We start from the raw sequence: 144179 nt of genomic DNA, 5'->3' as shown, positions 1-144179 counted from the left end.
ATACCCCATTGGCTGCATAGTTTAGCTGCCAACTTACACATGACTAAGGTTTAGGTGCATTTGGTCAAGGCAATGGAACTCACTTCATGGAGGACATAAATGAGTGTGGATGTGGCCAAGTTATTATAACAGAGCCCAGTCCCAAATAGGTACTCAATAAATATCTGTTCAGAAGGAGAGGCAAAATGGAAGCAAAGAGGGGAGAGGCGATTTCGGGAGGCAGGCAGGCAGGAGGGAAGGAGGGAAGCAGGGAGAAGGGAGGGACGCAGGAGAGAGAGAGGAAGATGAGGTGGCAGGTGGGCCATGGATGAGATAAACTTGCTTATTAGTTGCCTGGTAAAAGGAATACCCTTGAGTCTTTGGTCAGGAAAATGTAAAATTATTCAAAAGAATTATCCAGTAGGTATCCAGTGAATTGAGCACTCATTCTTGCAAGGGAGCTATAGGCTACAGACTGGGAGTAAGGACATCAGTTAGCATAGAGCAGACTTCTAAGAGGCCCTGTGGGAGATAAAGGCATTGGGTGCATCCCTGTCTTGTGCACAACACAATGTCACGTCCACTGCTTCCCTCAGAGAATGGAGGCCCATGCCTGAGCATGTGCATAGAGTCTGGGTGCTCCTGGGGTGCCATGAGGCTCCATAACCCCCTCTGCATTGTCCTCACTCAGATGTGGCCAATGAAGACAGTCCAACCCTGCCTTCCTCACTGTCCCCGACCTCTATTACAACAGCTCTGGGGCCTGGTCCCCGGACCCCTTGACCCCACTCCTACTCCTGGGCCAGGCTGTTGGCCCTCCTCATCATCTCCCTCCCAGTGTTTCCAACTTGTTCGCACGGCCCATGGCTCCTGCTGTCCTTCCATGTTCAAGTTTTGCTCACCATCTTCTGGCTTTCTATTACTCTGGAGAGACTTCCTCCCACCTGTCAACCCTTTTTACTTTGGTTTGGTAACAAGGCAAAGCCTCAGGTGTCACTTTGAGGACCCTCAACTGGGTCTTCCATTCCCAGGCCGCGGGGGCCGGAGGCTGTCTGGATGGGGCAGCGGGGGCTCCTGAGCTGCACACTCCCGTGGTGAGCTGTAGCTTCAGGAAAGCCGTCTGGGCATTGCGAGAGAGGCCCACGCAGCACCATGTCTGAGTCTAGAAGGTCTACTGGAGAATAACTAGGGTCACAACGTAAGGCCAGAGCTGAGACACACTTTCTGAGAATTAAATAAGCCCTTTCCCAGTGTGGCTCTTCCCCAGGCACCCCCGGGCTCAACCCCCTCCCCAGTGTGTGCTCATCTTCCTATGTTCCACAAAGTGTCCGAAAGTAAGACATCTTTGGATAATTTTTTATTGGGGGTCCCCAAATTGCCAAGGATTGGGAAACAGATTGAGTCGACTTATTCTTGAGCTCCAGCCACTGGCTCATGTGTGTCCTGATCACAGGTCTACTGGTTAAGCCCTGCTCTACTGTGTTCCCTGTAGACCAGGGTCCCCCACCCCTCCTGGTTCTTTGCACACAGTAGGCAAGCAACAAGAATGGGTTGAGTGGGGGAATTCACAACACTGAAATAAAACACTGTGCCTCAGCAAGTCCTCTGACAGGACCCCGAAGCTCAGGGAGCTTAAGGGAGAGGCCTGGACAACAGACGCAGCTGGGATTCAGGCTCTTTCTCCACCTGATCACCCTGCTGACTTGTTTCGAAGTGGGAAATGGATGTGTGCAGAAAGCCCACTTCCTTTTTTCAAAGTAATGGAATTTTATTTGGATTTTCTAGACTCTAAGGAGAATAAATGCATCTTTGATGACGGTGTATGGGCTGGAAAAGTAAGGTTCCTTAAACCCTGCTCCCCCTACCTCTCCTAATGGGTTTACCTCAAGTGAGTGCTCTTTTTTAAAAAGTTTTAAGAGTGCTATATATATATATATATATCTCAAATACATGGACATCAAAATGCTTTAATTTGATTGTGGAAACATGAACCTGCAAAAATAATTAATTAATCAATCAGTAAAGAAAACAAAAACATCTAGGTAAGTATTTAAAACTCCATACAGTGATGAATTTTGATAAATGGTATTGTCTCACATTTTCTATTGGCAAAAATACAATTCATTTTCTTGACTGCCACAGTCTGGTTTAAAAGTGTGCTGCGCCTTTAATTCTCATCTCCAAGGATAAATAGTGTCCCCCTAAAATCCCAGCTCAAGTGGAACATCCGAATGGGATCCTATCTGGAAATATGGTGTTTGCAGATGCGGTCAGTTGAGTCATCCTGGAGTAGGTGAGGCCTAAATCCAGTGACTAGCGTCCCTGTAAGAAGGTCGTGCGAGAACGTGGGGACGTAGAGACCCGGAAGGAGGCCACGTGAAGGCAGAGGCAGAGAATCAAGCCATGTGACCACAAGTCAGGAACACCAGCACCCACCGGCAACTGGAAGAGGCAGGAAGGATCCTCCCCTAGCGCCTCCGGAGGGAGCTCGGCTCTGGGACAACCAGATGTTGGACTGGGGGCTCTAGGCTGAGAGAGTAAACCCCAGTGTGTGGTCCTTTGTTCCCGTGGCCCCAGGGACCTGACCCAGCTCCTCCTACGCAGGGCCAGGCCCTCAGCAGCAGGCTCCTTTGTAGGGGAGTTCTGGGGGGCCGGCGGAGCTCACACGATTGTGCAGGGTGCGTGCAGAATCGCACAACTTTTTAGCAGACCCCTTGAACAGGTGGGCTACCAGGGAGAAGAGCGGACACATGGATTGTTTCAGGAGGATATCCCTCAGGACATGAGAAGAGCCGTGGCAGCTCAGAGCCACTGTGGGGGACCCAGTCCAAAGTTGGGGGGCACTCAGCCGCAGGGGAGCAAAAGAGCCCAGCCAGGAATGAGCCCAGGGCCGGGGCCCTCCTGTGCCTTCTGTGCTGTGGGCAGCCGAGCCCGGGGTGTGGGGCCAGGCCGCAGGCTTCCCACCACAGCCGGGCCTCTACTGCCCACCTGCAGAGTAAGGGCGATAGAGACCCTCCCCAACACGGCACTGCTATGCCGAGTCAGTGGGGTCAGACCCCAGGGGTCTGACGGGCATGGGGCATGTGGGGCGCAAGTAGCTGCCGAAGTCTGTTTGTGATGACCCCACCCCACAGTCAGATGGAACTGTGCACACAGAGACCCGCTGGACGGATGGGCTGGGGGCTGTTTGATGCCCAGCACTGAGTTCATTTGCAAGTTCAATTACCAGACTTGGGGACTTAAAAAGAAAAGGTTTCTGTAGACAGGGCTGGTTGGACCAAGTCTTTTTTGTGTTTTCATTTTCTTTTTAACCTAAGTCGTAGGGAGGGCTGAGCTCCATCTTCCTCTCTGTACTTCCCCTAGGGCTGTAATTTGCTTAATGCTGTTAGTACGGACCTGAAATAGCTGGAGGGAACGGCTTAGGAGGCTAGGCCCCCAACTCTGTACGTCAAGAGCAGGGTCCCCGGGCGGCCGGGCAAAACCTGCTGGGTCACTGTGGCCTCAGGGTGTGCACCTCTTCCAGAACAGCCCATGCAGACAGCAGCCCTGAGTCACACGGGGCCTCCTGGAGCCAGGACACCCTGCAGTCAGCAGTGCAGTGGCCAAAGCTCTGCAGAGCCTGCAGAAGGTTCCAGAAGAAGCTGGGAACGTGCTGGGCAAACACATGAGCATTTTAACCAGGCTTTGTTTTGTCTGACATGTTTGTAAGAAGCCAAGTGTCTAAAACACACAAGTGCACAGAATCTTAGCAAAGACACAACTTCTCCTTCCTTGGGCATCCCTCTTGGCTTTGGCCACCATATTACACACACAACACGCGTCTTCTAGTTTAACTTACTTCATCTTTTCACCAGAGCGGAGAAGACTGTCTTCCAGGGCAGCGCAGGGACAATCCCAGGGCTTCATTATCTACTGGAAAAAATGCAGAGGCCGCTGCAGTACTCGTTCTTTTTATACTCATGTTCAGGATTAGAAACAACCTATAGGCTAACTGGGCTTGTTGAGTATTTTATTAGATGCAGCTGTTTTGCATGAGTTGCTTAATTAGACTCCTGGCTAACCAATAGTCACATAATAATGGGTTGTGTTATGATGGAGTTACTCTGTAGAACAAAATTAATATTTTTATCTCATATTCTAAAGACCACATTTTTAAGCCAAAGTATTAAAACACTTTACACAGCCTTTCCCACAGATGATATTTTTAAAATTTGTTATACTAAGCTTACAAATATTAGGTGCATTATTTTTAAATAAGTAAAATAAGAGGTACTGGATGGGAAAATTTTGATCAGAAGAGGGATCATAGCATGGTGGGGGTGGGGAGACTCGGAACCGGGGAGGAAGTCTAATCGAGCAGGAGGTCTGACTGGGGAGATATTCCATCCTTTACTCTGGTCAGATTCTCTAGTGTTTCCGTTCTGTTTGCATAATCCTCATTGTTGGCTAGATGGACCATCAGAGCCATCAACTCTCTTCTGTTGAACCTGTCTTTATTTAAAGCTGTGATGTTTTGTTTATCATGGAATTTTCTGATGATGATTTTTGCTGTTTAAAAATACTGCACCGAAATATTAATTATCTCAGTGATGGAGTGTGTTGGTACCTCCTTAATTCTGAGTGAAGTGCGGAGCCGGCAGGAAGGCCACGTGCTTGCCTGGCTCAGGACTGGTCAGGCCGCTAGCTTGGCTGGTGCAGAGCTCGGGTTCAAGACTGGAATCCAGACACCTCCTCACTGGCGAGGCAGCTCGGACCAAGGATGTTGAAAAGAATACTTTGCATTAATTTCCTTCCAATTTATACTCTCCGTCCAACATCCTTAAAATATTCTTTCCGAATTCTAAAAGACAAATCAATAAAAAAGGAATTATTCAAATCTGTGATATTTAGATAGTTTTACAATTATAAACCTTAGAGAAATGACAAAGTTCAGTGTATGGAAAAATACGTGATTGAATCCATTGTTTCAATAACAATTCTCACATTAATTATATTTTTATTGTTCTTTACTGACATCCATCTATCTAAATGGGAATTAAAATTGTCTGCTTTTAAAGTCCTTGAAAGACAGCACATAAAATGACAATATGTCATCGATCTACAGAAATTGTTAACTTTATAAATAACTGAAGCTCTCCCTTGAAAGGACAGAAATAAGAAATTTTAGTGATATTCATTTATTCCATATTCTCTATATTCATTCATTTATTATTAAATGTTTCTTGAGTGGTTACCATGCACCAGCAACTGTACTAAGGGTCTGCAGAAAAAGCCATAAATTCTACCTTCATGGGGCTTACAGCTTTGCAGCCATACACTATTCTGTATGGTGGAGCTCTGAATGTTTTTAGCAGCATTTCCTAAATGTTTACTCAGACAACATAGAGTAAAAATATTTTATATTAATAGATGTCTCTTCAAAATAGGCATTAAATATGTTACACACACACACATGCACACAAACCCACGCTTGCACTGGTGGGGGAAAGTGCTAAAATGTAGAAAATAGGCATTTTGAAATATACTCATCAACAAATAACTCCCAAGAACATTAGGAAAAGAAGAAAGTAAATGATAGAAACACTGGGTCTCAGGGTGGCTGGTCTTATGAAATCTTCCTATTTCTAGTCCATTTATTTCTGTCTCTTTGATTATATTGCTAGAGCAGAGACCAAATTTAAATGACTGATAATGAGCTAGATTCACTCCGTTTGTCATCTATAAACGTATTACTGAGGTACATTATCTAATACTTCAGTGGGGCTAAAAAAAAAATAAACATAACAGGATCCTTCATTTGTTTCTATAGTGTTATGAAGTTTTTATTACTTGGGGAGAATGTTATCTAATGCAAGGGAGGAAAATAAAGTTGGGGGCACTCCCTTCCATGAGGGAGGCACACATTAACGGAGAAGGACCAGCATCATGGTTTCTAAGGGGAAAATTTACTATTAGAAGAAAAATATTCTGTAGCTCCCAGCATTCAACTAACTGAAATAAGATTTCACTATTTAAGCCATAAAACACTGGACATTTAGGCTCTCCATGAATAAACTGGAATCGCTTAATGAGATTTAAAACTTCAATAAGTAAAAATTGCCCCTTTCTTTATAGCCCAGTTTCCTCATCTATCAAGTTCTGGATCAGCACTAGATGCTTTCTAAAATCTTGCCCAGTGCAAAAAAAATCCATACTTTAATACTTCTTAGTAGACAAAAGACAATTAAACCATTTTACTCATAAAAAAAAAACTTTATCATAGTGTTTGTAGAATATAATTTAAGGCACTCTATATTTTCAAGAAAATATTCCCTCCACAAAAGAAGTGCATTTGTACTGTGTTCTTTATGATTCCAAAGTAGGCTCTTCTGATAACTTGTTTTCAAGAACAAAAGCAGTGCTCCACACCATGAACCACTGAGGATGGTTTGTAAGTACCTTCTCAACAGTGAGTGAACACAAGTTTGATGAGATCCCTAAAAAACAAAATCAATTTTGTAGTTGTTTTCAGCCCACATCTGACAAAATACTTGTTCAGGAATTTTATTGCTTATTTTAAAAACTACTTTGATGCTTTGGCCTTGAATGGAATAATCTGGGGTAGCTATTCAGCCCTTTTTCCTTCCTCTCACATAAAATAAATGTATTTTTATTTTTTGCAGATAAAAACAAAGCATAAGAAGTAAAAATTAACTGCTCTTAAACATATTTAAACCAATCAGGCAATTCAGTTGGCATTTTTAATATTTCCTAGGCTTATTTGTTAATCTGAGAACTGGGACCAGCATGAGGTGAGTAAGGCACTAATCTTCGATACAAAATTTAAGAAGGGACTGAAGACTGTAAGCAAGATAAATCATATCACAGTGCAATATTAAAAAAAAAAAAAAATCACAAAAAAAAAATCCATGATGAACAAAGCATCACTTTAGATAGAGACAAGATCAGTGGAGGCATATTGTGTCTCAGTGAAGGGTTCCGGAAATTGACCAGAAACACTAGATACTGTGACTGAAGTGTGAGAGAGAGGGTTGGAATATGTGTCAAGTCAGACCCTCCCATTGGGGTCGACTTCCCCTTCGAGGGAAGATGCAAGGAATCTGAAGCCTGAGCAATAAAGTGACAAAGTATCATACTTAAGCTAGCCGGTTTTCTGGTAAGATGGACCTCCCAGAATGTAGGCAGGAGATCATGCCTTGTTGGAGAAGGTTTGGTGCTTGGCATCCATGCAGAGCCTCGTGCTGCACTGGGGAACACAGGCCTGGCTCTCCTGCTCGCCCCACACTGATGCTCCACATTCTTGGTCATGCTTGCAGGTCCGCTCATCATTCTGTTCTTCTGTGGGAACTGAACATAACAACACCAAGAAAGAAAACAGAAGAGCAAAGGAAGGGGAGGAAAGTCAGGCAGGGGACTGCCTTGCAAACTGGTTTTAAGCCACTACTAAAGGATCCAAATGTAAAGTTCCTGAGGAATAAACTGAACACAGCTCTCTGGGAATCAGTGGTTTTCTTGTGACCTTGAAGTTCTATAAACAAAGACTAAGTGATAATTGACAGGCTATGCCACTGTTTTCTTTACTCTAGGAGGGAGTTACTAGGCCTATTTTTGGTAGTTCCTTCTCAAGATAAGAATAAGGGTAAGGTCGTGTTTGTGGTATCTTTAATCTCATGGTCCCTGTTGAGTACATTCCTGAAAGACATCCTTGGATTTGAATCCTCATAGAGGCTTCACGTATGAAAAATTGGATGATATGGATCTGTAGCCAAGATTTCATAACCCTGTTATAACACAGAATCATAGCAGTATCGAAATATTTACTCAAAAATTACAGAGAAGGCACAGCATCAGGTGACTAGGAGAAGCACAGCACAGGGGATGTTAGATAGGTACACGGCACAGAATGGATGGTAACTGCCTTGGAAACTGGCTTGAGACTGGCCTTTTCTTCCTCCTCCCTGTAATGAAAGTGCTGAAAAGGAAAAGAATTTTTGCCTTAATATTCTGGGGCAGACAGACAGCTCTTAGGAGTACATGAGTGAGAAAGGCACAGAAATTTGAATTCATGAAACTTCCTCCTGGTAATATTTTCCACTGCTTCTGGGTGACTATGCTTAAATGGTGAAAGTGAAGCCTGTGTGTGTTTGTATATCTGGTCTTAACAATGTTAGGCCTGTGAGGTTTTTGTTTTCTTCTGTTTTTTCACTTCTATCTCCTTTAGAAATAATAATAATAGCAACAAAAATGTGTTTGAAAAAATTAATTTACTACTTTTTCACAGAGTCTACAATCTTTTATATTGTAATATACCATTTTCTGACCCTTTTGAGTTGAGCAGCTACTTCAAGGTCTTCATACCTATAGAAACATTACTCTGTTCCATCAAATAACTTAGTACTTCATAAAAGTGTTGTCTAGTGGTCGGTCAGATGCACTGCCATCCTATGCATTCTGAATCATTTCAATGATAAGAAAGGAGATGAACATTAACAATCCGAGGAGAAGGTTTTGTACTGGTTTCTGAAAGTAACTTCAGTTAAAAAGTCATAATCCCTGCAAGAAAGAAGTCATTGTAATGACAAGAAAGGACTTACCCATATGGCCTCAAATGAACCATATTTATAAGAAAAGTCAGGTGCTTCTATGCTGAGGAGAAAGCATGCTCGCAGTGACATGCTGACAGAGCTCAGAGTGCATAATGACCAAAAAATTAGACATAATGACCCCAAATTAGACAAGTACTTGGTTATGAAGGGAAATGAGTGGAGAGTAAATGCTAAGAATCCTCGCTTTTAGACTGTAGGCAATTGGATGTTTTACCAAAAGGAGCATCATTATTAGATTTTGGTATGGAAATTCAACTCTAGAGGCAGACTAAATTTCATCCAAAGGACAATGAAAAGATTATTCTAATAATCTGGTTAACATGGTGGAACTATGACCTGAGGCTGTCAGAGTATAGAGGAAGAGATAGGGCTCAAAACTTCATGATGGATCGCATATAGGCTTTGAAGGAAATTGCAAGATAGAGATGAGTACAGTGTTTTCTACTGTGGTTGCCTGGAGGCTATCACTAAAAGAAAAGGAATGCAACTGAATCTAGATCATACAAGATGAAATGTTAAATAACTGGCTTATTATAGTGGAGAACAGGGAACACATTAACTCTGTGGATAATGTCGTCTTTCCAGAAAAAAGAAAAAGAAACTAATAAAAATTACTAGAATGTATCATAAAATTTGGTAAGGTGGCTAGATATAAGCTAAATATACTCTCCTCTATACCTTCAATAATTAGTTAGAAATAAAAATGGAAACAAATTATTTCATTTTTCTAAATGAACAAGAACTATAAAACACTTGGGTAAAAGATGAATAAGAAAGATAAAAGATGTGTACCATAATTTTATTGAAGAATATAAAACAGGTCAGGTAGACATTTCTCCGCAAATGTCATTTTCCTGAGTAGGAAATCTTAAAATCATAAAATAAATTTATTTTTTTCCCAAATAACATGCACATGTGATGCAATTTTAATCAGTTTATTTTGAACTGAGTAAAATGACTTAAAAGGCCAGGTATGAGGCAGAGACAATCCTGCTCACCAAAATTCCACATGCTTATCAGCATATCACAATCTGCTCTATTATTATTTGAGACCACATGAAAAATCTGGCCAACAGAGTTCTTAAGAGTGAGTGTTTTTTTTTCTATTAACTTTTCTTTTGTGAAGACAAATTTAGAAGCTTCATTTTGGAATGGTGGTTCCACAAGTTGGAGGACTTGGATCCAATTGGAGTCATCAAGTGGAGAAGAACTGCATTAACCCATTCCCACATGGGATTTTAATGAGTCATACCTGTGTTGAGTTAAGTATTAAAACTTCAGGATTATTTGTTTGCTGTTTGCCTAGCCTAATCTGACTGAAACAATATGGGAAAGTAAATATTTTAAAATGGATGGTAGAATTTTATCTTTTTTTTTTTTTTTTAGGATTATTTATTTTTGACAGAGAGAGAGAGAGAGAGAGAGCACGAGCAGGGGGAAGGGCAGAGAGAGAGGGAGAAGTAGACTCCCCGCCAAGCAGGGAACCCGATATGGGGCTCCATCCCAGGATCCTGGGATCATGACCTGAGTTGAAGGCATACGCTTAACTGAAAGAGCTACCCAGTCATCTGGTAGAATTTTAAATATGGGAATAATGAGTAGACACTTGTCTTAACCTATTTTCAAATTTGCATAAGGTCATTCTCGTGAAAAGGAATATGACACCAGGATGAGAGAACATATTAGGAAGTGTGTGTGGAAAGTGCATACAGAAACAATGTGCATACAGAAACAATGTATGACAAAAGTGACATTTCAATTCAGGAGCATGATATAGGGATACTTAATAAATGGTTTAAACATAACTAGCTATTCATTTAGAGGAAAACAAAACTCAATCCCTACTTATGTCATATATTAAATAAAATCTTTAAAAATTTTTTTAAAAATGCATAGATAATTTGAGAACACTTTGGGAGATATTTGTGTTATTAAAAAACAAAGATCCAGAAATGAAAGACAGATCTATCTGATCAGTTTTTAAAAATGGTGAAAGGTAATATAGTCAAAGACAATGTACTAGGAATATACTTACAACATATGCAAATGGCAAAGGATGAATATCAGGATTCCTCAGATTGATCAGAAAAAAAAACAAGATTTAATGGTGAGTCAGTTTACAGAAAAGGCAGTTCATATGACCAATATACATAAGATGCTGAACCCCACTGTTAGAGAAATGTGAATTAAGGCAACAGTAAGAAATTTTATTTAACCTCACCAATTCAGCAAAATTTTAAAAGTGCAATAATAAGCAGCATGAATGAGAGTACTTGGAAATACTCATTTTCACAAATTATTGCTAGGAATTTAAATTCTTACAGTCTACTGGAGAGTCATTTGTTAAATCAAGAAGTGCATAGTCTTTGTTCTAGCAGTCTTTCTTTGGGGAACATAAAATAGAGAAATATAAAAATCAGTAATATATAAGGATATCTAAACATTGTTCTGCGTATGGTATCAAAAAATCAAGATCATTAGGGATATCCATTAATATTCACTAGTGAGTAAATAAATTGTATCTACCCCTATTTTGAAATATTATACAGTGATTAACAAGAATGAGTTGTATAGCTATTGACTGGCAGAAATATCCATGATGCAGTATTGAGAAAACTAAATTATAGTGTAATGGGTTTGGTATGATCTTTTTTCTATGATTGCTAAATGACAACAAAATAACCCTCTCTGTATGTGCTATTGAATTTATACACCACTTGGCCATACCAAGGAAAGACAGCTATTATAATTATTAAGAGGTTAAGCTCTAAAACAAATTCATGGATAGAAGATGAGGAAAGATATTACCTTTAAAATCTGAGCATTTTTCCACTGGTAGTAATAAGTATATTGAGTTTTTTCTATTAATAAATAGGATTCAACAAGAAAAATCATTGGGGAGATGAAAAGTCCATCAGGTTTGAAGGGCTGGAGGCTGGGGGACAATGGATATCGGTCTCTTATTTGTCATCTTTAGAAATCATCAGGGAGGAGACCTAACGAGATAAATAGGCCAGTCTCTGAAAATCCAAGTGTGTTTCACTTAAAGCAGAAGAAACACACTCAAGGTAAACACCACCAAAATGCGGCACATATTGACAACACTGATATTCCACTTGGTGCTGAAATCATGTTTCTAGATTGGCTGTGGGACTCTGACAATTGGTAAATGGAAGCCGGATTATTGGTCACAAGAGTTTGTAACATTGGTCTAAGGGCACGGATGTCTTACCTAATGATTTCTTAGCAAAGCTGATCAAATATGTGTTCACCAAGAAATGCAGACAGCCTTGCAATGACAGAGAACATTCCGTTTCCTTGTGCAAACTCAAACACACAATAAATAGGAATAACAGTACTTTTTATGTAACTGAACACAATTAAACGGTATTACTAAGTTAAAGTCTAAAATACTAGCCACTGTGGCTATGTTGGTTATTGTGGTTTTTTTAGGTATATATGATACTTTGTCACTTAAAAGACTTCCAGTGAAGGAGCCAATACTACTAGAAAGGAATTGGAGAGTGCAATCTGGCTTCACTCTCACTAGCTATTTTATACTCTAAGCCTCAGTTACCTCATATGTAAAAACCTCCAGACTTTGTATGTGTTAGAAATAACAGCTGGAAAATTCCTAATACATGGTTGGTGCTCAGTTTGATGTTCTTTTTTGTAAAATGTGTTTTCTTGGTAATTATATATTTATTTTTTTCCTGGGAACACAATTAAATGAATGGGGATTATAAATTATTTTATATTGCTTTAGCTTTCAATAAAATAAGGAAAAACTGTTTATTTCTCATTTCAATTAGGTTATTAATATAAAAATATCTACATTAATATACTTGGAATTATTGAGTTGTTCCAAATACTACTTGTTTTAATATTAATAATGATGGTGATAATATCAACAATAATTTTGATATCATAAAAGAATTCTAGCTGCCAGATAGATACATCATACTGTCATTATCTATTAAACTTAATCACACCATGGAGAGAAGATATTGATATTTGGAATTATCACATCTTATAAAAGGCGGTAGAAGTTTGACTCCAAGAGAGGAAAAACAAAGCTATGGACCTTGCAGGGCAATGATCTAAAGAAAGGTATCAGGTTGAAGGAAGACTCGTGTGTTCTCTATAAACCCTACACAATATACTAAAGCAAAGAGTCATTGCGCATTGCCGTCCAGTGAAAAGATTTCTGAGATTATTTTTAGGAAATATTCACATGCTATGAAACTACAAATAATTTTTTACTGTTTTACTAATAATTCCATAAGTCTAAATATATGAATAAACTCGGAATATAACCATGGTAGTGCTGTTACATATCTGATTTGCTGCAATAGGCTGAGATCAAATTTATTTATGTTGTAAAATAGAAGAGCTACACCCTAGAAATGTTCATACACATATCAAGTGTCTTCTCACATACAGAGGAGGGTGAGTGTTAAACAGAGTGTTAATGAACTCAATTAGAACCGGGTGTGTCTGAGTCATGACCCCCCCCACCCCATCCCCCAACCTAGCAGGGGCATAAAACAAAGGGCTTCATGGCAGCTCAGTTTAAAACAAAGAAAGTTAAATCATATCTCCAGCTCTGTTTTACTTTCATAAGGAGTTTCAGGCATGTTTGGATTAACACCCATCCCTTGTTCCCGCTTAAAGCTCTTCTATGCATCGCAAGGATAGGAAGCTAAGACAACTGAGCCTTCTCAAAGATGTTTTTGACTGACACCTGCATGTCAGCAAGAATGTGTCAGAAGACTAGTTTGTGGGGAGGTTATTCTGTACTTTTCAAAAAACAATTTAATGTCAATGATGTTTGTGGAATGCTAGGCTAAAGACACGTATGCAGATTTTTGTTGGGTTTCGGTTTTGTTCTTGTTTTTTCATTTATTTCTGTAATGCTTTTCATTTATTATTATTATTATTATTATTATTATTATTATTATTATTATTATTTGGAGGAATCTCCATGACATGAGTTTAGTGTCAGGTAGAAAAAATAGATTTTGAAGTAGTTAATAAAGTTACTGGATCCTTAAAGACTTTTTTCTTGAGACATTTCACAGAACAGGCAAACCATGGGCACACTTTGGGTATCATGGTAGCTGCTGCTTAGTGCACATCCTAAAAAAGAAATGTCACAAGGGTAAAATGTCACCGATTTGTCTTCGCCCATTTAGAATTTGTTACAAATTCAGACTTGACCAAGGACCGTGTTGGCTGCTGCCTTATCCATGGAGAAAGGGTTTAGTAAGCAAATTAATAAAGTAAACCAGAGTTTTCCATACTGTGTTCTGAGATATTAATAGGTATTCCATGAAAAAGGATTTTATGGGCAAATAAGCTCAGGAAGCCCTACGTGCTGTCCATCCTGGAGCACAACACTGGCTCACCAATGGCTCCTGAAAACCCCAGGAAACTTACCAGCTTGGTTCGCTCGCGGGCTGCCAAGGAGGAGTTAATAATGGAGATGTCCCTGTACACTTCCCTTCTTTCCAGAAAAACAATCTACTGTAATTTGGGAAGTGCTGTTATAAATAAAGCCATGTGTCCTTTCTACAACCATGGTGTGAACTTTTGGAACCAACACAGGATGCACTAAAAGGAGGGAGGTTGGGGGAGACAAATGAGAAATCCGACTTCTTACCCTTGTTCTCCTACTTGTGTGGCTGTATCTTTCAGGGGAGATGGAGGGGGCACAAACCTCTCCTTGTAATCCAGGGTGGACACTCCCAGCCCTCCACTGCTGCCCTGCTCTCAAGGCCCCCAACTGCCTATAACTCCAGTCTGCACAGTGACAGCAGGTTCATGCATTAGCCACTTGCTCAGATATTTAAATATTAACCAGGTATCATTATGATCTTTTTACCAAAGGAAGCATCTTCTACCTAGAAATGTGTCATCAGCTTATGGTGTCCATTTATGAGAAAAGACAGCTTCAAGGAAGCTGGTTTATGACTCAGGTCTTTGCTTGCGCACATTGACCCCTTGCACATGTTTGTCACCTCTCACCAACCAGCCATGATGACGTTTTGGGTCCTGGTTCAGAATGTCTGAGGAGTGTCAAGAACAAAAAGATGCAATAACTCATGTCCAGGTTTCCTATAACATGTAAATAATAATAATTATAATAGTAATAAAGCCATCGATATTTAATTCGGTCCTTGCAAACTTTCTCTGGAGTGGGAGATGACTTTCTCTACTCAGTGATTTTTTGGAAGTCTATGTGATTCCCAGATTTTCACTTAGGTGCCATAGTAAAGCTCCAGCCATCGCTATTGTTTTCATCTCCCAATGAAAAGACTGGCAACCGACTGCCCTAAAGAAATTCACGTAGGTACTTCACACAAGTGATTCGGATCTACTCCTGGCCATGCAGATAGCTTGTACCGATGACCAGTTTGCTTGCAAATTAGCCACTTACGCTTTATGAATATACAGACATACAGCAGCTGTGGTTCTCAAAACCATGATTAGTATCAAAGCTACCAGCCCCAGCCTGCTCACCCAGGCTCTTTACAGTTTCAGCTGATTAACATCAACCTGTTTATCACCTTGCCATTTGTTTAATAACTCAGTCTGTGCAGTGGCCATGGATAAAGTGATCTTCATCGTAGAGATGAAAGAATTAATCAAGCGAAACAGTAAAGAATGATTTCAGAAATCTTTTGAGAGAGATAAATAACTCAAAGTACTGAATTATTGAATCTTTAGGGTATATTTATTTATCAGGCAGTCAAAATTTACCATTTTAAGGCTCATTCCATTTTTCTTTCATATTAGCTGGTTGTCTGCAAGGTGACATATAACCACCAAAACTGAATATGCAATCAACTTGTGACTTAATATGAGAAAACTTGATAAATCTATTCTATTATGTTTAAAAACAAACCTTCATAGTGTTAAGTCTGAAAAAGCTCAAATGATCTATAATGAAGAGGGAAATCCTGGCTCCATCCTGACCCAAGTATTCTAAATAGTTTTGTGATTGAATCACACCCCCTTGGAGGAAACATTTAGACTCTTTCGCTTCAAAGTCCCACTCAAAGGAAGGAATCCACTCTCCAGCATTCCTGAGATATGCCTCCCAGCCACTTATGAATATTGTATGCTAAAGACTCTACCGAGCAGACCATTGTTTAATTTGCCCCATGCCTAGTTCAGTAGAACTTGACTCTTTGGTGGATCCTAGATCAGTTGTCCAACATGACCAGAACTATCCTGTAATGTCTCTTTCAAATGTATTTCACACACCTTTTAAGATCCCAGCCAAGTGTTCTACTCCTTGCTTTAAATTTCTCTAGTAACTTCAGCTATTTCTCATACATGTCATCGAAGATCTTTGCCATTTGCGAGATCCTCTTCTGGATATTCTCCTTTTCAGGCATCTTTTCTAAATGTTGCTTCTCAAACCAGATGTGCTACTCCAGATATAAAATGACCAGTGTAGAGCATAAAAGGAAAACAGTCCAGTAACTCACAGAATGAGTCTCACTTCTCTTTTTCTGGATTCTATGCTCGAAGCAAAGACCAACCTAAGGAGTAAGGCTAAATCCATGGCTCCAGATGAAAAGACGAGAGCTGTCTTTCAATGTGTACCTGTCACGTTAGTATGAATCACATGTTCAAGTTTCCCAGGAATAAAAGGAAACAAAACAGAAATAAAAGCCTCTCTTCCCTGGTCCAGTTGTGACATGTTTTTTGTTGTCTTTTTTTTTTTTTTTTTTAACCCAACCATTAATGCCCAAGTCAATAATGAAGAACCACAAAACAATGCTCCGTGTCATGGCAACACATTGGTCCTACCAACAGAATCTCTACTGATGAGTCAGGATAAACATTGTACCCGTATGCCTCAAAATAAAAAAGAAGAAGCGGCAAAACAACAAATTCTCTATCTTTTGAAAGCCTGGTTTGATACTTCATTCATTAATGAGTCAAGATGATGAAATTAAGGCTTAGGAATATGGGAATAACAGGTGTATTTCAAGGTGAAGGGGATACATTTACTATCCTTCATGTTCAACTGCTTGTGTCCACTCTTCCTAGCATCACTCTTTGGTGAGAGAAGGTACATACCCTTGAGTAATGGGTTGACCTTGCCTTCAAATGGTTGACTATCTGTAAGATCTTCCCACCCAAATTTCTGAGATTATATGATCCAGTTTTTACTGGGCTATTTCAAGAGACCATAATCAGGAAATTTTGAAAGTGATCAAACTTTTTTTTTATAAAAAACACCCTTCCTCCAAATTAATCTTCAGAACAACACAGAGTTCTGCCTTAAGAAAGACTTTGTTGACAGCTTGTTCTTGATTCGTTGGCACCTAACTCTCCAGCTATGCAAAACTAGGCATTTCATTGTTTATTACATGGAAAGAAAATGGGACTGGAGTAAATCCCAAATTCCTTCCTCCAAATCGCAGATTTTTTTGAGTTTCTATGAAACAAAGCGTTCTGTTTACCTCATGAATCACTAAAACATTTCCCATGTTTTTGCAGGTTGTGTGGAGCCGGCCAGATACCAAGTCACAAAATGCTCAACGCTACTTCCTTTCCAAGGGGTGTGGCTCTATTACCACCTTCTCCACAGACTCACTTCCGGAAAGGCCTCAACTTCCACGAAAATGTGGCTAAAGCTTGAGTCCCGTGGAAGCTTCAGCATACCAACGTGGTAAAAATGCCAATAAAGTGAGCAGTACATAACATTTCTCATCAAAAACAAATTTTCGTGCCTGAGACCTGCATCCAGACCTTTTCATTAAATGTCACTGGGGTGAAGGGGTTCTAACTGAAGAAAGAAAAAAAACTGAAACCACTCGGTGAAGGATTCAGAATCCACATCCTTTTCCTACCAAGAGAAAAGAGACGAGTTTACTAGTTTAGGTTATAAATATGAAAAATATATTCAAGTATTTTTCTTACAAATTTGAAGCTCAAACTTAACAAATATGGTCCTTGCATCCCTCCTTCATTTCTGAAAACGTATTTATGGGAAAGTCCCCTCTGTAGCGTACTCCGTGGACAAAAGGTTGCCATTGCCCCGATTGCTGTAAGACAAATGCTGTGACTCAGTGAGAGCACCACAGCGTGCCTCTGGGGCCACATTTTCACATTAAAAAGAAGGTTCGCGCATACACGTGCACACACGCGCACCAGCCCTGCCTTTCAGCCTCGTCTATGTAGACCCTTCTGCCTCCAACACTTACAGCCCCTCAGTCTGCCAGGCAAGCGAAACCCCCATCCACTCCCCAGTCAAGCAACTCCCCCATCTGACCAGGAGAGGCCAGGGGCCTTGCCCACTTACACTTGTCTGTCAGCTGGTTGACAGCATGGGAGGGGGCCTCCCCCACCTTTCCCTGCCCATCAGCTCTGCTGACAGGTGCAAGCAGGCAAGGGACTCCCCCCGCCACCCCATTCATGCCCATCAGCACATCTGATGGACATAGGCGGGTGGGGGAGTCCCCAGAGCCTCTCAGCAGAGAGGGCAGGCGCATTTCCACCCTGGGTGGGGCCTCAGTTGACGGGTGGGGGCAGGCATGGCTCCCAGCCGTTCCAGTGTCTGACAGGGAGATACCGTTCACCCACATTGATTCGCAGTCATGCCTCTGGCCGACCGTGGAGGACACTGCCTGGGCCACGATGGATGGCAATTCAGACAGGCATATGAAAGCAGAGTGGGGGCAGGGGACAGAGAAAGCGGGGAGCCAGGAGGGAAGAGGGGCCTTGGGGGTGGACAACTGGAAGGGTCACAGTAGAGCATCCAAGGAGAGGGAATAGGGCCAACATATTTCAGTCAGATTGATCACTGACCAAACACTTTGTAAAAAGAAAATCCTCATTGGATTTTCTACCGCAAGAGTTTTCCTTGGAGTATGGCCACAGCCAGGTTGCGGCCTGACTCTCCGTCCCCTTCAGCGGGCAGCGGACGTTGAAGAACACAATGGGTTTCTTTATATGTTTTTGTCAAATAGACTTAGCAAAGACATCTGAGAGGTTCAGGTGCACTGAAATAACTAAATGCCTGGTGAGTTCCCCCCAATCATTCAAGCAAGTATTTATTGAACACCTACTATGTGCCAGGCCCTGAATAATATATTGTCCCTCCATCCCTGAGCCCACACACCCCCTGCGGGCACTCTGTCCTCTTATGTAGACCCTGGACAGGCCAGCCAGAACGCCTCACAGTGGGCCACCAGGGTTGTCTTGCTGGCCCAGGTGTGAGTCTCTTTGATGACCTGTGTTTACGCTGTTATAATGCCACATGGAAATTTAATAGAATCATTCATAATGTAGGACATTAAACAAGAAATGTCATTATTTTATTAGTCTTAAAACCAGTGTTGTTGCTTGCATTATTCTGGGCTCGTAGCGCAGTTTTGACCACAGTCAAATGATTCAGAGACTGAAAAGATCTCCAAATACCAAGTTCCTAAAAGAAAACCAAAATAAAAACAATAAACAAATCGAACAAAAAGGTCATATTTTTATAAGATAAAGAACCCATTTATTTTAGTAAGCTTCCTCTCAGGGTCTAGCTTCAATCAACCTCAGATTGCATTTAAATGGGTGAGGAACTTTCAACACAGGTGCACAGTAAAGATGCTTTAACACACACAAATGCCTTGGGCTTTCAACCAACAGGACTATAACAGCTCTGCAACCGCATGTAGAGTCTACACCTCCAAGGTGGGATGTGGCGTCCCAGCCTTCTGCTCTAAGTCGGAACTTAGACTGTCACGTGTAGTCTGGCTGTGACATGCAGCAATTTTGCCTACTGGGAAATTTCCAAGCACTTTGGGTCTTTCCCGAATTCCAACACATCCTCACCAGAGACAAGGATCACTCAGGAGACGGTGGCAGCCTTGCGCGTGTGGCTCAGATGCTGCCAACCCCCTATCTGGGCCTTCTGAAGACCTGTGTGACATTCAGAAGAAGTAGATGCGGTTTGCAGACGGGCAGCCATGTAGAGTGAAGAAGGGCCCTACGAGTGACTAGGTGTAGCTTTGAGAAGATTCTGCCCCCAAATGGATCAGTCGAGCATAAAGACGTTAGAAACTATGGACTGAAGTTCACAATAGGAAAGCATCCTTAATGTTCCCTCCATACCTCTGAGAGTGAACAGGAAGCCAGAATTTTCAGCAGTTGAAGATACACATTTTCTTCCTTTTCTGTCATCATTGACCAAGCGAGACAGGGAGGAGCTCAGTGGAAGCAGAGCACACTTCCTCGGATCTCAGAGTCAGCCTGGAATGCTCTGCTGGAAAAGCTAAACCTTTGAATACATGCGTTCTTCTTTGAGGGATGAAAAACACTCTACGAGCCAGTTATCAAATATTTACATTTTTGGTCTAATTTATTTCATCAAACGTATTCAATCATATTGGCGTTCACTGAGTCAGATGGTAGTTTCATGAGATCCCTTGAGTTTACCCCACCCTTGAGGAACAGGAGCAGAGTCCTGCCCCGACATTTGAGATGAGCAAGTGAGGCTCAGAAGGAAGTTTCTGCACAAATGTGCATAGCTAGTAAACGGCAACAGGGAGAAAAGTCCAGGTCTCCTGTTTCTTGTTTATCTTTGGTAGATAAAATGTGGACAACAAGGCTGAGGGGTCATCCTGACTCTGGGCACCTCTGTGGGGGCTGAGCGGGATGAGGGTCCCCCATCAGACTGGGGTGGGGCACCGAACCCGAGTCTTCTGCTAAACGAGGTTATACTAAACAGTGTCTAGTAGACCAGGCAGTATATACTACTCAGAATTAGCTCCACATTACAAAACACTACAGCTACTTCTAAAAAAAGGAAGAGAGACAGAGACTTGACAGGGTCTATTTATTCCAAAAAGTCAACATGATGAAATTTCTGAATTCCTATTGGTGGATTTCTTAGATTTCTATTTAGGGTTGACAGTTGTAAGCTCTTTAGTATGCAGAATGAATTTTAGACGTCCTGGGTATGCCACCACCTAAAACTTTTGTTTTTTAAAATCATAATGAAACATTTTGATTCCGTCTGGTAAGACTGCTTTGGAAATGCGGAACATTTCTGAACCAAATCCAAATCGTCCTTGATCTTCAAATAACACAACCTATGAATGTATTTCTGCGTCTCTTGTGAGCCTCAGATTTTAGGCCATGCTCCTCCTGGACTCTTGAGCTTCTCAATTTACAACAGAATGGACTGATCTCCATGGAGCTGGCTGCCTTGCCCACATCAAAGCTCCGTTCCAATTCAACCCTGGCTGGGTTAAGCCTTTCATACCATAGTTAATAGGTGATTCTTGTAGAAAGGTAAAGGAAGCTTATAGTCATATGGTTTAAACGTCTCTAAACGAAAGCTGAAAGTAGATTCCTAAGAACTACCACAAATAACTCTCATGAAAACACTTGGCAGAAGACAGGGATCGATTCCCCGCTGTGAAAACTTTGAGTGAAGAATTACAAAATTATAGAGACCGTTGCATGTAAGAATCCCTACGCTCAGACACGAACCCAACTTATGAATAATGGACATGAGCCCAGTTCTTCCCACTCAGTGCATCTGAAAATAAAAGGTATTACCCAGGGTGCTTTCTGGAAACACACCTTTTTGTGGAATGGTCTTACTGTGTCACATTAGGGGTGTTCTGTTGTTGAAGAAGTTTGAGAAACAGGCACCATACAAAGTGGCTTATACTTACTTACTACAGGAATTTTCAACCTCAGAAGATCGGTCTGTGCTCTGAGTCTCTAAGAAATATTGCATGTTGCGCATCCCAGACTTATTTGGGCATGGATTCTGTGTGTCCCAGAATATCTCAGGATATGCTAGAGTTCCTGCCTCGATAAAAGGCTGGGTTTTGTTTTATTCCGGGTTTAACGGAACCAGACCAAAATGTCACGAGTTAAGAAGAGCGTGGCCTCTGGCTGGGCCACCACAAACACAAGGAAATCCAAAAGTCACTTACCAAATGTCTCATCCATACAGGGACTCACCTCATTTCTGAAGCCTTGCTGTCTCTTTGGAACAACGTGGTTATTAGAAGTCACTGGTAGGATGATCAGATTTACATGAGTTTAAGGTGGACGACAAACACCACTTTATATTTGGCCGTGTTTTGCCAAATTCCAATGTGCATCTGTAACAAAATAAGCCATTTGAGTTTTGGGTGAATGGGATTCTAGCAAGAAAGACACGAGCTCCAATATAAACATTTAAAAAAGGAATCAGGAATCTTCTTGGCCGTTCAGAAATTCCTACCGCAAGAGTTTTCCTTGGAGCGCGGCCACAGCCAGACTGTGGCCTGACTCTCTGTCCCCTTCAGCGGGCAATGCAGGCGCTGAGGGTCCTCCGAACTGGCCCCGGGCCCAAGACTGCTCACGATTAGCTTCATGTCTCCTGCTGTTCTCACTTTGCCTCCTGTGTCTGCTTTTCCCCCGCAGGCCCTGCAACTCTCCTTCAGCCGTCCAGTGTCAGAAGAGAGGCCTTCCCTGCCTCCCCGAGGCCTGGGCCCGGGACAAGGTGCCCTCCTGCTGCGGCCGTGGGTCACCTCCACACGCTGGGGGCGAGCAAGCCAGGAGCTCTGGCAGAGGTCCAGGTCGCAGGACAGGTTCAGCTCCCATTCCTCAGCCTTCCTCCTCCACCTCAGACGGGACCCTTTGCTTTTTCTGGGAGGCCCTGCGAGTGTCGCTCAGGAGAGGCAGAGGCGAGGGGGGCCCGGACCTCGGCATCCCGGCTGCCTCCCTCTTGACAGGCGGGAGGTTGGTGCTAAATGCTGCGGGCTCTCAGTCGTGGAACAGAGTCCCCTCTGACCTGGGCAACTGTCCAAAGCAGACTCAGCACGACGGCTTCCCTTGGACTCATGAGCCACCATCTCAGAGCCCCAGGACTCCCGCGCTTCGGGGGGACGAAGTGAGTCCTGAGCCCCCCGAGGGCTGGCCCTGCTCTCACTCCTGGACCACTGGGCGGCCGCGAGATTCTGCCCTGCTCTTCTGAGAGCACGTGTGCACCTCAGATGTTCATCTTCCGCACACTCTGCCCAGGCTCTTTTCCAGGAGCAGTAACAATGGTGCCAAGTGCCAGCTGCCCTGTTGGGATCCGGCGTTCGGGGTCCTCTCGGTTGCCTCTCTTGGGACGCCCAGGACACCAAAGCTTCAAGCAACGTGTGTTTCCGATTACGCTTCTTTCCTAGGCAGAAGAGCGTCTTCTGCTGGCATAGCACCCAGATCACGAGCGGGAGGGTTGTTCAAACCACCTGTGTGGGACCTTCTCGAGAGACGCAGTCCCTCCTGGAGGCGTGGGGCGGACTGCGCCTGCCGCGGAGCCCCAGGCGGACGCGGCTGGCAGATGGTGCCCCCTGCCCATCCAGGGACAGCCGCCACGCCTCAGTCCCGCTTCTGGGCCACCTGTGCGTCGCTCACGGCCCTCTCCATGGATTACTGAAAACTGACCGCTCCCACGGACGAAGTCTGGGAGAGTCAGACTGAAAAGCATCTGTGAAAGGTGTCCCGTGAGGAGGGATCTGTGAGGAGGTGACCAGGAGCCACTCGGGAAGCTGCCCGGACCAGACATGCCGCGGCCGGCTCGGAGCCCCAGGCTCTGCGCACAGGACGCGCCCCCAGGGCACAGCTTCTGCTGAGGCCCGTGACTGTCTGCGGCTTTGTCCCCGCCTGTCCCAGAGTGCCAGCTGCTTCTGAGGCCCCCTGACACATCCCTGTGACACATCCCCGTGACACGTCCCCCTGACATGTCCCCATGACACGTCCCATGACACATCCCCCTGACACGTCCCCTGACACGTCCCTGTGACACATCCCCCAGAGACGTCCCTGTGACACATCCCCCCGATACATACCCCGACGCGTCCACTGACACATCCCCCTGATACGTCCCTGTGACACATCCCCATGACACGTCCCTGTGACACGTCCCCTTGACATGTCCCGTGACACGTCCCCCAGAGATGTCCCCATGACACGTCCCCGTGACACGTCCCCATGACACATCCCGTGACATGTCCCCCAGAGATGTCCCCATGACACATCCCATGACACATCCCCCTGACCCATCCCCTGACACGTCCCCATCCCCATGACACATCCCCTGACACGTCACTGTGACACGTCACTGTGACACGTCCCCCTGACACGTCACATGACATGTTCCCTGACACGTCCCTGTCCCCGTGACACATCCCCTGACACATCCCTGTGACACGTCACTGTGACACGTCCCCCTGACACATCTCGTGACACGTCACGTGACACATCCCCTGACATGTCCCCATCCCTGTGACATATCCCCTGACACGTCCCTGTGACACGTCACTGTGACACGTCCCCCTGACACGTCTCATGACACATCACGTGACACGTCCCCTGACATGTCCCCCAGAGATGTCCCCGTGACACGTCCCTGTGACACGTCCCCATGACACGTCCCGTGACATGTCGTGTGACACGTCCCCTGACACGTCTCCGTGACACATTCCCTGACACGTCCCCCTGACACATCACATGACATGTCCCCTGACACATCCCCGTCCCCGTGACATATCCCCTGACACGTCCCTGTGACACATCACTGTGACACGTCCCCCTGACACGTCTCGTGACACATCACGTGACACATCCCCTGACACGTCCCCATCCCTGTGACACATCCCCTGACATGTCCCTGTGACACGTCCCTGTGATACATCCCCATGACAGTCCCGTGACACGTCCCCCAGAGATGTCCCCGTGACACGTCCCTGTGATACATCCCCATGACAGTCCCGTGACACGTCCCCCAGAGATGTCCCCGTGACACGTCCCTGTGATACATCCCCATGACACGTCCCGTGACACGTCCCCCTGACATGTCCCTGTGACCCGTCCCTGTGATACATCCCCATGACACGTCCCGTGACACGTCCCCCAGAGATGTCCCTGTGACACGTCCCTGTGACACGTCCCCTGACACATCACGTGACAGGTCCCCATCCCCGTGACACATCCCCTGACACGTCCCTGTGACATGTCACTGTGACACGTCCCCCTGACACGTCCCGTGACACGTCGCGTGACACGTCCCCTGACACGTCTCCGTGACACATTCCCTGACACGTCCCCGTGACATGTCCCCGTGACACATAGTGACCCGGAGGTTACCCAGTGGACCCCTTGCTTCAACAAAGTGGCATCGGAATCAGCATGCCCTTGTTGCGGGACCCCGGCCATCCTGACCCCCAGCAGGACTCGGGCCTGTCAAACCTCCGTGCCGCACGCTCCTAGAGGATGAAGGCTTGAAAGGCAGTATAGCTGTTTTATCAAAATTGCACCGAGGGGACAGGTCTGTGGACTCAAGCGCACTCAGATCTGAGAGCCTGTGAAAATGAGCCTATTTCTCCCTCCTGAGCCATTTTCGTCTCTGGGAAGTTTTCCTCTGTGAAGTGACCTGAGGCAAAGGCATCACAGGCGAACGCCAACCACGGGGTTTGAGCTTCGGGTCCCCTGCCCCACGGAAGCCCCAGGTTCTATAGGGCCCGGCGCCCATTGCCTCACTGAAATCCCACCTCATTAAACTGTCGAGATGCTCAGAGAAGCAAACACCTGAGCCAAACGCAGTCCTGTGCTGCAGGCCATGTAAATGGACCCAACCACGTTCCACTGCACCGTGCACTGCTATAGATTTCCAATATTCGGCAGAGCCTGAATAAATGAACCGAAGAGGAAAGAACAGCCTTCCACGTCCCACTGCTCGCCTTGTCTGATGGCCGGGGTCGGCCATATTATTTTCCTTCTTTAGCCCTCCTGAGACCCGCCATCCTTATACTCGGGGCAAACCAGGGCATCCCCCCAAAATAAACACACTTCCAGGAGGAAAAGGGATGTCGCCAACACTCTTCTACTTTATTTACTGAGCTGGGTTTTGACAACATTATTCTTTAGTCCTTGAGGAAGTAATACACTCTCACCCTTAAAATGCTGTAAGTAGTCGATAATGCATTATTACAGTAAGCCGTTCCCCTCCTAGCAATTATCCAATAACCCCTCATGAAAGACCGTGGCTTCCTAATCTGTTTATAATTATCATTTCAATGATCCCACACATTAATGTCTGACCTTCAGCAACTCTGACCTGATCTTAATTAGCTCTAATATCAAATCATCGCTACACAAGAAACTAGCCATGACCAAATGAATGAACCCCAGGTACAGTTAATTTCTGGAGCAATTATCTTTTCATGTAGGGAGATTTAAATGATTATCTGCACAATTTCACACAGTTTTATGTAATTCTGCGACATTATAAATTCTGTTTTAAATCATATTTCAAAGGCAGGGCTCCACAGTCTGGTTTTGTCTAGTGGTCTCAAGTCCTTGGTTACAACACCACACGCTCTCCCTGTGTGATGCAGGATGGTTTTCTGTCCTTATTTTCAATTATAAACAAGTAACAAAAACGTAGTTTACAAAGTGATACGTTACAGTTAAATGGATCACGGTATAGCTAGGCCATCTAGGAGCAAATGCCATCCAGGTTAAATCGTTAAAGTAAATATAACATTATGCAGAAATAATAAAAGTAACTGATAATATAGTACGTGTGTAAAAAGACCCGAAATCCCAAAGTGTGCGAATGTGCGTCGTGCGCTTACTAACCGCCCCAGACGGGAAAACACTGCGGCCTTAGCAGAGCTTTCGGGGTTGCCCATGCCGAACCTCATTCCAAACATGAGATCCACGTGGGTGTTTCTGTGTCAAGAAGCATCTAACTTTCTGAAGTTACCTGCACTACACTAGCTTCCCGGTGTTGGATTCACATTCACAGATGTCCAGCTGACTTTGGGCGGTAAATATACACACGCATTGGCAATATTGCAGAAACGTTTTGGGTGTAAACGAGGCCTTGAAAAGAGATGCAATCAGAAAATGTTTGGTTAGCATTGTCTCTGGCATCAAAACTCAGGGATTAATTGATCAAAATGCAGCATTTCAACAAAGAATATCCCGTCTCCTGCTCTTGACACAATTTGTCAGGCTTGCACAGAAAGCTTTCCTAGGCCAAGTTCTTGCAACACCTAACATTTCATCCCAGACACCAAAACATCTGTCCTGCAGCCATCCACCTCAGCAAGCAGCCCGATGACCGTGATTGATTTGAAAGTGATTTGGATGGAGGATGCGGCGTGCTCCTTAGAGATGTCACAGCGAGCTGCTGTAATAGATCACCCCAAGTCACCAGGAGGGGCATTCACTTCCTGACCACGTATCTCTGCTCTTCCTCAGAGTTATTATTTGCAGAAATGGAAAGAAGATGACCTACCTTTTATATCAAATAGCTTAACAGACACAGGGTAAGTGGGCAGTTTCTTCATAAATAACAGATTACTTGGCATGGTCTAAATTGATAAATATTTTAAATGTCGATGTCTGTAGGTCTGTTGAAATTAAAACATGTATCCAAAGACAAAAGGTGACTATAATTTGGATGGAGGATGCGGCGTGCTCCTTAGAGGTGTCACAGTGAGCTGCCATAATGGATCACCCCGAGTCACAGGAAGGGCATTCACTTAAAAATATATCCCCAGGTGCTAACACAACTTCAGAGCTTCACAGGAATGATGGAAGGAAACTGTTGGTGCCCCTGATTCATCATGCCTTGTCCACACAGTCGCCCTGGAGTCCAGGGCTGACAGCCCCAACTCCAGGACTCTGCCGGGGCCTGGGACCCCCACCCCTGAGGCCCCCCAGGGTGTAAGCCTAGTGGTGACCTTGGACAATGACCTTACCAGGACCTTCCCCCAGTGTTCCATTCTGAGACATCTGTCATCTTGGCAATGCTGTCTATAGCCCTTAAGATTAAAATGTTTTAAATACATAGAGATAGCAGTCAGTGCAAGGGATGAAATCATTAAATAATTTCAAATTTTTAAATGGTTCTCGTTTTGCACACCTGCCAATTTCAAGACAGCTGTAGAGATGATTGTGTCCTGAGTGTAAAGAATGACGCCCTACATATGAAGATCATTGAGCTCTCCTCTCCTTTCTCATCCTTTGGAAAAATGCTTGAGGTCTTCAATGCATACACCTCTTTTTTGCTGCTGAGTTGAAAGTTGACCGGCCTTTACGCCAGTCACTTCTCTCCTTCAAAGAAAACCCCTGGGCCTACACTCTCTCTTTTTTAATCATTGAAGCTCCTAGAGGTAACTACCCTGTTATATGTAGGGTTTGACGTCTGGTGTTAATTTATTACTTAACTATATGATTTAATAAAGCTTCTGTGATGGTGAAGCCCGTTGTTTCTAACAAGGAAGACCCCAGTCCCGCTCACTGAGTGTCTGTCAGACCTGGGAGGAAACCAGGCTCCTCACCCTCACAGCAGTCCTGTGCTGCATATCCACATGTATTTTAGGGGACAGGATGGTGTAAGGATTTGCTTTCAGTGTGGCTTCTCACCCCCCCACCTCGGCTGGCCCTACTGAATACAACCACCACCACCACAGCCCCCAAACCAACGGCAACCACAGTGATTTATGCATGTGTCCTGTAGGTGTTTCCTATGGGGAGCTTCTGCCCGGATTAAATGAATGATGCCCGTGAGGTGCTTTGCTCAATGTCGGGTACAGAGCGAGATGAGAGGGCATGAAGTTGGCCTGCATGAAGGGGCAGTGGACACTGGGGACAGGCAGTTCCTGCCCACGGAGAGTGAATAATGACAGTGTCACTGGGCCTTGGAACTGAGATCAGCTCTAACTAGGCATTGACTATTCCCATTAAAAAAAAATTTCCCCAAGGTCATGACCAGGACCATATACATTTGCCACACTGCCCCGAGCACTGGTAGGACCCTGGCTGCTGCAGAGTGAGAGGGTCCACTGGCGTTCAAGAAGAAACCATTTCTAATAGTGAGGAGACTCTCTCCATTTATCTGTTCTTGTTTTTATGTCTGTCTCCCTGAATTTGCACATTGAGCATTGCACAGTAACCTTCAGCAAAAAAATAGGTCTCTGTTTAGTAAAACAAACAGCAATTTTCTTTAAACCTTTTTGTTGTGGACTTAGTTGAATACACGCATCACTAACATGCACAAAACCTAAGGATGCAGCTCCATGACCTTCTAGGTTAGGAAATAGAATATTTCCAGACCCCAGGAGCCCATTCATTCTCCTCCAAATCATGATGTCCACCTTCCCCAACAGAGGTGCATACCATCTTCATTTCTAGTACTGAGATTTATGTTTGAAACTTCTCCAAACCTTGTATGAATGGGATGATTCTAGCTTCTTTTGTTCTGCTTACACTAAGGAGAGTCCATCATTTTGTTTTGTCCAGCTACAGTTGTCTCCATGTGACTGTTTGTTCTCTACCATTGTACAAATATATGAAACAATTGTATCCATTTACATCCCAACAGCAATGCAGGGAAGTAACCGTGTCTTCACATCTTCTCACTATTTAGTATTGTCTGGTGACTTTTTCCTTTAGATGTTACCCATTAAGGCACCTAGGTAATTATATTTCATTATGGTTTAATTTGTGTTTCCTGATGACCTGTGAGACTGTGTAACTTTTCTTTCTTTCGTTTCTTCTTTTTTTTTTTTTTTTGAGCATTTTGATATCCTTGTTGTGAATGGCCTGTTCAAGGTTTTTTGTCATTTTCTTTCTCCTATTGAGTTGTCTAGTTGAAAAAATACATTTGTAGAAGTTCTTTCTTTATTTTGGATGTGTTTGTCCATCATATATGTTAGAAACATCTCTGCCTACTCTGTAGCTTCTTTTTTAGGTCCTTAATAGTGATTCTGGTAAACAGAAATTCTTAATTTTAATAAAGCAAATTTATCAGTTTTTTCCCTCTTTTTGCTTTCTGTATTTTACATCCTACTTAAGAAATCTTATCTTACCTTGGGGTCTTGAAGATATTCTCTTATAGTTTCTTATAGAAGTTTAATTGTTTTGCCTCTTATTTTAGATAAAAAATTCATCTGAAATAGATTTTGTTTAGGTTGTGAAGTATGGGTTAAATTCTGATGTCTTATTCTGACACCATTTATTAAAAGACCACTATTGCCCACCAGTGCTCTTCAGCTTCTCCTGTGTCATAAATCAAGTGCTCAGTCCTCATTCTAGGTCTCTGTTCTGTTTCTCTTATCCATGTTTTGATAATACATATGGCCTTAATTATTGTCACTTTGAAATGAGTCTTGATATCTGGGCAAATGATTCCTCCCTCCCTGTCATTCTTTGAGATTGGTATTTTTATTTTAAGCCCTTTGAGTTTATATGTGAATCTTATAATAGTGAATTTTCTAATCACAAACACAGCACACTCATTGCTTATGTAGGTTTTCATTAATGCTCTGTTTCAGTGCACATATTTTGTTAGATTTATTTTTATATATTTAATAATTTTAAAAGTATTTTACTGATATATGTATATGAATATAATTTAATATATTTCTAAAATAAGAATGAAATTTTGTATATTAATCTTATATCTAGCAACATTGCCAAGTATACTTAATTAACCTGATAGTTGTTCTCTTAACTTTCCGATCCACTTGCCTAATAAGGAGTAACTTATATTAGTCTACCCCTCAAGAATCAGTATAAAAGCTGGATATTTTTTTTTTTAATAAGTAAGGGAAAGGAACAAAAATAAAGTAAAGAGGGAAGGAAGGAAGGAAGGAAGGAAGGAAGGAAGGAAGGAAGGAAGGAAGGAAGGAAAGGCGAAAGAACACAAAACTAAAAAAAAAAAAGAAAAGAAAAGAAAATCTGTTTAAAGGTATAGGCAAATAACCAACTTAAGCCAGGACCCAAGAGGCCAATATCTTGGAAAGAAGAGGAATGTACTGAAGTGGGTCCTAAAGTCCCTGCATCTTTATCCCTCTAGACATTGGCCAATTGGTGGTGTATACTGGTTTTCTATTGCTGCATAATGAATTACCACAAACTTTTCACCTAAAACAGCACGCATTTATTACCCCACGGCTTCTGTGCTTAGGACCCCAGGCACAGGCGAGCTGAATCCTCAGCTCAGGGCCTCACAAGCTACAATACTGCAATAAAAAAAAAAAAAGATCAGACTAGACTTAAAAGAAACTAACCAAATGCTATTATAAAAGACACATCCTAAATATAAAGGTACATATATCTGAAAACAAAAGGTTGGAAAAATATATACCATGCAACAACTAAGCCAAAGAAAGCTGGCTTATCTATTCTAACATCATGCAAAATAGGTTGTAAGACTAGAGATATAACCAGAAATTAAGATATTTCATAATGACAAATGGTAATGGTAATGACAAATGGTTAATGCAACAGTATGACGTATTACTTAACTTGTTCTAGTAGTTACTAAGACAGTCATGTTAAATACCCAACTATGATTGTCTACTTGTTGTTTCTTTGTATACTTTGCCATTCAGAAAATGTGAGGCTATATTATTAGGTATATAGGTATATATATTATTAGGTAGAACTAGGAGATTGAAAAATCAGTATAGATTTAGATGGTTAGAATATTTAGATGACTTACAAAATTGGTAGACTGCATGTACTAAACTCAAGGACAACAGGATACACATTCTTTTCTAATACATACAAAATATTCACCATTTTAGAGAGCTGAAATCATTAACAGCATGTACTCTGAGCATGGTGAAATTAAGCTATGGATTAATTTAAGAAGATAAATATAAAATCTTTAAATGTTTAGAAGTTGAACAATACATTTCTAAATATCCCATGAGTCAAAAAAATATGTAAATTAAAATGGAACCTACAAATATTTTTTAACTAAATTTCCATAAGTTTGGGTTCTGTATTTAGAAATTCAGAGCCTGAAGTGCACATGTAAGAAAAGAAGAACTAAAAATTAATGGCCTGCACATGTGGATCAAGAAGTGGGTATTGCTGGATTATAATTTAAGTTTGCATTAACTTCTGAAAAATTTACAAGCTTTAAAAAAAGTAGTTGTACATTTTGCTTTTCCAAAAGAAATGCCTGAAGGTTCTGGTTTCCCCACCTTTTGCAATATTTGATACTCTTAGTTTCTCTGACTGTGTTCATTTCAGTGAGACAGTAGAGGTTTCTTATTGTGGTTTTAATTTGAATTTTCCTAATGACTCATGATGGTGAGCATCATTTCGTGTGTTTATTACTTAGTTGTTAATCTTTTTTTAATATAAATTTCATTTTCACATCCATTGTCTTTTTTTTCATTGAGAAATTTTCTTGTTATTGAGTTTCAAACGTTCCTTATATAGTCTGAATAAAAGTCATTTATTGGATATATATATTATTTCCACAACATTTCCTGTCTGTAGCTTGTCTTTTCAGCTATTTAATGTCATCATTTGAAATCAAAAAAGTTTTTTTTTAACTTTATTGAAGTCCAACTTATCCATTTTTTTCTTGTAGGTATTATGCTTTTACTGCCATAATAAAAACTCTTTCCCTAAATGAAGTTCACAAGGATTACTTCTTATGTTTTCTTCTAGGCATTTTATAGTTTAAACTCCTACATTTAGGTCTAAGATCCACTTTTGACTTAATTCTGTGTATGTAGGTAAGACTTAAGTCTTAAGTTCGTTTGTTTTCCTTTATTGTTGTTATGGTTGTTTTTTGCTTGCTTGCTCGCTTTTGCATATTGATATCCAATTGTCCCAGGACCATTTATTGACAAGTTTGTACTCTACTTATTGAGTTATCTTGGCTTGTGTGTTGAAAATCTATTAACCATAATGAAATGATTTATTTCAAGGCTTCTCAACTCTATTCCGCTCATCTATATATCCTATCCTTAGTCCAATGTAGCATTGCCTGATTACTATAGCTTTTTAGTCAGTTTTGAAATCAGATAATCTAAGTCCTCCACATTTTTCTTTATTTTCTAATTTTTTAGCCAGTCATTGAGTTTCCACATAAATTTTATGATGAGATTATCAATTTTTATATAAAAAATGACCTACTGGGATTTTGAGAGGGACTGTACTGAATTTTCAGATCAGTCTGGAGAGAATTGACACCTTCCTGTTTGGTATTCCAGTGTGTGAACATGGCATATCTCAATGCACATTTTCCTTGTTCTCTCTCACTATTTTCTAGTTTTCAGTGTACCAGCCTTCACATCTTCCATTAAAGTATTTCCTAGTATTTTACTTTTTTTCATTCTTTGGTAATAGGAATTGTATCTTAACTTGAAATTTCAGTTTTTATGTTGCTAAAATACAGATAAAAATTAATTTTTAAAATATTGATCTTATATCTTGAGATCTTTTAAAACTCATTTATTAGTTTGGGTTCTGTGTTTGCATGTGTTTATGTGTTCCTTGGGATCTTCCACATACTGGATCATGTCATTTGTGAATAAAAAGGTTTGTTTCTTTTTTTCCAATCTGTATATTTATAATTTCTTTTTAAAAATAATATTAAGTCTTCCATTCAGTAATGAATAGAAGTGGTGAAAGTGAACATCCTTGCCTTGTTCATGGTCTTAGGGGAAAACATGCAGGCCTTCACTATTAAATATGATAGCTGTGGAGTTTTTATAGAGTCCTTTGTCAGATGGAAAAAACAAACAAACAAATTCCTACTCTATTGAGCACTTTAAAAAAATTGTGAATGGATGTTAGATTTTGTCAGTTGTTTCTCGCCCATTGAGACATTCCTGTGGCTTTTGTTCATTGACCTTTTAATATGGTAATTAACATTGTTTTTGGATGTTAAACCAATCTAGCAATCCTGGTATAAGTTTCTGGATATTTTAAAAGCTGATAGATTTGATTTAGTAAGACCTTGTTAAGTATTTTTGGTCCATGTTCATGAGGTATATTGATTTGTAGTATTTTTTTTTTCTTTTTATATCTTTATCTGGCTTTGGTATCACTGTGTTACTGGCCTCATTGAATGAATTAACAAGTGTTAATTTCTCCTGTAATATCTGGGATAGTTTGTGTAAGATTAGTATTATTTCTTTTTTTATATATTGATAGAATTAATCTATGAAGCCATCTGTACCTGAAATTTTCTTTGTGGAAAGGTTTTTAATTACTGATTTAATTTCTTCAGTAATTATAGTCTACTCAGATTTTCTATTTCTTCTTTAGTCAGTTTTGGTATCTGTGGTTTCTAGGAATTTGTGTATTTATCTACATTGTCTAATATCTTGACATAAAGTTATCTTAATATTCCTTTATAATCTTTTTAGTTTCTGTACAGTCACCAGCAATGTCCTTTCTTTAATCTTGATTTGTATATTCTCTTTTTATTTTATAGTTTTCCCACATGAAAATTAAGAGTTTTGTCAGTCTTTTCAAAGAAATTTCTTCTAGATTCACAGATTTTTCTCCATAGTTTTTCTGGGTTTTTTTATTGCCTTTTACTCTGATTTTTATAATTTACATTTTTATTTTCCTTCCTTCTACTTGATTTGGATTTAATTTTCTCTATTTGTTAAAGTTTCATAAAGAAGTTTAGGTTATTGATTTCAGACATTTCTCCTCTAATGTAGATACTTAGCTCTCTAGATTTCCCTCTAAAAACTACTTCAGGTGCATTTCATCAGTTTCAATGTTATGCTCTGTTTTTATTTATTTCAAAATATTTCCTAATTGCTATTTTATTTCTTCTTTAACCCATAGGTTATTGAAAAGCACATTGCTTAATTTTCACATATTTGGTGGTTTCTTTAATTTCTCTCCATCACTGAACTCTAATCTTGCTGTGATCAGGTAAAATACTTTGTATGATTGACATCCTTTAAAATGTATTGAGGTTTGTTTCATGGCCCAGCATATGATCCATCCTGGAGAATGTGTCATGTGTATTTTAAAAGAATGTGTATTCTTCTATTGCTGGAGTGTTCTAGAAATGTCAGTGAGGTCAAGTTGGCTAGTCGTATTGTTCAAGCCTTCTAACTCCCTTTTTCATTTTTGTTCAGTTTAATCAACTTCTCAGTTACTAAGACTGTTTCAATTAATTGACCCTTTCATTATGAAATGTCTCTCTTCATGATAATATTTTTTGATATTACTATAGTTATTCCAGATGTCTTATGGTTACTGTTGCATGATGTGTTTATTCCATCATTTTACTGTCAAACTTATTTGTGCCTTTGAATCAAAACCATATAGTTGGATCTGGTTTTTACCCACTGTGGCAATCTGGATTTAGTCTATTCATGGTTAATATTGAATTTATGTCATTCATTTTACTATTTCATTTCTACATGCCTGATGTATTTTTTTTTTTCTGGTTTATTTGTTCTTTCTTTACTCTTTTGTGAAAAATAAATGTTTTAGTGTACTATTTTAATTCTATAGATTTATTTTTTTTTTAATTTTTTTAATTTAAATTCAATTTAGTTAACATACACTATATTATTAATTTCAGGAGTAGAATTTAGTGAAAGTATTTTAAAAATTTATTATCTTGTTTGCTGTATAGATTACAATATTATCTTAACTTATCACATCTACTTAAGACTAATACTAATTTAATTATGGTAAAATTTAGAAACTTTTTCCTAATATAGCTCCATTTATTTCCCTTTCCTTTGTCAAATGATGCATATGACAGCATATATAACAACAATATAATAATGTAATCTATATGGTCACATACTAAATGTATAACACTATACATAAATATATCACTCTCTATATATCAACATCTTATATATAACTATATGCATGTGAATTTATATAACAAACACAATAATACAGTGCTTTAATGATTTCTTTATATAACCTATGTCTTTCAAAGAAAAGAATAAGTCCAGAATTTGCTTTAGTATTTCTTGTAATAAAAATCTGACGGCAACACTTAGTCTTTGTTTTTCTGAAAATATTTGCCTTCATTTTTGATGGATACTTTTACTGAATAATTAATTCCTCCGGTATTTTTTAAATTTATTTTTCTTTAAGCACTTTGCACATATAATCCTTCTGTTTTCTGGTCTCCTTGCCTCTGATGGGAAATCAGCCATTAATCATACTACTGTTCCCTTGTATGTGACGAATTGTTTTTCTCATGCTGTTTTCCAGATTTTCTCTTTGTATACATTTTTATAGTTTGTATGACTAGGAAGGAAATGGCCAGGTTTTAAGTTCAACTGTGATACTCCAGTTTACCAAAGAGGTTGTAGAAAATTAACCTCTCATCCTGGTAACACTATTTTTGTTTAATCAGAGCTTCCCATCAATACTGGGTGATGGTCAGTATTAGGTGCTGGAATTCCAGTTACACAAGGGCCTAGGACTCCCAAGTGCCTGTAACATAGTGAATGTATAGCTCACGTCTCCAGGGCCTAGATACCAAGGACAGGTTTTGTTGAGATTCTTAAATATTCTGAGCCCTGAGCTAGGCCCTGAGGTGACACAAGGAGCAAACACTTTGACCTGCTAACACAGAGCCACACTAACCTCTTTGACTTCGCACCCTCCACCTGTCTCTAGTCTGCTCTGACTCTCCAGTCTTCATCATTGCTCTGGTATCCCCAGTCAGCATGTTGAGGTGGCTTCCAGTTACCATATGGTTTTGGGTGAAAAAAAGAAAGCCTCCAGGTATAGTTCTATGAGGAGAGGAAATAATGTTTCCAATCACTGTTTGTCCATGAAGCCAGAGGACTGAGGCAGCCACAACTCCTGTGATAAGGTCGAGAAGGTTGGAGGGTTCATATATATATTTAGTTTCCCAAGTATGTTAAAAATCTGTTTTTACACGGTGAGATATTCCACGTTCCCAGTTTGGTTGAGAGGGGAAATTACTGTGAAATTTTGACTTTAGGGGGGAAGAAAACTTTTGGCAATGTCTCAGTTGTACGTTGTCCTTTGGACTTATTTTCACTGAAAATTTAGCTTATTTGTAATTCTACTTGTGCACGTATTTGTCCTTCCTCCTACACAAAAATGTGCTTCATATTGCTTTCAATTTACGCACCAGGCAGTGCAAGTTGTTCTCAAGGAGCAGGAGGACTAGCAGCATAGTCCCATGGCAGAGGGTGCAGGCTCCTTACACACTCCGTACATGCCATCCCTCCTTCCCCACTCCCGAAGGACGGAACCTGCCAGATGCAGCAAATCTAGTCTGGAATAAATTAAGGAACTTCATGAACTTGCAGCTGATTGTCTTGGAGTTTGAATCACTTCTTTTTTAGGTGATGCGTATGGAAGATGGAATAAAGAGCTGTCAGGAAAGACATGCATCATCATCATGCAATGGGATTTACTCTGTACTAAGAATTGAATCAGGCACACTCCATGTTACCTCATTTTCATCCTATGAAGTAGGTATTCTTGTCCCCACTTGCAGCTGAGTAAACAATGGGTCAGGGAAGCTGTATACCTAGACTTAGGTCACAATACTACTAATTCCAACCCAGGTCTGTCTGCTCTCAATGCCCTGGCTCTACCAATGGCATTTTCGGCTTTCATAATTTTCTCATGCCCACCATGAGGCCTCTGGGCAGAATTCAGAAAGCCAGCACTGCTTGGTTCAGACGCCTCAGGAGAACAAACTGAGATCATGGAAGTTTGTGTCAATCTTGTGTCAATAATCTTCAAACATGGGGAAACACAGAGCAGTTCTGAACTTGCCAAGAACCAAAATAAGGAGGTCAAAGTGACTTTTTATGCTCATTAAATAAGTGCATGGATGTAATGTCCCTTTGACACAAAAGTGATCAAATATGATTCTCAGCCTAACAGTTGAGAACTTCTCCACTCTAAGGAACAGTTTCTCCATCTCACCCACATGCCACCAGTGTGGAGATCCAAAGTCTGCTCGTTGCCCTGCTTCCCCTCACACACGCTCGTGTGCCACCACTCTCAGACTGAGCTCTGGGCTTGCTCTCCTTACCAAATGCCCTTCTTTTCATGCCTCATCAGGTTTCACCTGTGATAGACGTTTTCATTGTTACTTATTTTTTTTTAATTTAAATTCAATTAATTAACATATAGTGTATTATTAGTTTCAGAGGTAGAGTTCAGTGATTCATCATGCATATAAAATCCAGTGCTCATCACATCACGTACCCTCTTTCATGCCCATCCCCCAGTTATCCCACCCCCGCCCCTCCCCTCCAGCAACCCTCAGTTTGTTCCCTGGAGTTAAGTGTCGCTCATGGTTTGCCTCCTTCCCGGATTTCATCTTATTTTATTTTTCCCTCCCTTCCCCTATGATCCTCTGTTTTGTTCCTTAATTTCCACATATGAGTGAGATCATATAATTGTCTTTCTCTGATTGACTTATTTCGCTTAGTATAATAACTTCTAGTTCCAACCACGTCGTTGCAAATGGCAAGATTTCATTTTTTGATGGTTGAGTAATATTCCTCACACCAGTCAGAATGGCTAAAATTAACAAGTCAGGAAATGACAGATGTTGGAGAAAGAGGACCCCTCTTACACTGTTGGTGAGAATGCAAGCTGGTGCAGCCACTCTGAATAACAGTATGGAAGTTCCTCAAAAAGTTAAAAATAGAGCTACTCTAGGATCCAGCAATTGTGCTACTAGGTATTTACCCAAAGGATAAAAACATAGTGATCTGAAGGGGCACCTGCATCCCAATGTTTATAGCAGCAATGTCCGCAATAGCCAAACTATGGAAAGAGCCCAGATGTCCATCGACAGATGAATGGACAAAGAGGAGGCGGTGTATATATACAATGGACTACTACTCAGCCTTTAGTGTCACTTCTAACACTGTCCAAACTCTGCTCCATATGTCACACAGTACATGAGGACCCAAATAGCCATTATTTCTCAAGGGGCTTGGCTCAGGTCTCAGGTTCACTGTGCTTTCCTTCTGAGGCCTTCACAAATAAACCTGCAGTTGCCAAATATGGAATTTCTTCATTTGAATAGAAATAATGGGGCAAATACAAATATCGTCATTTAGTGTAAACCACTTGTCCTACACAGTCCATGGAAGGAGTTGGTTAATTGTTTCCATGAGTCCATTTCTTTTAAAGTTACACAACTGGGGTGCTTTGGTGGCTCAATTGGTTAAGTGCCTGCCTTCAGCTCAGGTCATGATCCTGGGGTCCTGGGATTGAGCCCCGTGTCGGGCTCCCTGCCCAGTGGGGAGCCTGCTTCTCCTTCTCCCTCTGCCGCTCCCTCTGCTTGGGCTCTCTCTCTCTCTCTCTCTCAAATAAATAAATAAAATCTTAAAAAAATAAATCTCAGGTAGACAGAATTAACTTGTGGTAGAGAGTGTATTACAGAAAAATAGCAATGCTAATTAAAAAGACTGTCAATAGGATAACACAAATTTGCTGAGAAGAACAGCCTGTGCTAATTTTGCATTGCTGTCAAAATTAAATTTGTACTTGTAAGTCTATCATGCAAAGAGTTTCTTCATAATTTACAACCAATATCAGTTGATTTTTACTGTGTAACAAGTGAACAAGTGGCCTCAAATCTTAATAGCTTAAAAAAAACCAAGATCTGTAAAGAACTTCTCAAACTCAACACCCAAAAAACAAACAGTCCAGTCAAGAAATGGGCAGAGGACATGAACAGACACTTCTCCAAAGAAGACATACAAATGGCAAACAGACACATGAAAAAATGTTCAACATCACTAGCCATCAGGGAAATGCAAATCAAAACCACAATGAGATACCACCTTACACCAGTTAGAATGGCAAAAATTAACAAGGCAGGAAACAACAAATGCCGAGGATGTGGAGAAAGGGGAACCCTCTTACACTGTTGGTGGGAATGCAAGCTGGTGCAGCCACTCTGGAAAATAGTGTGGAGGTTCCTCAAAACATTAAAAATAGAGCTACCCTATGACCCAGCAATTGCACTACTGAGTATTTACCCCAAAGATACAGATGTAGTGAAAAGAAGGGCCCCATGCACTCCAATGCTCATAGCAGCAAAGTCCACAATAGCCAAACTGTGCAAGGAGACAGGATGCCTTTCAACAGATGAATGGACAAGGAAGATACGGTGTATACCTATAATGGAATATTATTCAGCCATCAAAAATGATGAATACCCACCATTTACATTGACATGGATGGAACTGGAGGGTATTATGCTAAGTGAAATAAATCAATCAGAAAAGGACAATTATCATATAGTTTCACTCATATGTGGAACATAAGGAATAGCACGGAGGACCATAGGGGAAGGGAAAGAAAACTGAAGGGGGGAAAACAGAGGGGGAAACAAACATGAGAGACTCTGGACTCCGGGAAACAAACTGAGGGTTTCAGAGGGGAGGGGTGTGGAGATGGGGTAGCCTGGTGAGAGGTATTAAGGAGGGCATTGTTGTGATGAGCACTGGGTGTTATACCCAGCTAATGAATCATTAAATGCTACATCAAAAAACTAATGATGTACTATATGTTGGCTAATTGAATGTAATAAAAGTAAATAAACAAATAAATCACTAGTAGCTAGTTTACAATTCTGTGGGTGGGCAACTTGAACTGGGTACCAGTGGGTGATTTTCCCACTTGTCCCACCTGGAGTGTGTGCAGCTGGGACTGGGCATCTAGAATGGACTCCCCTGCATGGCTGTCAGCTGGGCTCCTGGGTTCCGCCACAGTGGACTTTCCAGCAGGCTAGCCCAGGCCCAGGGTGCTGTTCCTAGTGCAGTGGGAAGAGAGGAGACCCAATGCACAAGCATGTTTGAAGGCTCTGCTCGAGTCACATTTCCTAATGCCCCATGGTCCCCATCTGTCATAAGGCCAAACTCAGATTCAAGGGGTGGAGAAATAGGTACATCTTGGTGGGGACAACTGAGAAGAATGTGCAATGGATCACACACCCCAGCACTTTTCATCTGTATTCCTCCCTGGAGTCCTTCTCTGGTGAGGAGGTATGGTATTGTGCTCCTTGCTTTTGCATATTTTGACTAGTTGGTTTATCCATTCATTCAATAAGTATTTGTTGAGTACCTCTTATATGTCAGGCATAGTTTTAAGTACTGGAGATTTGAAGGCAGAGATATAAAAGGATTTCACTGACATTAAGAGAAAGATCAAGAGAACGCTTAGTGCAATAACTGATGTTGGTAATAAAGGCAGTTATTTCCACTGAGTGGATTTTGGACAAGAAGAGACTTGACCTAGGTCTTGAAGGATGGGCTGGGGTCTTCCGGTCATAGGAAGGGGTGCCCTTCCATCGGCATTACAGGACATGAATAGCTGTGGGCCAGGACCTACAGGTGCCTGGTATTTCTGGAAGCTCAAGCAATACAGTAGTGAATCTGTGTCCTCAAGGAATTTAACATAGGTAGGGGAGAGAAACAAGTCATTGAGCTGATGTTTTAGTGGGGGGGGAGCTCTTTGCTACTGGTAAACGGACTGAGAAGGGGCATCTGACCATCTGCCATGGCACATGGGGCACCATATGATGTATTTGGGGAGTCTAAGGGAGAGGGAAACTGGGAAGGAGAGACTCAAAAGGGCTGATGTCCAGGAGCTAGAGACTGCGCTGAGCCAGGGAAAGCACAGGAGGTTCTGCTGGGCTGGCGGAAGGATGCCAGGTGCTGCGAGATACAGATGTCAAGTAACTCACAATGGCCCCATGTGTGGAGGAAGCACTCCAATCTTGTCCCAGAGAGTTGTGGGAGAACACTGAAGGTGTGTGTGCGTGTGTGTGCTCATGCATGTACAGGTGGGGAAGGATGAGGAGGTGGGAGAAGGTTCTATGATCAGAATTGTCAGAGAGATTGTTCGGCCGGGAACGTGAAAGATGGATTGGGAAGACATTAACATTTTTAAATTTTAACCTTAAGGAAAGGAGTGGCTAGGGTCATAGCATGGGCCTGGATGGTCATGGAGAGAGTCCACGCAGTGGGGAAGCAGAGGCAGAAAGCAAGGGAGGAGTGGCCAGGAGGCCCTGCAGAGCTGGTGTTCCCACCACACTGGCCTCATGTGTGGGCCCACGTGCCAGGCATGGCCTTGCTGAGAACCTTGGATCGGTCATTCCCTCGGTGTCCACCTGGTTCACGTCCTTCCTTCCTTCCTCTGTGCCAGAGCCATTTCCTTATGAGACCTAGCCTGGCTGCCACCACCAACCCCACTCCTGCCCCACCCAGCTTGCACCTGTCTGCCTGTTCCTGTGGCCCTATCACCTTCTATAATGCTGCTTATAATTTGTTTATCTACTGTGGTCATTGTCTATTGACTCCTTCCCCCTCCACTGAAATGAAAAAAAAAAATGATGAAAAGGGTGAATTTCATCTATTTTTTTCACTGATGCACCCACTGTCTTGAACAACGTCTGTCACATAACTGGTACTGAAGACGTGCTAATCAAATGGTCCGGAGAAGTAAGGTAAGGGCAGAACTCTGTTCAGGCCTCTGACAGCCTGGAGGACAGCCTGCAGGAGTCACTCTAGTGAATAATGAAAATTCTAGGATGAAGGGAGGGACAGAGAATAGACCAAGAGGAGGCAGTGAACTAGCAAAGATCACCCGTTGACCAGCATTGTGTGCAGACAAAAGTGGGCACATTTTCCCTGGAGAAAAATTGTAGTTTAGGAAAGTCCTTTCCAAAAAGGAGTAAACACAGTGTTACAGTGTGTGGGGCCAAGGGCAGGAGGAAAGGGAAAGAGAGAGGAAGAAGAGAGAGAGGATGCCAGCCTGCCGGAGGGCCCCTGAAGCCGAGGACAGGAATGCACGTTCCAGGTCGAATCTGTCTCTGATAAGAAACAGACCAGACCACGGCAGGAAGACAGGGTGAGTGTGAAGCTGTCTGATGGCAGAGAGAGGGATCTGCTGGTTCTCATTCACCTGGTGAGGCTGGGGATCTGCAGACCGCCCTCGGGGTCCCCCGTGAGGCTTGGGGTCTGCAGATCGCCTCTCCGGGTCCCGGGTGAGGCTGGGGTCTGTAGATTGTCCCTCATGGTCCCAGGTGTGGCTGAGGGTCTGCAGATCGCCCCTGGGGATCCCAGGTGAGGCTGGGGGTCTGCAGACTGCCCCATCTGGGTCCTGGATGAGGCTGGGGTCTGCAGATTGTCCCTCGGGGTCCCGGGTGAGGCTGGGGGTCTACGGATTGTCCTTCGGCGTTCTGGGCGAGGCTGGGGGTCTGCGGATTGTCCCTCAGGATCCTGGAGGAGGCTGGGGGTTTGCGGATGGTCCCTCAGGGTCCGGGTGTATCTGGGGGTCTGCAGATCACTCCTTGGCATCCCGGGCAAGGCTGGGGGCACAGGCAGGAGTCTGAAGGAAGGAAGTGTGGGCTTAGGCTCGAGGACCTGCAGCAAGGAAGACCCATGTGGAAGCAGTGCAGGCCCTCTGGCAGGAGGATGGAAGGGCGGCCGGGCCGTCAGCCCCTCAAGGCCGCGTCTTTAGTGTTTCCCTGGTCACCTGTGGGAGGACTCTGGGGCCTTCTGTGTAGCGCCCAACATGCTGGCCCCACCACAGAAGAAACACATCGGAAAATAAATAAATAAATAAATAAATAAATAAATAAATAAATAAATAAATAAGATAATAGAAATAAATCTAAATAGATCATCAAATATAATTACTACAAATGGACTAAGAGCTTTAATTAAAATTCTAATATTATCAAATTGGATTAAGGAAAAACAAAACCCATAAGCCTTGCTAAGAGACAATTAAAAAAAAAAGAAAGGAAAAAAAAGATAGAAAACAAAAAGATGAAAAAAGATAGAGCAGGAAAATATTAACCAAAAACTGTTTCAGTTACATTAAGGTTGAAGGAATACAGACCGGAAGGGTCAATTGCATATTGATAAAATAGTCACTTCGGACAAAATGATAGAACAAATCTAAATCTGCACAAACTCAATAATAGAGTTAAGGCACAGAAATCAAAAATAATTTGCATTACCCAAATAATACAAAAATACTAATTCAGAGAGATACATGCACCCTGATGTTTATAGCAGCATTATCTATAATAGCCAAACTATGGAAAAAACCCAAGTGTCCATCACAGATGAATGGCTAAAGAAGATATGGTATATATCTACGAAGGAATATTACTCAGCCAATAAAGGGAATGAAATCTTGCTATTTGCCATGATGTGGATGGATCTAGAGAGTATTATGCTAAGGAAATTGGTCCCTCAGAGAAAGACAAGTACCATATGATTTCACTCATATATGGAATTTAAGAAACAAAACAAAGGAGCAAAGCGGGGGTGGGGGGAAGAGAGAGAGAGAGACAAACCAGGAAACAGACTCTTAACTACAGAAAATATGCTGATGGTGACCAGAGGGGAGGGGGTGGGGGATGGGGAAACAGGTGATGGGGATTCAGGAGTGCATCTGTTGTGATGAGCAACAGGTGTTGTACGGAAGTGTTGAATCACTATATTGTACGTGTGAAACTAATACTATACTGTATGTTAACTAACTGGAATTTAAATAAAAATTTAAAAATTGTTTTGATTTCAAAGAGAAATCCGCAATCATAAAAGCTTTAAACACAGATCTTAAAATTGATCAAATAAGCAGATTTTAGAAATCAATAAAAATCAGAATATTAGAACAGCATATTTAATAAGCCTGATCTAAAATACTCCCTTCAAAAATAACAAAATACAAATTATTTTCAAACACACAGGTAATGTCAAGCAAACGCATAACTCAAAACCCAGCATTAATGTGATTCAACCATATACCGGCCCATCATGCAAATCTTGACGAATTTCAAAGGATTGTATTACTCATACATTTTTTTACCATCATGAAGTTAAGTTAAAAATCCATGGTGAATATATAAACAGGTAGAGAAAGCATATGCCTGGAAAACTAAGAAGAACACGTGTATTCAGTCAGCCCTCAGTTCTTCAGGAAGAAGTGCTGTATAAATAAGTGTAGACTCGGTGTGTCCATGGAGGAGGTGAGTTCATGGTCTTCTTGGACTGGAACCAAACACACTTGTAAGTAACTCGTGGCTCAGAGAAGAAATTGCTATGGAAATATGGAAAGCTGGGTGAGTAATTTTGACACCAATCCTTCATAGCACTTTCGATGTGCAAGCAGTGTTCTAAGACTTGTGCGTATATTAGATTATGTAATTTTAATGATAATTGTATTAAGTAGGTGCTGCTATTAACTCCATTTTACTGAAACATAGAGTGGTTAAAGAATTTGTTTGGAAATCAGAATTATATGTACTGGGAGAAATAATAAACTATATATAAGTGAATGAATGATGTTAAAAATCTTTTAAGAGGCACAAAAATAAACTACCTGATTTGTCTCAGAACCATGAAAGAATGAAAATTTATATAGAAGAAAAATTCTATAAAGAAAAATTCAGGCATGGATGGTTTGAACAGCAAATTCTGTGAAACAGTCAAGAAAAAAATAATTTCAATGTTACACAAACACAGAGTTAAAAACAAAATAAAGTAAAGTAAAATAAAGAAGAAAAAGACAAAAAAAATCCTCTCTTATTCCTTTATGAGGATAGCATAACCCTGAAACCAAAACCTAACAGAGATAATACAGAAGATGAAAGCTATAGGCCCAGCTCACTTATATACCTAGATGAGAGAATCATGGAGCATTATTAAACCAAACACAAGATATACTAAAATCATACATCATTTCAAGTTGTTTATCCCAGGAATCAAACGTTTGTTTAACATTAGAAAAATCAATTAATTTAATTCATGGAAAAAATCCTATAATCTCAACAGATGTCAAAGAGTGCATTAATTTCTTAATTAAACATCCCTTTCTTATATATAATAAATATTAATACATAATACAAACACGTTGTATATTATAACATTATATCTTATAATACACATTAAAACATATATGCACTTATATATAATAAACATATATTCAATCTCTTACATGCCTGTGGTAGATAGAATAACGCCCCCCACCCGCAGGATGTCCACATCCTAATTTCTAGATTTTGTGAACGCCACCTTACATGGGAAAATTTCCTTTAGCAGCTCGAGACCGACAGACTGATTACCCCGGATTACCTGCTGGGTGCAATGTAATCATAGTCACCTTACAAGGGAAGAGCCTTTCCAGGTAGTGGTCAGAGGAGACAAGGGCAAGGATGAAAATCTGAGCGAGAACCCAGGGACAGAGCTCCGGCCGCGGCAGGAGGACGTAGCTAGCCTCGCTGGCCCGGCAGACAGGGACGGATGGGGACAGACGGGGATGGACGGGGACGGACGGGGCCGAGAGCGGAGACCACAGGAGCCTCCCCCCACTCCCCGCCCCTCCAGAGAGGAAGACACCCCATCAACGCTGCAAGATGACACGCTTGTGTTGTTTTAGGCCAATTGTGGCAATTATTACAGCAGCAACAGTCTGTATTTAATGACTAGTGAGCCTGCAGTGTTTTTTCTCAATTACTGACATTCATATTTTTTCTCTTCTGCACATTACCTGCTTATATCCTTTGCCTAGTATGTTTTAAAAAACCACCGTGGTCTCTTTACGTTAACACTTTATATGTGAAGGTAAGAAGTTTTGTCTCCCATACTTACTGCTTTTCCAGCTTACTGTCTACATTTTATCATTGATGATAGTGTTGTTTTTCTATGGACTTTTTTTTTTTAAGATTTTATTTATTTATTAGGGAAGGAGAGAGAAAGCACAAGCAGGGGAAGCAACAAGCAGAGGGAGAAGCAGACTCCCACTGAGCAGGGAGCCCAACATGAGGCTCAATCCCAGGACCCGGGGATCATGACCTGAGCCAAAGGCAGACACCTAACTGACTGAGCCACCCAGGCGTCCCTTTTCTATGGACTTTTAACAATTTTTAGATAGTAATATCAACTAAATTTCTAAATTCTTTCTGCTTTTGATGTCATGTTCGATAATAAATATTTACCCCAAAATGAAATAAATATTCATGTGTATTTCCTTTCAGAATATCATTGTTTTCTCTTTTTGGATTTAAAGTTTTAATTTAAATGTTTATTTTTAAATCCATAGTGTAGCATTCATCAATATTCGTGTTTTTTTTTTTCAAACAGTAAACCAGTCTTTCAAATACAATATTTTTTAAAAGATTTATTTATATATTTTAGAAGGGATGAGGAGGGGCAGAGGGAGAGAATCCCAAGCAGACTCCCCACCCAGAGCAGAGCCTGACACAGGCCTTGATCTCACGACCCTGAGACATGACCTGAGCCGAAACCAAGAGTCAGATGCTTAACAGACTGAGCCACCCAGGTGCCCCCGTACAATGTTTTTAATAATCCTTTTCCCCTACACATCTGTAATTTCAAGTTTATCACATCCTAAACACTTCATACTATTTCTGGTATTTTTCCTTCTGTTCTATCGACGTATCTGCCAATTCTGGTGCTATTATATGCTGTTTGGATTATTTTAACTTTATATTACATTTCTTGGTCCGTTACTGCAAATTTTCCCCCATCACTCTTGTTTTCAAAAATATTCCTGGGCGCCTGGGTGGCTCAGTCGTTGGGCGTCTGCCTTCGGCTCAGGTCATGATCCTGGAGTCCCAGGATCGAGTCCCGCGTCAGGCTCCCTGCTCGGCGGGAAGCCTGCTTCTCCCTCTCCCACTCCCCCTGCTTGTGTTCCCTCTCTCGCTGTCTCTCTGTCAAATAAATAAATAAAATCTTTAATAAAAAAAAAAAAATATTCCTATAGGTGAACTTGAGAATCATTTTGTGAAGTTAAAAAGACTGTTGGAGTTAGGGTTGAAGTTACATTAAATGTAGTGTAATTTAATTTCTCCTACCAGAACCGTGAAACGTAATTCAAGATTAAAAAAAAAAAAAAAAAAAAAAAAGTTTTCCAAAAGATTTGAGCATCTTGTTTATAGAGTTTCGGTATATTTTTTCAGCTAAGTTTTCACATAGCTATTAGTTAATGAATGAATGAATTTACTGTCCGTGTTTTAAGCTCAAGCACTGTAGAGGGAAGAGAGAAACGGGCACCGTGATTTCCCTGCCCTGGGCCTCGGGCACATCAGGAGCACCAGCAAACCGCCCCAGACCCTCTGCCCCACGGGAGTGGCCCAGGCGCTGCCGCAGACGCGTATCTTCTATTTCCAGTTAGAAAAGCTCCCTCTTGCTTTTCTGTTTTTCTGGCGTTCGTTTTCTTTTTTCTTGCTCTTGTGCGCTGTCCTCTCGAGGTGGAGGTTGGCTGTCACTGCTCATCTTCACCCCAAGACTGAGGTGGGGGAGCCTGGATCCCGGGGGAGGCACAGGTGTCCTTGGGGCAGGGGTAAGAGTTAGGACAGGTGAGCTAGTGGGCTGGATGCTCAGCCAGGTGTCAGGGGCTCAGTACCCCCAGGCTCACACTGGCTTTTGGGGTGCTTTTCCCACTTCTAAGCCTGGGTCCCCTAGAGCTGCAGGGGCACCCATTAGGGCCAGCAGCTGGCCAGGGCCGGGGGCAGGGACCGCCATGGACATCTAGCAGCACGGATACCAGATGGCACAGGGCGGGCCCCCCCTGCCCCCTGCTCTGTTTCACTTTATGACTGTTGAGGGAATCTGAGTGACACAGCCTCAGGGCCCCCAGAAGCCAAAGGCCCCCCCATCCCCGCGTGCTCCTTTACCAGCGATGATGATGGGCGGACGGACGAGATGGGTAAGCAGTCAGACTTCTCAGCAAAGATGGGAGAGGCTGGAAGAAGGACTGAAGCTTGAGCAGCACAGCCTCTGTCAGGGGAAGGTGCACACCCCACCTGCACACCGCGGTGCCGCGCACTGGGGGTCCGAGCACCATCCTAACAGGGAGGCGGTTCAAAGTGCCCAGAAGGAAAGGCGGACCAGAACCATCACCGCACAAACAGATGTGATAAGACCAGGAGGCACAGCCACGATTCTTGGGGAAAATAAAACAAACATGTAACTCAGAAAAACAAAATATTTGGGTCCATGTAACTAGAATTTGGCATATGTGGAAAATATAAATCTATTGTCAAATTTTATTTTTATAAACAAGACATTCGATGATATTATAATAAAGGCATCTTTGCTGCTCTGATGGTCTCTCCAGGAGTGTGTCTCGGGCGGGAGTGAGCTGGATTACTCTGGGTTCTGCAGATATTACTAAGTCCTTATGCTCGTCCCCTGCGAAGTGACAAGGCTCAAATCTACACCCCGGGATGGGCCCTTAATTTTGCCAGGAAATGGCATGAAACTTAAAAGGTGAGTGTTTGGAATCCAACAGGAATTTCTGGGGAAACGGAAAAGGAGTCTACAAACCCCTCCTCTTCACTGCTTTCCGCAGGCTGCATCTCGGGCTTACCCACGGAACAGCATCATCCAGGGAATTATTAAAAGTCAAAGCCAAATCTTCTGGCCAACACTTACTTCACATCGCCTTTGGGGTCCATCTTCCAGTCTGCCTCTCGAGGACACGGCCTGGGACATGAGAAGGCAGGGCAGACGCTGTGCTCTGGGTCCTGCTGCAGGTGACTGTAACAGTTGGGAGCCTAAAAGTGTCCCGGGGCACCCCTGCTGCCCCTTCCCGCTGCCTCCCGCCTCGGCAGCGCTCACAGGGCCCCACCACAGATTCCCCATGCCCAGATCAAGATCGTTGGCTTCAGCACTAGACCCATTACAGATTGATTAAATGATTACAATTAAAAAAAAATAGTTTTAGTGACTCTACATCCCTCAAAACTATTCAAAATAATATTAAAAAATTCCCTTTCTGAAGGCTTTAAAAACTTCACGGATTATCCGTGGTTTTAGAAATGTATTCTCTGCCAGTCTCTGTCAGGGACATTCGCCAGGGAAAAGTATGACCCTGAGGGCTCACAGGGACTGAGTGTGGCCACGTTCTGGCTCCAAACCACACCGTCACACTCTCTGTCTCAGTGGCAGGTGCATGGGGTCACCACCATCTGTCCCCATTTCGCAGATGAAGCAATCAAGTCTCAGAGAGTAAATTTCCCAGTGTTGTAGGATTGGGAAATAGAGAAGCCATGATGTAAGCACAGGCTGACTCAGAAGTTGTGCAGGTAGTTCTGCCTCCGCCCTCAAGGGCTTCGTGGACCGGTTCAGTCCACGTGAAGGCTGTGGCCATGAGAAGCGCGCCAGTGAATGGTGCATCCTGTGGCCTTCTTAAGCCCTCTCCCTGTGCACAGAAACGCTTCTTGCTGCTGTGGCAATCTTCTTAAACTGACTGACAAGTTCATATTTTGCGTCTTCAAAACATATTTTAAAATCTCTAAAATGGAGAAAAAACTATAGACTTATAAGCATTTAAATTAATTAAACTGGGGGAGGTTGCCGAGACAGTTACTGTAACAAGACATTTTGCAAAGCTGCGCAAGAGTTAGAAGACATGGAAATGTCTATAATAGAGAACGTAACGATTGGCCCTATACTTATTTATGTAAAGGGTGACTCATAAGATTGTATTTATAGAAAATAGTCATAAAATAAGATTCAAAACAGTGATAAATGAGCCGCCTTGGTATTAAAAGTCCAATTTTTAAAATTTTCACTTGCATAAAATGTTAAGTATAGAGAGAGACAGAGACAGAAACCATCTATGAGCCAACGAATAAAATTTGAAGTCTGGCAGATTAATAGAGGAATAGAAATGAGACATTTCTTAATCCTGGCTGGATTGCTGACTTACTTTGAATCATTTTATGTTAGTTCCTCAATTACTGCACATGTGAACATTTTCAAACATGGACACGCTCACCGACGTGTGGAAAATGTTAAAAGAATCTTTTTAAAAGCCAAAAACTGAAGGGCAGGTCCAGGTTCCCAAGACAGGAGCACTGCCAGGCAATCTCCGAGGATCACACAGGTCTTCCCAGGTGTCCTCGGCATGGACATCCAGGGGCCAGTTTTGTGCTGCTGAGCCTCATTCCCAAAATCCAAACCTGACCTTTCGAAGCTTGCTGGGATGATAGCAGGTTTGGTCTGGTTTGTCGCTGGTGTTTACATGCGGAAGAATAAAGCACAGATTTAAGAAATCACATTCTGTGGCTGTCCATCAGCCACTGGTCCCCAGGAAGCCCCCTGGGGGCTTTCAGGTCCTTGTCCAGGCCCCACTGACTCTCGAGCCAAATGCCCCCTTTCCTGGGCGTGCTGGGAGCCGGAACCAGGGCCGAGGCGCCCGGCCCAGGTCCCGGATGGCGGGAGGACCGCCACCGGCTCTGCTCTTCCTTGGCTGTGTTTATTTTTATGTTGAAGTCAGATTGGATGTAACACATTGAAAACACTCTTAATCACTTGGCTCTAAACAACCCCCCCAGCCCCCACCCTTTTTCAGCATGACTTTTGAGCCTTTTGATCTCCTGACTGCTTCGTATGTTAGAAGTCTAATCCTGTACTTAAACATATTTCTACATTTCATCAAACAGTTGGATTTAAATTTCCCATAACCCAGATCGCCGTACAAAGGTACTCCGGTCCTGTCCACGGTAGGCAGGCCATTCATTCCCTTTTTTACGAAATAAGTAAGAATGAAACTGTGTACGGAAGATGACACTGCGTTGGGAAACACTCGGCAATTTAGCATCACAAAAGGGAGCACTTAAGGCCTCTGCTTCCAAATGCCGCCCTAATCACAGGCGCGCCCCTTCCCAGCCGCGGTTTTCAGATGCAGAAGAGGCCTCATTCAAAGGAGGGGCCCTTTCAGTGGGCGGCTCTAATAGAGAGCTTAGCACCAGGGCCACTGTCCGCGGAGGCGCAGACCTGGCCTGCTGGGGCAGATTATGGTTCTCCGCTTCACACACCGCGGAATCCTTCCCTCTCTGGCAATATGTGGCTTATCAGCAAGAAGCACTGATCAACATCTCACACCCCGGCCCGGGGAGACCTGGAGAAGGAGATCATCAATATTCAGATAGAGCCGGGCTCTCACGGTGCCCGACTATTAATTTGCCTCTAAAGTGAAGGCTTACTGTATACATCTGAGCGTAAACATCCGAGGACCGCGTCTCCTGTATCACACCGGGCGAGGGAAAGCCGGCTGCCCCTTCCCAGAGACGCTGAAAGCAGCCACCGACCGTTCTGGGCCTGAAATATAAACCACCTTGGAAAGGCCCTTTCTCCTACCGGCTGAAAGAACAGGAAGGCTCAGCCCCTTAGAACAGATAAAAATAAGCAGAAAGGGTGGTCCTTGAACAGTAAACCTTCTGCAGACCATTAGGCTCACTGACTCTGCCCTCCTGTTGTTTGTCCCTGGAAGCCTTCACCTCCTTGAGTGCAGTTGAGTCCCCTGCGCTGCGCCTGGGCCTGCGAGTGTAGACGGGGCCTGCAGCTACTCCCTGCGGGGACTCGCTGCTGTTCCCACGCCCAGTCACTTCTATCTGGCCAGGGGAGCCACCCCAGTGTTCATTGCAGGTGCACCGTGTGACCTTTGGAGGGTGGAATTTAGGAAGAAGGGGGCATCGCCAGCTCAGGGGGGGCAAGAGTCGGCCCGTACTTGCAGCGAGCTTTCAAGGGCCCAGGTTCAGAAGAGGAGGTTTTTACAAAAATACGTCTGCCTCCTCTGCGTGCTGACGTGGGAGGACCTGCTCAGCCTCTAGAATCAAGCCAGGATTCAGTGGACCCAGCAAGAGAGCCTAAGGTCGGGAGGTGGGGGTGGGGACCCGGGGCGGTGACCGTGATGGGAGCGGTCCCCGAGTGGGCACAGCGCCCACCAGTCAGCAGCACCGTCCACCCCGCACAGAGCATCTCACCATCCGGAGGGCTGGGGTCCGCTTTTTTGATATAAAAGAACAAACAGAAAGGAGAAGAGAAACTATCAGAGGCCATCAAACGCAGCAAACAGGAGGACGATACCCTTCGGGTTTTCAAAATTCATTTCCTCACGTGTGTGGTGCGTGTGATGTATTTCCTGCAGACTGTGGGCAGCGTGTGTGGTGTGCACGTCACGCATGTACAGCACGTGCAGCGACTCGTGTGTGTGTGCACGTGCACACACGCGCCCTCACACCGGGAGGGCCGTGCAAAGCCAGGAAGCCAGCTGCATGCCTGCCAGCCTCGGACCCGGGCCCGCTCGCACAGACCTGCGCCGCCCAGCGGGTCCCAGGGCGCCCCCGAGTGAGGTGTGCCCTCTGGGGACACAGTTTACAACTGGGGACAATGGGAGGAGGGAAGGACAGCAAGTTTCCCTAAATGCACAGAAAAAAAATGGTTAATTCTCAGAGAATGGAGCACGCCTGTCAGGAAACATATGGAATAAAAAGTAGTATTTATGAAAATTCTAAGACGTGAGAGCAATGATCTACCAGGTCATAACATAAATTATAAAGCACCACAGATGAGGGGCGCCTGGGTGGCTCAGTTGGTTAAGCGACTGCCTTCGGCTCAGGTCATGATCCTGGAGTCCCGGGATCAAGTCCCGCATCGGGCTCCCTGCTCGGCGGGGAGTCTGCTTCTCCCTCTGACCTTCCCCCCTCTCATGTGCTTGCTCTCTCTCATTCTCTCTCTCAAATAAATAAATAAAATCTTAAAAAAAAAAAAAAAAAAAAAAGCACCACAGATGATGCAGAGCCTATGAGAAGCCCAGAAACATCCAGTAGGTCCGGGAAGTTAGCACACGCAAAAGGGGGCATCGAAATCCACGAAGAAGTCAGGCAGCAGGCCTTGTGGGTAGTCTTCTGAAACGAAAAACCGGTCAAAATCCAAGTGGATTAAAGGTATATGATTCATTACGAAAGTAGCAGAAGAAAACATGAGAGAACAATCCTTTCTAATTACCACTCTAAGCCAAAAGCCAAAAAAGGAATAGTGAAAAATGTAATTAAATAAAAATTTTAAAAGATCTTCTACATGTAAAAAATATTCTTAACATTAAAACTATTAGATTATCCATCAAGAATGACTGAGTTTAAAAAATCACATTTAATGAGTGAACATGCAGGAACACTGCACAGCTGTGTAAATGAACAGGAGAGTGTCTGTGTGCACCCGAGGAAGAGACCCTCCGGCGAGAAGGAAGCCAGGTGCAGAACACAGGGCACCGGAAGCTGTTTGCGGAAATCAAAGCGGGGAGCCGTGTGCATGTATGCAAAACGTCCCCGGAAAACAACAGAAGACAGTCTGCTGGGTGGATGGAGCAGAGTGGACAGGCCGACTGTTCACCAGCAGGCTCTTCTTTTCTTTTCCTTACTTTTTACTATTTGGGCTAAACTGCCGATTAAAAAATAAAGCATGCAGGGGCACCTGGGTGGCTCAGTCTGCTAAGCGTCAGACTTTTGATTTCTGCTCAGGTCATGATATCAGGGTTGTGAGCGCGAGCCCTGCATGGGGCTCGGTTCTCAGCATGGAGTCTGCTTCCCCCTCTCCCTCTGCCTCTCCACCTTCTGCTTGTGCGTTCTCTATCTCTCTCTATATAAAATAAACAAATGATCCAATCAAGAAATGGGCAGAAGACATGAACAGACATTTCTCCAAAGAAGACATACAAATGGACAACAGACACATGGAAAATTGCTCCGTATCACTTGTCATCAGGGAAATCCAAACCAAAACCACAATGAGATACCACCTCACACCAGTCAGAACGGCAAAAATTAACAAGTCAGGAAATGACAGATGTCGGTGAGGATCTGGAGAAAGGGGAACCCTCCTTCACTGTTGGTGGGAACGCAAGCTGGTGCAGCCACTCTGGAAAACAGTATGGAGGTTCCTTAAGATGTTAAAAATAGAGCTACCCTATGACCCAGCAATTGCACTACTGGATATTTACCCCAAAGACACAGATGTAGTGATCCAAAGGGGCACTTGCACCCTAATGTTCATAATAGCAATGTTCACAATAGCCAAACTATGGAAAGAGCTGAGATGTCCATTGACAGATGAATGGACAAAGAAGATGTGGTCCATATATACAATGGAATACTACTCAGCCATCAAAAAAATGATACCTTGCCATTTGCAATGACATGGTTGGAACTAGAGGGTATTATGCTGAGCAAAATAAGTCAATCAGAGAAAGACAATTATCATGTGATCTCACTCATATGTGGAATTTAAGAAACAAAACAGAGGATCATAGCGGGAAGAGAGTAAAAAATAAAACAAGATGAAATCAAAGAGGGAGGCAAACCATAAGAGACCCTTAATCATAGGAAACAAACTGAGGGCTGCTGGAGGGGAGGTCTGAGTTTTGTTTCCCTGAGTCTCCGCAGCCTCGCGTTGCCGCCAGGTGAACTGCCAGGGCGCTGGCGCTGCAGAGACTCTTCCGTGGGCAGGGGCCTGGCAACCGCAGGATGCGCGGGCAGGAAGCTTTGGTGCCTGGGGTCATAGACCTCCCCTAGAGGCCCCGCAGCACATTCTACAGCTCTAGCAGGAGGTCGGCCAGCAGAAGGGTCTGCTCACTGGAGACTGGGGTCTCGAATGTCCCTTGCCCAGGGCTGCACCCTCTGCGCCTAAGGGCTGGGGGTCTAGCAGTCAGAGGGGCTCCGTTCCCATGCGTGAGAACAAGCAGCAGCAGAGACGTGCTTCCCCACGGCATCCTCCACCAAGTCCAAGGAGATTAGACCCAAGGGCCTGAGATCTCCACCACCAACAAGGTTGACCCTGGGACCCCGTGGGGTCGCTCCCCAAAGCTGCATGGTGGAGGGCTTTCGACTCACCCCCTGCATAACACTATGGCCAGGACCCAGGGACCCCCGTCACCTACCGATGGCCCTGGGCTCTCTCCTCCAGGTGCTGGTCCTGAATGCCACCATCATCAGGGAAACACGGTTCATGTTGAGTTTGTCACTTTTCTTTCCTGGAAGGCAAAGTGCAGGACTACTTTCCTCACCAGTGTGTCAACAACTTGTTGCTTATTTAAATTTTCTACAGCAAGTTCATGAAGTTTTCATATGCACAAATTTATTTTTATCTTGATACATCTTACATTTTCAAAATGGTCTGAAAATTAAATTATTTTGAATGCACTCAGTCATTAAGAACAGCCCCAAATACCTAGCATTTTGGTATTCTAATTTCAATCAAGCTCTACTTTTATACCATCAACCTATAATTCATAGTTTCAATCACTGAAAAGATGTCCTTTTTAGCTAATAATCCCACCTGTTCTGAAACACAGATGAGAAACTAAAATTAAATTTTTTTAAAAAAATTGTTGCTTCATTCCCATCCCTAAAGGAAGATCTTTACTAGCCTCCCACTAACAGTGCATGAGGATACAAACCTGTCCTGAGTTTAAAACATCTTTACCTGAATGAATTATCCTGACCTGTTTTAAGTTCAGAAGAGGTTTCCAAACACTGCATAGAGCCCATGACCCTTAAAAGCATGAGCTGCTCACTTGCAAAGACACAATTACTGTTTAATTAATATTTCTCGTTTGCAATTCACATCGGGCCTACAAGGCCGACGAGCATCATTTGGAGAACTCTCGCCGGCACCACGAGCTACGGAGACCGCACGGAAGATGCGCCACTTCCCTGTTTTGCAGGAAAAGGCTTTTCGAGGAAGGGGCCCTTGAATCTCGTCCGGGATTGTGAACACTAGTGTCTGTGATACTTTCCGACACGTGCCTCTGTCCGATTTCCTCTTGGCTCACAATCCGTGTGGAGCGTAAGTCGAGGCTGAAAAGAAACCTTGCCTTCACATGATGCTGGCGTTTGCTTCTTGAAAGCTCTACCAGCTCCAGGCCTTGGGTCTGTTTACCACTGTTTCATTTCTCTCCATTGAAGCCCTCAGACATACGGCCGGCGTCCTCCTTGGCATCCCAGAGGGAATGTTTACTTTGAATTGTGGAACTTGGACTTTGAGTGGGATACAGAACCGCCGCGAGCTGCGTGCGGAGTGGAGGCTCTGACATCGCATCGAGGGCTCGCGGGGGGCAGCGGGTCGATGGGTTGACACCACGGACTCGCTTCGGCACCAAAGGCTTTGGCAGTGCCCGAGCAGGGCCGCATGGGATGCATTGCAGACAAGAAGTGTGCAAACACAGCCGGCCCACCTGGAAAGGTAAGTACTTGGCAGGACGCGGACAAAAGGATGAATTATGTATGTGATAGAAGCGATGTGTGGCCCGAGCAAACAGCACTGCATTTCTTCACTCCCCGATGTGTTTTTTCTCATAAATAACGCAGGAAACAAGGTGAAGTAATGTGGTGCTCTGGGAACAGAAAACATCTTGCCTCTTAGCTGGAGGGTCCTCTTTCCTTTAATGACAAGAAAAGGCCTCTAAACAGTAGCTGATCACCCGTAAATACTTTGTAATTAGGTAGGACATTTGCAGTAATATTCTTCCTGAGGATTTGACAAGTCAAACATGATTAGGCAAACACTTAATTTTTTTATTTTTAAAAATTTTAAGGGGCGCCTGGGTGGCTCAGTTGTTAAGCGTCTGCCTTCAGCTCAGGTCATGGTCCCAGGGTCCTGGGATCGAGCCCCGCATCGGGCTCCTTGTTCGGCGGGAGGCCTGCTTCTCCCTCTCCCACTCCCCCTGCTTGTGTTCCCTCTCTGGCTATCTTTCTCTCTGTCAAATAAGTAAAACCTTTAAAAAAAATTTTTAACTAATCTCTACACCCAACGTGGGGCTCAAACTCATGACTCTGAGATCAAGAGTCGCACGCTCCACCAACTGAGCCAGCCGGGCGCCCCAGTAAATGCATCATCTTTTAGGCTTAAACTTCCAGTTTTGAAATACAACACAACCCCGATATATTGAATTTTAAGAGGTCCTCACGTGGAATACAGGGTACTGCGTGGAACTCAAAGTTCTATCAGGATCAGGGAACATGGTGGAGTCGGGAGTGGACAATCTAGGGGAGAGGGAACTGGTGTGACTGTCAGCCATATAAAACAGTAAGCAGGGAACGGATGGGCTGATACGATCTATAACCTTCAGACCCTGGAGGGCATCTACTGCTCCTAACGGCACAGGAAGGGATGGGACCCTCCTTTGGCTGCAGCCCCGTGTGTCAGCCTCCACCAGGTGCTCGCAGGTGACACAGTTCAGGAGGAAAGTCGGGAATGGGCCCCACGTGGTGACTCCAGCAGAACTGAACAAGGTCCAAAGCTAACGCCTGTGTTTATGAAATTTCACCAGCAACTGCTGAAGCAATTTAGAGCTCATCAGAGGGTGTCTTCAGGGAGGATGGTTTTATTACTGATATTGTTTAGATTTGGTGCATGATGATCACGAAAGAGAAGTCAACTTTTACTCAACTTTTATAAAGTTTCACGTTCCCTACAAATAACGCACCCTTGTTTCCGGTTCCTGCAGTGGCCTGCACCCTGCCCACTCTTGGGTGGCAGGGGCTGGAGGAGCGGCCCCCTGGGGCACCCCAGTGAGTGAGCAAAGGGGATTCCAGCCCCATCGCCCGGCTGCCCCAGTAAGGCCCTGGGCAGCATGCAGCAGCCTAGAGCTGCCCTCCGCCCTTTCCTGGTTCCTGACCCGAGACTCTGAGAGCGTTGCACCATGATTGTCCTGTGCCCTGAGCTCTGACGTGGCACGTTCTGCAGCAATAAATACCTAGAACATATTCATTCAAGCATCTGTTCTTTCATGCATCCACCAGGGCTCTGGGGAGCATAAATGTAACTAGGATATGTTCTCTGCTTCCAGGGGAAGCAGACTGTTTTGACGTCTTTGTCCCACCAGAGTATGGGAGCTGACAGCAGACAGATGTCACGAGCGCGCCCAATTCGGAGGTGCCATGGCTGCCATTCAAACTCAAGGGGCTTCTCTATGGACTTACCAGTCTGATAAAAGTCTAATAAACAAAAAACTTAGGAGATCTTTGCAGCAAGTAAGAAGAGTAGAGAAAAATATACGATGGCAGAATCAACTCTTCCAATTTTGGAAGAAAAGAAAAAAAAAAACCACATTTGCCATGTCTTTCAGACATGTTTTGTCTACACAAGCTTGGCTCCCTGTCTCTCGTGTCCATCTGGAGCTCCTTGGTCACACCTGTTTGCCTGGACAACCCAGTGCACTCTCTGTGTCTGCATATTCTTTGGAGTTCTTGCTGTAATGATTTACTCTTTCCCAAACCTACCTTCCTTAGACACGACGTTAACAGCAACCTCCTGCCTCTGGCAAAGAGCCCGCCCCAGAACTTGTCACTCAGGTGTTACTGGGGGTACTGATGCAGGAGGATGTCCCCAGCATCATGTGCTTAACGGTTGCAAGTTATCTGAACTGAAAACCAAGAGCTGGGGATTATCATTAGCTGGAAAGAAAAGCCGCAAGACCATGCTTGAGCCCCCTGCTTGTGCATGACTCCAGACAGCAGCTCAGCCAACAGGTAATTCCTTCAAGAGCCACTGTCATCCATTATAAAGTAAAATGCTTAATTTAAAGCTGAAGCTACCAAATTTCAGAGGCATGCCTGACTTTTATGCCTCTTGGACCACTTAACCTTTATCAAGCTCAGTGAAGATATTCATACGTAATGCACGTTATCAACAGGTAACACATTCATATTTTGTTTTGAGAACTGAGGTGAACACAGAAGGAAAGCCTGTGTCCCTGCCAGTCTGACACAGAGAGGAGATCGAGTCCCCATCTCCCCAGCACACTCCAGGGCACCCCACTGCCGCAGGGCGAGGTCCCGATTTCATCAGCAGCCTCTGCCTGTCCTGGGTCCGGGTCTGGGGAGCGGGGCACCGTGTCCCGGAGTTGCCTCTCTCATGGCTCGCGCTGGACAGGCCGTGCTCTTCCGCTTGGGAAGAGCTTCTTCTGTGGACTGAATGCCTGTGCTGCCCCTAATTCATGTGCTGAAGCCCTAACCCCCTTCTGACAGTGCAAAGGAGGTCAAAAGGGGGAATTCTCCAGACCCAGGATGGGAGCAAGGTCCTGATATGAAGAAGAAGCGACCGGAGATCTCTCTCTCTGTGAGCACACACCAAGGAAGGGCTATGTGAGGGTGTAGCCAGGAGGAACCCCCGGAGCCCTACCATGCTGCCCTAATCTCGGACTTCCAGCCTCCAGATCCGTGAGAAATAACTGTCTGAGTTTAAGCCCCACGTCTGTGGTGTTCGCTGGGGCGCTTGAGCTGGCTGACGCACCTCCCCTCCGGTGCCCGGATGAACTCCGCTGCCATCTCCCTCAGAGGCCCAGAGCCACCTGCACCTCCTCCACAGAGCCCTCTCCAAATTCAAAAGCAGATGGGGCTTCCACAACACTTGGTCGGCAGCCAGTGATGCCCCACTCCGGGCACGGGGGCTGGGAAGGACCCCACGCGCTCCTCGGACCAGATCACGGGTCTGCTTGGCTTTTATTTACTTTCCTCGGTGGAACCCATTCCCCACACTCAGAAGTGGGAGGGCCCCGTGCAAAATGCAAAAGGGTTAGAATTTCAGGATGGCAACAGCCGAGCATTAAACTAATCATGGGGAGCTCTGAGCGCCGGAAACCAGCCAAGCCAACATGGCCCCTTCTGCCCCCAAAGCGGCATGGCCCATGCTCAGAGAGCACTGTTCTTCTGATGGACAGCATGGTGGCCTATCTCAGATACCACTGGATGTCTCCAGTGGCAGCTCATCCAGCGAAATCCCAAACTCGTGTCTCCTGGAGAAGGTCACTCAGAATACGAACGGAGCCAACCGGTCCTGCCACAGGCCCGCTCTGGCAGCCTCCAGGATGGACGTCCAAGGGGCCCGTCCCACCTCAGCCACGGATTAAAGAAAGCTCTGCGTGGTTGCTCTGCCTTTAAATTTGCTTTCCTTCCTATACATTTTAGAGGAAATGAGAGAAAGGAGAGGAAAAGAGCCTTTGTGGCGGTCCCAGAGAGGAAGCACCGCCCCACGCTCGCTGGAACGGGCGGTTGGCTGGGGCATCTCTTACCTGGAGACTGTGCTGTCCCTCATCAGGCAGGCCCCCCACCCGCACCCCTGCCCCGGCCTTCCTTCCTCCTTCACAGCCTGCCGGCCAAGAGTCCTCAGGACGGCGTGCCCGCACAGAAGCCCCGTTCCGATTACAAGCGTCTGCACCATTTCACTTGGAAACTTTCCCAGGAGTGTCCTCCACGTGGCTGATCAATTCATCTGATGACTCTCAGCTCTGAGTCCAAGTAGAGTGAGAACCAATTTATATTATGAAATACGTCTTGCTTCACGTTTTTCACAAAGTCGCATGTTGTACCCATTAAATTCAGTATTTCTAAAGCATTTTGTTCTACACCACGGTGCAAGGCAAGTTGCTCCTAGCGTGTTCTTGTACAAATGAACGAGAAAGCAAAATATGAAAAAGGAATCAGCAATGGGACACGAACACAAAGAAATAGCTTCATTTGCCGATTTCACACGTTATTCTTTCTCTTTGTGAAACTAGAAAAGCCTGAATTGGGTAACGAGGAAACAGCCATCGCTGATGGTCAGTGGCATCGCTGGTGCATTTCTAACAGCACGGAACGCGTTCCGAGGAGGCGCGGGTAGTCTCAGAAACCGTATCACAAGACAGAGCCCTCGGGCTTTCGAACTTCGCCTTAGCTTGACTGGGGATCCACAGAACCAGCTTGTCAGGAGACACAGGACACCATCCTATCCTGAGCCTGCAGGCCAGCAAGAGCGGGCCGAAGCCCATTTCAGAGGCGAGAAGGGCTTCCCCCGGCCAGGCGGGCTGCATGGCTGCGAGCGGGGGAGGGACCCGGGAAGGGTCGGCAAGGCCAGCCGCAAGAACACGCGCGGTCCAGTTTGGTTCCAAGCAGAGAGGCGATCCCCGGCACTGAAGGCACAAAACGTCATGCTGGATCTGGGCTTCGCGGTTTTGTGGCACCGAGCTGTGGAGAGAGCCCAGGGAGAGCCCTTGCTCCCCGACCCCGAGCCTGGAGCCCCCCTGCTTCCCATCCCCGGGAGCCTGTCCTACTCTCTGCAGCACAGCTGCTTCATGCTAATAATCTGACTCTCCGGATTGCAGCTCATAGAGAAACAGAAGCCACGCGGAAACCACACTGGTACTTCTTTTGTCAAAACAGACAAATATGACCTTGGACGCTTGCACGACTGGAAAGAGCAGAGGGGGCCAGGGGCTTCAGGCTGGACAGTGGAGGTAGGACAGAGAGAGAAGGAAAGCCTGGGTGCCTGGCAGAAAACAGGTCTGAGGCAAACCTCCAATGTCACCAGCTAAACATGTGCACGAGCTCACATTCCAGCTGATTAAAATTCCTCGTTTTTGATTCTGATGTTCAGAGTGGACCCCTGCAGTCCATGTGCCGAGGGGCGTCGGGTTTTCTCACCTTCGTTATTGGGGGAGGGACTTCCATGTTCTGGCTCAGTGCCATCACTGACCGCACACGGAGACCCACACCAGCCAGCTCCTTGCCAGGAGCGCAGGACGCAGAGGCTGCCGACGGGAATGAGCGCGTGTGGTCCGTTGTAGAGGTCGGCCAGAGAAGCCGTGACAGGCCACCACAGACTGGGGCACTGGCGCTCTCTTCATTCCGGAGGCTAGAAGTCCGACACCAAGGTGTCCACAGGGTGGGCTTCTCCCGGCACCTCTCTCCTTGGCGTGTGGGCGTCTGCCTTCTCTGTGTCCTCACCTGCCGCCCCCGTGTGCCTGTCTGTGTCCTGATCCCCTCTTCCCATTGGATGAGTACGCACCCGAATGAGCTCCTTTCTCCTCAATATCTCCCGAAAGGCCCCATCTCCACAGGGGCCCATTCCGAGGTGCCGGAGGCCGGGCTCCAACGTGGGAATTCAGGGGGTGGGATGCAATTCAGTCCATAACACCTGTCCGAAGTAGAAAATTGCCCATGGAGTTCCCACCCTTCTGTTGGACAAATGCTTCTCTCACTCCCAGGAACATTCATGGAGGAGGAACTGTCCTTTGGAAGGTCATCAGTTGTCCTGGGTTGACGGGTCTGTCCCTGCTGCCAGGCAGGACCTCGGCATATGAGCCTCCTGTGGAGGACCCTACCGAGCCCCTTCCACGTGCCCGAGGAAGCGGCCACCGCAGGCCAGCTCCTCAGGGCCCCACGGGCCGCTGCAATCCTGTCTACACTCCCACCACATAGAGCACACCGCGGGTGGGAGTCCTCCAGGTTGTGCACCCGAATGTGATCCATCGCCACCTGGCTCCTCCTAGTACAGGGTGCTGACACTGGTCTGGAACATTCTCTCGATGCACAGACCTTTCGGTCAGGGCTAAGGAAAGCTGAGTGGGGGCGGGGGGAGCATGAATCCAGTCTACCTTTGTGTTCACTGAGCTCAGCTTTCTAAGAACCTACAATTTAAAGCGAGGCACGAAAAGGGAGGAAAGACCACCGAGATCAAGGTCGATTTTTACAGAGGACGCGAAGGCACCTGTTAACATCTTTCTAAACTGACTTTCTTCTTCTCTCTACGTTTCTTTTGCCTGTTTACTCTCCATCCTGGTTGTAAGCTGAGGGAGATGTGAGCTCGAGCCGGCGGAAGCCCACATCAGCACTCCCGTGGGTTAGCTGTGGGCTCTGCGCGGGAGGCCGTCCACCAGGGTCCAGGTGGCTGGAGGGAGGACAGTGTCAGCAGCCGCCACGGAGGACTGCCGAGCTGCGGCGGGAGGGAGAGCCCGCGGGCGGGGGCCGCAGGTGCAGGGAGCTCTCAGGCGGGCACACGCCTATCGGGATCTCTCTGTGTGGGCATACTCCGGCCCTCTCTGGAGCTTTTCTCCAGGACAGTGGCTGGGTAAGTGTGATCCTCTGCCCAGAATAACCAAAGGTGCGGCCAAGACGTCTGTCACCGACCCTCAGCGCTCTCCCAGAAGTGACCGTTCCAGTGTTCGCCGCGGAGAACAGAAGAAACTCTCCATCCTGTGTGTGCACAGCAGACGTCCTATGAGGTCCAGCGGATGAGGACAGTGCTTCTCCAGCTGACAATTTGTCACCCAGCCTTTGTGTTTTCCTAGGCCGCGAGATGCTGCACGACTCAGTTGTGAATGGAAGGTCGATGGCCGTCCTCAGGCCTCCCGGCGACCAGAAGATAGTTTTAGGAGCCTGTCAGGAAATCCTGTGGCCCCAGGCCCAGGGAGACTTTTATTTCCAAGCCAGTTATTGATTTTGGTATGAAGAAAATAATTTGCTATTGCAGCTTAAGGTGTCACAGGGAAAAAAATCCCCTCCTGTGTGGTTTGGTCACAGATCGCAGTTGGGGCGTGCCTTTGCATTCCCGGGGCAGCCGGGGAGACCGGTGGAGGTGCTTACTACTTAAAGGTACTACCTTCTTTATGAGACATGGCACACTAATCGAAAACACAAGTAAACTGAAAATTAAATTTAAAAGCCTATAATTTAGTATCTTCCTGGTCAGGAGTGATGGCTTTCATTTGCGCGCGGGTCGGAGCTGTTCAGGGTCAGTGTGACGGGGCCGTTTCCAGGCCTCTTCCGAGGGCTGATGGAGCTGATTAATCTCTTGGAACCCAGCTTTGTCTTCTCCAGCTCAGTGAACAACTTCATTCCAGCTCATGAGTTCAAATAGGGGTCAGAACAATCCTCATTTCTGACAATCCCACGGAAAGGGAATTAATTTTATGAGTTAGTGCCACGGCACTTAGAACGAAGCTGGAGAGAGAGAAGTTAACACAGCCATGGAGAGAAAATCTGTGTGCAAATGCTCCTCTTGATTAAAACTAAGAAAAATATTTGCTAAACGAGGTAAGGGGACCGGAGACGAGAGGGTTCAAAGAATCAGAAACACACCAGTCGGGCTTCTACCTTCGGTAAATAGCAGAAACGTTTTATCGGACTTTTGCTCTTAGGGTTTAACGTGGAAAAAACTCAAAAAGGGGACAGATAAGAACAGTGTGAGAAGATGAAGCTATTGGGACTACAGCATTACAAAAATAAAATAAAGTAACTTGAACAGGCAAGAAAATCACATCAGTTGCTGGTCAAATACTATCACTTTGATGAATTCATGCAAACATTTATAGAGTGCCCCTTAGGAGCAGGCACGTGCCCCCAGTCCCCGCGCCTCAAGAAGACGTGAGCTCATGGTCACAAGTAGCCTAGGTTCTGTTAGAGGCTGCACTGAGTCCCCCACATCGATGCCCCAAGCCCCAGTCCTCTGAGATGTGGTTGTGTTTGAACATAAAGTCTTTAAATAGGTGATAAAATTAAAAGGAGGTCACATGAGCGGGCACTAAATGCATAGGACTGGGGTCCTTATAAGAAGAAGAGATCAGGACACAGACACGCACAGCACACCCACGTGAGGATTTGGGGGGAAGGCGGTTGTCTACATGCCCGGGAGAGAGGCCTCAGCACGCACCAGCACTGCCCACGTGGATCTTGGACCCCCAGCCTCCGGGACCGTGAGACAACGCGTGTCCACTGTTTGAGCCGTGGTAGTTTGCTGTGGCAGCCCTGGCCGGTGAATGCATGTTCCCAATTATCAGCATGACCGACCTATGTTTTTTAGGATTTTATTTATTTGAGAGAGAGCACATCCGAGAGAGAGCAAGAGAGAGCAAAAGAGCAGGAGCGAGGACAGTGGGAGAGGGAGAAGCAGACTCCCCGCTGAGCAGGGAACCCCACGTGGGGCTCGATCCTGGGACGCTGGGATCGTGACCTGAGCCAAAGGTAGATCCTTAAGCAACTGAACCACCCAGGCGTCCCCAAGTCAGACCTAACCCCCTCTCACAAAGGACCTATTTGCCACAAGAAATAGTAACGCAACAATGGATGTTGTAAACCCCCAACTCAGAAACCTCCCTCTTCCTCCCATCATGAGGTGCACGGCTCTGGGGATGGGAGCTCATCTTTATTTTGCTGCCTAAAAGGCCAGGTTGACGTGTTCCTTCAAAGCCGTGGTCTTGAGACTCAGTTCAAGGCGTTTCAGCTCCCAAGGAGGACACCGGATGTGCCTGCTCATCCTAACCCTGTTGCACAACCCCTGCTGCGGGCTGTGGCCCTGCCCTCGCGGTCTGCTCCCCCGCCAACAGGCTGCAGCCTGCCGTCCGAGCGCACGCCCCGAATCACGGCTTCACCGGACGCCGCTGTGGCCTCGCGGTCATCACTCACAGATCCAAACCAGCAGGCGTACGTGTCCCGACATGCCACCCACATTTACCTTCCCATCTCTTATCCCTGTGGCCTCGCAGCCCATCCTGGGGCAGAAGAAGGGTAGAGTGAAATGTCCTCCATTTGGGTTCAGGAACAAAACTGAAAATAAAGCAGCTTCAGGAAGCTGAGACCTGGAAGGACGTTCCAAATTTCATGTTCTGTGATGCGTCACTGGCCGTGTATCCTAGCTCTCCGCTCTTTGCTGAGATATTTTAATTTCGAAACCCTTGAATTTATGGGGTCACCCCCAGCCATTTCTATAGATTTCACACAGGCTTGGGGCACTGAACCCAGTGCCGTGGTGGGACAAGGTGGACTGGACACCACGAACCCGTCATTCCCTGGGCTGCTGGGGTTCAGCTCCTTGGGACAGGGGCGCAGGCAGGAGCACCTGCCCCAGAGAGTCCTGCATATGGCCAGCCTCCTCCCTCTCCCCCTTCCCTCGGCCCCAGAGGGCCCCCTTTCCATGCGGTGTGACGCTCAGGGCCTGGCTGATGGGGTTCAGAAGCCTGCACAGAACTTTCCTCACAAGAAGGCGGCGCTCACCGGACACTGTCCAGCTCCTCTAACATCATGCCCGCCTGCCATCCAGCCCCACGTGCACCTTCAATGGGATGTTGGGTCCCATCATCCACCACGCAGCTTCAACGGCCTGATACCCTTGAATTTATGGGTACCCCCATCCCCCCAGGACAGTTCGGCTTCCGTGCAGAATAAAGTGATGCTTCAGGACACATTTCTTCATCAGCGTCCAAGAGTTTGGAGGGACACGAACAACACAGTACAAAGTCTCCAAGATTCTCCAAAATAAATAAATACAAACACAAGTAAATATATATTAATAATTATTGTATATAATTATATAACTATATATAATAATTAATATATAATTATTATATAATCATATATAACTAATAAAATATAATATATATTTTAATATATTAGATTATTAAAATTATTAAATAAAACATTTACTACAATAATATATAATTAATAATAATAAAAATATAAAAATATATATAATAAAAACTTTTAAAAAGAAAGAAAATAAGGAATAAGAAACAAGATTTCCATGAAGCAGGTGACACGATCACGCTTCGGTGTTGAGCGTCATGAGAAAATTAGCCCTTTCTGTGAACCCGGATGAAGTGAACAGGAAAATAGGAATTTCTCTCAACAACAACGTATGGCTGGGGACGGGCTGCCCCAGGACCCAGCGTCCCACACTGAGGAGCTCTACGGCCGCCGCTTAGATCCCATTCCAGGGGAGGCGCGGCGGGGAGGGAAGGAGGCCCGTCCTCCTCTCCCGTGTCCCCTCGCAGGTGCCCGCACCCTGGCTGGGCTTCCGTCCATGCGGGCTCCCAACCTCGCGGTCTGACTCGATGGCTCCTCGGCATGCCCTCCATGGACTCCCAGCACAACCTTCCGCAGAAGTGGAGACCGAGGCCGGGTGAGTGGGGAGCTCCTCCCCTGTGGCAGAGCCTGAAGGCCTGGCGCTGGGTTCAAGGCCAACAAGTCTCATTCCACAGCTCATGTTCCGAACCACGAAATCATGGTTTTCTTCCCTAAAAATAGTATTCTTTTCTTTAGCTGAAATACCCGTAAGTATGCTTTGATTTCCATTGTCTTGTTACGCCTGGTTTCAAGTCTGCTCTTGGTGGCGTCCAGTGGGTACCCTCTCCAGTGTTTCAGCAGTGATGAGGGACGGAGAACAAGAAGGAAGTCACACACTCATGCACACGCTCACATACACGCACTCACACCATATGTATCCCACACACGCTTACGTACAACAAACACCCAGCACACACACATTCACACCCAGCCGCTGACCCACAGACACACACACACACAACACACACACCCTCCTGTGCACACCATGCACACTCAGGCATGCGTGCACATGCATACGACACATACCCTTACCCTTCTATACAGCCCCACATACCCACACGCACACATATGTGACCGTACACATGTATGCACGCACACGCACACGGCACGCTCCGTGACAACCAGGATCACGCAGATACAAGACGCCATGGAGCTGCATTACTATGCGCCAACAGGGGCTGACCCGAAGCCCACTTTCCGCAGAACGAGGGAGACCTTCTCCGGAACTAATGCGGTAACAGCCGCCAGGGTCTGTCTAAACTGCCTGACCCACGCCCATGCGCCGCCGGCACAGAAGTCAGGTCTCCCGGCCTCCTGTGATTCTCACCCATCACTGGCTGGCCCGGGGGACCCCTGCAGGGAGACGGGGACAGGATCAGTTTGCTCTGCTACCTGCACTCAGAAATCAAGAAATTACAGTTTCCTGAAAGAGACTCTCTGATTAGTGTTTCCTCTCCTCACTTTCTTCCTGTTGGTCTTAACTAGCATCCACGTCCTCTCTGGACAGACCGACCCGTGGGTGGTCGCGGTAAGAGCCGCAAGGGAAGGAAGCCGGTGGGCTGGGTCTTCCTTCGGCCCAGACCCATGCTCCAGGGGGCTGCAGGCAGGGGTCCCCCGGCTCTGCCATCCCAGGCTTGCTGCTACGTCCTTCCAGCTCCAGCTCCTGCCTTGGGCACACTGCCCTGCATCCCTCTGCATGGGGCCCAAGGGCACCCAAGGCCAACCCCTTAGCCTTTCCCAGACGTCCCTCACTGTGCTCCATCATTGTGCTCCATCATCCTGCACCAGGATTTCCAACCTCCTGCTCTAGACTGGAAGATTCCAGAAAGCAGGGGCCATTGGCTTTCTTCTCCATGCCCTTGAGTCCAGAAGAGCGAAGGAAGACTGAAGAATGTATATGGCAGATAAACTGAAGTTCCACCTGTGTCCTCAATGTAATGAGTGCCCTTGTCCCCAAGGATGCACAGGATGTGTCCTGGGAAGGTGGACTGCCCTCGGGAGTCTTCTCTCGTACCTACATCCCTGATGTGGGGTTGTCCAAAAGAGAACCTGCTCCAGGGGACTCGAAAAGCCCACCTTCTTTCTAGGACTTGGCCCCAGGTGTGTCTTCGGCCTGCACAACCCCACTGTGTACCCGGGAAGGCCTCAGACGGGGCTGAGAGTGGCCCTGTCTTGAGTCTCTAGGCAGAAGAACTGGGGCGGGGTCCAGTAAGGCAGGGCTCAAGAGCCAGGAGAGTCTCGGGAGGTGCACAAGCCTCAGGTGGGAGGGAAGCTCTTGGAAGCAGGGACGAAAAGGTACCTTTTTAGCAGAGGGCAAAAGTGAGTGCATCCTCCTGACCTGCTGAGAAGCTTATCTGGACCAATTTCGACTGTTTAAATATTTCTGTATCGGCCACAGTCTCACCCGTGCTCCATGTTTATGTCTGGCCCCGTGTTTGGGGGTTCTGTAGGTCGCACGGGACACGGTGTGCCCGCCCTGTCAGTGCGGGCAGGGGTAGCTGGTGAGCGCCGAGCGCTTGCAGTGTGCTGGGCCTGAGGTCCAGAGATAGGTGACACACACGTACCAGCTCGCAAGACGCGGCCGCCCTCTGTCAACACCATAAACAACCTGGGAACCCCGTCGGCCGGAACGTGGGGCCAGGCCTGCGCAGGTGGGTTGAGGAGACCCGTCCGTGCCTCTCAGCTTCAGCTGCTATGGTAGCCGTTCCCCAGTCGGCCCCCGCCCCCCGGGGGACAGACCAGCGCAGCAGTGCGGGACGAGTCCCGGCGTCGCGCACCATCCACAGCAGGGTGCTGCGACCCCCGCTGCCTCCTGCATCCTGTGGCCTCGGCTTCCTCCTCTGTAAAGTGGGCCAATAGGAGAACCTCCTTCCTGGGGGGCAGGGAGGGCAAAGAGCAGCACTACCGGAGGAGCATTCAAGTGGCACGATGTACACGGGACACGTGTGGATGCCCATTCCCGGAGCTACCAGGCACAGGCCGCGACCACCGCGCCGCCTGAGAGCTCAGGGGCAGGTGCACACCAGCGGGGGGAGGGGCATGGGCGAGGCCAGGTCTGGGAGGCGGGCCAGGAGGGAAGGGGCTCTCCCAGACCGGGCATGGGCCCCGGGGAGGGGTGGGGGCAGGAAGCAGGATGGTGAGGGGAGGGCCGGCCACCTCCCCGCCTTGGGGCAGGGCGTCCACTGCAGCCTTTCTGCCAGGTCAGGAAAATCATGAGAAAAATATGGATAATGGCATCTTCATGAATTTTTCAGAGAGCTAAGTATTGCCCAGAATCATCTCCTTCCTATAGGTTTTGGAGTTACGATATGCTTTCCTTTTAAAAAAACTGTTGGTAGTAAATGCCCTTTTAAAATAACGTCTTTGCTTGCTAAAATAAAAGGATGTCAGCGCCATATTAATTTTTTAAAATGTGATGCATCGTACAATCCAAAGGTTTGTCTTGTGGAAGTGGCCTTCAGAATGTCTGATGCTTCACAGAGACCCAGAGGCGTGGAGAGGGCAAGCGCCAGCGTTTGTGGGTGTTTGGGGGGTTGTTTCTAATATGGGAGGAACAAGCCCTTGGAATCCCACCGAAGGGTGGAGCTAGTTAGGGGCCTGGCGGTAAGGAAGGGCGGGGGGATTGATGAAACCCTTCCTTCTAGAACAAGCTCTTTAGCAAATAAGCATAGATACAGAAAGAATCTACCTTCCAATAATCTGTAATCAGGAGGAAAATAAGTGAAAAACAAGGTTTGGGTTTTTTTTTTAACTTTTCAATTTTTTTTTTTTTTTTGTCCCCACTGGATCTACCTGCCTATGTGAATACTTATAGGCCTGAGCCCAGGGCCATTTCTGTCAGTGGGTGACAGTCACATTATTCTAGCCCCAGGCACATTTTATTTACATAATTGCTCTTGGGGCAAATTCCTCCACTTACCTGCAGAAACCCTGGCCCTTTTACTGACATCATCCTCAAACTCCTGCTTCCCTTCCATGGTTCACATCCCTGAAAAATAATTATCAGCTTTGATATATAAGAAATCATTACTCACTGATTTAGATAATGAAATAATATAAACTGCAGCAAGATGCTCTGTGATTCTTACACATTTCCTGCTGTCTCTAACACCACTTACTGATTTTTTTGATTTTCACTGCGAAGGTAAAAAGAAAACTTTAAATTTGATACACAGCTTAGACATCAATGCTCGGAAGCAAAGAAGGCATTTTATCTTATTTTCTGTCTGGTACTGAAGCAAATTTAAAGAGAGAAGAATCTTCAAAGCCGGTCTGCCACACTGCATGTTTTAATGAGAATTAGACCGCTTCGTCAAAAAGCCCATTCCTGTTTGCCGAGTTGGTCTGTGGACTCCTTTCATGCAGCCAGGCTGATTGTCTTTGGAGAAACCTATCGCATTTACCCACGCATCTTTCTATGGCCATTCTGTATAATCGGAGAATATGCAAATAGTAACCGAGAACTGGATATCAACAAGAGAATCACACGTACCATTCCATACCCTCGGCATTATGTAATATTGTGTATTTGCTGGATTAACGGTGTTTCTTAACATTTTAACTTTTTTTTTTTCAAATAGCAAAGTAACTCAGTCTTATTATAAAAAGTCAACTCATCCTGAAACGTACAGGAGGAAGGGGAAAGAGATCCATTTAACTGTCAGGGTGGAACATTTTATTTTCCTCAACCCTCTTAGGTTCTGCAATTAGGGGCCTGCGAATTTAACTGACAAAAGACAGATTAATAGGAAAAATGCAATACAAATGTATTAGTATTTTATATGCATAGAAGTTCACAGAAAAGTGAAATTTAAAGAAGTGGTTAGACTCAGGCTTATACACTATTTTAACAAAGAGAGGCTGGACTTCAAGAGATGATAAACTGTGGACATGAGACCAAGAAGTATATGGGGAACTAATAGAAGGTTCGGGTTATTTTAGTAAAATGTGTTTCTGCAGTCTCCTCTCCATGCTGACCCTCTGTCTCCAAGGGAAGGCATCGCTCTCTCCTTCCTGGTGTGGTATAGGAAAACACCTGCACTAGGAAATGTATGCCCTGATTTTAGGCAGAAACAGAGAGGGAAGAAGATTCTTCTATATCTGTTGATTCTCAATTGCCTCCAGCTGAAAATAATGTTGTGCCAAAACGGCGTATTTTGGGATGAAATATTCTCTTTTTAAAGATTTATTTATTTATTTGAAAGAGTGAGTGAGCGCTCAGGTGTGAGCGGGGGAAGGGCAGAGGGAGAAGGAGAGAGAATCCCAAACAGACTCCCTGCTGAACACAGAGCCCGACACGGGGCTCGATCCCATAACGCTGAGATCCTGAGATCTTGACCTGAGCCAAAATCAAGAGTCAGACGCTTAACTGATGGAGTCAACCAGGTGTCCCTGGCATGAAATATTCTGATCCATTTTAGTCCCAAGTCCAATAGATAATGTCTTCCAAAACCTACCTATTAAAAAAACAGTATTATTGCAGAGATTGTTTTCCAACATTCTAAGAATCAAAGCATTCTTATTTTTTATAAAGTGTACACGTTAATTGTTGTACAGCAAATGATTCAAAACTTTATTGGCTGAAATAACAGGTGTTTATTATTTCCCTCTGGGTCAGCTGGGCAGCTGTCCTTCCTGAAATGCTCCCTCATACCAACCCAGACGTGCTGGGCTGTGCCCTAAGTCCACATTGTGACGGTCACTCTCAGGAGTTCATATTGAGACCCTTCCCTTTGGACCGACTCTACCCAATCTGCACTCCAGTGTCTGTAACCCCCTTACATCCCTGTTCTTCCCCCATCATGAAAATCTCTGGGTGCCGATCGAGTCCGTGATGTGTGTTCTCTTCTCCCCGACTTGCTGGAGAAGCTTACACAGTAAGGACCGCACTGCGGTCTTCAGGCGCCACCCCGGCCCCTGTCGGATGCCTGCTATGACCAGACTGGAGAAAACTCAGCTGTCAGGAGTGGATTCTTTCAACTTCCCACTCCTTAACTAAATATGTATCTTCCTGTCTTCCTTTCCCCCCTCCATTTGCCCATGAAACCCCTTCCTTGCCCTGGATGCCGGATGTTCTCTCTGCGTTCTGCTCCCCTTGCTCGTCCACGGGCAAGCGTCAGCATGTGGGGTGTGCTTTCTTGTCTCCAACCTTGTGCACCCCATCACCTCAGCCGACAAACACAATCGTGCTTCGTCTTAACAGCAACAGCGAAATCAAATAAACTCGTGTTTTCCTCCACAGCAACTCTCTTGTTTTTATAGCCAAATTTTGTAAAATAGCATATCCTTTGTTTTCATTTTCTTCCCTCTCATTCATGTTTTAATTCGAAGAATAACACACATAAGCAATGTTGTGAAGTGTGCTAGCCTGAAGTGTGTCCTGAACGAGCTGATGAGTTAGCATCGTCATCCATACCCTGTGACCACCACCCAGATCCGTAACAGATAGAACACGCTCAGTACAATTTATTCCTTCTCTGCCCAAAAGTAGCCTCTATCTGACTTTTATCTCAACAAACTAATTCTGCCTCTTATCAAACTCCCTATACATAGGACCATATGACAGGCACTTTATGTGTCTGGCTTTTATTATTGTTCAGCATACAGTTTGTGGGAGTGATGCATGTAGTTGGACAAATCGACACTTGACTCATTTTTATTGTTGTGTAGTGTTATAGTCTATGACTCTGCAAGTTTTATCCATTTTCCTGTTTTATCTTTTTGGTCATTATGAATACATTTTCTATGAATGTTTTTTTTTCTTTTTTCAAGCACAGATAGGCTAATTTCCCTTGGACTTAAACTCAGGGATGGAATTGCTGGGTCATAGTATAGAAGTATATTTAGCTACAGCAAGTATCTCCGACCAGATCTAAAAATGGTCGTACAAACTCACACACCAAAACCAACAGAGGAGAATTTCCATCGTCTCTGCATCCTGCCTGTCTTCCTCAGCTTTCCCTTATAGTGGGTTTGTGATGGTATCTGATGATGGATTTAATTTGCATGTTCCTGATGAGTGATGTTGAAAACACTTGCTTATTGGCATTTTGATATAATTTTTAGTGAAAGCTTATTTAATCTTTTTTAGATGTTAATTTTTTCTTATTGATTTGGTGGAGCTCTTGTATATCCTGGGCGTGCATTCTTTGTCAGATGCATTTACTGCAAATATCTCCTCCCAGTCTATGGCTTGTTTTTTTCATTCTCTTAATGACGAACAGGAATTCTTCACTTTTGTGACGCCTGGGTGGCTCAGTCAGTTAAGTGTCTGCCTTCGGCTCAGGTCATGATCCCAGAGTTCTGGGATCAAGTCCTGCATCAGGCTTCCTGCTTATCAGGGAGTCTTCTTCTCCCTCTCCCTTTGCCGCTCCCTCTGATTGTGCCCTCTCTCTCTCTGACAAATAAAATAAAATTAAAAAAAAAAAAGTTCTTCACTTTCTTTCACACAGAAATAACATTCTCACAGGACAATTATTTGAAAAGATAATCCTTGTTGAATTATGGTCTATTTTTCATTATTTGTGTTTTCTTTACTTTCTCTCAGCTATGTTTTCTAGTTACAGGTGAAGTCATGCATAGCTTCCCTCAGATTTACTCCTGTTTATCTAATATTCTGTGATCAGGGGCCAGCAAACGGAGGCCCACTGCCCAGGCTGAGCCATCAGTCTGTTTTTGTGCAGCCTCTGAGCTAAGAATAGTTCTTATGTTTTCAAAAGGTCACTGAGAAAATAAAAGAGAGAGAAAGAAATGATATAAAATAGTGATTACATGTGGCATGCAAAGCCTAGAATATTTCCTATCTGGTACTTTACAAAAGAAAAAGTTTGCTGACACCCAACATTTTATAAAAATTTATTTTCCAATTGTTTGTTATTTCTACATAAAACACTATTGATTTTTATACTGACTTTGAATTCTGTGACCTTATTAAATTCATAGTAATTTTACTGGTTTGTAGATTCTCTTGGCTTTTCTACAAATATAATCACAGCAAAGGCAAGTAATCTTTTCTATTTTTACAACGTCTGCTTCTTTTTCTTATCTTATTTGTTTGGATTTCTAGCAGGCTGTTGAACAGACATGGTGTGAGCAGACATTCTCAGGCTCTTCTCAACCTCAGGGGGGGAGTGTTCAATATTTCATCAAGTACAGTGTTACCTATCGCTTCCTTTTAAATTGTTCATTATTATCATATTAAGACACCTTCTATTTCTACTTTGCTGATGGTTTTTCTAATGAGCAGATATGGAATTCCATAAGGCATTTGCTTTCAGTAAATCTAATCAGGTGGTTTCCTCTTCTATTCTGTTACCATGGTGAGTCACACTGGTTAATTTCCAGGGTTTGAAGTCAATGTACTCTCCTCCAATAAGCTTGTTCGGGATGCATCATATACCAGACATAATAATGGTTCTGTTCATTAGTATTGTGCTCAGGCTGTTTGTTTATAAAAGACATCGCTTTGTAATTTTCTTTGTCCATAATGTTTTTGCCAAATTTCTATCTCAGGATTATGCCCGTTTCAAAAAGGGAGTTTAGAATTATTTTTATTTTCTCTATTTTCTGAAAGGGTTTGGGTAAGATCAATCTTATCATTTCCTTAAATATCTGGAAGAATTCACCAGTGAAGCTCCTTGTGTCTGAAATTTGTTAGTGAGCAGATTTTTAATTGTAGATTCAATTTAGTTGACAGATATAAGGTTTATTCTTCTGTCAGTTAGGATGTCATGTATTTTTCCAGAAATGTATCAATTCCAAGAAATGTTTGTTTCATATAGATTGACACAATTGTTTATTGTCTTTTTCATGTTCATAAACTCTATAATACATTCTTTAACTTTATATTTAGTGCACCTCTGGCAAAGAGCATTTAGTTTAATCCTGTATTTTTACCCATCATGACCATCTTTGCAATTTAAGTGGAATATTTAATCCATTTACATTTAGCTTAATTACTTACATATTTGGATTTAAGTCAACCATCTGGATATTTGTTTTCAGTATGTTCTGTTTATTTCTAATCTTTTATTCCTCTTTATCTCTTTTGGCTTAAATTTTTTCCATTGATTATGTATTTTTTTATTAGCTCTTTGGTTATGGATTTTGAACATTCTTTTTGTAGCTACCCCAAAGATACTATATGCATCTTTGACTTATTTTACTTTACTTTAAATAAATAGGATCGCTATTATCTAAATTTTGGGAAAAAGTCTTACAACAGTTCATGATGATTTACTCTCTCCTACATTTTATGCAATTTTTGTAATGTACTTTACAGGTACATATTTTACAAACACTTCAATTATAGCTATCTGGTTTTGCTTTACCTAGGCAACATTGTTCTATATGTTTACTGATATATATATATATTTTCAGGTGCTCTTTGTTCCTTCCTGAAGGTATATGCTTCCATGTAGATCATTACTATATAGCCTGAAGAACATTCTGTAATAATTATTATAGTGCAAGTTTGCTGGTAGTAAATTCTAGACTGGTAGATTTCCCCCGGGGACTCTTTAAATATCTATTGCCTTCTGGCTTCCATAATTTCTGTTCAAAAATCATCTGTAAGTCTAATGTTTGCTTCTTTGTATGCAACTGCTCTGGTTTCTCTTGTCTTTGCTTCCTTTCAGATATCTTCTTTCTTTATTATCTTTTTAAAAAATTTTTAAGGCGCTTGACTGTGATATGCCTAGGTGTGTGTCTGCCTTGTTGAATTGCTTTGGTTTTGTTGCTTTGAGTTCAATGAGCTTCTAGAAACAGCGGGTTGATGTCTTTACAAATTTTGGAAAATGCTCAGTAATTACCTCTTCCAGTATTTCTTCTGCCCATTATTTTTCTTTTTTCTTCTAGATTCCACCGGTACTCATGTAAGATGGTTTCACCATAGCCTATGTGTATATTTCTATTCTCTCTTTGTCTCCCCTTCTCTGTTTCTCTCTCATTCTCTTTCAGTTTGGACACATTCTACTAACCTGTCTTTGGATTCACTAATCCTTTCTTCTGTTTTATCCAGTCTTCTATAGGTGTTTATTGGCAGAACCCAAGTGACACACCATTGTCTTATGTGCAAGGGAATCTGGGCAAGCAATCTGGCAAAAATGAGATATTCACCAAACAGAAAGAAATTCATTTGCTGGGTGGCCAGAATTAATGACAGACATCCACTACATTGAATATGATATGTTTTCCTGAAGACTTTTACCATATCCTTTGGTTTTTAGTTGTATATATTCTAGTTTTTCTTTCTTGGTTTGTTTATAACATAACTTTAATTTCTGTAAATGCCTTTTTTTCCCATCTTAAATGTGTTTCCAGAACTCTGACAATGCACTATTCTGTTCTTCTATGATTGTACAGTCTCCCTTTTGAACATTTGTGTTTATTTTTTAAGTTTATTTTCTGATAGCTGATATTGTTTGCAATATCTTTGAGATTATGGTGAACCAGTTGTCTGAACTCTTTGGATACCTTTTTCATGTTTTTTGTTCTTTTACTTTTTTGCTTATATTACTTTTCTTCTTTTATTTTCTAAAACTTTAGGCCAGGTCCCTTTTTGGTTCCTTTGTGATTATTATTCATTTTTTTGGTGCCAGATCTCTGTTAAGAAAAGCCTAGGGAGGGACACATGGAAATTACTTGGAAAAAAGTTTACCTTTGAACAGGACTTAACAGGGGGTCTCAAACACATCTTGAGGAATCTGATAATTATTTTATCTGGGGAATGCACACCATGTAATTTGCAGAAGTTCCCCATCCAGGCTCTCCATGATGCCAGCAGCCTTTGCTGCCTCCTTGTCTGGCCTCACTCCTACCACCCAACCCCAGAGTCAGTTCCTCTGCAAGGGAGCCAAGTTGGAGATGATGGAAATGCTAGTCAGCATAATTTTCCCTTCAGCTTTTTCTCCCCTGACACTACTTGGTATTGAATTGGGTTTGCTCTTCTGTGGTCCAACCACGGCCCTAGATCTCATTGCACTTAAAAAACATCTTTGGCATGGTTGTTACATATGTGTCATTTTTGAGGATTTGGCACAATTTTACAGGACTTGGCACATTGTCGTCCTGGTTTGTTTTTGTTAGTTGTGGAAATTCCTCTGTTTAATTGAAGATGACATTTCTCTTTTTAAAAAATTATTTTTCCTTTATTTTTCTTCTCATGGGTTTTGATGGAAGGGAATGGTGTTTAGTCAGGAGGACCATACTTTAAGTTTTGCTCATACTGCCTTCAACACCAATTCTTAACCCTCAATAGAATCCATTCCAGCCAAGTTCAGGGACACAAACTTTCTATTCTTACTATTTCAAAACTGCAAATTTGATTGTAACACTTGCATGTATACTCACCCTGGCTCACACACACTTGCTCAAGCTCACACACACACACAGACACACACACACACACACACACACTGGGGGGCAGAGGAGGAGGGATGCCCCACCAGAGGATCAATGGTTCCTGCTTTGACCTATGGTGGGTGCCTCTGACAAGTTCAGCAGCATGTCTGTGCAAGAGTCTCCACCTCTGTAAGCTGCACAGTGTCCTTCCTAACTGGCTGCTCCCAGAGGTGGGGGAGTGGTGAGTGAGAACAGGAGAGTGCAGGAGATAAGCAGACTTCTGCAACCAGGTTGTTGCCATTGTTGGCCATAATCCACACAGCAGTGTAGATGCTTAAAGAACTAGACCATTGAGCCTCTCATGCTTTGGTTTCTTGCAAACTGCTTCTTCAAAACTGGTTCACATTCTCCTGATCCTGGAGCACTGAACCATGGCTTCAGTTTTCATCAGGCAGAGCCCAGGTAAACTATCTTCTGACCTACCCCATTAACTCCATTTCAGATGATCAGTTCTTACAAAGCCAAGATTGCTCCAGACAAGAAACCAGATGAGGGGCTGAAGGCTGGACTTCTAGAGAGAAGGCTTCCCACACATACCATGACAGAGCCTTTCTCTGGAGAAGGCTGGCTCTCAGCTCCTATGGAGGTCACCATGGGCACACTGCATCTGAGTTTTCTTGGCTGCTTTGCTTACCTTCATGGTAATTGACTTGTAATTAAATTGCTCTGGTGGAAGGACCAGACCACAGGTACCCATAGTCCCAGGACAGCCACTTTCCTGTGGCAAAGTGACTCACAGCCAACAGTGGGACTTCATGTCAGCACTCTGGGAGATAAGGAGGCTTTGGTGATGTGGTTTCTGCTCAAATTTTCCAGGCTCCGTAACTGAGCGGGAAATGATAATAAAATAGAATTACCACTTCTAGAACAAGTGTTCTCAGCTTATCTGGTCTTCCTACAGCCCCACATTCAATCTGTCACAAAAATTAGATTTTCCTACACTAGAAATAAAATCAACTTTTTGCCAAGAAGAACATTTGTATACCTAATGACACTGAGTTTTTATATTTATCATTTAAAATAAATTTTAAAGACAAAAATGCAGTAATGCTTTATAGAATCTATTTCATTGCTACAGGTTAAAATACAAACAGAAATAATAAATTAGCTACTAGTTGGGATTAATGTGTTGAGTGTATTTCTATGCTGATGAAAGTATATTTAATGAACACAAAGATAGCATACATAAAAATTTCAGTGGTATTCGTTGCAAAAATGGCTTATGCTCCGAATAAAAACTTACAAAGTTAAGAATTCCATCAACCACTTAAATTATCATATTTCTATTGGCCATCTTTTTTGCTAAAACAATAAAAAATAAAATACAAAATAAGCAATTTCATCACTGGGAAAATTTTATATTATTTTTTTTTCTTAAAATAAAGAAAACAAAAACCTGGGCCATACATTCTGTGAGGCTCCTGGGTGTCAGCACCGCCAACTATCTGATGTTTTTCTGCTCCAAGCTGCTGCGCTCAGGCAGGTGTTGGTGAACAGACAGATGTTCTGGATGAGGTTCCCTTCCAGATGTCCTCCCAAAGAGGAGAACAGAAGAGACAACGTGGAAATGAAGCGTCAGTCTATATTTGCAGGCTTGGCTGTGCAGGAGGAGAAGCAACATGTTAGAGAGTCCAGAAGCAGCATCCAGGTTCGAGATAATCCTTTTATGTGCAACCAGATTCTTTCCTTTCTCCTTCTTGGCAGAGAGTGTTTATATACCTCTTCCCAAGCTCCCGCTGGGGTGGAGTTAATTAGGCCATGTTCAACCCCACTCCCAGTGTTTGCGATAATTATGTGCAGTTTTTTTGAGGACGATACCAGCACCATTGGGGAAAGTATGCAGAGTTTTGAGTCTGAATTCCAGAGCTCCAGTGCTTGGGTTCAAATCCCAGCTCTAGTTGGACAAGCTCAGGTGAGTACTGGTCATTACTCACGTGTGTGTCGGTCATAATAACAGTACCATTCTCACGGGGCTTATCTTAAACAAATTGGTCTGCAAAGCATATAAGAAGTGCTCAGATAATTATCAGTGATTATTTTCAAAATGATAGCATAGAAAGCTTCACCTGCAAGGCAGATGCGCAGGAATGACTTCTAAGAAGGGAGCAAATGGCTAAGGATGAAAATTCTCTTGCCGCTTTTGTTCATAGGAAGGCAGCCATCAACCTCCCTGACACTGTGCTGCAGTAACAGGTGAACTAACAGCTCAGGGAGCGGGGAGGGCGTCACACGGGTTCTTTCTGTCTCGACCGCTGCTCTGCTCCAAATCCTCCTGCCTCCTGGGGTCCAGGCTGAAGGTGCAGCCCCTGCTGTCCTTGAGGTAGAGGAGAAGGACTCCATGCATTTGCTGTGAAAGCAGCTGCCCAGCAACGGCAGGTGTCCTCCCCACTGACATTTCATTGGCCAAAGCGATTCAGGTGCCCGCACCTGCCGTGGGGGGCAGGGGAACACAATCTTCTTGACGGGAGTGGGCAGCAAGCCATTGAGAGCCATAGCACAGCCTAGCAGAGCCAGCGCGCCAGGGGCGGGCCCTGAAGCCATTCTCCCCATTCTCCACGGCACCACCATGGTTCTCAAGGGCCTAGACTAGCGGTCTCCACTGGAGCACCCAAGCAGGCTGGGTGGGCCACCTGTTCACATAGACAGCTAAGCGCATAGTTGGGACACAGGATCATGTGTCGGACGTATGGGGTGCAGAGCACAGAAGGCGCTTTTTAAACTTGAAGCTCACTTCCATGAGTTGCCAACAACAACTGCAACCAGCACCTCTGAATATTTATGAGAGGAGTAGAAATTTTATTCCTACAATTTACAAGTATCTAGTATCAACATTAGGCAGCTAATCTCCAACAATAACTGGCGGCTGATGAGCAGAAGTCTGCAGTTTGGGGGAAGCCCCATTTCTAGCACTGATGAATGGCCAAGGACCATCCTGCTCTGGGTCAGCGTCAAGAACACAGAACTGTCAGTAACACAAGCTGCAGAGGCTGAAAGGTGGCATCACTCTTGGGAAGAGAGAGACACAGGACCGAGTGCCGAGGTGCTCAAGGATCAGACACAGAAATGGCCACAGGTCAAAGCTACATTTGCCCCTTACCCTGGGAACAAACCCAAGCTAATTTTGACTGTGCTGGTGTCCCACTGAAGAAGTCCTGCTGATTAGAGGTAGACAGCTGACATCTGATATTCGGGGTTGATCGAGCGGGCTATTCCTGCTCACTCATCTGCCCACACGTGGAGGGCACATGGAAGCCACACACGGTGTGTCTGCTGAACTATGGGTGGATGCTGGAGATTTATTTAGCACCCACCTCAGCTCGAAGTGCAGTGAAGGAGACAGGCCTGCGAACAGAGTCGGCATAGTCCCCTCAGGACGCCTCCAGAAGCTGATTAGAGGTAGCTAGCTCTTCCTCCTGCAGAGGTGGAGGGAGCTAGCTTCTCCTGGCACTGAATGCAGATTTATGTGCTCTTTTCTTCTTTTTTAAAGATTTTATTTATTTATTTGACAGAGAGAGACACAGTGAGAGAGGGAACACAAGCAGGAGGAGTTGGAGAGGGAGAAGCAGGCTTCCCGTGGAGCAGGGAGCCCAATGCAGGGCTCGATCCCAAGACCCTGTGATTATGACCTGAGCCGAAGGCAGACGCTTAACGACTGAGCCACCCAGGCGCCCCGATTTATGTGCTCTTATTTATATGCTCTGCAGTGGCATGTCCGTTAAACAGATCTCACAAAACCTGTCGCTGTTCCTTGAGTAGCTCTATCCAACTAGTGTTGAGCTGGATTTCATATTGGTTTATCTCATATCTGCGGATCCTGAATGGCTTGTCTTTACCTTTATTTGCACCTAAACAGCAATAATAAGACCGATCATGTGACCAGTATGAGCGCTGCCACCGCTGATCTCATCTAACTTCCACCCTGGAGAACCAGGGGTGGACACCGTGCTTTGCTCAGGATCACGTGGCCGGTATGCCCTGGAGCCAGGCATGGAGCCCATCCTGCTGAATGCAGACCCCAGTAGCTGCGCCGCCCCCTGGACCCCAACCTCTGCCAGAGGCAGGTGACGGACGAGCCGCGGACCCTCACCTCAACTACCTCTTGCACACCAGCTGCATGGCATAACCTCCAGTTTACTTATTAGCTTCATGGAATGCACTTCTTCCGCTCTGCTTGGAGCAGAACTCATTTATTTTATGATGCATGATCTTGAATCACTTCCATAAACCACTGGGAAAGGTCAAGGGGCCGTGAAGTCCTGCCTCACGTAGGGGCATGCTGCTCATTGAGAAAATCTCCGAGGGGAGGAGAGGGGGAGCCTGAGTGCTGGGCATCATCCACGCAGCCCCTGTGCTTAATTGCAAAAGAAACCTGAAATCAAACACAAAAGCGTAAAAAAAAAAAAAAAAACCCACACAAAAGCGTATGTTCAATTACGTTTTTAAAAGAAAACTTAATTGTTACTCAATTGTCCCTTCTTAATGACTTTCTGAAAGACAATTAAAAATATATACTCCCATGAATAAAAAAGAACCTATCATTTTAGTACATTATGGTTCATGTGTTCAAGAATAATTGAATCTCCGTCAATTATGATTCCAGTGAATTATAGGGAAGATCCATTCTTAGCCATGTGAATGGGAATTTGAAACTGGCTTGGTCTGACACTGCACACTTACTTTAATAAATTGATGACCTTATAATGGGCTCTTCCCAAAGCTTTATTCCCACTCAATTCATCACTTGGGTTGACCCACTTTCTGAGCGCTTGACTTAAAGATCCCCTGGAAATATGAATAGAGAATACAGCTGTGTTTCTCTCCCTCTGGCCCCCCTGGCCCGTGCATCCCCACCTGCGTCTGCCTAGCAGCATCCCCTTGAGCATCGCAGGGCTTGCATCACTCTCTGCCTCCAATGCACTTCGCTTGCAGAGATTTAGTTCAGGAGTCCTCTTCAGTCCTAAATCTTCCCATGGCTCCCACATTTTCTAGTAACTGAACAGCCACGCTTTACATGATATAGGTCTTCTGCTTGGGTCCACCACTGTCCGTGGTGTAAACAAAGGAACTAGTTCTATATCGTGAGTCTCTCTTCCAACATCGTCTGCTAAGCAACAAATTCATTCTCTAGTGATCTGAGGGCCACCGTCATCATGTTTTCAGTCCTCGTAGATACACAGGTCTCCGCTCTGTTCCATTGTTCCGTTCGCCCAGTTTTATTTCAATACGCACTGTGTTTATTACTGAGTCTGCGTGTTTCCTAATATCTGGGACGGCTAGTCTGCTGCTTTTTGTTTTATAAGGTTAATGTGGATCTTCATGAAATTTTGTCCTTCCATTAAATTTTAAATTTATTATGTATCAAACTAGACTGCTGATTGGGATTTCATTAATGTTATAGATTAAGTTGAAGGGAATTGACATCTTTAAAGCCATCCCAGCTAAGAACATGCAAATCTCTCCAAATTGCTCAGATCAGATTCTGTGTCCTCTGTTAGGATTTTAAAGGCCCCTTTATAGAGGTACTGTGTGTTCCTGGTAAAATTAACTGCAGATACTTTGTAATTTCTGGGACTATTATAAATAATTTGTACTTTCGAGTGGTCATTGGTGGTTCAAAGACGTGCTGTTGATTTCTGCATATGGAAAACTTCCTGAGCTCTTACTGGTTCTAATAATAATTTCACCTAATAAACCTATAATATGATGCCGATAATGACCGTTCTAGCTTTTCTGTCTCCCGGCACCAGACCTCAGGCAGTTATGGCCAATGGCTACAGCACCCCACCGGCCCCCCCAGGCTGGGAGGAGTCCCTGCCAGCCTGGGGGGGGCCAATCTTCAGAGCACCCCGTGACCTTCAGCAGCGGGACTCTGGGGGCTTGGAGACGTTCTGTGGCTCACGCGTGGGTCCGTATAACCTAACCCCTGAGATGCAGGAAGATTCCCATCTTGCCCCACGTCTCCGCTCCTCTCTGCCCTGTGGCGGCTTTGGTCCCCTAGCTTACCCTCTCAGGTGGGTCCCCATGGCCCCATGGCCCTGCCACCTCTGTCCCGCTGCCCTTCTCATCACACTACCGCTGCTGGGATCCGACCTCCTGAGAGAAGACCCAGGGGACACGTACCCTCCCCCCTTTGTTTGGCGTCACACGTGCCCAGAAACCTGGAGTCCCCGCCGCGGTCTGGAGGGAGGACCTGCCCTTCGCACCTTGTTCCAAGGAGGAGGGCAGTGACGCCTGGCCGGCTGGGCCCTGAGTCCCACGCTCAGCTCTCCAACTCCCAGGAGCTAGCGTTTCCTCCCGTGTCCCTCAGGGCTACGGTCCGGTCCGCAGGTCACCCGCAGAGGGCATGGCCAGGGCCCCTCCCCCGAGGACCCCAGGGACCGGAGGCTTGCGACGGCAGCCACAGAGCCAAGCGCGGCTCCCGGGCCCACAGTGCTGGCGACTGCCCCTGACCCCAGCGAAGCCCGGCCTCGTGCGGGCCCCCCATCAGCAAGCCGGCTTCGTGGGCGCAGCTGGCCTGCAACCTGTCCCAGCCCAGACTCAGCAGGAGCCGTCTCCCACGCAGGTTTTCCAGGGAAGGGCGCCTCTTGGGCCTCGAGCTCGCTCTTCCCTTGGATGCTGCAGAGAGACCTTCTGTTCCTGTGACTCTTGAAGTGAGAACAGCGTTTTTTACGAATTTTTAACACCATGCACCCTCCTCCCAACACTTGCAGGCAAGTCAGATCACGCCGCGGCCACTCACGTTTGAAGCTCAAAGTGGTGCCGCTTCTGTTTGCAAACAGGCGTGGGCGCCGCGGGCGCGTCACTTCTCTGTGCCTCCGTGTTCCACGCTCACAGGTGTCCACAGGCCGGTGCCACCCGGGCACACATCATTCACAGGCATTTAGCTCAAAATCTGAGGTTCCAGACAGTTTTCCATTTTGTGCATCATCAACGTGTGACGCTGGGGCCAAGGGGCATCTACCTGCTGCAGGAGAAGCCGCTCGGCGGGGGGGGGGGGCGTCAGTGCCAGGCCAGGGGCACGGCCGGCAGGGGCAGGGGTCACACGCGGCCTTTCCCGCTGGACATGACGCGGACACCGCACAGGGCTGCCACTTACTGTGAAACTGGGCCTGCATCTGTCCCTGTGGGGCTTCCCACGCCCGCCGAGGGCATGTTACCCGACTGCCGTCAGGGAAACGTTGTCCCTGCCTGGAGACAGCCTTGCCTGCTCCAGCCTGACGACGGCTCCCGTCTGATCGGAGCACCGTTAAGCCAGTCACTGTCAGAGCTGATCCTTTCCCTCTCCTCCACCCTCTCTGGCCCTCCCAAGAGAGCAGATGATAAATGGCAGGAAAGGCGGGACGCTCCCTGTTCAGGTAATAAACTGCCTCTGCCTGTGGGTTTGCAGAGTCTCTGCTTTGAGGTTTGCCTTCTGCATTAAGTGAGGGAGTCCATGCAAACCTCCAAGACAGTGTCCAACTGGCAATAAACACTTTTCCTATTAGCTAGACTATTATCCCAACAATACGACTGCATCAGAACAGGACCACGTGAACGCCTGGACACGCATAGCCAGAGTGCTCACAACAACACGGTTGTATAGTCTGAAGATTTTCATTGCAAATAGGAGTACGCTGAATAACTTCTAGGGGGTAGCAAGGCTGTTCGGGAGATTCCTGCTGTGGATGGAGCCAAATGAGGCCTCGGGCTTGTGTCAAACTTACTCAACGGTGTTTGTGGAAAAGATAATTGGGGCTAGTACCTTAGATCCTTGTCCATGTATACAATGGAATATTACTCAGCCATCAGAAAGGATGAATACCCTACTTTTACATCAACATGGATGGAACTGGAGGATATTATGCTAAGTAAGTCAAGCAGAGAAAGTCAATTACCATATGGTTTCACTTATTTGTGGAACATAAGGAATAGCATGGAGGACATTAGAAGAAGGAAGTGAAAAATGAAGGGGGGGGATCGGAGGGAAAGAGGAACCATGAGAGACTATGGACTCTGAGAAATAAACTGAGGGTTTTAGAGGGGATGGGGGGTGGGGGGATGGGTTAGCCTGGTGATGGGTATTGAGGAGGGCACGTACTGCATGGAGCACTGGGTGTTATGCACAAACAATGAATCATGGAACACTATATCTAAAACTAATGATGTAATGTATGGGGATTAACATAACATAATAAAATAAATTTAAAAAAAAGAAATATATTTTCTTTTTTTTTACATTTTCTTTTTTTTTTTTTTAGGATTTTATTTATTTATTTGAGAGAGAGAGAGAGAGCACATAAGAGGGGTGAAGGTCAGAGGGAGAAGCAGACTCCCCGCCGAGCAGGGAGCCCGATGTGGGACTCGATCCCTGGACTCCAGGATCATGACCTGAGCCGAAGGCAGCCGCTTAACCGACTGAGCCACCCAGGTGCCCAAGAAATATATTTTCTTAAATACCTAATGACAGCACAGAACTAGGACATTGATACTGCTATACAATTTTTTTCAATGAATTCTTACACAATAAATTTTTTAAATTTCTCAAAAAAAAAAAGGCCCCTGTCCAGGGGCCCACTGGGTACCAGGCCTCCTTCCCCAAGCACTCAGCGAACATCGGCCCTGGTCAGGTGCCTGGAGGTCACCGTGGTTGGGGACGATCTGTGAGTTAGCATGCACAGATCACTTGTGTTTGCAGACTCGGCCACTTTCTGCTGTTGGAAAGGAAATGTTCGCCCCATTGCAGATTCTCATAGAAAAGAATTACCGTTCTCCTTACCAATGGAAAAGAGCCCTCCACCTTGGCTGATTGATGCACTCAATTAGATCCCAAATTCCCAATTGCCACTCAGTTTGTTTTTTTTTTAAGATTTTATTTATTTATTTGAGAGAGAGAGAATGAGAGACAGAGAGCATGAGAGGGGGGAGGGTCAGAGGGAGAAGCAGACTCCGTGCCGAGCAGGGAGCCCGATGCAGGACTCGATCCAGGGACTCCAGGATCATGACCTGAGCCGAAGGCAGTCGCTTAACCAACTGAGCCACCCAGGCGCCCCTGCCACTCAGTTTTATAAGCCACATTTCCCAACTCTCCCTGAGCCAATCACACACAGAGAATCTGCACGCCTTCACCAAGTGCAGGTCACCTTTTTTGTGGTGATGTCCCATCTCGGATCCCAGAACCAGACGGCATGCATTCCCATGGCTGAAAGGACACCCCTTGCAGGAGCCACAATTCCGCCCCTTCTTCTGCAGACCGGGGGTGCTGGGGACTCGGTGGCTCCCTTTTTGGAGCAGGATGTGCCCTGGTCAGGTGTGACCTTCCCGAACCCACTTTCACCCTTGAATGCACCCCCTTCTCTCCCACTGCTAGCTGAGCAGCAGAATTGGTTGGAGAAAATGTTAAATATTAAGTCCTGGGTCACATACTTAGAAGTCCAGTGGCCTTTTTTGTGGTGATTATTTTAAATGAAGCAAAAAACAAGGTCTGGGTAGGTGACATGCATACGGTACAAAACTCACAAGGTGGAAACGGGCTGGAGCGGAAGACCCCCCTCCCTGCTGACCTCCAGCTGCCAGCCGCTCTTGCTGAGGACAGCTGGCTGTGTCTGCATGTGCACCCCAGCCGGGCTCCGAGGACGAGGGGCCACAGCAAGTGTCCCGAGTGTCCCGAGGGTTCCTCCCTGACATCCACATTGGATCCTGACCGTCCAAGGGATCAGCGGGTTCTTTCTCCTGCCTACCGGACAGTGACATGGGCTGTCCCCTCCCCTTTTTCCCCCCTCCAGTCAGTCTCCTCCCCCATGAAGGGGCCACCTTAACTGCCACGGGGTTTCACACCCTGGAGGATCCAGTCACAGCATCAGCTCAGAGCATGCGGAGATGGAGACAGCTGAGCGAGGCAGCCGGGTGACCTTCAGTCCTGGCTCCGCCTGGTGAGGGCCTAGTCCCTCCATGCGGGGCTGGGCTGCCCTTTAGGAGAGGATGTGGAGAAGAGGGTGTGGCCGGGCTGGGCGACTTTCCACGGTCTATGCAGCCCACAGACACGCTTGGGCCCCAGCGTGCTCGGCCGCACGAGGTCATGGAGTCCGCCTGCAGGCTGACCATAAGAACGCCAGGAGGGAATGCATTTTGGACACCTGTCCACACTGGAAGGCCAACACATGCACTCAGCCCATCTGTGCAGGGACTGGCTGGGGGTCGAGACAGATTCAGGAGCCGAGACAGATTCAGGAGCCGAAACTCCCAAGTCAAATACCGGTGCTGCCCGTGGGGGCCGCCAGACCTGCGCCAAGCCCTCGGTGTCCTCGGATGAAACCTGAGGCACCCACAGTTCCTCCCTGCTCAGGGAGCCGTCCAGAGAACAAGCAGGCTGTGCGTGAAGACCAACCCTGCCAGGCACCCTGCAGATACCAAGAGGTGTCTCCTTATCCCCTGGTTCTGTGCCCAGGATGCCAGGCACTGCTCTGGGTGCTGGGGACGCGTGGCTACCAGGGCGGACGGAGCCCTGGCCCCAGAGCCCATATTCCTGGGGTGGGAGGGAGTGTCAGACGCGCAAGCTCCCCACAGAAGCCTGTCCTAAGAAACATCCCAGGAGGAGGCATGGGGGTGCAAATGCTCTTTCAGGGACCACATTACTTGGAGGAAGGCCTGGGCAGATCGTGGCGGGCAGGCCTGGAGGGGCGCCTGGCGGGGTTTGGCCTTCGGCTCTGGGTGTCATCGGAAGCCCTCCTAAGGTTTGGAGCCAGGAGTCACCATGACTCGGTTACCCTGGAAACACATGTCTTGCATGTTTGGTGTCTTGCGTGATTTTCTAGTCCATCCCTGACACTGGGCATGCCAAGCAATCAGAACCCACCTGCTCGACAAGGACCGGCTGGAACGTGGCCTCTCTTAGCTCCATTAATGGAGCCGAGGGAGTGAAGAGCGTGATCAGCCAGGAGCATTAAGCAGCGTGTGTTCAATTAAAGCCGAGGTCAGAGTCCACAGGAGGGACCCCCGTCTCCAGACCTGCATGACAACCTACAAACCCAGAGCCAGCCGTGGGCGGGGATGCTCCCGGAGACGAGAGCCAGACAGAGGGATAGCCTCATAGATATATGTTCAAATAGTTAACCAAAGGCTGGACCGTGTGTATTTCCATCATTCATAGAAAAATCTATCTCCACAGCAGAGCATGAATGTGAGTCAGTTAGAAAGCCGCGAGAGTGATCTCCCTTAATGTGCGGGCTTATTTGTGTTCCTTTCCCCTAGAGATGGCTTCACAACATCCCGTGGAACATTCTAAGATCTGGACGCTCGAGGGGCCCCCATGAAGCCCTGCGCTGCCTCGGGTGGAGACCGTCGTCCGAGCCGCCCGCCTCCTGGTGTGGAGAGTCGCCGAGACCACAGAGCTCTTACTGACGTCTACACTCTATGAAACATTAATTCATGATTTTCTTAATATCTTATTGATCTCCCGTCTCCAAAGGCCAGAGGTTAAGAAACTCCATAAAAACGTCCTGGCAATTGATTGCCGTCCCTCGAAGACACTGCAGTAGGGCTCCCAGCTAACTTGCTCTTCCATTGTCTTTTCACGTAAGGTTGCAGTTCAAAATGACAAATTTCCCTTTTTCTATGAACTTCATATGAACTTGTTTTTAAATTTAATATAGAGAGAGAGATGCAAGCACTGATCTTGGATGGTTGTAGATTCAGACTCTCAACAAAGCTGCGGTTACAGGGGCAGCCGGGCCCCCCGCACGCGGTGAGCTGGGTCAGACGACAGTCCGCACGGGAACGCCTTGGCACCGTGCGGCTCACCGACCCTAACCACGCTCTTCCTTAACAAGAGGATGACAAACCGTGATCTGTGTTCTTGTTAAGCCTCTTGCTTGTGCTGAGGAGATGGGGACATAAAGAGAGCAAGGCTTGGGGTTGCTGCCGGACGCCCCGTCCGGGTGGGTGTGGGCCTGGAGCTCTCAGCTGCTACCTGACCTGCCACTCTGCCCCTTTATTGTGTGTCCACGTCCACACTCCACAGGGCAACAGCTACCTCCAAAAAACCCAGTGTGGATTCACTTCCAACTTCCAACCTGAAGGGAATTGATTCGGAAAGTTGGGAGCAGAAAATTGTGAACCAGAAGATTAAAAATGGAAACCAGTTTGTAATTTCAGGGAAAACATTTGTTACTGTAAATGCTATAATGAACAGGTGAAAAACTAAATGTCTTTTTAATTACATTATTTAGCTCGAATAGGCACAGACTTGAGAGTTTTAATTAACCTGACTCAGAAAGTAAATAATTTCACATTGCAATTCTGCTCCAGCCTCTCTCGTGGAGAACCAGCCAAGGTGTGCAATGTTGTCCTGGCATTTCCGACGGCAGAGCTCACTCCCCCCAGCCCCCCACAGGGAAATAAGCGGTTCAGTTGTAGGTGAGGGATCAGTGCTGGTCAGAGGAAACTTGTTTTTTTCTTTTTTAATCTTCAGCTCAGGCTTTAACTGAGCAAATCTCAGGGAAGCCTAGAGATAAGAAAATTGACTGTCTAAAAATAGTGTGTTCCTAAAAACTGCGTATTTGGACTAGAATCTCTTGTTCCTTGTTTTAAGTAGATGCTTGGACAGATATTTTTGTCCTCAAGTTTCAATTCAGATCTATCAACTAGAGCATCTGGAGACAAGCTTTGCTCTCTCATTCAGAAATCTGGTATTTTAAGATAATCTTTTATATAGCAAAAGGAGGGCTATGCACAATGTATTTCCTTCATGCTCAGTGATGTAAGTCGGATTGCATGGGCACCACCCCTGTGCAAACCCAGGAAGGCGTTTGCGGGCTGAACTCTGCATAAGTGTACATCTGGGTAGTTCGCATTGTTTACTTAATTTTTCTTTCAGGGAAAACGCTCCCATCCTGGGCATTTTCTGGCTTATGTATTTGCTAAGTGCAGTCCTGCTAGAAAGAGGAGTCAAAAAGCATTAGAGTCTGAAATATGATGCTCTTCGGGGGTTTTAGTAAAGAAACCAGAAATTCCAAATACAAGTTACTTGAATTCTTTAAGTTTTGGTAAATAATTGTGTCTCTTTTCCACCTTATTTGAAATAGCATTGGCGTTTTAAATTAGGGGGTAGCAAATAATAGTTTCCTTTTTAAAAATGCCTGACAGGGATGGAATAGTCCTGGTTCTCGTTATCAGTTTATAAAAGGTCCCCACAGCCGGCTGCCTCATCTGGGTCAGCCTGTGCATCTCCGTGGTGAGCTGCGCGGCGCAGGGTCCATTGGAGACCCTGACCTCCGGCTCTCCGTCGGCTTGCGGAAGGTGGTTCAGGAACACAGACACAGGGCACGGCCGTGTCTCCTTGGTGGCGCTGCCCAGCCCTGGCTCCAGAGCTTTCCGAAACACCTGTGAAGTGGAGAAAGCACTGTCACCTGTTGGAGGAGGTGATTACCCCACCGGGAGGACCGGCTGGCAGCAGGTGGGCATGCAGGGACAGGCGCGGCCATCAGCACTGGGTGGTCTCACCCCACGTGCCTTTCCAGGGAGAGCAGGACAGACGCGCGCTGGGGACCAGGGACAAAGTCCTAGCAGCCGAGTACGATGGGGAACACCCCTAAAGAGGCTCCAGATCGACTCTGAGCTCTCCTGGAAGCCTCACGTCTTCGCAGCGCTTCCTGGATTTGAAGTCGTGATGCAGTATTTCGAGACAAATGAGGTTTATCTGCCTGAGTTTACAGGTAGGGAGACAAAGGCCAGGGCAGACGATAAAGCATGAGGAGTACCGGACCGAGAACAGCAGGACTCAAAGCCAGACGCCCAGCCTTGCTCTGCAGTCATTCTGGTCTGAGGCTCACACAGCGATTCGTTCAACAATCACCAAATTCACTCAACTGCGGTAGACTCAAATGGCCCCGTCAATAACGTCAGACTATTTGGGGAATCACTGGAACAAGAGTCAGAGCTCCAGATTATGAAAACATTTAATGGGACAGAATAATCTGAAAGAGTTCTGATGAAGAGTGTGTGGCGAGAATCTAAGAATTAACACTTTTACTGCAAACACGCTAAGTGTTGATATACAACGATTTAAAAGTATAAGGAAGTCAGAAAAATGTAAAAATAAGTGTACATTAAATACTATTTCCAAGTGATTATGTGTTTGCAGCCCCAAAATTAAACTATTATTTTCTGGGACCCGTAATAAGATACTCTGCTGATTCATATTTTTTAAAATGCTTAGAAACACAAGTTCATATAATATTCCTGGAATAAGTTCAGTATTTGTTGCAAGTTTCAGAGGGACTGGGCTAGACTACAATCATTTTAAGTCCAAGTCAACGAAGGCCCTTCTTGTCTCTGTACGACTGCCCCCTCCCTGCCGTTCCTTTCCTGTCTCCGTCTCTTGCTCCTTCGTCTCCCTGTGTTTGGGTCCCTACAGGGGGTTGAGTGGTGTTTCTCCGAAATTCATGCCCACCCGGGACCTCAGGATGTGACCTCATGTGTAAAGAAGGTCTTTGCGGTTGTAATTAAGTTAAGATGAGGTCTTCCATCTCTAGGGGGGCTTTCAGTGCAATGGCTGGTGTCCCTAATGCAGATAAGAGCGCAGACTCCCCTGGAGGACAGATTGAAGTGATGCAGCCTCAAGCCGAGGGACACCTGAAGCCACCAGAAACGAGAAGACACAAAGAAGGAGGCACCCTCGGAGCCTTCGGAGGGAGGGCAGCCCTGCTGACACCTGACACATTTACTCTGTACTCCTGGCCTCCAGAGCTGAGAATAAACTGTTTCAAGCTGCCTGGCATTGCTGACTTATTACAGAGCCCTAGGAGGCTCTCCCACTCCCTCTTCACTGTGCAGACTTCCCAATGTTAGCATCTGTAATTCTGTGCTATAGAAGATCTCCTCCCATTCACCCATCGCGCGCGCGTGTGTGTGTGCATGTGTCTGTGCGTGCATGTATGTATATGTGTGTGTATGCATGCGTGTGTGTGTGAATGTGCGTATGTGTGTGTATATGTGCATGTATTTATGTTTATGTTTATGTTTATTATTTTTATTTTTTAACTGCCTCTGTAGAAAGGAAGATTGTCTTTCTAATCTATCGACCAAGCGTCGCCCTCTGGGCATGGGGGTCCCAGACGGTGTTTTCCCATCCCCTCCCCTAGATGAAATTTGCCAACAGTTGAAAAACTAACGAGCTGAAAAAAGTGTTGGGACTTGGAAAAATGTATTGGAAATTATGAAACTTAAAATTACAGCTCTGCCGCATCAAAGAAATTTTATTTTCAAAACTAATACAACAGCCTCTCTGAAAGACAGTTTGGTGGTTTCATAGAAAAGTAAACGTGCTCTCACCATATGGTAAGACATTTACCATAAGTAAATGACATTTACTGACATTTACCCAAAGGAGCTAAAAACTTGTGTCGACAGAAAAACCTGCACATGGACGTTTATAGCAGCTTTATTCATAATTGTTAAAACTTGGAGCAACCAAGCTATCCTTAGGTAAATGGATAACCTGGGGTCCATCCAGACGGTAGAATGCCATTCAGGGATAAAAAGAAATGGGCTACCAAGCCATTCAAGACATGGAGGAAGCTGAAGTACATATTACTAGATGCAAGGCTATCCTATACTATAAGATTCCAACTCTGTGACATTCTGGAAAGGACAAAATTGTGGAGACAGTAGAAAGATCAGTGGTGGTTGGGGTTCAGGGAGGGAGGATGAATAGGCAGATCACAAACGGCTTTCGGGGCAGTGGAATACTCCATGTAATACTGTCGAAGGTGGATTCATGCCATCACGCATTTGTCCAAACCCATACAATATACAACAGCAAGATTAAATCCTCGGGTAAACTGTGGACTTTGGATGGTGATGACGTACCCATGCAGGCTCATTAACGGTGACAAAGATACCACTCTGGACGGGATGTTGGTGGTGGGGGAGGCTGTGCATGGGGGCGGGGCAGGGGGCTTACGGGAAATATCTATACCTTCTGCTCACTTTTGCTGGGAATTTAAAACTCTTCTTTAAAAAAAAAAAAAGTCTTAAAAAAACTTTAAATATATTAGAATTATAATTTTCATCAAAAAATCTATGGTTTAAAATTGTTTTATAATACACATACAGTACATACTTTAACAAGAGCCACGTACATGCACAATACACATATGTGTATGCTGGTCTACATCTACTCTGGATACTTTTAAATATACTTCCTTACCTTGTCAAAAAGCAAATGATTGTCTCAGTTTTCTTAGCACTTACGATGTAAACCGCATTGAAACTTTGGGGAAATAGTCTCATCTATAAGCAGATAGAACATTCATGGGAAATTATCCAATAACTTTATTCACGTTTCGTAAGTAGAATTTGAGTTATTTTTCCTGCTTTGTCAATGGCTATATGTACTTTCAGTTCTTTAAAGTTTCAATGATTAGGATCATATTTTAATTTTTCTAGGTATAGATGCTCCATTGATTATACATCGCCTACATAATAAATTTGAATTTCTATATTCATTATCCCTTCATTAGTCTTTTTTTCCATGACAGTGCTGGCAGTCTTGTGCGTGCCAAGTGTGTCCCCTAGCTGGCCTAGGCGCTCGGGGAAGATGGCCCTATTCCACTGATTCCTGCCATATGTATTTTGTGGAATGTGTTTGCTGCTTATCTGAAAAACTAGGATAGGGACGTGTGTAAGATTTTATTAGTTCACACCTTATTATCTTCTAAGCCAGTTGCTGATGTCCATATGGCCAAAGCAGATTCAGTTTTCCAGAGCAGATGCCCCTGGGCCTTGGTCCTCCAAAATCCATGCCATATGCACACAAATTCCTCCGTTGGAGACCACGGATGGCCAACCATGGGAAGCGACCTTGGAGGTGCCTAATGGAGGGCCAGCAAGCTGTTGCCTTATGGTATTGGGTGGGCCCGCCCAGATTAATGATTTAAAGTCAGGGAGGCCGGGGCTCTGGCCTGATGACCTCTATGCACATTTCCCTGAGGACACAGAAAGACGCCATGGAGGACGATGTCCACTCCCTCACTGTTGCCTGACCCTGTGATCACTGCATGCTGTGTCTGGTTTGGGGGGAACCTGAAGGGGAAGGTGCTTCTCACCTGTCTTTAGACTCGCCATCTGCCCAGCTCAGGTGCACTCTCAGAGGAGAGCCAGGTGGTTTAGCTTGCTTCTAACCCCAAAGGAGCCTGTATTCCTGCAGTGAGTGGATCTGGAGAAGAAGCCGAAGGCGTGGATGGACCACTGTAACAGCTCATTCTTATCACAAATCAGAATGATTTTCTATACAGAGCAGATAATGGATGGATAAAGGTGTTCCCTAATTAATCATAAATACTAAATACTAACTAATATAATATATATGATTAAATAAGACCATCAATAATATTCAAATTTTTGATAACAAGAATGTGGAATTGGTTGTAATTAGTCTTTTGACCAAGCTAGAAAAGTTGCCTGGAGAGAGTAATAGAGCATACCCAAATAAATTTTATGTGATTTCAAATCTTCCAGGAAGTTGTGAATAAGAGAAGTAACTATTGGTAATATTAATGATTTTTTTTCCAATAGCACATGGCATCTTAACAATAGGACTGTTCATGGAGAGAGAGACGTAAGAAGGAACACTGAGTACATGTCCTTTCAGCCAAATTTTATAAAAATACCCAGCAGAGGAAGAAATCCTGTAGGTCATTAGACAAAGCAAAAGGCCAGCAGAATGCTCTCCCCATGAAGGAACAGTGGTAAATTCTTAGATGGAGAACAAAGGAGTGAGAAATCATAGTCCAAAATACAAGACAAACTTCCTACAAAGATGACGGTGAACCCAGAGATAACCCAAATTGAGAGTAAAAATAAATACCATGAAACAGGACACTAGGAGAGAAAAGATGCCAGTCTGGGACATCAGTTGCATCGTGGGGGAAAACTGTCCTCGATGTAAATAGAAGCAAACAACCCAAAACTTGCAAATACTTAGAAAAACTAACACAATAAAGAAAAGTTTTAATCTAAATAACAGGAAAACCAAAACCCAAGAGAAGAGTATAAAACAAATAGAAAAAGTCTTTAAAATAATTAAAACAGATATCCTAAGAGAGATTAAAGAGGGAATCACATACAAAGAAGATGAGATCTAAAAACAAAACAAAACAAAACAAAAAAACCAATGAGTTCTTAATAAATTGAATTGAACAAACAGAATAGGAAAGTAGATGTGGACGAGGGTCAAATTCAAGAGATTAGTGTCTCTCAAAGCCAGGAACACTCAGAGCATCCAGGAGACCTGCAGACCACACGCACAAGTTACGGTGTGTGTTCAGTAGAGTTCCAGGGGGAGCAGAGGAGAGGAATTTATCTTAAAATATCATTAGGTAGAAGGAGGAGGAGAAGGAGAAGAAAATTCCCCAGAAATTCTTTAATTTAAATATTTCAGTTTAAAACACCTTCCCTGTGCTCTGTCACTCACATATACACAGATTCACAAGGTTAAGTATCATAAATTCTAAAAGGTTTACTTACTTCTAAAGGCATACCTTGATGAAATTTTAGAACTGCACAGAGAAAAAGAAAACTGTAAAATCTTAAAACAAAACAAAAACAAAATGTCTTAAAAATGAACAAGAGTTAATTTGGCTTCAGACTTCTCCTTGCTTTGCTACATGATAATACTTACAGCTTTGAAGTTCAGAATAAAAAATATTTTGAAGTGGCCTGAGGTGATCTCTGAAAATGGTTTGCTGGTTCTACTTGACCCAGAAAATGCTATGAAATCATGCAATTCAAAGGTCAAATCTTCATGTTCATGTTGGGAACACAGGTGAAAGCGCCCAGACCATCAAGGGTATGCACATCTGAAAGGCCACCCAGGATCTGAAAGACCTCACTTTGCAGAAGCAATGTTCCCCTCCCTCACTCTGATGGTGAGCTGGGAGGTGTGCCCAGGCCAAACAGTGGGTCAGCGGCCCCAAAACAGTGCTGAACTTCTACTGCACATGCTTAAAAATGCGGAGAGTAATGCTGACCCTAAGGGTTTCAATGTAGATTCTCTGGTCCCTGAGCACATTCAGGTGAACAAACCCTCCAAAATATGGTGTAGAACTTACAGGGCTCATGGTCAGATTCACCCAGGCATGAGCTCTCCCTGCCACACTGAGATGATCCTGATGGAAAAAGAGCAGATTCCTCCTAAACCAGAAGAGGAGGTTGCACAAAAGAAAAAAGATACCCCAAAAGAAATGGAAGAAACGAAAACTTATGGCCAGGGAGTAAGTTCTACATAAAGTAAATGCAAATAAAAGTTATATATATGTGTGTGTGTGTGTGTTTTAAACCTAGGACCATTTGCCAAGTAAGATAAGGCAAATTTTGTTTGAAAACAAAAGAAAGGCAGTGTCTGTAGACATTGTCAAACATATTGAATAGCAAACTCAGATTGCCACTGAGAAAATATTCCTTGAGGATGTACTCAGGCAAGACAAAACAGCCAGCCTCAGAAAGCAAAATGCAGGGTTTAAACAATGATGACAAACTCAGAAATCAGGAAAACTGGTCGTTAAGTACAAGGACTCCTTGAGTCATAATGAGACCATAACTGACTCAAACAGCTATTGCTTAAGATATTTCTAACACGAATGCTTTGTGCAGAATATTAAGGACAGGTACTGAATTTAGATATTCATAGAACAACACAATTTAAAGTGTGTTCACCTAACATAACTTCACATGTTAAAATTTTAAGAGAGCTGCCAACATAAAACAAGGCAACAAAAATGAATCTAAAGATACCCAAGGGTAATGACAAGCATCACATGGAATTGGTTAAACTCAACTATTTCAAGAAAGTGTCTATTATTAGAGAGGCTTCCCAACTATGTTCTTTTCGTGTCTTCATTATATGTTGCTGTGTAAGATATCACCCCAAACAGCTTAAAACAGTAGAGAGTTATTATGTCCAGGCCCCTGAGCTGGGAGGCTAGGTGAGGCTTAGCTGAGCTCTCTGGTTTCAAATCTCCCACTGCTGCAGTCAAGAGGTGGCCTTGGGCTGTGGTTTCATCCAGGCTCAACTGGGGCAGGATCCAAACTCATGCAGTGGTTGTCGGCAGGACACAGTTCCTTGTGTGTTGTTGGATGGCAGGTCTCTGTTCCTTGCTGGCTGGTTTTTGCTACATGGGGTAGCTCATGACACAACAGCTTGTTTCATCAGACGGGGCAAGTGAGAAGAGCCAGGCACAGTGGGAAAGCATGACTCTTTATAACCTAGTCTTGGAAATGGCAATCCATCACTTTTGCCAGGTTCTGCTCCTTAAAAGCAAGTTACTAGATGAAGCCCATCTTCAAGGACTTGGATGCCAGGAGAGGAGATCATTTGTAAGCTTGTCAGGGGTTGCCCACCGCTAGTAACAAGCAAATGCAATGCAAATCAAGACGCAATCTGGCATGGAAATGGTGATCAGGAGGCTATCAGAGAAAATAGCATTCATGCAAACAGTGATTAACAAGAACAAATGGGTTTGTTATTATGCAGTTTGCTATATTTATAAACACAAAATCTAGCAAGGATTTACAAGTAAATAAAACATGTTCGTCTAACAATAAAACTTTGAAATAAAGCAGAAGTTCATCGAAATACAAGGAGAACTATTTGAATATTCTTTGCTCAGATAAAGTATCCCCCAAACAAGTAAGGATACACTTTTGCTGTGAATAACAAGCCTGGCCTGAATATGATTGTAAGTACAACCAGAAGAGTGTGTATATTCTTTTCAAACATGAAACTATTGCAAAAATTGTATGAGTTAGAGACATCCTTAAGAAAATATCAATAAACGCTAGTCCCCAGTAGAGTCATGTAAGCCAAATCCTTCAAGAATTAAAGAAAAAATAGATGAGCATTTTAAGGAAATCTCAAAACTTGGAAATTTAAAAGCAATGTATGAAATAACTCATAGCTTAAAAAAAGAAAGAAAACTTAAAATATATATATATCTTTGTGCCAGGAATGCTAAGAAAGAAAAAAAAAGATACTCCCATACATTCTTTGTGGGGTTGTGAATTGTTTGACTTTTGACAAGCAATCTGGAATCTCCTATAAAAATTAAAATAACATACTTTTTGGTCTAGCAGTCTGACTCCTGGGAATCTATTGCAAATAATTAAAATCACCAACATCTAAGACAGTATCTAGATGTATACAACTATATTGTTTGAAGTGACCAAACATCTGAAGTGAAACAAATGTCCACGTATAGAATTGAAGACCAGACCAGGGTTCTGCCTGACCTCGAGCGGGAGAGGAGCCATGCAAGAATGCATAGGACCTCAGGATACACCGGAGAGGGGGACGCGGGGCCTCATGGAGGGAGCAAAACTAATGCTGCACAGTGTCCAAAAACAACGCCCCCTCCAAGACAAGAAGGAGAGCAAGGAGAATACTCTGTCCCCATTTGTGCTGCATAAATCCACAGACTCGCTGGCCTGGAGGGCCAGCAGAGGAGGGGCTGAGGATCTGCACTTAGAGAAGCTACACAAACAGCATGGGCTTCATCTCTCATTCATAGTGAGGAATGTCTACAAAATTATCTGGGGGAGAACAAAAGCTCGAACTACATACATGTGTGTGTACATACATATGCACGCCTATATGCATGCATATATGTAGTTCTATGTATGTGGGGAGAGTGTGTGTGTATGTATGTATGTATTTTTCAAAGCCCAAATGCCTTCCCATGCACACACAGGACTGCAAGAATGACACTGACAAAAAATCATCAAGGGTTAAGTAACAGCCCCAAGTTACACAAAGGACAGAGCCTCAGACCCATTTGGTCACTCATTCTTGATGGACAGGTGTCACGGATGCGGCCAGGCAGGCCTGGGCGGGGGCCCAGTCTCCTGTCTGTGCCCACACTCAGAGGACTGTCCTCGGCAAGTGACTGCCTGTGCTCACAAGTCCTCCCAAATCTCCACTGAGGCCCCGGTGACAGGCAGGCCCTGCCCTGTTGCCGTGGAAACCTTGCACTGTCCTTGGGGCTCTGGCACCTCAGCTTCCCACCTAGTGTGGGGGTAATTTAGAGCAAATGCACTGCTTTATTTCCAGAAGTCATAATAACCATTCCTTGGCCCTTTAATCAAAGCTCAAACAACTGAAAAACTACATAGACATTGAAGAGACATCTCTACTTGAGGTCAGGATTCTTCAACTGAATCCTAAGAGTATTGAGTTTCGGGTCCCAAAAGTATTTGTATAGGAACTTGGATTAGGGACAGTTTATCTTAAAAACTGCTCCTCCTAATACAATATTATTTTTAATCATTTAGGAAAGAAATTATATATAAAAATATATTAGCATTTCCATTGTGTTTCTCCTCCCCAAAAGTGTACTTTTGTATATGGTTAAATTAATTATAGGATTCTGTTCATTTCCTTTCTGTTTCAGTTTCCAGCCTCAGAAATCATTAACTGCTCATTTGAAATACAATTTAAGAAAGAAATCATCCATTATGTTGGAATATATGTGTGTCTATTCTAAAATGTTCTATCAGGAAAATGCATTATAATACAATAAATTAATCTTTAAATGCAAGTATCTCAGTGTTCTGAGGTGGGTAAATAAGAATTTGCTCTTATTCTTTTTATAAGGCAGTTAAAGGACAGGAAGTTATTCCAGCAATCTAGATTGGCACAGCTAGAAGGAGGCTGAAGTGCATTTGAGCTGATGGGCTCAGGCTGGAACGGACACCCCGAGGGATTCCTGGGTCTGCAATGAGGAATTAGCAGACAAGGCTGGTGTCCTTGGACTAGAAGAGAACAGGGTGGTGCTTATCTTATGCCCCCCTGAGTTGTGAGAGCACCATGTTGAATACTACACAGTAAAGCCACATTCTCTTGGGGTACAAATTGTCGAAAGCCCCACAGCACCTGAGCAGAGACCACATCTACCCAAAGAAGTGCAGGATTTTAAACAGTGTTGATTGCATTGAGCAGAAGACAAACCTCTCACGAAATCATGAGAAAGATGCCAGGCTGTCTGAATGCACTTCACTTCTCTGCTTTCTTTCTCCACGTTGTCCCCTGAGACCCAGAATCTTCTGGACCCTGCAGCCATCCAGAGGCAGCATCCCCCTGCCCCAGGCCACCCTCTCAGTGTGGGTGGCTCCCGGTGAGGTCTGGGGTCTCCTGAGGCAGCCTGCAAGGCAGGGCTAGGATCTGTGTGCTGAGGGAGCCTAGGCGTCCTTCACACACCTTCTCCAACGTGCTCCAGTCCTTCTGGGGGCCACGGTGAGCGCCATTCTTCAGCACTTGCCAGGGCACCGTTAGCCATTCCTCCCTCCTCCCTTTGAGCACCTGGCCCTTCCTCCAGGTGTGCATGGCACACTCCTGCAGATCTAGGTACGCTGATTTACAAACATATTTTTTCCTTTATCTGAAGTATCCTGGTGCCATCAGTAGACTCGTGTCCTGCCCACAAAAGAGAGGGCAAAGTCCTAACTGCCTGTACCTGTGAATGTGACCTTGTTTGGAAAGAGGGTTTTTGCAGGTACAGTCAGGATGAAGTCCTTGGCGTGGGCGGGATCCACTAGGGCTGGGGTTCTGGTAAGAAGTCAGAGACGCGGGAGGCCATGTGACCGGGCGGTGGGGGCTGGAGCCGTGCAGCCTGAACCAAGGAGCTCAGGGACTGTCACCACCAGCAGCAGCTGAGAGGCGTGGAGAAGCGCTAGCCAGGGTCTCCGAGGGCGTGTGGGAGGCGCTGCCTGCGCCCTGGGCCCAGACGCTGGGCGTCCAGACTGCGAGCCGGTCGTTTCTGTGGCCCTGAGCCAACCAGCTCCTGGTTCTTTGCCGTGGCGGCCCCGGCAAACTGATGTACCTGGATAGAAAATCACATGCATAACTTTAAAATACCCAAAGCACGTTCTACTTAACTTCAATTATACCAAAGACTTTCCAACAAAAACCGAAGAATTTTGTGCCTGTCCTGGAAACTCTCGCCTCCGTATACCTCGGTAGGACCCAATCTCTCTTCCTCCCACCTTCCTCTGGGCATGAAGTTATCTTCGGAAAAGTTCTGTTTTGTTTTGTTTTGTTTGTACAGAAATGACTCACCTCATACTTTCCACAGCTCTTCCGCACGCAGAATATTAGAAAGAGCTGACATATTGTTTTCCTCATGTGATCTATGCAAGATCAAAGACATGTTGCTGCTTCTGAAATGGGCAATGGTATCATTTCTGTGGTGCTGAATAAGAGATGAGGAAACCAAAGGTACCTGAGGACAGCCACCTGTACCCCTGACCTCCTGCCCCAGGCTGGTGGGGGCCCCACTTCTGCTCCCGTGCCTGGTCGAGCAGGGTGGACGCTCTGCCGTGGACGTTTCTGAGTGCCCGATCGTCCCCCAGGCAGCTCTGGTCCAGGGAGGAAGGTCTGGCCGTAGCCCTCCTGTGGCAGAGCTCCAGGTGAATGCCCATCACGAGGCTCTCGGGCTGTGCAGGCTTTTACTATCTGCATATTTATTTCACCTCTTAAATGAAATCCAATTTGAGGCTATTAATATTAATGCACAGAGATAATTCTGATGATGAATTAATAAAACACTTGGCCTCTCAATGTGCTGTTTGCTCTTACATTTAATGATGCTCTTAACTGGAAAGAGGAAGAGGCAGAGCACGTTCCACCTGGAGCCTGGAAATTAGAAACCACTTCATTGTTTTGAGCTCGCTGCTTTAATGACAATCAATAGAATCGATCTGGGAGAAGAAAAGTATTTACTCAATCTCTTCCACGTGCTATGCTCGCTGTTTAGATTTCTCAAGCATCATCTGAATACAATATTTCGTCAAGGTCCTACATCTGCTAATGAATTACATGCTAAATGAATTTTTCACCCCTCCCCCCGCCCTCCCCAATGGTTTTGGTACCACAAAATATTGCTTTCCCCTAATCATAGCATAGAACGTGCATTCGGGGCTGAGAGGTGGTGTTGCTGCAAAATCAAGAAGCCATCTCAATTGTGGATGGATTTACTTGCAAAACAGACATTATCCTTGGCCCTTGCTTTCCCCAAAATAATTCCTGGCTGGTGGTCTTTTGTTGTTCAAATGAAGATAATTTACTATTCACACTCTGCTGGATTAGTCATTGAAAAGACAATTTAGCTGCAATTAACTTAACTAGATTTAGCATTAAACTTCAGCTAAATACACGTTCACTTCAACAGTCATTCAACAAATATGTGTTAAAGTCCTCTAATTAGGGTGGTTTCTCAGTTGATTAAAAACAACAACATCCACAATCTATTGTTCTTGGAACCCCTCCCAGACGCAAGCACATTCCTGTCCAAGATGCAGCTCAGGACTCTGCTCTATAAGGAAGAGACTATTACCCATTTTACCAGGAATGAAAATTAAGATCTCGCATGGAAGCCATTAATATGAAGCCAACTACCAAAAGGAACTGAAAGAAACAGGCTAAATCAAGATTGGAATGAATTGTAAAAAAAAAAAAAAAAAGAATCTCTGCACAAATAAGGTGACGGTGAGCGAGAAAAACCCTCAGCCAGCCTATTCCTCAACTTGCAAAATAGACGTTTTTAAAGCCCATTTAAATTTTAGGAGAGCCAGCAGGATAAGACAGAAATCTATTTGGGGCAGAATTGATTTGTCCACTGTCATTTACAAGGAGCTTCATAGTATTTATTCTCCTATTAAATTGGAACGAGCTGTTACATGGGGAACAAGCCACGGGTTTGTGTCTGTCTCGTCTGTCTCGTAGTGTTTAAAGGGCATCTGCTTCAGATTCGAAGGCTTGCTGGGTTTTCCTCTATTGCAAGATGAAAGGGGAGTAGGTTTTAATCACTGGTGAGCACGCATGTTTAGGAAAGTAGCAGGAGGGTGCATGGGAGTGCCAGGTGGACGTAACCCCTCCAAGAGCTTTCGGAGCCGGTTTTTCTAACATGTGCCCCAGCAGTAGCTGAGCGGTGGTTCGAAATGCTAACCTCAAAGGTCTGTGCGTCCGAGCACATTAACAGGAATGAATCCAGCGAGGTGGAAAACAGACTTGTAAGAATATATTGTGGCAAATGCTTGGCAATTACCGAGGCCAGGAGATTAACACACACACGTTGCATATATACATATGTAATATGTATGATAGATATGATACATATATATACTTTTTGCAAACAGAAAGTGTTAACACAGTGTTTTAAGTGGTTGTTAGCCATTTAACCTTCTTAAAATATGCTCTAAATTCCTGTGATGCAATACTTGTCTACAACAAATGTAGCCATAATATGTGCCTAGAAAGTAACACATGATGTAAAAGACTAAAAAAACCTCAAATATCATTAGTGTAAACCTCACGCACACTAGACAGAGTCATGGCTATAGAGTAACGTGTGGGAAGCCGTCGTGGGAGCGACCTCTACAAAGGTCCCAATTGGATCTAAACCACCAATGTATTTCCCAAGAAGCGCCAACACTGGCAATATGCGTTGGTTTTTAATGGTGGATTCTCCTCACTTGCAACCCACACAGAAGATTTTGGAGATTTAAAAATATCAGTAGTTAATAAGAGAAACGTGCATGGACTTCGGGACCAGCGTCTTTGGCTTAAGAGCAGAAGGGGAACAGCCCTTCACAAACAATGGAGCAAGGACGCACAGCAGCCCCTGGACTTGCCCAGTGGGGTCTGAATGGTTGAAAGAAAGAGCAGTCCCGGGGCGCCTGGGTGGCTCAGTCGTTAAGCATCTGCCTTCGGCTCAGGTCATGATCCCAGGGTCCTGGGATCGAGCCCCACATCGGGCTCCCTGCTCGGCGGGAAGCCTGCTTCTCCCTCTCCCGCTGCCCCCGCTTGTGTTCCCTCTCTCACTGTGTCTCTCTCTGTCAAATAAATAAAATCTTTAAAAAAAAAAAAAAAAAGAAAGAAAGAAAGAGCAGTCTCTCAGGCCAGTGGGGACATCCCGGCCGGCCGCACAAGCCCAGCTCTGGAAGCTGCTTGGAGCCCGCCGCAGAGCCCAGCGTTTGAGCAGCCGTCCGCCACGCAGAGTGCAGCTCAGGGGATCCGCCCTTGGCCGCCCTGGATGCTGGGCCTCTATTCAAATAGCTCCATTTTTCCACGAAGTCTTTTTTGGAAAAGGTGTGGCATAAATACACAAATACATAAGATAAAATGAAATGGAGTAAAATAAAATAAAAATATTTTCCGCCTCCTACCACCTTCCACCATGGCTCCACGGATCAGATTTATGCTGGAGGGGGGAGATAGCAAGTGAAAAATGAAAAACAATTTCATATTTTAAATTTATGAGACGGGAGGATAATATATCACTTCTTTTTATTCCTCAAGCTCACTGCAATAAATTGTCTATAGCCTATTTGGCATGTTTTCTGTATCACTCAGCCGGCTCGGTTTCAGTTAACGCCTTTAGTCTTAACTAAATTGTTCATTTCAAAAGTGGTGCTGCATAGTTAATGATTTGGGGGAAGAGCTAGTCCTATTTTTCTAGACATAAACAGATAATGTAGAAAGAGAGAAAAGGCCGACAGGAGCCTCGCCTGGCACCTCCCCACCCTTGGTGCCTATAAAATGCTTTCCCCAAGCTTTGAGGTGATGAAAAGGACAGGGGATGGGGTCTAAATCAGCTAAGCTCGATATGATGCCAAAGCCTTTGGCTAAACAGAGATTGACTTAATTCTTTCAATAATGACTTTGGTCCGGAGCGCTTCTCCACCACAAGAGGGAGAAACCCAACAGAACAGAGAAAATCTCCTCAGTCGGGTTATCTTGACTCTGCTCCAGGCAAAACCTAGAAATATTTTTTTAATCGAGATTCTCTACAGCAGCCCTTTCCAAATGCCAGTATCCATCATCGCTGACTGGATCAATAGCTGTGTTTTGGCCCCAGTCTCCTGCGAGAGATAGTATATGCCATCACTCATAGACAAATATCACAGTTAAGCAAAGTATCCAGCCAGACCTAGTAACATTTTTATTGATTTTTATTGTGCAAATAATGTCTTTTTGGGCTGAATAAATGGCTTTGAGCCAAACAGTCATTGTTTATGATTCCAAGATGCAATAAAGGGACAGGAAATATATTATGGCCAATGTCTCAAGGCACACAACATAATCATCCTTTGGTAGTAAAAAACTAGCCATCTGAAACCAAGAGTGCATATTTATCCATGCTTAAAGGTGCCTGTAGGACTTGCAAATCTTACACAAAATGTCCTGTTAGGAAACAGATGGCATTGCCCTCTAACCCTATTGAACAACTACTAGAAAACTGAGCAAAAAAATAAGCACCATATTTCTTCAATCAATACAAAGAAAACAGTTTACTATACTCCCTTCCAATGAAATATCAAAGTTGCCAAAACAGCATCCATTCACTTTAAAAGAAAACACATCAAAAACTCCCTGACTTTATCAAATGCTATAAAATCAGAAAATATTTTAGTAAGGCTTTAAAAATATATATATATATATATATATATTCATTCAAAGTAATTGTGAGTTTGTTCCCTGCGGTAGCTCAGCAGAAAGTGGGCCATACGAGGTTTGCCCCCGAACTAAAATAAGTCCTTTGTGTGGGTGAATTTTGGCATCCTTATGTCTGTGTTAGACAGCCTGGTTTCTCTGAGGGGTCACAGAAGCGGGCGCCACACTCACCTCTCCACGAGATGCACTGTTGCTGCACGTTTTTGTGCAGACCCGAACAGAATCATGGCCCTGCAGGTGGTTCTCGCGCATCTTTGCCACAGATCCAGCACATGGCCCCACGATGGAGAGCATGCAATTGTGCTGGATTCCTGCAAGAACTCTGCCTCTGGGGATCAGCACGATTCGGGAGAATTAGACATCCCAAGTCCTGCAAAAATGAGCATGCCTTCCAAAACACAGGATTGTTCCGCCCTTTATGTCCTGCCGTGGATACGCAGAAAAGTAGATATTCAGCTGTACCTATTTTCTGTATGTGCTGAGATTTATTCTTGTACTTGCCATTGACTCATCTCAGTTCAGAAGCATAAGGATTATTTAAAGAATAAAAAATCAGTTGCATCCTATTTTAAATTATTCATTTGCTTATTAACCACTACTTATTGAATGACTTTTTTATAAACTAAGCGTTTCTTATATTATCAGAATATAGTCAATGCCAAAACACAGCAGCTTATTGAAACGGACTGGCAATTTTACTAGGTAACAGTAGAAACATTATTCTTTTGTTTCGGGTTTGTTGTAACTATGCATGCATACCTCTGTGGGGGATAACATATACCTATTTATTGAACAAAATATCCCCTTCTCACCTAGTGGGTGTATTATTGTTTATACACCCAACAAAATAAGTTCTCACACACACGGCGCTAACAGGACAGCACGTCCTTGAGAGAGGTCAAGGACCTTTCCCCCACCTCTGCACCTCCACCAGCACTGAACAGCGGTGTTCTTTTGAATCCAAGCCGATCCGGCGGGTAAAATTCATCTCACTATTTTAGTTTTATTTTTCTTATTTCTAGTGAATCTGAATATTTTTCAAAGCTCATTCATTTCTGTCTTTTGTAAAACACGATTATTATTTCTCATTTCTATTGTTCTATATTTTTTTCTTTATCACAGGTTTTCTCGTTACTCCACATGAAGAATAAAAGTCCTTTGTCAGCTGTGGGGGGCACGACGTTGTCCGTTTTGTTGTTTGACTGTCAATGTGTTGATGGTATTGATTGTTTTACATACCGAATGATTTCTCTTTTCTTTTTAATTAGCTGCTCTGTCAGTCTCTGATGGCTGTGATCTCTGACGTTATTCTGAGGGAGACAGACATGCTGCCTGCTCTCATGTGGACGTCCTCGGTCCCCATCTTGCCCTGAGCTCCAGCCCATCTGGGGCTTGCTTTCACACAGAGACCTTTCCTGGATCATTCCAAATGCTTCACGCATCATCCACTGAAGATTTCGTTGGAACTCAGACTGTTTCTGGTATGTCCACGCTGTTTCATTTCTCCCTCTCTTTCTTCTGCTCACTTCTCTGCCTTTATTGTAGCCTCATGTGCTTTGGGCTGTCTGGCAAGTAGAGAATCTCTCTTAGTACTCTTTTAAACTATCTCAATTATATATCTGTTTAGACTTTTAGGTGAACCTTAGCATTTTGATTGGAATCACATAGTATTTATAAATTAACTCAGGGGAGATGAGTATCCAACAGTACTGACTCTTGTCCAGGAGACTGGCATTTTCCTCTCCAGTCCAGTTACTTCCAGATTCGGTCACTGTCGTCTTTGGCATTCTGCGTGTTTCTGTTATGTTTCTTTCTTAGTGTCCTAAGAACACTTTACGTTCTGTTGTTACAGAGAAGGATCTCCTTTTCTGTCACATTTTCTCCCTGGATCTTGTGATGAACACGCCACAGGCTCGAGCTCGAACACGTTGAGCCGTCCCTCATCGTTCTGTACCCAAATCTTTTGCTAAACTCATAGAACGAATAGTTTTCATTGCTTCTCTTGAGATTTTGGGGTGAACAGTCATTTTCCAAAAATTATGTGACTCTTGTCTCTTTCTTTCCAACATGTTAAGTTGTTTTGTATCAATGGCTAGCACCTGCAGAATAAAGTTCTACGACAGTTGAGCAGTTGAACAGACCTAGGGCAAGGTCCATACCAGACAACAGTCTGGTTTCCTCCCGGGAGCCTGGAGGCTGGTGCATGGTGGGGGAGAGAAAAAACGCTCTTCCAAATCCATTTGTCTAGTTTGTATGTGGATCGCAGTGCAGACCCAGCAAGAGTCTAGAAATGGAGCCCCGTGGGCAGAATGCAGGCACTTTCCGCTGCTTTTCAGAGCCCATCGAATGGTGTCGCCATGTTAGTGTTAATGGTGGGAGCTGTCATTACTGAGACATAGGAGCTACGTCTCCAAATTCATGAAGTTCGTGCCAGTGGTATGTGCAGGTTACATTTTGAACTATTCAGTTCAAACTATTCAGTTTAAAAACACAACATAGAATAAATTATGGTGAGCCCAGATCGTCCTCTCATTTGAATGATCTCACTAACCCAAATCTTGTTTCTCTTCTCTGTACTCAAATCTTACACCTAGAAACCTAGTGCTTTAGAAACTCTTTTTCCCTTGTAATTTTAGAGGTTTCAACACATGAGATTTGTAAGTTACCACATCTGAGCTCCCACCTGCAGTCATCCCCGGGAGAAATATTTTCTGGGATTTTTCTCTGGACAGACCAGATTGCAGATTCTTCACCTCCACGACCCTGGGGGATCAATGTGACAATCGCTATTCCAGTTGGAGAGATAATGGGGCTCGCAGAGGTAGCAGGATTCCTCCAATCCAGCAACTATCGCTTAGTTGACCCTGTTACCTTAGAAATAAACTTTTCTTCTTGCTCTCTCCCTCAACGCAGATTTTTCACCTGTGTCCTTTTACACAGATCACAGGCTTAATCAGACTCTCCAAAAACACTAAAAAGGAAAGATGAATATGGGGAATATACAGAATGTTAATCCATCGTCATGCATTAAGCTCATCACCCCAGTCATAGTTAAGAAATACCATACATATCTGTGTTTACATTCTCGGAACATTATGCTTTCTTTTAAAGTGGATAAAAAGAAAATTTAAACTTTTGTAAGTTTGAATATTACATGTGCATTAAAGAGATAATACCATGGGGGTACCTGGGTGGCTCAGTCAGTTAAGGGTCTGACTCTTGATCCCAGCTCAGGTCTTTATCTCAGGGTCATGAGGTCAGGCCCTGCATTGGTCTCCACTCTGGGCATGGAACCTATTTAAAAAAAAGAGAGAGAGAAAGAGATAATACTAGGAATCTGGGGCACTTGAGTGGCTCAGTAATTAAGCGTCTGCTTTCGGCTCAGGTCATGATCTCAGGGTCTTGGGATCGAGCCCCACATCGGACTCCCTGCTCCGCGGGAAGCCTGCTTCTCCCTCTTCCACTCGCCTGGTTGTGTTCCCTCTCTCGCTGTGTCTCTCTCTCTCTCTCTCTGCCAAATAAATAAATAAAATCTTTAAAAAAATACTAGGAACATAACCCCCAAATGGAAACATATGTCCACACAAAGACTTGAGTGTATTATTCACAGTAGTGTAAAAGTGAAAACGACCCAAATGTTCATCCGCTGCCAAATGAATGAACAAAATGCAGTATATCCATATATGGAATGCTATTCAGCAATGAAAAGGAATGCAGTACCAATCCAAAGCATGGAGGAATCTGAAAAGCATTATGCTAAGTGAGAGAAGTCGGTCATAAAAGTTACACATGTAAGTTACAACTCCATCTATATGAAATGCCCAGAGAAGACAAATCTATAAGGAAAGTGGTTGCCACGGGCTGGAGGTGAGAATGCAGGGTGCCTATAAATGGACACCTGCTTTCTTTGGGGGGTGATTTAAATGTTCTAAAATTAGAACATTTGGGGGGGTGGTTGCATTTGCTGAAAATCATTAACTTGGACCCTTAAAATGGATGAATTTTATGGCTTGTAAATCATACTTCAATAAAGTCATTTTGAAAAGGGACACTGTTCTATCCCTGTAGGTCCATCCATCATAACAAAAGCACCCCTCTGCAGGGGGATGACACAGCGGCGGAGACTGTTGTGGGGGTAAGGGCTCTGTGCGAAATCCCTGTACCTCCCTTTCAATTCTGCTTAACCTAAAAAGTGAAGTCTTTTAAAATACAAAACAAGTGCTCATACTGAACAATTTGAGGGTGTCCTGGAGCTCTTCTGGGCTACTGTCAATGGCAGAGGCTTTCCATGTCGGACATGATAGAAACGGGCACCCCAAGAAGCCCTCTGGAGGGCGTTGGACTCCACCCAGGGAATAAGCCTGCACTGTGGGGGCTGTTCATAGAAAAGACCACTCCATACACAGAATCAGCCGCACAGGCACCCGGGCGTCTGCTGACTGTGTCACAGCTGACCTTCCCAAGAACTGGCACACGTGCAAATCCATGGACGGGTCCACCATCCCAGCAGCACTACATAGCCGAATGTTTGCATCAGTTACCACAAGTTCCAGGCCAAATTCTCCAACCAAACACTGGCCTCTTGGGCTCCACAATTTTCGGGGAAGGCAGTAGCAATGAAGAGCATGGGACGCAGGCAGGAGGCACCGGGTGAGAGTTCTACCAATTTGGGGTGGTCCCCTGGACTAACCCATGGGGGACGAAAGCCACCACCGGGAGCTGGCGTGCATGCAGACCATGAGACAGCGGTTGCCAGGTCTCTCTTGGTCCTATCCGGTAAACTTCTTTGTGATCTTTGACCAGTTCCATACACATCTTTAGCTTCAGATTGCTCGTTTTTAAAATAGCAATAATAATACGATCAATCCCAAAGGATCGTAATAAGAAATGGACAGTGGTCGGTATACACAATGCTTGTAGCAAAAGAGGGGTTTATGAACACTCTTGATTGACCTTTCCTACCTTGATTTCTTTCCTCCTTCCCAAGATGATCCGTGTTTTAAGGCAGGATCTGGGAAGCCCAGTGCTAAGGATCAAATACCACCAGTCAGGAAGAAAGTTTCATGACTTTTAATTTTTAAAAACAACTTGTCTTGCCCGACATCAAATATTCCAGCCTGCCGTCACCCACGAGTGTGCGGATAAAGGCGAGCGGGGGGGATAGGCAGCCGTCCACGGAAGAACAAAGGAAGACACTTGTGGAGCAAAACCTCTTTGGTGATGGAACGACCACCACGTTTCCCTTGATAAACGAGGCCTTTGAGCAGCTGTGTGGAGTCACGTTGGGCCCTCACACCTGTCATGCCCCTAACTGTTAGTCTCAAGGCTGCAAGTACCAGATCCCAGACCAGATACTGTGATGAGGCTTCGGTGTCTAAATGGGCCAAAGCCCCCAACACTGTACACAGCTTAATAAAAACCAAAAAACAGCAGTTCTGTGGTTTTCTTTTTCTTTTCAAAAAATTTTAAAGTTTTTGTGTAGACAATTTTAATCTTTTTGTCTCTATGTGAAGCCAAGAGGTTTTGTTTTCATTAGGCACAAATGGTCCATTTAAATAGGTCATTTTAATTTTTATTGCATATCCCACATTCTTTATAATTCTAAAGTTGGGGTAGAATAAATCAGGAGTTGACTTCCAAAAAAAGTGGCCAAATTCCTGAATGAATCTCCCTTGAGAACGATCTCCTGCTTGTGCATGAAGAAAAGTTTCAGGAAAGCTCCAGTACACACAAATACGTCTACGGTGTTGGAATTCTCTGTGACATTCTACATACTCAGCTCCTGGCCTCTTTAAATAAATAGCAGAAAACCCTGTCACGCAGTTTGGGGAGGGGATGAGACGTTGAATGGCTAACTGCTGACAGGTCAACAGCAGTCATTCCGCAGACTTGAAATCTAGATCAGCACCCGGCCAGAGCTGTGGGATCCATTTCTGTCTTGAGGTTCACCAAGGCAGCCAAAATGTCAGTTGCCTTGAGCAAGAAAGATTTGTTGTCTCTGTGTAAGTGAACAGATGGTGAGCAAGGTTGGAGGTGAGAGAAATCGTCTTTCAAGGTGGATGCCCTGGAGTGCCCTTCGCCATCTATCATGATATCAGGTACCCCTGGACCATGGAGACTCTTCCCAAATCCTGGGGAGATGATCCTCTGCCTCCATTTGCACAACTTCTGGGAGAGAAGGTCTTCTGAATATCCTGGGAGCAAACCACGTAGGGGAGGGAGCCGAGGGAGCAGAGCGCAGGGCTCCCCATGGGAAGGAGGGAACATCCTTCACATCCTTCCATCTGCAGGGCTGGACACCAGGACAGTCTGCCTCTGGGACCTGGGAGGTTACCTTCAGATCTACTACAGAATGCCGCTTGTCCTGGACTGGGAGGGTTGCCTCCTGGGCAGAAGGCATCCAAGCATAGTTTCAGATCTCGGAGGGCACTTCGGGAGTGGAGTATAGCTTTCTCTGATCTCGGAGAGTTCACACATAGGACACTCGGGGTGAGGAGTTTACCTGTGACTTCTTTTTAATACAGCCTTATTGAAATATAATTTACATACTGTATAATTCATCTATTTAAGATGTGCAACTCGATAGTTTTGGGTACACTTACAGTTATGTGTGAACGTCACGCACCCAATATCAGAACCTCAAAAGAAACCCAAACTCTTTAGCTTGAACCCCCTTATCCCTTCGTGGCCCCAGCCCTAAGAAACCACTCATCTACTCTCAGTGTCTATAAGTTTGCCTCTTCTGGGCATTTTCTATAACTGGAGTCCTAAAATATGCAGCATTTTGTTTGGCTTCTATCACCTAGCCTCATGTTTTTGAGGTTCACCCATCCTGTATCCTGGGTCAGCATTTCACTCCCTTTGGTGGCAGAGGAATCTTCCGTCACGTGGATATTTGCTTATCCATTCGTATGTTGATGTGCATTTGACTTCTTTTCATCTTTCGGCTATTATGATGTGAGCCACTGTGAACATTTGTGTTCAAGCTTTTGCGTGGAGAACGTGTTTGTCTTGAGTATCTCTAGGAGTGGAATTGCTGGGCCCTATGGTGAGTCCATGTTTAATCTACTCTTTGGAGGAGCCACCAGGCTGCTTCCAAAGTGGCAGCGCCATTGTACATTCCCACCAACAGACTATGACGGTCCCGATGTTCCTCTATTCATGCCCATGCGCGTTTTTACCCGACTTCGGGTTCTAGCCTTCCTGGTAGGTGGGCACTATCTCGTGGTTCTGATTTGCATTTCACTGGTGGCTAATGATGTGGGACATTCTTTCATGTGTTTATTGCACATTTGTACATCTTCCTTGGGGAAGTGTGTATTCGGATCCTTTGTCCATTTTTTTAATTGAATTATTTGCCTTTTATTTTTGAGCCTAAGAGTTCCTTATGTATTCCATGCACAAACCCCTTATCGGATATATAATTTGTGAATATGTTCTCTCATTCTATCCATTCTATTTCAAATTTCTTCATGGCATCCTTTGAAGTACAGAAGTTTTTAATTTTGAGGAAGTCCAACTTGTCTGTTTTGTACTTTGCTCATGCTTTTGGTGTCATACCCACAATCCACCACCAAATCCACGGTCATAAAAATTTACCCCTGTGTTTTCTTCTAAGAGTGTTATTGTTTTAGTTCATACATTTAGGTCATTGATCCATCTTGAGTTAATTTTGTAAATGGTGTAAGGAACCAACTTCATCCTTTTGAATGTGGCATCCAGTTGTCCCAACACCATTTGTTGTAAAAACTATTCTCTCCCCATTGAATGGTCTTGGCATCCTTGTCCAGAATCAGTTGACCATAGACACAATTTAACAGTGATGGAGGTGAGATCCTGAAAAAGGAACCACATACATAACAATGTTCAAAGAACAGAAGTTGAAAGTAAACATTTAGAAGCTGTTACAGCATTGTGACAGGGTAATTTTATGTCCATTGAACTTAATAAGTTAAAAGTTCATTCTTTCATTACTTAAATTAATTGTTATTGTATTTTACAAAAAAACAAAAAACAAAAAACAAAAAACTGGTCTGCTCTGGACTGGGGGTGGGGCAATGCTGGTCCTTCCTGCCAGAGAGTGGAGAAGCAGTGGTCATCAGGACTGCTGGGCAGGTGATGTAAAGACCCAGAGGGTCCTCTGTTGTGCAGGCAGCTGGTCGGGTTCTTGGGCAAATTCTCCTTTCGTGAGTGAAAAATCTACACTGACACAATCTGGCCAATAACAACCCACATCTGATCTCATCTGTATTAAATGCAAGGTCTTTATCATTTAAAGTGCTAGTGAAAAATTAGTAAGAATGCACTGTTTTGTTTTGTTTTTTCTAAAATTAGCCAAGAAGCCAGAGTGTGTAGATTTGAGGATCAGACAGAGGCAAGGGATATTCAAATGGAGCTGATAAGGTTGAGTGTTCAGGATGATTTCAAATATTGCAATATACTTAAAAGATGTGCAAATTAAAATAAATCTCAAAGCCTAAGTTTATAGTTAACATTTTTTTTTCAATTTTACAATTGTTTCTGCTGGTTAAAAAAAATGATGAGAGCATATTATTTTGCAGGGACATGAAGACTGAAGCCCAAGTAGAACACAACAGGAAAGCCTCCTTATCGAATTCTAGAAACTGATTCCGCGGGGACTCACATCGGGGGCTTGGGAGCGCGCACGGGGCACTCACTGCGAGGCCTTTCCTGGGTTATCTGGCTTTGAAAGGATCATGTTCAAACCCTGCAAAGATAAAAGACAGCCTCCACAGGCTATGAGCCGGACCGTTAAACATTACCATATGACAAAGTCCTCTCCTGAGGTCTGACCTGCCAGGAGAGCCCAAGTCTGCACATCTGAAGAACCAGACCCTCTTCTGGGTCTGGTGGGAGAGCTTTTGAAAACTACTTGAAAATGCCTTCTGTGGGGGGAAAGTCTTAATGAAAAAGGAACCACATACATAACAATGTTCAAAACCGAACTTTTATTTAAATGGGTTTTTAGAATTAAAAAAAAAGGACAACTGGGGATGAGAGTAGATCATGTGAAATAAAGTCCACTTCTTTTGGCACCCATTCACTGTTTTTGATACATTTGTCAGATATTATCTCTTTAGCATTTTTATGTTTATTTAATCAATTTGAAATAGTGATCGCTTTTTCTAATTAGAAGCACTACAGCTGTCTTGTCCCCATCATCTTAGGTTTCTAAAAGGTCTCTCCTACTAGGTGTGCTCTACCCGGGGAGAAATACCTGCATTTCTTTTTCTTTTTCTTTTTCTTTTTTTGGATTTTTTTCTCTGCCTTTTCTATTATTTAATTTTAATCATGTTCTCTTGACCTTTTTACTCGTTTTTAGATATGTGCTTAACGCCAGGTATCGAATATAATTAATATAAGATATACTGTTTAATCACAGCGTTTCTGACCAGCATCTCATATAGCAGCACATGCAACTGATAAGTGATTTCCCACTGATTGCAAAAGATCTATCTTTTGAAGTGTTTGTAAGGCTTTTAGAAACTGTTTTTATGTAAAAATGGAAACAAAGAAAATAGATTCTCCTGGAAACATCTGTACAGTTTGTCTGTGAGCTTTTCATGCTTTTATTTCCAAGTGTGACCAACATGAGGCATGTTCTGCGGTTAGGAAGTCTAACCCTACTCAGTTAGGACCTCTCTCATGGCTCAGAGAAAACAGAATGATTCAAAGTGACACGCGACGGATGGTTTTAACAGAGAAGCTCTGCTAATATTAGTATTCGCATGGAACTGGCTTCGGAGAGTAGCTGGGGGTGAGCTGCCAACACACGACAGAAGCTCTGAAGTCAGTGGGCGCTGAAGATTTTACACGGAAGGGTGTGTGGTGCTCGTGGGAAGGCAGCGTGTTGGAGGGTCCCATGGCGGAATGGCCCCACCCGGCAGGACCCAGCAAACTCCTACAGCGGAGAGGCAGGCACACCTCCCTCACCTCAGTGGCAGGTGCTGTGTTGGATGACGAGGTCCCTACAAACACGCGTCTCGACTCAGCAGGGTCCCCCAGCAGGTGACAGGACTGACTGCCCTGCACACATGTCCTGGGGGATTCGGTTCCTTGTCACCTCTTGGGGGAAACCTGCCCGAGGAAGGATGCTATTCCCAGAACCCTAAAACCTCAACTTTGTAAACAACACGTCCTTGTAACCCTTGGGAATTAATAAAACCCTATTTCTGTTCATCTCCAGGAGCTTCCTGTTTGCCTGTTCTGACCTATGATCCAGAGAAGCGGTGTGTGTCACCCCGCATGCCCAAGGGAACAATGAAGTCACAAAATAAAGGAAAATGATGATGTTTTCAGTTTAACTATGTGTCAGGCAATAAAAAACAAGTTGCTAAAACATGTGTTTAGCAGCCAAAAGGCTAAATGAATCCACTGAAATCACCTTTACTGCTTCTAAGAAACAGAACATGAAATGCTTTTTTTAAAGTATATTTGGAAGGTCCAGAAAGTTGTATTTTAATCAGTCAGTCGAAAAATAAAATTTGGATAGCTCTTTAGAGAACAGAACTTACTCTGTTCCCTTTGAAAATTAGATTAACAAGTGTATCCGATTTACCAAATTTGAGGCTAACATTCAAGATTCTGAGGAATAAATTCAATAGACTGCACTTTCTAGCTCACGGCACTCTGTTTTGGACGCCCTTGTGTTTCTGTTAAGAATTTATGAGCAGCAATGAAAGAATGCAGAGTTGTATCCAGATCTCACAAGTTGATTTCACTATCTCTGTGAATATTTAAATGCCCCAAAGTTACCCTCTTGGTTCCTTTACTTCTATGCACTTCATTTTGCAGAGTAGCAGGGAAGAAACACACCCCAACACACGCTAAACATTTTACATAACGATCCTTACAAGAGATTACCGAATGTGAATTTTAATAATTTTAGTATGAAATGATATTAGTCATTGCTGTGCCCATAAAAGTCACAATTCACCCTTTTCCTCCCCAGGCTCAGCATCAGGACTCCTGCCGCAATGACTTCTCGGGGCCCCTCCCCACTGCTTCTGCGCCTGGCAGCCCCCCAGGGATGGGGTGTCTCTCCCCCAGCCTCCTCCGGCCTCGGCCACAGCTGGCTTCTGGCCTTGAGAACCCCCTTCTCCTTTGCTGGCTTGCAGACTCGTGCCCACTGTGCACCCACAAGGCAAACTTGAGCCCCCGGGTCTTACCGCGAGGAGCCCGGCGCCGACTGAGGCTTGAGGAACCGCCTTGCGGTGAGAAGCATGGACTGGCATGCCCAGCACCTGCCCCAGCTGCTCGAAGCTTTCTTGCGTGCTTACCTGCTGGTTTTGCTGGGTGACGCATAAGCGAGGTTGTCGGAGGGAAAGGATTAGCAGCAAAATGGGACCAATGTTTGCTCATCAAGCCAGACCTTGTGTAGAACAGGCAAAAAAAGAAGGCAGCCTCAGTGGACAAGGAGATGCTAGGATGCTGAGGTCCCCACTATCAAACAGAAGCCACCATCCCCAACCCCCAGTCCGGGAACATAGTTCCGACATTTTGCAGGTAATTATCCCTATGCCATGCCACCGTTTGGTGGTTTGTGTACAAAACTTAGCCTTGAGTATTCCCACACATGCCTTTGACCCTAACGGTGTACCTAAATGCTGTCCCATGCGCAGGGACAGGGAGAGAAGAAGACAAGCCAGTCATGTCTCGGGGCATCCCCTGCACTCAGCACCAAGAGCAGGAACAACGGGCTCGCCCCGAGTCAGGCTCTTTGCAAGCGCTCTAGAAGAACATCTCATTTATTCAGAGTCCTGTGGGGCAGATACTGTCGTCTGCATTTCACAGATGAAAACACCGAGGTCTCAGAGGATAGGGTGCTGTGCCCGACGTAAGTGAGAAGCATCTTTGTGAGGGGCATCCATGGGATGTCCACTCCATTCTCTGGAGGGACGTCTGTCCTGGCCAGGATGGTTTTGGCCGAGATCTTCTGTATCAGGTGGCCATTGGGAGATCCTCGGTGTTCTAAGAAGGAAACTGCCACAGCAGAACTGGGCCTCGTCCAGAGCCAGGAACTGGAAAGGTGCCCTGCTCTCTGCAAATCCATTAGGGACTGCTCAGTGACGGGTCTTGTTTACCGAGTTGCCTCTCAGAAATGCACATAAGGTGCTTTGTGTTTCAAGGGAGGGTTTGGTTTGGTTTTGACTCGTGTTGTGTGTGTGTGTGTGTGTGTTGTTTGTTTGTTTTGTTTTGTTTTAGCCAGAGGAAAACTGTAGGGTCACACATTGTGACTTAACAAAGCCTACGCACCTCGGATCCTTGGCACATGGAAATGAGGCCACTGGAGTGATTTGGACCCCAGAGCCTCCTGCCTCCTGCATCTGAAGGGAGAGTGAGCAGAAGGAGCAGTGAACAGGAACCCGGGCCTGGGAGAACGTTCCAGAACCCCCCGACCTGGCCACGGGGCTTGCTGGGCCACGGACCACAAGCCACTGCAGCTGTCGTCTCTAAAACCTCCTTAGGGGCAAAACCTAAAAGGCATTTTGCAGTTGCATTAAGTTGCTCGAAATGACCAACAGGAGAAATCTCAGCTCCCCCAAATCTTTATTTAAAAATAAGTGGACATTCCCAGTCACCGAAAGCCTGATGTGAGCGGACCGCAGACTCGCAGCGGGCGCCCGGGGAGCTGCACACCTCCGCGTGCCTCCTCCTAGAGCAGCCGAGGAAATGAGAGCAGCTTGTATTCCGTCCCTTTCATTAAAAGTTCGCTCCAAACAGCGTCTCGCGCGCGGTCACTTTACGGGCTGTCGCGGAGGCGACGCGGTATTAAGCCCGTCCTGGGTGTTACCGAGTCAACACGTTAATTCATTTCATTTCTAAATGACATTTACTCATACCTTGTAAAACCAGGGGAGAGAGCGTCTGTGTTGGCTTTATCTCCTCCGAAATTAAGATAGTGGTTTAAATTGAAAATGTAATTTAAATCCTCTCGGGCGCGGGAGCCTCGCCTGGGCCCCCTCAGCGGGGCTTCCCAGAGAGACCGGAGCGGCCGAGATGCTGTAGACGCAGGTCCTCAGTCAAAAGAGAATTCGGAGCAGATAGAGACAAATCATCCCATGACACAGGTTAAAAGAAACCTGTTACTATGACAACAGATGGGGTCAGATAACAAAATGAACAGCCACTTTTGATCTTCAAAAAATTCTCTTCCCTTTGCTCTCGCCTGTTATCTGGACCACTCCATCAAACACCTAGCAGATAACACAGCTGAAAACCCAATCGACCTTCAAGAAAACCCAGACAAGTTGGGAAGTGTATGGAAAGGTTACCATCACAGCCAAAGGGTTTCTGATGATATTTGCCTGTGTACCCAGAAACACACACAGCCTCTGCTCACGAACGCAACAGGGCGGGGTTCAAAGGGACCCACACGAGTGCTTAGCACATGTACGTAACAGTAATGTTTGTATAGCACCGAGAATTGAAAAAGGAAGAGACGTTCAGAGTTAAAAGATTTAGATGTCAGGGCTCACTGTCATCTTATTTTGGATTAGTTAGTATAGACACATTTCACATAAAATTGACAAGCCAATAAAAGCCCATCCACGAGTGGCTGAGAAGTAAACGGGGAGAGAGCTCAAACTCATTCGGGGATACTCAGAGACACGTTGATCAAAAAGCACATGAAATGGACAGGAAACATCGAGCATCTTGCCTGTGCTATTTGGCTATAGGGGAACCGAGTGGGAGCCCCGAGAGCAAGGTGCGTTTCCTCCCCGCCCCTGTGCATCCGGCTCTGCGTGCGGCCCGAGCACCGGGGGCCTCCTGCTTCTCTTGCAGATGTTTTCAGAAAGACCAAACGAACATGTTCTGTATTTTAGCTTATGTGAGTTTCCATTTTTATTATGATGGTCAACAAATACGTTTGCCCTGAAGACCATGAGGTCGTTTGCCCAAATAGGAAGTAAGTTTTCCACATCGATGCACAATCTGCTCATTGCCGGGGGGTGCTCCTCTCTGCGGCTTGGGCCACAGTGCAGCAGAGATGTGGGGTAAATGGGGAATTCGCCCCATCGGAGCTCAAGTCACGGGGACCTTGGCAGGGAGACAGAAGAGGCGCCCCCGTGCCGACCGCCTGGAGCCTCTTGTGCGACTCCCCACAACATGGCGCCACTCTGAACGGAGCTCTTCATGGTGTGGCTCTGGCTGCGGAGGACTTAGTCACATTTTATTCCGAGAAAATTAAAACAAACATCTCTCAATCGTATCTTTCGTTCAAAAGATTTTGAAAAAGTGGACACCTTTTTCCCATTGGCTTCCAAAATAAACTATTTCCAAAATGAAATAATTTTGGATGAAAAATGCATGAAGCTAAGGCAGCAAAGAGTGAATTCAGACTGGCTTCGGTGATAATCATTTGCTCTGGTCCAGACCAAGCGCACAGAAAATAACAACCCTACGTGGTTGATTTTTCTAAATACCAATAAATGTTTAAATTTAACAGAATATGGAAAATGGCCACATGTCCATTTTCAAGTGACCCCAAAATTCATAATTCTATATAATACTATTATTATATAAAATTATATATTTATATATAAGCATATATAAATACTATATAATTCTATAATTATGAGAAGATTATGACATTTTGATGTAAAGATGCTGAAAGAAAACAAAATGTCTTTTTTTAGCTTACATGGCACTTGGTATTTATGAGCTCTGGGTCTAAGGACTAAATGTCTCCCGACTGCACTAAGGAAACTGTTAAAAATCTGATTGTTAAATGAACATTTTCCAAATAATCTTTAGGATATATTAGAATAGCTTTCAACTTACAGAAAATGTTTGGGGTCATTACGAAGTAATTTAATGGGATTCTTTCTGTGGAAACAACAAATTGCTGGGTGCGTCCGGGAGGCTGGATGGTGCTAGTCAGGGATGGACGTGCTCTTGTCCTGTGGCAGCCACACCTTTCACCGGGGAGAGCCACCTACAGTCCAACGGGGAAGCTCTTGTGTCTAATTTCAAGTGGGAAAACCAAGGTTTGGAGACACGGTCATTCCCAGGAGCACTGGGTTATCAGGTTGGCAGTGAGCCCAGGTTGGGGGCCATCCAAGCAGACGCGACCTCTGTGCCCACAGGTTCTCTGGGTCTTCCTCCACTTCGCCAATAAAGCAATGCATCTCCGATTCTGCAATGATATTCTCACAGCATTGTGTTTTTTTCACCACTTTTGTCTTCGTGGAGGGTGGATTTAAATGTGTGGCGATGTGTATACGTGAGTCCCAGGGTCCAGTCCCCTGACACCACACCAGACACACAGTGCGGGATAAGCGCCCCTGGAAGGGACATTCTTCGGCACAGGCAAGGTGCGCTTGTAACGTGTGCACAGCTCACTCTGTATCTCCTTCATGCGTACATCGCCCATCAGATTATCACATTATTTCCACTCTTCTGTGTGTTCCATCTTTCTAACTTTCAGAAGACCACATTTCACTTTTCTGTATTATTCCACTTTCTCCTTTGCAAAAATAACTGACCGTGATACCACCTTGAGGTGCACCCCGGGAACACAAATGTGCAAATTCGGTAAGCAAGACTGGTGACAGGATTCTTGTTCGTGCTATAATTCAGTGTAGCAAACAGGTGCTTTTTAGTCACGACTGCATATAAGGCGTTCTGGTAACCGAGAGCTCACCAAGACCCACTTGGCTAAGTGAACACCAAGTCACGGAATGAGCCTGATGTCTGTCCCAATGCTGTAAAACCACCACCAAGCTGTAGGAGGATCTCCCACGTGCCCTGGTCTGGGCTACTGGTTCTTCACAGGGCACACTGATCCTACTGCTTCTTTCAAGCCAACCATCCCTGTCAAACCCCACAATCGGAGAGGTTCTCCCACCAAACACCTCCTCGTCCTTGGGGAGACCTGATCACCCCCAGAAAGAAGTGCTCCCTTCCTGGAGGTCCTGTGCAGGCACAGCTTGAAAGTCCCCAGGCACCATCTTCATGTCTGAGCCCCTAAAGCTCCAGGCACAGTGCCCTTAAATCCTCAAAGTCGTAGGACCACAGGACATGGTTGTGGCGTCCAGTGATAAAAGGAAAGGACCTCTCCCCCCGAAGTTGTCTGGCCTGTGTCAGCCCTCCCTTCCCAGCTCATGTCAGCAGCCTGCTGAGCCCGGCTTGGGGATGGGGGCGGGCAGCCCTCCGTCAGCAGCCTGCTGACCCGGGCTCGGCAGGGGGGTAGGGGGGCGGCCCACTATGCTCCTGTTTCCTGAGAGATGCCCTCACTTCCTGGCTCCCGTGCGAGCAGACCACCGGCACACTCGGGCATCCCTGGGTGATGGAGACCAGGCTCCCCAGTGACCGACTGGCCCTGGCTCCTTTGAAGACTCGATGTCAGATACCCTGGGAGAAGCAGGCAGCCAGAATCTGTCTTTGCGGGGCGACTCCATTTCCTCAAAGCTACTGCGAAAGAAAAGGCCAGCAAGCGAGAGACAATCACCCCTTGATTAAAGGTAGGGGGAGTAGAAACCAGCTCTAGGGGCGTGGGTGCTAGACAGGGGGCCTGGTGGATGTGAGATATCACTGACTCAGCAGCAGGAATGGGTAAAATCATCCAAGCCCGTGATGGTCTGAGCACATTGTCAGCCAGAACTGGGCTGACCCTGTCTTAGGCTGATGCTCACCTGGGTCCACCTAGCATGGCCACTCACCGCCCCGCGCACGTCAGCAGGTGCAGCATCTAGCTAGGGGGCTGTGCTGATACATAGTTTGAGGTGATGAATAAGACCATTCCACTCGAAAGGATTGATTTCAACTCCATCAAAGGGTTGGGACGAGAGGCCTGGCTCCCATTCAATCATGCTTGATGTCCCACAAATGCCTTCTGCCCCAATCTCTTCCTTTCAAGACATATGTATGATGTTGTATATTGGAAAGAAGAATATTTAGGACGATATTCCATTTACAGGATGACTAACTGGCTGTGGGAGCAGTCTAGGACTTTGAGATATCCTCAGACATCATATGTAAAAAAGCCTTCCCATTACCAAAATATGAATCATAGGAAAATCGTCAATACAAGAAAGACCTCTCCTTTTAAAGAGTCATCAAAAAGCAGCCTCTTCCTCTCAAGTTTCCAGAGACACCGTTAGACTCAACCTCCCAAGCCTTGGAAGGGTTATGGGCTCTACTTCGTGAATATTAAACACAAACAAACAAAAAAACCTTAGAATGTACAAAAATATAAAATTAAACGGGAAATATTTTTTAACAAAGGAAACGCAGGAACATTTTTTCCAGACAATAAATACGGGTATATTTTTTATTCACGTTGGAACATTGTCTGAGAAATCTTTTTGGAATGTATATGGTATTTTGTAGGCCAATAGATATCTTTTTCTCCCTTTACTGGAATGGGATGTACTTGTCCATGAACAATAAAAGATACTTGTGTTGCGGATAATGCTCACGATGTGATGTTGTCGACCAACAGATATTTTCCACATGTAGCATCGAGGAAAACTCAGAGAGTAGCTGGAAGCCCATGTGACCGTGTTTCAGCCTTTGTCGCTTGACCTCGAGCCCGTCTCTTCGCTCTTCCTGAGCTTCATCCTTACCCTCCGTGAGATAAGCTCGGCATTGCCAGACGGCAGGTGGGAGTCAGAGAATTATCTTATAGAAAGCCTCGAGTGTTCTACCTGAAAATCTCTGGAGCACGAATGCAGAATAATAATAAGGAGAAGGAGAAGAAAAGGAAGACATGTGTCATTCTCCTCTGTTTTTATTTATTTCTGGATGATCTTAGGAAAGTAAAATGCTACTAAACAGCTGGTTGACCCAACACTGGAGAAGTTCTTAAACATGTCCAAATAACAGACTGTGCAATTGTTTAGAAAGAAAAAAATTAAATGCATAAAATGAATTAGAGAAATCAAATGAAAATTTTTTATTACGCTTTATGTCCAACCTTATACTCCCAATTTTAATTTCAAGTTTTAATGTCCAAGATATTAGTGACCTTACGAGACAGATGTTTAATTCATTGTATCAAATCAATCACCAGCAAAGACAAATCCTGCTAACGCCCCCTCAGCAGCAGCGAGCGGACCCTGTGCCCCCAGATGAAAGAGTTTCCACTCGCGGCGAAAACTGAGGAGGCAGAACTCCTCTGGAAAGCAAAGCTCGTGAAGGGATTCTTTGAAGGGTTGGGTGTTGTTTCATATTTATATTTAAAAGGAAATTAAGGACTGTTTAAAGGCTGTTTGCATTAAGAGATTGGATTTGCTTTAATTATTTGGTTATTTGTTGTTCCTACATAGCATTTATGAATGAAATGAAAATACGGTTTTCAATAGATTTCAATTCTTTTACAGAAGAGCTCGCTAAATTATTAAATGGCAACATCCCCTCCAGGGTCGGCGCTCCTTGGCCGCGCTCCCCAGCCCCCAGCCTAGCCCCAGCCTCCTTCCTCTGCGGGCTCGCGAACTCGGGGCCCTCCCTGGGACCTCCACTTGGAGTGGCACCTCTAGGGATCGCGTTCCTCCGAATGTCACTTAAAATCTTTAGTCTCGACCTTGCTGAACCTCAGTGGGTAGCAGGCCTGCATGGACCACGTTAGTTGTGCCTCTCCCCTCCTGTGGGGGCCAGCAGTGCGGGAATCCGAAAACGAACCCCGCCAGCGCTGCACCTCTTTCTCCAGGCCCGCATCGAAAGTGGTCCGATTTCTGGACCTTAGGTGGCATTTCAAGTGTGGGAGAACATAACTGGAGGCCCACAGACAATCACAGAGCAGGAAGCCGGATGCCCCACCCCGCAGAGTGCAGCTCCCCTTCCTGGGGACCCGGGGTGTAAGGATGCAGGTTTGAGGAAACAGGACTCCGTGCTCCCCTGAAGCCAGCAAGGTTCGGTGGCCATGGGGTGGGTGTGGGGGAGGCATCGATGATGGCCGCTGGGCGTACTTGGGCCTGATTTTGAGCCCGTGGAGTTTCATTTTCAGGAGCTAAGTGACGGGCCCAGAAAGTCAGAGAGGAGGGTGAGAGGCACAAAACCGGTTAATAAAGGCTACAGATCAAAGTCAAACCAGGCAGAAAGAGTGGGCATGGTGTTCTGGTTCCCAGAGCCAGCGGCCATTCCTTCATCCGTTCCTTCTTCCCCTGGTGGGCATGTCTCCCTCCTGTTTGTGGGACCCTCTGTCCAATGCCTGCTGAACCCAAACAGACCACATGTGTGTTGGTGTCCTAACACAACATTCTATCAATAGGGGAAATGGACTTCATGACACACGGTGTTCTCTCAGTGGATGCGTGCCCACTTCCAGGGATTCCATCTTTCCGTTTTGATGCACTGCGGATCCTTCATAACCCCCAGGGGCTGACTCTCCCCCACAACAATGGTAGAAACAGAATGTTTATTGCATGTTCACCATTCCAGGTATCGCTAACCATCTTACAGACTTTATGTCATTTAGTCCTCAAAGCAAAACTTATTTTTTTAAGATTTTATTTATTTATGAGAGAGAGAGAGCACACGCAAGGGTGGGGGTGGGGAGGGGCAGAGGGAGAGGGAGACCGTCTCCAGGACTCTGCCCTGAGTGCAGAGGCTGACGTGGGGCTCCATCTCACAACCCTGAGATCACAACCTGAGTCAAAACCAACAGTCTGATGCTTAGCCGACTGAGCCACCCAGGCGTCCCTCAAAGCAGAACTTAGAAGGCATCACGAGGCTTGCCTCGGTTTCAGTATGAGCACTCTGGGTGTAGGGAGGTTAATATAACTATAAGGTCAAAAACTGCCGGCCTATAAGGGACGGGAGCAGGATGTTCTGGTACCAAGGTCCCACTCTGAACTGTGACTGCACCCAGCCCTCGGACTTGGTCCAGCTGGGCACTGTGATGCCATGCACCTGGCCATCTCCTGACCCTCCCTCGGGGCTCCCGGACCAGCAGCCGGATGCCGACGATTGCAGCAGGTGCCAGGAAGTGAGTGCGTGGTCAGACAGCGGCGGCGGCAGAGGACGTGCCCTGCGGAGCCTCCCTCTGCAGTCCTCCCTGATTGCTCTCCTCCTTCTGCTCTGCAGCCTCGTGTCACGTTTTCCTTCCCATCCTGTGTGCCCTTGTTTGCTCAACTTCCTACCTGGTTTTATTTCATTTCATTTCACTTTGCATTTATGACGCACACTAGGTACATTTATGTCATTCCATCCATTTTATTTCTCGAACTCCTGCAATGTGAGTTCACTGTCGCCGTGGCATCAAAAGCATATTCCTTCCGAAGGTCGCCATCACCTGTTTCTGGTCAAGTTCAACAACCTTTTCCTGCGTCGGACTCTGCACCCCGGCTCTGCCCCTCTGTCGATGCCACTGAACCCTCTTCATTCAAACCGGGAAGCACCCCCCCCGCACCGCTTCCGAGCGCCTCCCTGCTCCGCCGTCATGGGGCTTGGGCGTGTGCGCAGCCCCCCACGCCTGCAGATGCCCCTCGGTGCTCCCCAGAGTCTGCAGAGCATCCTGGTGCAGCTGCACCATGAAGTCATCGTTCTGCATCCACTCAAGTTCTACTGTTTCCTGGTAGAAAATAAGCTCTTTGGAAGCGACTCTACAGGACTCATAAATGTTGATTTGTTGGAAGAGAGCGTGGATGGTGGGAGGGAGGGAGGGGTGTGTGTGGGGAGAGTGGTGATGACTCTCCCTCTCACCTTTCCTTCCTCTAGGGTCTGCATGAAATCTTGGCTGCCCTCCCCTCTGCTGAGCTGTCCCCAGCCACCGCCCTGAGCCCCGATGCCCTGCCTCACCTCTCCACGACTTCTCCCTTATGAAACACACTTCCCAGGCATTTACCATATATAAACATACATACCCAGGCTTCTGAAACAAGCCTGTGGGCTGGCATTTATAATGGTCCTATAGTAACTCCACCCTCAGCCCAAGCACCCCGATTCAGAGACCCGCCTTGAGTCCTCTTCCTTACACGAACGTGGCGGCAACATCCGCTCACTCTTGAGAATGTGTGCCCTGCCCAGAGAAACTTCCAGCCTTTCTCTTCCCAGCCCACATCAGGCCACACTCCCATAGGGAGCACACCTGCAATGTTGGTTTGTGGTTTAGATTTTTAGACATGATTAGAGTATAGATTTCTGAGGGCACTGGTTACACCTAACAGGGTGACCATGTTTTCAGAGTAAAACCTGTTCACAGGACTTGATCAGTCTAAGTACACTTACAAAGAGTGCAGAACATTGGAGTCCTCAGTAAATGCAATAAACATTGAGCAAAGTGCGGTCTCTCGCCCCTGCCTAGCTCACACCCCAGGCTTCCTTGTGTGGTTCCCACCAGGACCCCTGCCACCTGGTCCTGGGGATGCATGCGGTGCCCCCAGCAGCCCCACAGAGCTCAGCCTTCTCTTTCATTCTGCTCAGAGCACAAAGGACTCTCTGGATTAGCTTATTTATGCACCAGGGAAACCGACAGGCAAATTTTCAAAAAGAATTGTATGTCATTAATTCTTATTGATGTTAAAACTTTCCTTTTTAGCAAAACAAAAACTGTTGGGTGAGCATCATACTCTATGTCAATAACAGGAAGGGAAATAAATGTTAAAACATACTAAATAATTGCCCAACGGTACTTGTGCTAATGACCGTAAACTTCTACTATGCTAATTTTTCTCTACACTTTTAATTACCGATCAATAATACTTTGCAGTTGACATTTAAAAATGCTGAACCACATGTAGCAACACAGACTGAGAGAAAATCTACAATGTGGGACTGAGTTTGCCAAATCAATAAACTCTGCCATTTAACAAATAGTATCATGTAAACAGTCACCAAGATTAGCTAGCGTGAAGGACTGGACCTGGAGGGTTTAATTACTGCTTAATAACACGGGGCTGCCTTTCCCGGATGAATCCCTCTGCTGGGAAAAGTGGGGCAGCCCCTGTCCAGACCCACATCCTCAGCCAGAGGAAAGTCTGCTTAGAAGACGCAGGGCTTGATGGTCTGGAGGGAAAGACACCTCCATGTATGGGCATTCTCCTGACTTAAAAGGAGTTCCTTCATAAAAATCAAAGGGTCTGCCCAATGTCTGTAATCGATTGCATCATAAAGGCATTAGATGGAGACATGTGATCTTAAAACCATCCTCTTGTGAGGTATCAATAGTATGTCGATCATACATTTGGAATTTAGGGGATAGATGCAATGAAATACCCATCCACCTTGGAGACTAAAGAAAAGGAAGTCTTAGAACACCACGCAGACCTCAGGAAAATCAACTTTTGTAGAGCACTGCAGTAGAACATAAGCAGTCTTCATTTTCATTATTATTAGCAATAATAATAAATCTAGCCCTTAAATATCTGGAGCATGTGATTGTCGAAATGCCGTTATCCGCACTGGAGGCAGAAGTGATTTGTCTCGGCTGAGCCGGGCCGGCTGCGGGAGGCTGGGCGGTCGGTGGGCATGTTTGCAAAACGGCGGTCATCAGTGGGCCTGTGGGTCGTCTTCATCTCGGCAGCTTTCTACATGACATTTGGCGAGTAAAAGCTGAACACAAAGTGAAAGATGTCAGCTCGTGTCATGGCTGCTGAGTGGTCTGCTAGCTTCTCAAAGGGAAACTTCCAGAAACTATTTAATGCTCCTGTTTACATAACAGCACCCCATCTCATCCACCAAAAGCGGTTGCCTCAATCTGTTTAACGTGCACAATTCGAGTCCATGTTGCTGAAACAAAACCACGGAACAGCATGCTCAGCAGCCAGGGCCACCGCGGTGGTGGTGGGTCCCGGCTGGTCCTCTGCCTGGCCTTGGAGTCAAGTTGACTCACAGAGCCCAGGGGTCCCAATGGGGCTCCCAGACTTTCTTATTTTCCAAGGATCGTTTTCCTTCACGAAGACGCCAGGGGACGCCAGGCTGACCTCTGCATTTTGCTCCTCCTGCACCCAGACTGGGCTCAAAACATGCTTCTGGTTCTCCCTGCATCACGATGCCCCAACTACAGGTGTGTCCGGCCCCTCACACCCACCTGACCAAATCCCACTTATCCCTCAGGGATTGATATGATGATATAAACCAACAGTCGTTTCCAAGTCTTCTTTCCCTGGCCCCCAAGCCAGCTCAGCTGCCTTCCTCCCCTCAGTCCTGTGGCTTCACAGAGTGGTCAGGGGTGTCACAGAGGGAGGCCGGTGAGAGGAGGTAGTGGAAGCATCCAAACCATGTCCCTCACAGGCCCCCTGAGAGATTACCCTTCTCCACCTGCAGCCCTCACTGCAGCCCAGAGCACACGGGTCGACCAGATGGCCCTGCCCTTCACCAGCTCATCCTCCCTCCCAGTTCAGCATCATATCACCTCCTTCACGTGGGCGAGAAATGTCAAGACTACTCCTGCTTTCACTCTGTGCTCGGGCCACAGTGCTCTCGCACTGTCTTTCTCACTGCCCTGCCTGGCTTCACCATCCCATCCACCCCTGCTCACGACTTGCCCCTCTGTGACTCACCCCTGGGACAGCCTCAGTTTCCCAATAAAATCAAAATGGTCCTGTGTCACTTTCTGCCCAACAGATCCACAAATGAAGTGCACACCCTGTCCCATGGCATTCGAGGACCCAGTGTCCTGACCCCACACTTGTCCCCTCCTAGCGCCTTCTTCCAACCCGAGCACATCCCCACCCACAGACCGCAGGGCTCAGCAGAAACCCACCCTTGCTCAAGCTGCTCTGCTCATATTCCCTCTCCGTGAGCATCTCCTAGGCCTCTGGGTTATTTGTTTCTACCTCTATAGCAGTGCTGACTTTATGAAAATAAAGTCCAGCATCCTGTAAGTGGAAAATGTGTTTTCACAGCAGATTGATGATTGTCTGCAGAAATCACTTGTCTCGTGGAGGGGGGAAAAAGAAAGAAAGCAAGCACCCTGAGGGCAAGAGTATGATTTTAAATATCATCTTACTCACAGCACCTGGCTGTTTTGCTCTCTTGGAACAACATTGAATATATGGTCCTAGGGTTTTCTAGGAGCCTCTGATGGGCTTGGCCTCTTGCCATAGGTGCTATGGCCCCGACCTCCCCTGGGTCACTCTGAACACCTGGGAGAGCTCGGGGGTGTTACAAGCTCTCCTCTATCTGGAAACACTGATGTACTTATCCAAGCCCACCCCTGTCCTCCCAGGCAGCTTTCAGGTGCAGAGGGACCCCAGCCGGGGACAAGGCCAGGAGGGGGTCCCTCTGAAAGCCCACATTTGATTCCAGGTTGGAGAGTGAATCAACTCAATGTAGCAGGAGAGAGCTATGCTCCCAATATTGGGACAACAGGCCAGAGGCTTGGCTTGAAGGCAAGATGAAGGGCCAAGAGCTCAGAATCATGATGAGGTGGGGTCAAAAGGAAGGGAGAGGAAAGGGGGCCACTTTTTACCTTGCACACTCACCTGGAGGACAGGGCTCCCCATGCTGTGAACTAGGGTATGGGTAGGTTCAGGGTGAGGAAAGGGCAGGCAGGTTCTCTTGGTCCTCTTTTCAGAGATTTTCCCATCACCATGACTAATTCTTGGAACTTGGAACAGGATGATCAATGCTATTGGATTACTCTCCATGCGCTAAAGTACACAGACAACAACAATAGCATCCCTCATCCCTCCAGGCATGCTGTCTGCTCTGGAGGAAGCAGACGAAAGCAGCACCTGCAGTGAGGCACATGGCAATGGAAGGTCAGTGAACACAACCCAATCTCCTGGCTTGGTCCTGGTTGCAGCAGAGCCTTATGACCACATTCAGGTGATGAACCTGGAGAAATCATCTGCCCCGGACTGCACCCCATCCTCAGGAAAGTACAAAGTAAAAATTGTTCCTTATTCACCACTATGAGAGAAGTGATTTTGCAGAGGAGGACAGTTCTAAGACAATCATAACTAAACCAGCCAGAGGCTTGATCAAGCCATACCTGATTTCTATACCAACCTCTGGACTTACCTATTGTGAGAGCCAATAAGCTCCTCCTATTAAAGCAAAAATAAAATAAAATATAGGACTATACGGGGGTAAGGAGAGATCCAAAAGATTTTTCTTTAACTAAAAGTGAAGTGCATTTCTACATACATGGCAGGGATTGATTAACTGAGGGAAACCAGCACTGTGGCGTTGGAGAATTCTTGGTGGATGCAGGAAATTCCTAATAAAAATGCCATCTCCAGAGATGCTTCCACAGCATGTGGAAGTGAAAAGAAAGTCAGCTCCAGTCCTTGGAGCCTGGGACTTCCCAAAAAGTGTTCCTCGGCACTGACATGTCAGGGTCAAGGTTTCTGCAGAGGCCACAGAACCTCCCCAGACCGGCGTCTCTGTTCCCGTTCATGAGCTGGAAAGAATTGCAAGAAATAGCAACAGAAACGTCAAAAATCTTTCTAGGCATTTAGCTTTATAACTTCCAGAAATAGGTGTTAAGTGTTTGGTGAACACATCACTCTGGGTTAAATTTTCAAATTTAAAATGTTTGTGCCCACCTTTTTAAACCACCCTTGTTAGAAAATCCCTCAAGACCATGCTATCCTGACTTCACTGGCGAGCTTGCCCATTTGTGGGGCTACCGGGCAGAAATCACTGGGAACAAGTGAAAATTAGCACTTCTCTCCCCTACTGCTCCCCAGGTTGTTCAAAATGGACTCAAACAAGGTGGAATGAGGCTCCCACTGGTGGACTACAACTTGACACGGAAGCAAGCTTCCAACGGCCAGAGAAGTTATCCTGAGCAAGAAGTGAAACCAGGAAGCTCCTACGTGGGGTGCGGGGCCCGGGGCACCTGCCCTGCCCTTGATGGGCTTGCACAGATTCTGTGAGCATCTTCTCTTAGAACAAACAGGACCTGCCCGTCGCTGAAGCACTCTGTACATACCCCAGCACTAACACTACTTTTCCAAGCAAAAGATACTGAAATTTAAAAAATAGAGAGGGACAACTCTGCGGTGTCAGTGAGACCTGAGGATGGCCCCAGGAGCTGGTGGCCCCAGGGCTCCAATGGCGACCCCTTCTGGTTTGCGTTAAATTTTCAATCAGGAAAAGTTTGGTTCATTGTCTTGTTTTCTTTCTCATGCCAATAAACACTATGAAATAAAATACAAAAATATTCCCTGATTTTTAAGCCAAAAAATGGCAAGACTCAGAACCCTCCTCGGACCCGCTGTCTGAAGCGCAAATATGCCCACGAGTGTGGAGCTCGCCCGCACTTCGCACACCCCCTGTGAGCGAGGCTCAGTCCTCGTGGACCATGGATCTGTAGGGCATGTGATTTGCCACCATGTTTGCTGAACCATCACAACCCAATTAGCTTTTTTGGACAACCGTTGGGAAGTAAGCTTGCAATCTAGGTAAAAATGTATCTAAATAATAAGCAAGGAAAATTCTATTTACATATGTGAAGAGGTAGTTAGAGTCCTCAACTTGTACTACAGAGGGAGGAAGTCTGGGGCCACAGACCTACTCACGGTTGTCCCTGAAAACACGTCTCCCAGGAGAAGCCTGTTGTGTTAAGAGCAGACAGATCAGCGGTCTGGTTGAGCCGCAACAGCCAATCACTGCTGGGAACTAAATGCTCACGCTTCAGACCATGACCTTATTTTCCTACGGCGTCAGAAAGAAACCCCACTTATGGGGTAGTCAACCTTTACGGGAGTCCGGGGGGCAGAGGACAGTGGTGGAGACTGACAAGGGATGATGATCACACATGCCGGCGGGAAGTCGGCCCTGCCCAGAGACCGCGGAGGTAAACGTGTATGTGTGCATTAGTGAGTGCATAGCGGTGCGTGCGCGTGTGCTCAAGTGAGCGCCTACGTTCGTGCACGCTGGGGGGATGAGGAGTATGCGGTGTGTGCATGGACGTGTGTGCATGTGCGGATGCCACCGTTAAGTGTGGCAGGGACTCAGAGGGATGGTTTCTGCTGTTAAGTTAGCAGGTACACCTTCTCACTGCTCAAATGTAACATATTCTCTACGTCGTGCTTGTTCAAGCCCCAAGGCTGCCTGGGGAAGGAATCCTGCAGCGCAAGAAACGGCCTAGAGGGCGCCTGGGTGGCTCAGATGGTTAAGCGTCTGCCTTCGGCTCAGGTCATGATCCCAAGGTCCTGGGATCGAGTCCCACATCGGGCTCCCGGCTCGGCGGGGAGCCTGCTTCTCCCTCTGACCCTCTCCCCTCTCATGCTGTTTCTCTCTCGCTCGCTTTCTAAAAAATAAATAAATAAAATCTTTAAAAAAAAAAAAAAAAAGAAACGGCCTAGAGCCAACGTATCTCCTGGTCTCTTGGTGGTCTGTGTGCTTCCCCATCCCCTTGGACCCCCTCACCATGCACCTGAGTCACTGTCAGGGGCCTCCTGCAGCCTTCTAGAACCTACTTCACCTGAGCTGGCCGTGCCTGGGAATTGACAAGCAACATTCTCCCAAGGCTGCCCCTAAGCAATCCTTGAGGAGTGGGAGCGTCCCACCTCCCTCCCCCTTACCCCCAAATCCCACCCCTTCCTGGGGCATCACCCAGGATCCCCTCCATGGAGTTTGCGGGACCCCATGCCCAGCGTGGATCCTCCCTTTCCAGATCCCATGTCTGCTTCCCTGACCCATCCTTCTGGAATCCCTCCGTGATGCAGGAGTCCTCATCACAGAGCCGACTCTGGGAGAACCCACCCTGACACAGCACAGAGCCTCTTTTCTTGCCTGCCATGCTTTCAAGACTCCGACGCTGAAACTCCTCCGGCAGGTGAGCTCGCTCCCGGCACGGGGCCCCCGCTCCAGGGCTTGCAGCCCTCGGAAGCACATTTCCATGGAACAGCCTCCACTGCATGCTCTGTCCACAGTCCTGCTGGTGCGTGTGCATGTCCAGTCTGCCCCCTGAAGGCTGCGGGGTGTACCCATCCTGCCTTTAGTCTTCCCGGCACCACACCGGGCAAGCACCCAGCGAGCACGGGGATGAGCGGCTGCCCGTCCTCTCTAGAGACGCCTCCCTCGCTGCTGCCTACACCGCGGCGTGAACTCAGGTGACCAGGCGAGCTGTCGTGGAGAAGACCGGTGGCCGTCTACCCCACTGCGGTCAAGAGCAGCCATCTCCTGTTAGTGCACAACATTTCGTATTTCAAAACCAGATGGCCCGCAAAAACACAGTTGGTAATACACCCCCTAAAACTTAAAACATCTTCTACATTCTGCAGGCCATGACTTGATCTACAAGAAAACAATATAAAATAAGTAAAAAAAAAAAAAGGTCACTAAACATGTGAGATTAGTTTACGGGGTAAATACTGTAACTAATTTGGCTCCAAAATTAAATATGAAATCAGTTAAAACCAGTAAATCAAACGAAAATCTAACCAAATGTTCTCAGTAAGGTTGTTGAATTTTGAGAGGAATGACCCAAATCATCTTATTCCACCAGCGTCAAGGTGAAATGTGCGTAAGGATCTTTCTGAGTCCAGTTTTTATGTCACAGCTACAGCATGGTGCTGGGGAAATTGAGGAAATGCACAAAAGCATGTCCATCTGTGTCCCTTACGTCTCCTAGCAGGTGGCTCGTGAGGGAGGCAACCACACAGGACGTGGACAGCAGCTAGCCCTGCGGGCCGCGCTGGCCTCTGGGCCGGCCACACCCCCTTCCCCTTTGGTTTTCCCACCTGGAGCCCAGGCCCATCAGGGTCTGGTTCCCTTCCTCCAGGTACTGCTTGGTTTTATGTAAAAGCAGGTCCAAACACATTTTGGAAACCTTGCAAGATGTTACAGTGTGTTTTGCACTAAGAACTTTAGTCTGCAAATGTGAACCAGTCCGGGAAAGCACACCATCCCAACAGGAGCACCTGACCTTCCCGGGGAAGCCTCGTGCGCCGTCAGCCACGTCAACTGCACAGATGACTTCTAACAAACACTGTGTAAACGGGAAAACACGTGGTCCCAAGGGACCCTCTGGGGAACTATTCAAAGGATGCCACAGAAGCCACGAGCCTGTGTCCGGTCCCCTCCGCGGCGGCTGCCCACCCACCCAGAGCCCAGGGACGGAGAGCAGGGCAGGGGGAGAGTTAAAATTTGGCACGAGTCGTGGTGCAGAAGGACGACAAACAATAATCTTCAAGGGTGTCTATTGGGATGTGTCTGTTAAGCCTCATTTTCAGATTTCCTTTCTTGTGGAACTTTGTTTTTCTTACTGCCATTAATTTTCATTAGCCTGTCTTAAATGTAGTGTTGGTACTTCTCAAAATAATAAGCGTTTATTGACATAGGGTACACAGAATTCCAAAAACAGTCCACAATCTATTTCGTAAAAAAAAATGATATTAAGAAAATTCTGAAGCAGCCACAGAATGAGCCCGCTTCGCCTCCCGATAAATGCGCCCGGCCAGACGCACTTGCCCAGTGCACAGCAGGGCACCGTTCGCTGATTGATGAAGCACAATCATGACGCCACCCCTGAGACTGACCTTCGGAGGCCCGCTCACCGCGGGCCCGGCTCCCGCTGCACCCCACTCCTCGGATTAGCTGTGACAACATCCTGGGGGAAATTACACAACAGTCTAGATTTGGTTCTCGTTTTTTCAGGAGTGTTTGTACAAAAACAAGGAGTAAATTAAGCACACTGAGTGATTTCCCAGGATCTTTGAAAAGCAATCCATCCCGAGGCTGGCATTCACACGGCCGTGGCTCCTTTCGCTGCAAGTCTGGGATGCGTTCCCTCCATCTGCCAGGCTCATTCTTCTGCAGGCCCAAAATCTCAACATGTTTTAGAAAGTTAATTATTAAATACTCTCAACTGTTGCTGAGTTGTATAATGGCACGGGGAGAGCACAAGTGCATTATGCTATCTTTCTCCCCATCTACCGCACATTTAACTACCTTTGATCTTATCTAATAGCAGATATAGAACCGAAATAATCACCATTTAAATATATTAGGTTGTTTGACAGAGGTACTACACAGGGAAAATCAATAATGATTATACAGTCAGCAGATACAATGTAAACGGCATACCGCAAAGTCTTTAGGGGGGGAGATAACATCACAGAAATCCCAACGAGAGTCAATAGCCATTAGTTTTTAAGAGTGGCCACTTGAACTTGTGTGTGTGGGTGTGTGCATTGTAGCCAGCTACCCAGGGCTGTAGGGTCTTAAAATAGGTGAGGTTCAAAGAACCTCTCAAAAGAGAAGTCGGTCTTAAGAAACGTGTCTCAGTGGCAGCTAAACCTGTAAAGCCAAGTATTATCGGTTTCTATGAAGGCGAGGAATAGCTGCTTGCATTTTGCTCAGTTTTAAGGAAAAATCTACCAGCTAAGGAGGCTATTTATAATTATCGTTAAATCAAGTGTCTGGGACCCTCGTGACAGCACCGAGAACTCGGCCTGCAAGTATTGGCATGCAGCAGGATTCTTCACAGCTGAAATTTGGTCCTAACACCCAGCACGCCTCTCTCAGCTTGGGGGGGTGGGGAGGAGAAAATCATAAGAACAAGTCTATTCTGTACTATTTTCTTCCAGGCCCTGGAATCCTGACATTTTCACAAACGAATTTTCACCACTGAGTCATTTGGGAAAGAAAACAGTTTTCACTCAGGGAAATATCTGCCATGAGTTCCTGGAGCCCAGAGACCTATCTTTGGCATCTGAAAGTTGATACACGTCAAGGATTCCTGGCCAGTATAGAAGAATTAGGAAATGGATTCAGTAAAATGTAAGCGGTTATCAACTTTCCGGATTGTTCTCGGGCAGAAGAGGAGCCACGATGATCAATCTGTTCTGAGTCCTCAGAGCCAGCCCGGAAAATGCAGGTGCTGATTCCTTTGACATATTGGTCCCTCTTCGCTGTCCAGACGCCATTCCAGTAGGCCCACCTTCAAGGGCATTAATCAAGATGGTGGCCAATGTGTTCTCCCTCTGCTGAGAGTCATCGAGGGAGACGTTTTGAAAAAAAGTCGGTGTTATTCCTCTATTTACATCCTCCAGTACGACAAATTTGGCATGGCTAAACCCTAAGCAAATACTGCAGGATGAAGAAAAAGTCCAACAAAAAATAGAATGCCATCATTCCTGTCATCTTAGAAAATTAAAAGCTCCTGGAAGGAATACAGGCGTCGCTTTATAACCCTTATCCTCTACCCTCTCCAACCTAGCTGTCAAATTTACTGTTTAAGCTTTTCTTTGTAATCACACGATTATGCATTTGGTCACCTTCCCCACCCCCATCATTCCATCTAATGGTTTTAAAGGGAGAGGAAATTACTTGTCTTCCCAGCCAGCTCTTGACACTTTTATGGGTCGTTTGTAATGAAGCTATTCTTCGGCTTTAATGGAGACCTTGATCCCGACCAGTGTGAATAATTGTCAAAAGGTGATTAATTAAATATTCACCACTCCCCTATAAAATTGATCAACATATTACATTACGGCACTCCAAAAGTTATTTTATTTCTTCATTCCACTTCAAATTCTATGCATTTAAACAAGCTTTAAACCGGAGCCATATAATTTACTACACATCAATTATACATACACACTGACTAAAGTAAGAAGTGTTTTACACCTTTTTTAACTCTGTAAAACGCGTCACTATCACTTACAACACTGAGAGGTCCTGTCTGGGAAACACGGAGTTTGCTTTAGCTCGTACAAACACGGAGCTTTATGTGAAATAAGTTTCCAAGGCAAAAAAAAAAAAAAAAAAAATTAATAATATTACCAAATTCAATTTATATATATAATTTTGGCTTTTAAAATACCATCCCAGGACAAGGCACATCAGGGAACTTTTCCCATCCATCCCTTAAAACACTTGAGGGCCAGCCGCTGAGGTGGGGAGGGGGCCCAGGAACGGGGGATCACCCACCAGGAACTTTTCTGGAAAAAAAAAAAAAAAAAAAAAAAAAGCCTGGGCTTCCTTCCTCACCACGCCTACCCTGGCCTTGGGTTACTCTGGGTTTCAATGGTCTGCGTAAATATATGCAGAATCTTTCTAGAATATCCATCCTTCCGGCTTGCGTCCTGTCCTCCCACCCAGCATCCAAGCTGTCCTCAGCTCCAAGTGGGAGGCAAGCAGAGATCACCCAAAAAAGGGACAAAATTCCCAATTTCAAATGTAAACTCGGCCTCGAAGACACCCACGAGGCTCAGCACTCAAACCAGATTTTATGATTAACAAGGAATACATGTGACGTGGTGAATTACATTTAAAAATACGTGAAAATAAAGGGGAAAATGACAAAAATTAAAGTAAAGCAGTCCGTTTTTTTTTCTATTTTCTAGAGACAGTGTTTCTGCGCTTGACCAGGGAGTAGTCGACGAGGAATGGAGTGGTGGCTCATTAAAGGAGCGTGGGAAAGGCAACACTTCCAGACTACATGGGTCTCTGCCTGCCGCCCTGAAGCCGGCGGAGTAGTGGCAGTTTAGCCCACCCCTTGGGTCCTTGCTGCAGATGAAGCACCCAGGACTAAGCCCCAAGCACCGTGGGACCTCCGATCCAAGTGTGCAGCGAGCCCACGCCCCAGCGTTCTAGAAGGCCCAGGAGGTGCCTCTCTCTCAATGCAGATTACTGATTTCACTGAAGTAGTCAATCAACCACTTTTTTTTTTTTCCAGGCTGTTGAAATGTCATTGAGTGAGCATAGCTGATAAAAAAAAATGATGAGCAAAAAAATAATAATATTTCAACTTGAACAAACTTGCTATTTGTACACTTGATCACATGGATCTGCTGTAGTCAAGATGATTCCGGCAGCACCTACAGGAATGAGTCCCACAAAGGGACTGAGTTTAATCATCCAATCCCAGACTGTATTGATTTTGGGACTACTTGCAATGACTATATAAATAAGCCATTTCTTTGCAACTGTATCTACAGCCGGTCATGAACCCAAAACCTTCACAACCTGGTCCAAAGTGAATTATGCCCTGCAGAAATAAATTAATAAAACTAACACAGCCAGGCTCCTCCACCAACTTATTTTCACGTTTCAAGAGCTTAAAAATATAAAATCAATAATCATTTAGTCATAAGGGTAAATGAAGCGACATAACATCAAAGTATACCCTTTAGCTATTCAAGTCATCCTAGGTAATTTATCTCATCAAAAGGCAGTGGTCATAATCCTTTCCACTCCGAGACAAGGTGCCACACAGCTGCTGTATTATCCTAGAGTAAACACGTTGGGAGAAAATATTAAAAATCAATATCTGTTTCCTTCTATCAGACCAGATGGCATCCATCATAAATCCGTCCCTGTAAAGAGTCCTTGGAGCTGGGTGCCCAGAGTGAGGAAGACAGCTGAATTAACAACATAAAACGAAGGTCTGCTCAATGGGGAACGACAGCTGGATTTCTTTAAAATTTCAGTATTTTACAATTGCAAAAAACTTGCTGAAATTCTAATTATGAGGAAAAAATCTATCGTAGCCATAGGGCGCAGAGAGGAAGCGATTACCGGCACTGTGAAATAAAAATGCGAATGGCAGCTTTCAGTAGTCCCTGCGAGTGATCCCAGTTACTTGATTTATTTATTTGAGCATTCATTCGTTCATCCATCCGTTCCTTCGTGCAGCCTCGTGACTTCTAACCGTGAAACTCAGGCGGCAGCCCCTTCAGCTAACACAGCGTCACACGGTGCTCCCACAGCCCCTGCTCCCCTGAGACGCTTACTACAAAGTTTTGACAAGCTCTTTTCTGACCACAAGGGCCCAAGGAGAAGGAGCTGTGCTGCTAAGCCCCTGAGAGGCCTGTTCCCTACGAGAGGAGGGAGCCCTGGCCGTGGGCTCTGCTGGTGACACATTTGTACCCCGGACAACCTGACACATGAGCGGGAGCCGGAAGCCACACCCTCGCCAAACCGTGAGGCTGCTGAGCCCTGACATGGGGCATGAGGGAGAAAGTGCCAGAGAAACCCTTCCAAAGAGTGGGCAGCTCCCCATGGGCAGGGTCTCCTTGCTTTCAAGCCTAGCCTGATTTTTATTATTTTTGGGAAGCAGGATGTAGTTGCTATTCTTAGGGGGCCTTAGCCTCACCTCTGTCAAAGACATCAGGGCACACACACACGCACACACACACGCACACACACAGTAATTAATCCTTGAAAAACACAAAATTCCTCCAACACGATGACTTTTCTGGAAGAGCCGACTCAAGTCTTCGGAGCTTGCTTACAGGCACCTTCATCTTGATAAACCATTTAGATCTCACATTGTCCCTGACAGATGAACAGTGCCTCCCCCATTCACATGTTGAAACCCTACCCCCAGCACTTCAGAATGTGGCTGCGTGAAGATGGGGCCCTTACAAAGAGGTAGCTAAGGTTAAGGAGGTCAAAAGACGGGCCCTACTCCAGTAGGACTCATGTCCCAGGAAGAGGAAGAGATTCCAGGAGAGCCACCTGCAAGCCTGGGAGACAGCACTCACCAGAAACCATTCCTGCCGGCACCTTGATCTTAAACTTCCAGCCTCCAAACTGTGGGAAAATAAAAGTCTGTTGTTTACCTGGCCCCAGCAGGTGGATACATCATCCCCAACTCACCTGCGCTTGGAACTCCAGATAACGGCCTCCTCAGAGTCTCCTCGGTGCAATGACTGGATACACAGGTGGCTTCATTACGAGGTTCCTTATATACTGGAATTAACAACCCCTTGAAGAGGCCCCCAAATAAATCTCTTTTGAAGTAAATCCTACTTGTGTCAGTTTAGGGAGCAATCCCTGTATTTTATTCTGGAATAAGAAAGTTTTCCCTTCCTTAGTTCCAATCACTGAAATGTCCCCAAGACCCAGTTATCTCATCTTTAAATACACATCCCCAGATTAAACACCTCATTTGGGTATTGTCTGACAAGCACACTCAGCCCCCTGTTCACATCTAGATACTAGGTGTTTATGAATAAGAACTAAGATAACATCAGGTTGTGATAGAAACCTCATCATCGCTGATTTATTGGGAATTTATATTTAATCAAAAGCCCTAAATCATTTTCACATATAGTCTTATGTAGAGATTCATGATTCATCATCTATCTGACATTGTGAAGTTGCTTTCATTTTATTTTAGACTAGGTGCATGCCCTCGGATTTTTTCCTAGCAAATGTGAGCTGAGGTTCCACTCCTCACTCTATAGTCTAAGGAAAGCTCCATGCAGATCTTGACTCTCAGATGGAGAACTTACTACTATTCCCAGAGGAAATGTCATGTCACAGACTGTGGCATGACAGAGCATACAGAACTTCCAGGGCCATACTACCCAATTGGCACAGAGTAGAGATCTCCACAAAAGCGTGCACGTCCCCAGGAACGTACACCCAGAAGAGCAGAGACTTTGCCCACCCACCTGCTGGGTATTCCCAGGGCCCCTCCACCCCTGCAGCTGCACCAACTAAGCACTCAGAGGAACTGGCCAAGTGAAGGAAAAACCACTGCCTTGCATGACATCAGAAAATAACAGAGGGAATTCTTTATTATTCCAAGAACAATCCGAACTTGAGCCAAATTACAGATCATATCAAAAGTCTAAAACAACGTTCTCATGTTAGAAAAGTTTACTGTGAGGATAATGTTTCAGCTCATTTGGTGTCTTGCATTCTCTCTTGGAAACTGGGCACTTATTTTTACTAAGTACTGGAAGTAGAGTAATATTTGTAAAATTATACCATTCCTTGAGTATAACTTTTCTTTCTTAGAAATGACTAACTGAGCTCTTGTTATCTGCGTGGTTCAGAACCCAGAGTATAAACATTTGGATTCTGAAGAATTTGAATATCAATCCTCAGAAATACCACATTTACTTTCACATAATACTATATATCAAATCATCAAGTGGATTACAAATGAGACTCACTCACAGAAAGTCACCTAAAAGCCCACTAAATGCCATCCCAGACCCTGACACACAGCTTCACTTACCAAGATGGCTGTGAAGGTGGACTATACATCAAGACTGCCACCAAGTGTTATCAGGGGGGTTGGGACCATCAATCACGTGAGCCTTCCAGGGGACCCTCCCAAGCCAGTGGTGCTCCATATCTTTCTTTTAGGAAACATTTAATCATTGACACACTTCTCAATGGGTATTAAGAAAGTGAACTCTTCAAATCTCTATGGTTGCTAAGAGACTGATATTTAATGTTTGAAAATTTTCATCTATATCAGATATATTATTTTCTTCCCTGGCAGACAGAATCTTGAGATCTGCCAAGAGGCTTAAAAAATGACTTTTATAAAGAGAAATCACACAATTTCTTAAATATTAGTCTTTCTTTTTTTAGAAATGATTCTCTGCAAGCCTAATTTATTAATGAATTCTCAACACAGCATATAAAGCATGGATAATGGCAATTACTTATTTGTATGTAGTAACTGAATATTTGACAAGGAAAATATGTATGCATTAGATAACATTTTCCCATTTATGCTTTCTTTTCTTTTCTTGCTTAGGTTAAACTAAACTATTTTCTAAGTCAGATTTGAAAACCTACATTAAATGGGCAAATTAAAAGAATAACATCCATTTCTATAACAAACTGAGGTCAGAAGGAATATTATAAATAAACCTATATGCTCTTTTAAAAAAAAGATTCAGTGGTCAAATACAGACCCCCAGCTTCATCCTCTTCATCCTCATCATCACGTGGTATATTTGGTGGAGTTGAAGAAGCCATATCTTATACTCTAGCACTTCCACTTAATTTTAAACCAGAGAGAAATTTATGCACATGGGTTCTCATAAAGAAAGTTAATTTTAGCATTATTTATGGTAGTGTTATAGCTTCCTTTCCTTAGGCAATCTAGCATGTATTTTGTACTAAATATGTACATATTATTACATAAAAGCACATGCAGGTTTTTTGTTTGGTTGGTTTGGGTCATTGATTTATATTGTACTCAATTTTATGTGTTGTGCCTTCTCATGCTATACCTTATAAAAATTCAGCCAAGAGCCAAATGGAACTTCTAGAGGTAAAAAGTCAATATCTAAAAAGAAAAATCACTGATGGACTTAGCAGATTAAGCACCACAGAAAAGTATAATTTGGAGGTCAGAGGGAGCAGATATATCCAAGCACAGAGGGAAAAAAAGGAAGACTGTCCTGAAATAAAATGTATGAAATCATCACGTTAACTATTTTGTGTCAACTATTTAAATATATAATCAAACAGACATGTGTGAGACAGAATGTGTGGAAAGCAACAACACTTGGCAATAATTTTGAAATGAAATAAAATATATATATATATATATATATGCTTTTTGACTCAGAAATCCCATACCTTGAACCCTATCACAGAGAAACAAAATTAAATAAGACTATATGCACAAGGATGTTTTTTGTATGACCATTGCAAACAGCAAACACGTATAAATAATATAGATGTGTTTTATTGGGGAAATGGGTGAATAAATTATGGTAATCTACTTTCATGCCATGGAATATAAGGCCACCATCCAAAAGAGAGAGAGAGAGAGTGATATACACCACAGAAGGAAAGATTAAGGAACTTAAAGACACAGCAATATAATGTATTCAAAAAGAAGTGCACAGAGGAGGAAAAAAGGCAAAACAACAACAAAAACTAGAGCCTCAGTGACCTATGTAAAAATATTAAACAATCTAATATAAATATATTTGGAGTTTCTGAGAAAGGGAAAGGATTGGGAATATATTTGAATAAATAACATTGAATATTTTTACAAATTAATGAAAAAATTTACCAAAGCCCAGTCAAGATACATACAAAGAAAACCATGCAAGGCAGCTGAGGTTAAGGAGGTGGGAGCATATGATTCAGGAAACACAGATAACAATGACTGCGGACTTCTTCTTAGGATCAGTGAAAGCCAGAAGACAATGAAAAAAAATCTATAAAGTGTGGAAAGGAAAAAAAATAAAGTCAACTTATAATTCTGTGTCCAGAGAAATATTTTTCAAAAATAAGGCAAAATAAAGATTTTTCCAGGCTAATAAAAGAGAAAGATTTTATCACCAGAAGACATTTACTATAAGCAATGTTAATTTAAAAACCT

The sequence above is a fragment of the Mirounga leonina genome, unplaced genomic scaffold (genome assembly GCF_011800145.1).
Source record: "Mirounga leonina isolate KUSES-001 unplaced genomic scaffold, KU_Mleo_1.0 Mir_95, whole genome shotgun sequence".
Taxonomy (NCBI): domain Eukaryota; kingdom Metazoa; phylum Chordata; class Mammalia; order Carnivora; family Phocidae; genus Mirounga; species Mirounga leonina.
The sequence above is the reverse complement of the archived record's forward strand: the minus strand, read 5'-3'. Positions refer to the sequence as shown.